The following is a 140397-nucleotide window of genomic DNA, read 5'->3' as shown; positions in this document are numbered from 1 at the left end:
AATGTTGTGTGTGCGCGTTCACTAGCAACCCCTGGTGGTACCGCGTAGTAGCGCACATAATTTAGTCATTTGCGTGTCAGTTTAATATTGGTAAGCTTATGACGGAGGTTTTTAAAAAAAACCACTACGGTGATGGGGGGCAAATGCCTCCCCTTGCCCCCTCCCTTGGCTACGCCTCTGGTTCAGCTACAAACAAATTACCCTGCAGAGAGATCAGTTACACACAAATCAACTTGTATAGAGATCAGCTACAAACAAATCACCCTGTAGAGAGATCAGCTAGAAACTAGACACAAAGTAAGGAGTTCAGCTACAAGCAAATTACCCTGTAGAGAGTTCATCTACAAACAAATCAACCTGTAGAGCTATCAGCTAGAAACAAATCACCCTGAAGAGAGGTCAGCTACAAAAATTCACCCTGTAGAGAGATCAGCTAGAAACAAATCACCCTAAAGAGAGGTCAGCAACAAAAAAATCACCCTGTAGAGAGATCAGCTACAAACAAATTACCCTGTAGAGAGATCGGCTACAAACAAATCAACCTGCAGAGAGATCAGCTACACACAAATCAACTTGTAGAGAGTTCAGCTACAAACAAATTACCCTGTAGAGAGATCGGCTACAAACAAATCAGCCTGTAGAGAGTTCAGCTAAAACAAATTAACCTGCAGAGAGATCAGCTACAAACAAATTACCCTGTAGAGAGATCGGCTACAAACAAATCAACCTGCAGAGAGATCAGCTACACACAAATCAACTTGTAGAGAGTTCAGCTACAAACAAATTACCCTGTAGAGAGATCGGCTACAAACAAATCAGCCTGTAGAGAGTTCAGCTAAAACAAATTAACCTGTAGAGAGATCAGCTACAAACAAATTACCCTGTAGAGAGATCGGCTACAAACAAATCAACCTGCAGAGAGATCAGCTACACACAAATCTACTTGTAGAGAGATCAGCTACAAACAAATCACCTTTTAGACAGTTCAGCTACAAACAAATTACCTTGTAGAGAGATCGGCTACAAACAAATCAACCTGCAGAGAGATCAGCTACACACAATTCAACTTGTAGAGAGATCAGCTACAAACAAATCACCCTGTAGAGAGATCAGCTAGAAACTAGACATAATGTAAGGAGTTCAGCTACAAGCAAATCACCCTGTAGAGAGTTCAGCTACAAACAAACCAACCTGTAGAGCGATCAGCTAGAAACAAATCACCCTGAAGAGAGGTTAGCTACAAAAAATCATCCTGTAGAGATATCAGCTAGAAACAAATCACCCTGAAGAGAGGTCAGCTACAAAAAATCACCTTGTAGAGAGATCAACTACAAACAAAACACTTTGCAGAGAGTTCAGCTACAAACAAATCAACCTTTAGAGTGATCAGCAACAAACAAATCAACCTGTAGAGAGATCATCTAGAAACAAATCAACCTGCAGAGAGATAAGCTACAAACAAATCAACCTGTAGAGAGATCATCTAGAAACAAATCAACCTTTAGAGCGATCAGCAACAAACAAATCAACCTGCAGAGAGATCAGCTGCAAACAAATCAGCTTGTAGAGAGATCAGTTACACACAAATCAACCTGCAGAGAGATCAGCTACAAACAAATCAGCTTGTAGAAAGATCAGTTACACACAAATCAACCTGTAGAGAGATAAGTTAGAAACAAATCACCCTGAAGAGAGTTCAACTAAAACAAATCAATCTGCAGAGAGATCAGCTACAAACAAATCAGCTTGTAGAGAGATCAGTTACACACAAATCAACCTGCAGAGAGATCAGCTACAAACAAATCAGCTTGTAGAGAGATCAGTTACACACAAATCAACCTGTAGAGAGATAAGTTAGAAACAAATCACCCTGTAGAGAGTTCAGCTACAAGCAAAACACCCTGTAGAGAGTTAAGCAACAAAGAAACCACCATGTAGAGAGTTCAGCTGCAAACAAATCACCTTATAGAGAGTTCAGCTACAAACAAACTACCCTGTAGAGAGATCAGCTAGAAACTAGACACAATGTAAGGAGTTCAGCTACAAGTAAATCAGCCTGTAGAGAGTTCAGCTAAAACAAATTAACCTGCAGAGAGATCAGCTACAAACAAATCACCTTATAGACAGTTCAGCTACAAACAAATTACCTTGTAGAGAGATTGGCTACAAATTAATCAACCTGCAGAGAGATCAGCTATACTCATATCACTTGTAGAGAGATTAGCTACAAACAAATCGCCCTGTAGAGAGATCAGCTAGAAACTAGACACAATGTAAGGAGTTCAGCTACAAGCAAATCACCCTTTAGTGAGTTCAGCTACAAACAAATCAACCTGCAGTGAGATCACCTACAAAAAAGCACCTTGTACAGAGTTCTGCTACAAACAAATTACCCTGTAGAGAGATCGGCTACAAGCAAATCAACTGTAGAAAGATCAGTTACACACAAATAAATTGTAAAGAGATCAGCTACAAACAAATCACCCTGTAGAGAGATCAGCTAGAAACTAGACACAATGTAAGGAGTTCAGCTACAAACAAATTACCCTGTAGAGAGTTCAGCTAAAACAAATCAACCTGCAGAGAGATCAGCTACAAATAAATCACCTTATAGACAGTTCAGCTACAAACAAATTACCTTGTAGAGAGATCGGCTACAAAATAATCAACCTGCAGAGAGATCAGCTACACACAAATCAATTTGTGGAGAGATCAGCTACAAACAAATCACCCTGTAGAGAGATCAGCTAGAAACTAGACACAATGCAAGGAGTTCAGCTACAAGCAAAATCACCCTTTAGTGAGTTCAGCTACAAACAAATCAACCTGCAGTGAGATCACCCACAAAAACACACTTGTACAGAGTTCAGTTACAAACAAATTACCCTGTAGAGAAATCAGGTAGAAGAATTCACCTTGTAGAGAGTTCAGCAACAAAGAAACCACCATGTAGAGAGTTCAGCTGCAAAGAAATCATCCAGTAGAAAGATCAGCTAGAAGAAGTTACCTTGTTGAGAGTTCAGTTACAAAGAAACCATCATATAGAGAGTTCAGCTACAAAGAAATTACCCCGTAGAGAGTTCAGCTAGAAGAAGTCACCTTATAAAGAGTTCAGCTACAAAGAAACCACCATGTAGAGTGTTTAGCTGCAAAAAATCACCTGTAGAGAGTTCAGTTAGAAACAAATCACCCTGTAGAGAGATCAGCTAGAAGAGGTCACCTTGTAGAGAGTTCAGCTACAAAGAAACCACCACATAAAGAGTTCAGCTACAAATAAATCACTTGTAGAGAGTTCAGCTACAAATAAATCCCCCTGTAGAGGGATCAGCTAGAAGAAGTCACCTTGTAGAGAGTTCAGCTACAAAGAAACCATCATGCAGAGAGTTCAGTTACAAACAAATCACCCTGTAGAGAGATCAGCTAGAAGAAGTTATCTTGTAGAGAGTTCAGCCACAAACAAACCACCCTGTAGAGAGATCAGCTAGAAGAAGTCACCTTGTAGAGAGTTCAGCTACAAAGAAACCATCATGCAGAGAGTTCAGTTACAAACAACAAATCACCCTGTAGAGAGATCAGCTAGAAGAAGTCACCTTGTAGAGAGTTCAGCCACAAACAAACCACCCTGTAGAGAGATCAGCTAGAAGAAGTCACCTTGTAGAGAGTTCAGCCACAAACAAACCACCCTGTAGAGAGATCAGCTAGAAGAAGTCACCTTGTAGAGAGTTCAGCAACAAAGAAACCATCATGCAGAGAGTTCAGTTACAAACAAATCACCCTGTAGAGAGATCAGCTAGAAGAAGTTATCGTGTAGAGAGTTCAGCCACAAACAAACCACCCTGTAGAGAAATCAGCTAGAAGAAGTTACCTTGTAGATAGTTCAGCTACAACAATTCACCCTGTAGAAAGATCAGCTAGAAGAAGTCACCTTGTAGAGTGTTCAGTTACAAAGAAACCATCATGTAGAGAGTTCAGCTGCAAACAAATCACTCTGTAGAGAGTTCAGCTACAAAGAAACCGCCATGTAGAGAGTTCAGCCTCAAACAAACCACCTTGTAGAGAATTCAACTACAACAAATCACCCTGTAGAGAAGAAGTTACCTTGTAGAGAGTTCAGCTACAAAGAAACCATCATGTAGGGAGTTCAGCTACAAAGAAACCACCATGTAGAGAGTTTAGCTGCAAACAAATCACCTGTAGAGAGTTCAGCTAGAACAAATCACCCCGTAGAGAGATCAGCTGGACGAAGTCACCTTGTAGAGAGTTCAGCTACAAAGAAACCATCATGTAGAGAGTTCAGCTGCAAACAAATCACCCTGTAGAGAGTTCAGCTACAAATAAATCCCCCTGTAGAGGGATCAGCTAGAAGAAGTCACCTTATAGAGAGTTCAGCTACAAAGAAACCATCATGTAGAGAGTTCAGCTACAAAGAAACCACCATGTAGAGAGTTTAGCTGCAAACAAATCACCTGTAGAGAGTTCAGCTAGAAACAAATCACCCTGTAGAGAGACCAGCTAGAAGAGGTCACCTTGTAGAGAGTTCAGCTACAAAGAAACCATTCTGTATATAGTTCAGCTACATTTCAAGTCACCCAGTAGAGAGATCAGCTGCAAAAAATATCCTGTGGGGAATAATGGGCATGTAATAAATAATATATGTATATAATTTGTCTAATTACTAATAAAATCAAAAATAATTGAAGTATTAAAAATCTTCTTTAAGTTCTTTACTTCTTCCTGTGGTAAAGAAAAAACACAGGGGTTAAAAAAGCCCCAAAGCCAGCCATAGGCTGGCTTTGCAGTATACAGGTACAAAAAGAAGTGATATCTAATCAAAAACAGCCAAGCTGTAAAAAAAGGTGCGGTCCCCAAAAAGGCCGTGGTGAAAAAAGATGTGAAATCCAAGGTGGCGGCCAAGAAATGGCTGTGATGGTAGGTTAATGGTTACATTTTAATAACGACAATTCAGGCGAATTTTGTGCCAAAGCTCACCTGAATTGTCGTTATTAAAATGTAACCATTAACCTACCATCACAACCATTTCTTGGCCGCCACCTTGGATTTCACATCTTTTTTCACCATGGCCTTTTTTGGGGGTCGCACCTTTTTTACAGCTTGGCTGTTTTTGATTAGATTTTTATAACTATTCAGCAACACTTCACTTATCACCTCCCACTACACCTTTAAAATGATTGAGATACTCTAATAGAGCAGTCACATAACTAATAAAGCAATCAATACTGCAGCTTAATCACAACTATATAGTTAGCTACAGTATTTACTACAGTTTAAAGCATTAAATTTATTGTGAGTGTTAACTAAAAGTAACCTAAAGCTCAATCTCAGAGCTTCTAAATTCTCAAAATGTTCAGGAGAAATGTCCTCAGATGCCTTATGTTTCAGCTATACCAACTTTCAGAACTCCCTTTTAATAATCCTATATCCACCACTGACTGGTACATTACACTGAGACATTGAGATGGTTAGAAAATTGAACAGACCACATGGAGTTAAGAGGTCTGGTATGGAGTTAAGATGTATGGTATGGAGTGAAGAGGTATGGTATGGAGTGAAGAGGTGTGGGATGGAGTTAAGAGGTCTGGTATGGAGTGAAGAGGTCTGGTATGAAGTTAAGAGGTCTGGTATAATAGTGGAATATACAAATATTGTGTCCTAAAAAGAAATCATCATATCCTTTGTGGTTTCAAGAAAATTCAAACAGAAGTTTCAGAAGTTGTAACACTATGTAACTGATTGAGGTAGTGATCATTTAGTGCTTCTTAACTACCATATTGTTGCAACTGTAGCTCGCCATAAATTGTGACCAAATTTTGGGAAATCAAACATGTGGGTGTATTTGACACTTAAAATATTTAATGATCAAATAACAAGCTTTATAGTGCAAATCTACTTGTTACTGATTGTAAGCCATTCTCAATACCTCAAATTATTGGAAAATTCTAGAAATTAAAAAAAAAATGCCTTGCTTATAGTAGCAGCCCACTAAATATGAAAATTCTAATTATTTCAAGCACCCCCATATGGGTGATTTCCAAAATTTGGTCACAATTGGTGGCTAATCAGTTTTACTGACTTTGCGGCTCTTACCATTGGCAACACACACAAGTCTCTAAAATATTTAATGCAGCTATGATTATATTTTGTCAGTATTTATAACAGAACAAGAGAAGTGGCCATTTGCCCTTTCACTTCATTTCCAGCTATGTTAAACCCGTTAGTAGCATTACAATTAATGAACAAAACGAGAATGGTCTCTACACTGAGCAACAAACAGATATGGAAATAACAGTAAGTACATGATGGATGCATGTACATAGTGTGGTAAGCTGCCAAAAAGCACATGTTGGGCCAAAGTGATGTATAACAGTGAAATTATCAACTTAGCCATTCCACCTGTCTGAAGGTATCAGGCAGGCAAGAAATTAGTATCATTATAATTATAGTCAGTAATAAAAAATGTTTAGTAAAGAAATGTCCATATCAACTTATTTGAAGTATTATGACAAACCTCTATAATGATCCCTAATGTACAGTATTACTGCACTGTGTGATGAAAATTCTTGTGGCTGTGATGATAAGTACCTGACAGATCACAGTGAGACTTTGAGATGGGTCAGGTGTCTGAGGTGTGGGCAATGAAGTAGCCTACACAAATATTCTAAAAGAAATTATCACATCCTTGTGAATTTCCATGAAAAGCAAAACAGGAGTTGTACTGTTGTAATAATGTTGTGAGCTAAAAAGGAATTGTTTATATTCTTTTCTGTATTCCATGAAAAGCTAAACAGAAGTTGCAAAAGTTGTGATGCTAACAGTATAATGTAACTGGTTGAGGGTAGTGATAATTTACAGTATTTCTTAACTAACATATTGAATACAATAAACTGTAGACCAACATGAATTATAGTGGTTAATTGGTTTCACTGACTTAGTGGCTCTTTTATACCAGTGGCAGCACACAAGTCTCTGAATGCAGTTTTAAAGATAAGCACATGATGCATTCATTTTACATACCAATATGGTAAGCTCTCAAATGGCCCCTGTTTAGCCATGATGATGTCTAACAGTGAAATTATCAACTTAGTTAGCGCACTTTGTCTGAAGGTATCAGGCAGGAAGGAAATTAGTTACAGTATATGGTTTTCATGAAGTAGGTTTTTTTACTGGAAAGACAACATAATACAGCTGGTTACATCCAGGAAGGGTAAACTCTCAGAAAGTAAAAGTTAAATCTAAGGTATGAATATTTTAAAGATTCTGCTTCAATAATAGAGTTCATTTACATTATCATATATTTGTAGTGTTTAGCAGTATAAGAGGCACACAAATCATTACTAGATCAGGTTTGTACCCAGGGCCATTAAGATGATAATGTTAGTACACCACAGTGACTGACCAGGACTGTTTGGTTGATATTGAAACTGTTAATTTTGACAGCTTGTTAGTGTTTTGTCTGGCACTAACTAGATACTAGTGATGTCATATTATCATTTACCATTGGTATCATTATATACCCACACTCACACACACACACACACACACATACACGCGCGTGCACAAGCACACACCCACACCAACACACACACACACACTTATAAACAAGAGTGTGTGATTGGCCAAGTGAAAACCCACCGTGTTCACACATTCCTTTATTGCTTTTCTGTTATTATAATCATATAGATCTTCCAAAGTTTCATTGAAAGACCTTGGAGTTCTACTACTAAACAATATTATAGAAACATTATGATAGTTGATTTACAATTGTACAGCAACTATATAGCAAATAATTTACAGGCTCTTAAATTCCTATCATAATCTGTACTAGTCTTGTTAGATCAATAAACAGTTGTGGAATGGCACAATAAAATGAAAGCACTTTTCATCGGGTTTCAACAGAAACCCCCTTTTAAATTTTATTACCTCAATCTAACTAGCTTTATTATTGCTGAATTGACAATTTGTCATAGCAAACAACTATATCCACCTTATTCCAGTAGCATGCATGAAGTTACACTTAACTAACACCATTATTTTTATAGCTATTAAACCATCAGCAACACTTCACATATCACCTCCCACTACATCTGTTAAAAATGATTGAGATACTCTAATAGAGCAGTCACATAACTACTCTAATAAAGCAATCAATGCTGCAGCTTAATCACAACTATATAGTTAGCTATAGTATTTACTACAGTCTAAAGCATTAGATTTATTATGAGTGTTAACTAAAAGTAACCTAAAGCTCAATCTCAGAGCTTCTAAAATCTCAAAATGTTCAGGAGAAATGTCCTCAGATGCCTTATTTTTCAGCTATACCAACTTTCAGAAACTCCCTTTTAAAAATCCTATATCCACCACTGACTGGTACATCACACCGATACATTGAGATGGTTAGAAAATTGAACATACTACATGGAGTGAAGAGGTCTGGAATGGAGTTAAGAGGTCTGGTATGGAGTTAAGAGGTCTGGTATAAAAGTGGAGTGTATACAAGTATTGTGTCCTAAAAAGAAATTGTCATATCCTTTGAGGTTCCACGAAAATCCAAACAGAAGTTTCAGAAGTTGTGATACTATGTAACTGATTGAGCTAGCGATCATTTAGTGCTTCTTAACTACCATATTGTTGTAACTGTAGACCAACATATATTAAATTAGTGGTTAATTGGTTTCACTGACTTTGTGGCTCTTACCAGTGGCACAATTCTCTGAATGTAGTTATGACAGAAATCAACATTAATATATTTTATCAGCATTTATAGAACAAGAGAAGTGGCCATTTTCCCATTTCACTTCATTTTCAGCTATGTTAAACCTGTTACAGTAGCATTACAAATAATGAGAATGGTCTCTACACTGAGCAATAAACAGATATGGAAATAACGGTGTAAGTACATGATGGATGCATGTACATAGTGTGGTAAGCTGCCAAAAAGCACATGTTGGGCCAAAGTGATGTATAACAGTGAAATTATCAACTTAGCCATTCCACTTGTCTGAAAGTATCAGGAAGACAAGAAATTTGTATCATCATAATTATAGTCAGTAGAAAAGTTTAGTAAAGAAAGTTCCATAGCAACTTATTTGAAGTATTATTCCATCTTTAAGACAAACCTCTATATATATGATCCCTAATGTACAGTATTACTGCACTGTATGATGAAACTCTTGTGGCTGTGATGTTAAGTAACTGGTAGATCACAGTGAGACTTTGAGATGGGTTAGGTGTCTGAGGTGTGGGCAATGAAGTAGCCTACACAAATATTCTAAAAGAAATTATCACATCCTTGTGAATTTCCATGAAAAGCAAAACAGGAGTTGTACTGTTGTAATAATGTTGTGAGCTAAAAAGGAATTGTTTATATTCTTTTCTGTATTCCATGAAAAATCAAACAGAAGTTGCAAAAGTTGTGATGCTAACAGTATAATGTAACTGGTTGAGGGTAGTGATAATTTACAGTGTTTCTTAACTAACATATGGAATATAATTGTATAAACTGTAGACCAATATGAATTATAGTGGTTAATTGGTTTCAACAGAAACCCACTTTTAATTTTATTAGCTCAATCTAACTAGCTTCACTATTGCTGTATTGACAATTTGTCATAGCAAACAACTATATTCACTATATTCCAGTAGGATGTATGATATTGCACTTAACTAACACCATTATTTTTATAACTATTAAACCATCAGCAACACTTCACTTATCACCTCCCACTACACCTTTAAAAATGATTGAGATACTCTAATAGAGCAGTCACATAACTAATAAAGCAATCAATACTGCAGCTTAATCACAACTATATAGTTAGCTATAGTATTTACTACAGTTTAAAGCATTAAATTTATTGTGAGTGTTAACTAAAAGTAACCTAAAGCTCAATCTCAGAGCTTCTAAATTCTCAAAATGTTCAGGAGAAATGTCCTAAGATGCCTTATGTTTCAGCTATACCAACTTTCAGAACTCCCTTTTAAAAATCCTATATCCACCACTGACTGATACATTACACTGAGACATTGAGATGGTTAGAAAATTGAACAGACCACATGGAGTTAAGAGGTCTGGTATGGAGTTAAGATGTATGGTATGGAGTGAAGAGGTATGGTATGGAGTGAAGAGGTGTGGGATGGAGTTAAGAGGTCTGGTATGGAGTGAAGAGGTCTGGTATGAAGTTAAGAGGTCTGGTATAAAAGTGGAATATACAAATATTGTGTCCTAAAAAGAAATCGTCATATCCTTTGAGGTTCCAAGAAAATTCAAACAGAAGTTTCAGAAGTTGTGATACTATGTAACTGATTGAGGTAGTGATCATTTAGTGCTTCTTAACTACCATATTGTTGCAACTGTAGATCGCCATAAAATGTGACCAAATTTGGAAAATCAAACATGTGGGTGTATTTGACACTTAAAATATTTAATGATCAAATAACAAGCTTTATAGTGCAAATCTACTTGTTACTGATTGTAAGCCATTCTCAATACCTCAAATTATTGGAAAATTCTAGAAATTAAAAAAATAAAATGCCTTGCTTATAGTAGCAGCCCACTAAATATGAAAATTCTAATTATTTCAAGCACCCCCATATGGGTGATTTCCAAAGTTTGGTCACAATTGGTGGTTAATTAGTTTTACTGACTTTGCGGCTCTTACCATTGGCAACACATACAAATCTCTAGAATATTTAATGCAGCTATGATTATATTTTGTCAGTATTTATAACAGAACAAGAGAAGTGGCCATTTGCCCTTTCACTTCATTTTCAGCTATGTTAAACCCGTTAGTAGCATTACAATTAATGAACCAAACGAGAATGGTCTCTACACTCAGCAATAAACAGATATGGAAATAATGGTAAGTACATGATGGATGCATGTACATAGTGAGGTAAGCTGCCAAAAGGTACATGTTGGGCCAAAGTGATGTATAATAGTGAAATTATCAACTTAGCCATTCCACTTGTCTGAAGGTATCAGGCAGGCAATAAATTAGTATCATTATAATTATAGTCAGTAATAAACAATGTTTAGTAAAGAAAGTTCCATATCAACTTATTTGAAGTATTATGCCATCTTGAAGACAAACCTCTATAATGATCCCTAATGTACACTACTACTACTGCACTGTATGATGAAAATTCTTGTGGCTGTGATGTTAAGTAAGTAACTGGTAGATCACAGTGAAACATTGAGATGTGTCAGGTGTCTGAGGTGTGGGCAATGAAGTAGCCTACACAAATATTCTAAAAGAAATTATCGCATCCTTGTGAATTTCCATGAAAAGCAAAACAGGAGTTGTACTGTTGTAATAATGTTGTGAGCTAAAAAGGAATTGTTTATATACTTTTCTGTATTCCATGAAAAGCTAAACAGAAGTTGCAAAAGTTGTGATGCTAACAGTATAATGTAACTGGTTGAGGGTAGTGATAATTTACAGTGTTTCTTAACTAACATATTGAATACAATTGTATAAACTGTAGACCAACATGAATTATAGTGGTTAATTGGTTTCACTGACTTAGTGGCTCTTTTATACCAGTCGCAGCACACAAGTCTCTGAATGCAGTTTTAACGATAAGCACATGATGCATTCATTTTACATACCAATATGGTAAGCTCTCAAATGGCACCTGTTTAGCCATGATGATGTCTAACAGTGAAATTATCAACTTAGTTAGTGCACTTTGTCTGAAGGTATCAGACAGGCAGGAAATTAGTTACAGTATATAGTTTTCATGAAGTAGGTTTTTTTTACTGGAAAGACAGCATAATACAGCTGGTTACATCCAGGAAGGGTAAACTCTCAGAAAGTAAAAGTTAAATCTAAGGTAAGAAAATTCTAAAGATTCTGCTTCAATAATAGAGTTCATTTACATTATCATATATTTGTAGTGTTTAGCAGTATAAAAGGCACACAAATCATTACTAGATCAGGTTTGTACCCAGGGCCATTAAAGATGATAATGTTAGTACACCACAGTGACTGACCAGGACTGTTTGGTTGATATTGAAACTGTTAATTTTGACAGCTGGTTAGTGTTTTGTCTGGCACTAACTAGATACTAGTGATGTCATATTATCATTTACCATTGGTATCATTGTATACCCACACTCACACACACACACATACGCGCGCGTGCGCACGCACACACCCACACACACACACACACACACTTATAAACAAGAGTGTGTGATTGGCCAAGTTAAAACCTACCGTGTTCACACATTCCTTTATTGCTTTTCTGTTATTATAATCATATAGATCTTCCAAAGTTTCATTGAAAGACCTTGGAGTTCTACCACTAAACAATATTATAGAAACATTATGATAGTTGATTTACAATTGTACAGCAACTATATAGCAAATAATTTACAGGCTCTTAAATTCCTATCATAATCTGTACTAGTCTTGTTAGACCAGCAAACAGTTGTGGAATGGCACAATAAAATGAAAGCACTTTTCATCATATGTGTAAAAATAAATGTTTGATTTTATAGTGTCAGATCTAGATGGGTTTTAACAGAAACCCCCTTTTAAATTTTATTAGCTCTAACTAGCTTCATTATTGCTGTATTGACAACTTGTCATTGTAAACAACTATATCCACTATATTCCAGTAGCATGCATGAAATTAAACTTAACTAACACCATTATTTTTATAGCTATTAAGCCACCAGCAACACTTCACTTATCACCTCCCACTACATCAGTTAAAAATGATTGAGATACTCTAATAGAGCAGTCACATAACTACTCTAATAAAACAATCAATGCTGCAGCTTATTTACAATTATATAGTTAGCTATAATATTTACTACAGTCTAAAGCATTAGATTTATGGTGAGTGTTAACTAAAAGTAATCTAAAGTTCAATCTCATAGCTTCTAAAATCTCAAAATGTTCAGGAGAAATGTCCTGAAGATGCATTATTTTTCAGCTATACTAACTTTCAGAACTCCCTTTTAAAAATTCTATATTAACCACTAACTGATACATCACACTGAAACATTAAGATAGTTTGAAAATTGAACAGACTACATGAAGTGAAGAGGTCTGGTATGGAGTTAAGAGGTCTGGTATAATAGTGGTGTATACAAGTATTGTGTCCTAAAAAGAAATTGTCATATCCTTTGAGGTACCACGAAAATCCAAACAGAAGTTTCACAAGTTGTGATACTATGTAACTGATTGAGGTAGTGATCATTTAGTGCTTCTTAACTACCATATTGGCTGTAACTGTAGACCACCATAAAATTAGTGGTTATTTAGTTTTACTGACTATGTGGCTCTTACCAGTGGCAACACACACAAGTCTCTAAATGCAGTTATGAACATTAATATATTTTATCAGCATTTATAACAGATTCTGAACAAGAGAAGTGGCCATTTTCCCTTTCACTTCATTTTCAGCTATGTTAAACCCGTTAGTAGCATTACAATCATTGAACAAAACAAGAAGGGTTTCTACACTCAACAACAAACAGATATGGAAATAACGGTAATTACATGATGGATGCATGTACATAGTGTGGTAAGCTGCCAAAAAGCACATGTTGGGCCAAAGTGATTTATAACAGTGAAACTATCAACTTAGCCATTCCACTTGTCTGAAGGTATCAGGCAGGCAAGAAATTAGTATCATTATAATTATAGTCAGTAGAAATGCTTAGTAAAGAAAGTTTCATAGCAACTTATTTGAAGTATTATGCCATCTTGAAGACAAACCTCTGTATGATCTCTAATGTACACTATTACTGTACTGTATAATGAAAATTCTTGTGGCTGTGATGATATGTAACTGGTAGATCACAGTGAGACTTTGAGATGGGTCAGGTGTCTGAGGTGTGGGCAATGATGTAGTCAACACAAATATTGTAAAGAAATGGTCACATCCTTGTGAATTTCCATGAAAAGCAAAACAGGAGTTGTACTATTGTAATAATGTTGTGAGCTAAAAAGGAATTGTTTATATTCTTTTCTGAATTCCATGAAAAGCCAAACAGAAGTTGCAAAAGTTGTGATGCTAACAGTATCATGTAACTGGTTGAGAGTAGTGATAATTTACATTGTTTCTTAACTAATTAACACATTGAATATACTGTAATTGTATAAACTGTAGACCAACATGAATTATAGTGGTTAATTGGTTTGGCAGCACACACGTCTCTGAATGCAGTTTAAAAAATGATAAGCACATGATATGATGCATTCATTTTACATATATACCAATATGGTGAGCTGTCAAATGGCACCTGTTTAGCTGTGATGATGTCTAACAGTGAAATTATCAACTTAGTTAGTACACTTGTCTGAAGCTATCAGGCAGGCAGGAAATTAATTAGTTAAAATATGTGGCTGGATTTGACAAAACCAGGCTTCCTCATACACCCAATTCTTCGACTTTAACCACTTGTAATTTGACAAGTCAGTACACTATTGACCTAAACATTCATTGCTTTATGCAATAATAAGTCAAAATGTGAAAGTGATAGCTTACTCTTACACTGAATTATGATCCTTTAAAATCATAATTTTGGATGTGTGTGGAAGCCTGGTTTCATGTGTATAAAAAATTATAGCAGACGTGTATATAAAAGTTTAAGTTACAGTCCACAGCTATAAACACATCACACCTTTTGAGTATTATATGTTTTAGTGATAAATTGCTTCCCTTCTAGCTATAATATTGGATATAAAATTACTGTATGTTTACAACATGTTCACTATAATACACACTTCACTATTCTATCATATGTATGTTACCCTTATGTAACTCTATAGTACAAAATTGGTGTAGTTGAGAGCAAATAACTGTAATAAAACTGGTCTTCAATTCATCCATTTGCAACTCCTATTATCCTATTACTCCTTTGTTAATAGTAGCCACTGTTGATATCACCTTGATAAGTTTATATGTCTTGTGTGTATGTGTGTGTGTGTGTGTGTGTGTGTGTGTGTGTGTGTGTGTGTGTGTGTGTGTGTGTGTGTGTGTGTGTGTGTGTGTGTGTGTGTGTGTGTTAACCTTTATGTACGAGTGTAGTACTTCATTACTCTTCAGTAAAGATTTGTCATAGACAGTAGAAGACCACAAGTATTAGCACTTACAACCATACATTACATGGCTATGCTGCTTTCATATTTACAGTCTAGGGTTATTAGGGGGGGAAATTTTCCCCACTAAAATCTCAGATGCACCCCTTAAAATTGCGAGTGACCACTACACTATACTCAGGTTAAGCTTGTTTTTAAAATGACAAACTAAAAACTTATCAAAAATGCTCTCAGATTTAATCTTAGTCGTTTATATGTAAAATTTTCCCTACTTAAAAATTGCAATTACAACATTAAAATACTCTCAGATTCAGTATCAGATTAATTTTAAAAATCTCCTAGGGGTAGTCTGTATACAACTAGCAAAAATTCATGCATATAGTGATGGCTATTAAATATCTGAGAGTCCAAGTTTACCCAGTTTAGAAAAAAATAGCATGCTTAACTCTCAAAATTGTTCCTTAGCTTTCATCTCAGAAAGCATTATTTTGTAAATTCTACCTTCAATTGGCATGCACAGCTAACACAAATGCCCCCCAGATTTAAAATCAGAAAGCCAGATTTGAAAAAAACTTCCTGTTTTGCTATAACCATGAAAATGCCCTAATATTTAGTTTTAAACACCCTAAGTTTTAAATTATTTCTAGGAAGACATCCATCTATGCAATCTTTAATTTGCTAGTGTTTTGTGCTATCATATGTACAGTGCAGATGATGGCTCATTACTATACATTCATGTCTCTGCCAACTATGAAACATATGATCTGGCTTCACCCAACCACAAAAATCAGCACTCATGACGCAGCCTTATATGACTAACCCACAAATGTTTGGGAACTATTCCAACTGCTTTACATTGGACAACTATATAACAGCTAGACTTTCACCTGATCATCCCCCCCCCCCCCCCCCCCCCCACACACACACATACATAAATTCTTGATCCCCCCCAAAAGGAGAAATACTAGAATAAACACTGTGACTACAGTACTACCCCACTGTAAATGAAAGCGTCAATAAGGAACAGATTATTATGATAAATAGACTAAGGGACCCGCCGATTATGTTTATTATTTTACCTATTATGATGCTGCACTGCTCAAAAATTTACTTAATATGCTTAAATTAATACTCAATATTTACCTATTATGCTCAATATTTATACCCCAGTTCCCAATTTTTTCTAAAAATTTTGCACTTTATAAGGAAACAGTAAGTGGTTGAAGCACACACTGTGAAAAACGAGGGATATAAGATGGTATTCTAGTGGCTTATTGAATACAAAAAAGCTTGGTATAACCTGTAGTATACTAACAATCTCACGTAAGGCTTTAGTTAATGTGTTAAACATACTGAAACCATACATGCAATAGTATAGTATGTATTATACTAAAGTATAAGATGGGTATAATACGGGATTTATATTAAGGCTTATTTGTATTTAATAAGCCACTGGAAATAACCATATTATATTCCACCTTTTTCACAGTGACAGACTGTAAATCCTTGCTTGTCAAAATGCATGTCACAGAAAAGATCAATGTACTGTAATAGAAAGTCAGCTACCTGATAATTTTATTACAATTACTGACTGTTCTATTATAGTATATCGATCTTTTGTGTGATATGTATTTTGATAGGCAAGAATTTATGGTACTACACAAGTTTTCTGCCTATTATGTTAGTATTATATTTAATACTTTCAGGTCAACGTTGAAACCGGGTCACTACTGCTGACCCGGATGACCTACTGATCCTGACGAATTAAAGCCGAGGCGTGCGATAAGAGCTATGTTTCGGCTAGCCTCGAGCGAGCAAGACTACCTTTTTGAGTGTTCGATTCGTGTTGAGTAAACAGGGGTGGATCCAGCCGCAACTTCAGCCTAGCTGTAGGTTGAAAACCAAAAAAAAAAAAAAAAAAAAAAAGGTCATCACCTACTAACAATAGATACCCTCAGTTTCGTGCTACATACTGCACTTACTAATAAATGGGCGTGGCATCGCGTATGTTTGTAACGCGATAAGTGGGCGTGGCTCACGAAAGAGCTACGCGATAGCGTTTATATGTTTCCACGTCGTCAAACGAACAATTTCGTTTCTCACGTGATCCAATCCGGGTCAGACCCCGATAATTTGTAAACCGGGTCAGACCCGGATGACCCGGAGAAAATGTGACTCGGTTGACCCGACCCGGTTTCAACGCTGTTTCAGGTATCTATTATGCTCATTATCAGGGCCGCCCACAGGGGGGGGGGGGGGGGGGGGGCTGGGGCATCTTGCCCCGGACCCCAGCCTGAAAGGGGCCCCAGGAGGCCCCACGAAGGGCCCCTTGAATACCTGTAAGAAGATCGATATACGCTAATAGAGCAGTCAGATCTAAATACTCTAATAGAGCAGTCACAGTATTCTTCAGAGGAGCAGTGTAGCAAGCTTATAGATAAGGAAATATGGTTGGTGATGGATAGTTATTGTCATTGCCAGCAGGTTGTGACCTTTTTTTTTTTTTTTTTTTGGTCTTCACCTTACAACTAGGGTGAAGGGCCCCACTTTAACTCTTTTCCCTGGGCCCCTTAATTTCTCTGGGCGGCCCTGCTCATTATTGTGGCATTATAATCAGTGGATCCCTATTAACATGGTTGTTTAAAAATTCACTGCTTAGTAAAATCAAATTGGTGTATAGGTTTAATTAGCTATCAGGTCTAGAATCTGAAGTAGTAATGTATACAGTTCATGTTTTCCACAAACATGTTTATAACTATCATTGACTGAATGTGTACATTTATCATGACATCATCAGTGTGACATCATATCCTCTTTGAAGCTATAAATATCAGTAACTGAAATGGAAAGTTAGAATTTTCGTTACCTGTCAATACAAGCATGGAACTCTTAAAAATTTCCATAGCTGCTGTTTTGCTAGTGTGTTTGTTCAGCCAAATTGAAGGAGACAGTACAGTGATGAACAGTGATGATGAAGACTTTGCTGGTGGTGGAAACGAGAGAGGTCAGGATAAACTTCCCTGTTGTGTATCTGGAAACTTTACCTTTCATTCAATTGCTGACATTCTAAATAACATCTCCAGTAATGACACCATTGTTAACATTACAAATGATGTTGAGTTGTCTTCTATTGTGACATTAGAAGGTCTTGAAAATATCATGATAATAGGACACAGAAATCCTGTTGTAAAGTGTAATGATGTTGGTGCAGTAAAGTTCATCTCCTGCAAGAATATAACCATTGAAGGTATCCAGTGGGAGGGATGTGGCTCTAAAGATTATCCAGGAATTGAATTCTACAACTCATCCAATGTTTATTTTGAAAGATGCTCATTCCATAACTCCAAAGGAAGAAGTGTTTTACTTTCACAAGTGTCTGGAAATGTGTGCATTAACAATTGCAATTTCACACACAGAAGTAAATATATATATAATGGACATGGAGCAGCTATACATTATTTATCAAATACTAATAGCCAATTTCAACACAAGTTGGAGGTCCAAAATAGCCAATTCATTTCCAATAGAGCCACACAAAGTGTAATTTACATTGATGGTTCAGGTAGCAGAAGTCCTGGTCATGTTTACATACAAGACAATGTGTTTGTCAACAACACAGGAGTACCAATTTACATTGCAAATACTAATCTTCATATTAGAGGTAGTGTGTTGTTCAAGGATAATACAGCAGCGTCTGGTGGAGGAATTTATAGCAGGAACTCCACTGTCATATTTTGTGATACGTCTGATGTAAAATTTATTAATATCTCTGCTACAAATAATGGTGGAGCTATTTATCAAATTCTTTCCAGTATGATCTTTTGGGCAAACTCAATAGTGACATTTAAGTACAACCATGCGAGGTATGGTGGTACCATATACAGTGATAATTCCAATATCACATTTGATGGTAACTCAAGTGTAACATTCAATAATAATGAAGCGAGTAGGGATGGAGGAGCTGTATATTGTGAGTATTCATCTCATATCACATTTGATGGTAACTCAAGTGTAACATTTAATAATAATACAGCCAAATATGGAGGAGCTTTACATTGTAGGCATTTATCTCATATCACATTTGATGGTAACTCAAGTGTAACATTTAATAATAATACAGCCAAATATGGAGGAGCTTTACATTGTAGGCATTCATCTCATATCACATTTGATGATAACTCAAGTGTAACATTTAATAATAATGAAGCCAGTGTGGATGGAGGAGCTCTACATTGTTATTTATCTCATATCACATTTGATGATAACTCAAGTGTAACATTTAATAATAATGAAGCCAGTGCGGATGGAGGAGCTGTGTATTGTTATTATTTATCTCCTATCACATTTGGTGGTAACTCAAGTGTAACATTTAATAATAATGAAGCGAGTAGGGATGGAGGAGCTATAAGTAGTAAGAATTCATCTCATATTACATTTGATGGTAACTCAAGTGTAACATTTAATAATAATACAGCCACATATGGAGGAGCTTTACATTGTAGGCATTCATCTCATATCACATTTGATGATAACTCAAGTGTAACATTTAATAATAATACAGCCACATATGGAGGAGCTTTACATTGTAGGCATTCATCTCATATCACATTTGATGATAACTCAAGTGTAACATTTAATAATAATGAAGCCAGTGTACATGGAGGAGCTGTGTATTGTTATTATTCATCTCATATCACATTTGATGGTAACTCAAGTGTAAGATTTAATAATAATGAAGCCGGTTATGATGGAGGAGCTATAAGTAATAGATATTCATCTCACATCACATTTGATGGTAACTCAAGTGTAACATTTAATAACAATGAAGCCAGTGCGGATGGAGGAGCTGTGTATTGTTATTATTCATCTCATATCACATTTGGTGGTAACTCAAGTGTAACATTTAATAATAATGAAGCCAGTGTTGATGGAGGAGCTATAAGTAGTAAGTATTCATCTCGTATTACATTTGATAGTAACTCAAGGGTAACATTTAATAATAATACAGCCACATATGGAGGAGCTTTACATTGTAGGCATTCATCTCATATCACATTTGATGATAACTCAAGTGTAACATTTAATAATAATACAGCCACATATGGAGGAGCTTTACATTGTAGGCATTCATCTCATATCACATTTGATGATAACTCAAGTGTAACATTTAATAATAATGAAGCCAGTGTACATGGAGGAGCTGTGTATTGTTATTATTCATCTCATATCACATTTGATGGTAACTCAAGTGTAAGATTTAATAATAATGAAGCCGGTTATGATGGAGGAGCTATAAGTAATAGATATTCATCTCACATCACATTTGATGGTAACTCAAGTGTAACATTTAATAACAATGAAGCCAGTGCGGATGGAGGAGCTGTGTATTGTTATTATTCATCTCATATCACATTTGGTGGTAACTCAAGTGTAACATTTAATAATAATGAAGCCAGTGTTGATGGAGGAGCTATAAGTAGTAAGTATTCATCTCGTATTACATTTGATAGTAACTCAAGGGTAACATTTAATAATAATGAAGCCAGTGATGATGGAGGAGCTGTATATTGTGAGTCTTCATCTCATATCACGTTTGATGGTAACTCAAGTGTAACATTTAATAATAATGAAGCCAGTGGTGATGGAGGAGCTATATTTTGTGATGATTCATCTAATATCACATTTGATGGTAACTCAAGTGTAACATTTAATAATAATAAAGCCAGTGGTAATGGAGGAGCTATATTTTGTGATGATTCATCTAATATCACATTTGATGGTAACTCAAGTGTAACATTTAATAATAATAAAGTCAGTGGACATGGAGAGCTGTCTGTTGTTTGGATTCATCTCATATCACATTTGATGGTAACTCAAGTGTAACATTTAAAGCCAGTGTTGGAGGAGCTGTATATTGTTATAATTCATCTAATATCACATTTGATGGTAACTCAAGTGTAACATTTAATAATAATGAAGCCAGTGGTGATGGAGGAGCTGTATATTGTTATGATTCATCTAATATCACATTTGATGGTAACTCAAGTGTAACATTTAATAATAATGAAGCCAGTGGTGGTGGAGGAGCTATATATTGTTATTATTCATCTAATATCACATTTGATGGTAACTCAAGTGTAACATTTAATAATAATGAAGCCAGTGATACTGGAGGAGCTGTATATTGTTATGATTCATCTAATATCAGATTTGATGGTAACTCAGGTGTAACATTTAATAACAATGAAGCCAGTGATAATGGAGGAGCTGTATATTGTGAGTCTTCATCTCATATCAGATTTGTTGGTAACTCAAGTGTAACATTTAATAATAATAAAGTCAATGGACATGGAGGAGCTGTCTATTGTTTGGATTCATCTCATATCACATTTGATGATAACTCAAATATAACAATTATTAATAATAAAGCCAGTGAAGGAGGAGCTGTATTTTGCAATAAAAAATGTGGTGTCTTATTTTATAAACATACATCAGTGATATTTGTCAATAACATTGCAAAAACTGGTGGAGCTTTAGTCAGTGAAGAAAATTCTTATGCATTGTTTAAAGAAGACTCTGTTATTCAATTCCTGGAAAACAGAGCCATACAGGGTGGAGCTATATATTCAAAGAAACAAGTTGCTTTCATATTGGAAGGAAGCTGCACAATTATCTTTAATGATAATAAAGCAAGTGAAAGCGGAGGAGCACTGTACATTACCGACAATTCCACTGTGACTGTTACAGAACACTCAAAAGTTACTTATTCTAATAATGAAGGTACTCAGTATGGTGGAGCAATCTATTGTAGTGATAACTCCAACATTACACTAGAAGGAAAACTTACAGTGAAGTTTATGAACAATACATCTCAATATGGTGGAGCCTTATCAATTCTACAATCAACATTGACATTTGTGGAAAATGCTTCAGTAAATTTCACCAGGAATAAGGCAGAGAATGGGGGAGCCATCTCTGCTGTGAAATCTTCTGTAACATTTATGGATAATTCCCGTACAGAGTTTTTCAGTAATTCAGCTGCAGGAAGTGGTGGGGCCATGCATCTAACCGATCATTTCACTGTAAGTATATCCCATAATTCTCATAACACATTTTTCCACAACACTGCTAATCGCCTTGGTGGGTCCATATATTGTGACCTGACAAAAAGTACTGAGAATAAAATTACATTCAACACTACAGATATTACATTTCATCACAACACTGACCTAACAGGTTCTGATGTTTATGTTGACATGCCAACATCATGTGATGAGATGTGTTTCAGCAACAGCATCATTAACAAAGGATATAATCATTTTGACGGGGTCATTAAAACTTCTCCTAGAAAACTAGAATTTAATGACTCAGCAGTTACATGTATCCATAATGGCAATGATACAAATTGTCAGACTTATCTAACAAGAAATATAATGCTAGGTCAGGAAATTATAATGAGTGCTTGTGTAAGGGATTATTACAATCAACCTGCTCAATCAACACAATTTGAACTGAGCAGTGAAGATCAAGATCATCCCATTATTGGATCAGACAATGTGCTAATATCATGTACAGTATTTGAAGGAGTGAGTATAAAGGGGATGAGAGTTGTGGATGCAACTAATTATACAATGACCATCACTTCATATGATAGCGGTATTTCTAACTTAAAGGAGTTTTCCACTAAGCTAATAATTGAACTATCACCATGTCACCCTGGTTTCCACTATGATAATAATAATACACAAACATGTGTATGCTACAATGATAGTGATGTTGTGTCTTGTTCTGGTAGTACATCATCTATCAAAAGAGGTTACTGGTTTGGTGAAGTTGATGATAAAGCTACAGTGACGATTTGTCCTAATAATTATTGTAAGTTTGCTTGTTGTGAAATGGGTAATGGATTTTATGAACTTTCACCAGTCAGAGCAAATCAGTGCATTTCACAGCGATCTGGTACAGCTTGTGGTGCTTGTAAGGAAGGCTATACTCTTTCATTTGATTCTATAGAATGTGTAAGTGTTGATAAATGTACAGCTGAACAAACAGTACTTGTGGTAACATTATCAATCCTTTACTGGGTGGTGATAGTTATATTAGTGTTCATTGTGACATACTATCACATTGGGATTGGTTATTTGTATGCTATTACATACTATTACAGTATGGTGGATATTTTGCTGAGTGAACACTTGTACTCATCACAAGGATTATTTACGTTTGTTAGCATTATGTCCAGTATTGCAAAAGTCACACCACAATTTTTAGGACAGCTTTGTTTAGTAACTAATATGAGTGGAATTGACCAACAGTTCATTCATTATGTCCATCCAATAGCTGTTGCCATTATCATAGTAGTAATCTGCCTATCAGCAAGAATATCATACAAGTTTTCATCATTTGTTAGTAGAGGAATTATCCATGTTATCTGTTTTCTTCTATTGTTATCGTACACTTCTGTGGCAACAACTTCATTACTGATATTGAGATCACTGACATTTCATAATGTGGATAAGGTTTACACTTACCTGTCACCTGACATAGAATATTTACATGGCCGTCATCTACCATATTTTATTTTAGCAATAATATGCACTCTAATTATTGTAATTGGTCTGCCATTTCTACTTTTATTGGAGCCATTTCTTAACAAGAAAATTAACTTTACCCGAATAAAACCATTACTGGATCAGTTTCAAGGATGTTACAAAGACAAGTATCGTTCATTTGCAGCTTATTACATGACGTGTCGACTGGTTGTTATTTTGATAATTATTGCCAATACATCAAATAATAACACTACCCAGTATTCATTGATCATTGCTAACTCCACACTAGCCTTTATACATATGACAATAAGGCCATATGGATCTAACATTCTTAATGTGTTTGATGGCTTTGTGTTGCATTTGATGATTGTGGTTTCAATGGTACCACTTATTGACAGTTATGATCCTGATTTATTGCTATCATTTATATTTGTAGTAGTTATACTACCCTTAATACCATTTCTGATAATAGAAATTTACCTTTACAAAAGGACAATTAAGAAAATCACTAAATATTGTGTGCCACCTAAACCTGACACTACCAATGACAACAATGAGATACCAATGAGAGAAGAGTTCGTTGATAGTGTTATTGATGATAGCAGAAGGGTGAATGCTACTATATGTGAAATGTAAGTATATTATTATTATCATTATGTGGTATGGCAATGCATATCACGCTTCCATGTACATTGCCAAAAATTACCTACAAAACCAAATTCGGTTGTGTCAAAGGCAATAGAGATAATTGTTGAGCAATATATCAAGCATTTGAGGAAAATATGCTGGATGGAAGACCATGAAAAATAAATAAAGCAACATAATACTATTCATCAAGTTACCTAATGCAATACTCCACTGCTGCAGTTTTAATAGTGTACTGCACTGTGAATTTTTCTGTAGCTACTTTCAAATGTGCTACTAAAGTTTTGATAATAATTTTGATGGTTATGCTGCAAGCCTGTGTAAGTACAAATATCAAAAGATCTTTCTGGATCTTCAGGAGACCCCATCAATATTGTACTTTATTGTGTTACTGTTTCTAAATATTCTGCACATCATACATTACAGTTTCATTGTTGTCATGGCACATAATAATTATGCTCTCTCTACTCTTACATATAGCAGAGAATCAGAGATCAATGATGCCACTCACTATCGTGAATCCTTCATGGAAGTGATGGACGACATTGAAGACTGACTATATGCTATGAGACGTGAACAATGCATTACAAGTGTAGATTGTATGTATGCATATAGTGTGTCACACATACATGTATCCCCCTAATGTGTATCGTATATAGAACTTTCACCTTTTAAATGTAATAGCTGTATTGTCAGATCTTTTCCTTAATGCTATCACTACATAAAAATTATGCATGTCACAATTATAAGTGATGCTTTGGCTTAGAAACAATTGAGATGAAGACTACGTTCTATTTGATATGACAGGCATTTTGTTGTACAACAAGACTACATTGTAGTTACTAGCTGAGGTAATTCATTCCTAACATGGTAGGTTAAGTGAAAAACTGCTCATGATATTCATTGCTAGTACTGTTCTTGTATGTAGCTACATATTCCTGCTTAACAATACAAGGTTGAATTCTAACATTTTCATGATATTTGTATCTAATCCAAAACAGCCAAGCTGTAAAAAAAGTGTGCGGCCCTCAAAAAGGCTATGGTGAAAAAAGATGTGAAATCCAAGGTGGCGGCCAAGAAATGGCTGTGATGGTAGGTTAATGGTAAAAATTTTAATAACGACAATTCAGGTGAATTTTGTGCCAATTGACCAAGTGGCACCAAATTCACCTGAATTGTTGTTATTAAAATTTTTACCATTAACCTACCATCACAGCCATTTCTTGGCCACTACCTTGGATTTCACATCTTTTTTCACCATAGCCTTTTTGAGGACCGCACACTTTTTTTACAGCTTGGCTGTTTTGGATTAGATTTCACTTCTTTTTGTATTTGTATACCCCAAAGCCGGTCTATGGCCTGCTTTGGGACTTTTAAAACCTATCTTTTTTCTTTACCACAGGAAGAAGAAAAGATGAAGTAGATGTACCTTAAATATTTCTGATTTTATCAGTAAATGTACAAATTATATATATAATACATATATTTATTACAGAACTGTCCATGGTGGTTTCTTTGTAACTGAACACTCTTCAAGATAACTTCTTCTAGCTGTTCTCTCTACAGGGTGATTTATTTGTAGCTGGATTCTGTACAGGTGATTTTTTTGCTGCTGAGCTCTTTACAGAATAGTTTCTTTGTAGCTGAACTCTCTACAAGGTAACTTCTTCTAACTGATCTCTCTACAGTGAGATTTGTTTGTAGCTGAACTCTCTACAGGTGATTTGATTGCAGCTGAACTATCTAGATGATGGTTTCTTTGTAGCTGAACTCTCTACAAGGTAATTTCTTCTAGCTGAACTAAGATGAGTAAAAAATTGGAAATTTTAAAATAGGAATAGGGATCACTGGAGTGGTAATGTAAACCAAATCCCTATTTTGACTTGTTTCAAAATGACAGAGTACATAACTAAAGATTGATGACAGAGAGTCAAAATAGGGATTTGTGGTTTACATTACCACCCCAGCAATCCCTTCTTGTTTCGTGGCTTTTTTCAGTGATTCCTATTTCTTATTCTAAAAATTCTAATTTTTTATTCATATAGTTATGTACTTTTTAATAATCCACTAATGGATTATGGATTTCTTTTATTGATAATGAAGACTGTTGTGAATAGTGTAATTTTGCAATCAACACCGTCAACATTTCAGTACACACATGAAACTGATCAAATTGCAATCTGCATACAGAATGAAAGTCTCCTAGAATTCACATTACTGGTGCCTTTAATAGATGACAAATTCAGTGCAAGGATTGTTGTTATACACTTGATTGCATTATTAGAGTATGTACATGAATGCTCTATTAGACTATTTAATCTGGATAACCCACCCATGTACAACAATCACGGAGCGAAAAAACCACCTTGCAACAAATTCTTCAGCACAGATTAAGCTTCTTGGCCTATACTGATAATATTAAAGACAAAATCTATTAACGACAAGTAGTGCACACCAAAAAACCTAACTATGAGCGTGAACTTGTATGGCTTCTCATGGGTAATGGTGTTTTGGCAAGAAGACACGGCCCAGTTTGGGCTGTTTCCATCCGAAAACTCAATCAAAAATAGGTCATGGACACGTGGAAGGACTCAGTAAGCATGGCTATTTCTATATAGTTTTTAGCACGAAAAAATGGATAACTTTTGCTGTACATGAGTGAAACAAAATATATATGAAGAATATGAACACAATGGCAAATTTCAGTTTGTCCTAAATGTTTCCTTTTCACTTGATACTTAATAGTGGACCAATACTCATTGCAAATAACCATCAGAAGGAGTTGGAGGATGCTTTCTTACATGTAGGTGGCTTTTAGACATGCATTCTATTACAGTTTTTCCAAATAAAATGCAATCCCTATTATGAAACTACTATCGTGGTTCATGATATCGACAAGTACAAAAAAAAGGAATTTTCATCTAGAGTAGGGACCATAACACATCGATAAAAAGTACTGAAACAAGCTGGAGTAGCACGCGATATTAAATCACAGTAAAACAATAAGAAGTGTTATATACCTATTGTGCATTTCCATTATGATATCTTGAGCACAGTAGGGATATAACACTACTTATTGTATTACTGTGATTTAATATCGTGCAATAGTCCAGCTGGTTTCAGTACTTTTTATCGATGTGCTATGGTCCCTACTCTAGTTGAAAATTCCAATTTCTTTTGCATACTTATTTGTTAACTTTTTTTGCAAATAATTATTATGACTCAATGACCCCACGTATACCACATCTGAAATCGTGCTGCGCGACCTATGCAGCTATATCAATTATTGTATGAAAAGTGAAGTATCCATAATGCTTCATTGTCAGCTATGTTCAACCTGTTACACAGCATTTCGAATTAAGAACTGTTCGAAAAGCACCTCAGCAATCCACGGATACTGAAAAAAAGAAATGGTGTTGCGCCCCCAGTTAGCTATATCAATTATCATTTGAAAAGTGAAGTAGCCATTACGTTTTGCTGTTGGCTATGTTCAACTCTTTACACAGTAGTACGAATCAAGAACTGTTCAAAAAGCATCTTTGCAATCAAACCAGCCACTATGAAAACTACGGACGATTTCCAGAAGCCATCACATGTTACCGTCAAATCAACACTTTTTGCTGCCAGCAAAGATGAATGGCACACAAAGGAGGACACTGGTAAGTCCATGAAGAATATGTTGTACCAACTATGGTATGTTATGTCAAAAGGCACCTGGTGGGCTGAGGCAACGTCGAACAGTGAAAAAATCAAGCCTGTAGCCTTAGCTTTTATCGATTTGCACTTACCTGAAGGCATCAGTCAGTCAGTAGAAAAATCCATTAAATATATACATATATATATAGTATTTTCAAATTCTGTAGAAACTTTTTGAAAGCGTTTCAGGTCGATCTGAAAGCTTGTTTGGGCTTGATTTTACCTAACCAATAATGCCTCATCGTTGTCTGGGTAAATTGAGGCTGGTTTTTGTGTGATGTTATTTCATGGGCCATGCCTACTACTTTGTGATCCCTACTATACACTACTATTGTACTGTATGATATGGTATTCTTTTGTGATACATTGAATAATGAATTGTCTTGGATTAAACAAATTGTTTGCAGTAAATCATATTCCTCAATTTAGTAAATTGTATTGCACAATTTAAATTTACATTCTTAAATTTAATAAAACGTACACTTCAATTTATTTAAACCATTGTACAGATTTCGATTTCGTATAAATCGTAGAATTTTAGAGCAAAAAATTGTGATACAAATGGTACCCCATACTCTACAGGATGACTTGTAACATAGCTGAACAGAGTGACTTGTTGCCTACTTGATTAGTCACTATTCTGTACATGGTGACTTTTAACATGTTTGACCTCCGTAGTAGATTGATTAGCTGTAAGTGACTGCTCTAATAGGGTGACTGTATCTCAATCACACAGTTAATACAGATAGTTGACTTTCACATAACTCAGTGGTTCTAAATTTGATTTTTCTAAACCGTGAAGGGATCTTTCTGTAATGATTGATCCATTAACAGCCACTGCAGCCATATGGCATGGCATCATAACTTACTCATAGAATAAACTTCAGCCTTGCCTATAACTTATAAAATGAGCAAGTTGTTCTAGTACTGAAGCTGACATGCCCATAGAGTAGAGCTGTACCGATAATCGGGTCAGCCAAAATATCGGCCGCCGATATGGAATTTTTTATTAATATTGGCATCGGTACAGAACAGTAGGAGGACCGATATTGCTACTGATATTTATATAGCAATAGTTTGTACATAAGCAGATTATAATATTGGTTTTCTATGTTATCCATGTGGCTGTTCAGTGGCAGTAGCTTATTGTTCACTGCACAGCAAGCACTACGCTACAAGAAGCCATACAAATACATGCAATTCTAGTGTTTGTTGCTTCAGTCTTAAATGAAGCTGTGGTATATATAGTACCTTTGTAATATAAAAGAATAGTCACAGGATAACTAAGGAAACCAACTGTACCAGCCTTCACACAAGCCAATAAAATGCGGAGGAATGCAGAAATATCCGTTTAAGGCTTCATGGGAGTATGCATAAAAAATTTTTGTGGGTGCCTAATTGTCTGGATTGCACAATAGAAATGCAAGCCACTATCACCACATGAATTGAATTAGCAATGATATATATCCACATGTTGTTGTAGAGAGGTAAATGAACACTTTTGCATAGATTATCTATGACTTTTGTTTGTAATTCAAATATCGGATCAACTATCGGTTATCGGCTTCTTTTGGTGGTATCCATATCGGATATCGGTACATGCCAAAAATCCATATCGGTACAGCTCTACCATAGAGGTCCTGCTTCTGAGATAACTGCATCCTTCCCAGACTAAACTAACCAGATCCTTCCCGTTTGTTAGGTAATAGTGTAAAGTATAACATTACATAATAGGCAAGTTAAATTTGAAAACTATCATTTGATAACAAAGAAAGGGTAATACGAGACAGGTAAAGTCGATAGTTGGGTGTGTCTATAAAATGAATCCAGTGGTTGAACTATTAATGGCTGGGGTGATTGATTATCCAGCATGGCAAAACCTATAAGCCCAAACCTGCTTGCAAATGTATCATGGTGGACATGAGTGTAAATACGCATGCGCAATAACATAAATGGGACAAATCATGAAGAAACCGGCTGTCGAATGGATCGCACTGTAAGTTAACTGTATAGAATAGTTCTTTGGAGTGTAATGCACTTTTACAAATACTTAGTTGGGATCCTTTGTTTGTTCAAGTAGGTCTTTAGACCTATTTGGTTGATAATTTTGTTGTGGTTACGGTTATGTAAACAAAAACAACATAGTTGACCTGCTTAAGCGAGTATTTAGATATATGGTTACTAAGTAATTCTGTGTATAGGATGGTTAGTATGATACGATTTGGCAATTCGGTCAGTAATGCCTGAGAATTTGGCCATCAATGAATTATTAATTAATCTACCTACATTTATAAAAGATTTGGTTTAATACTTTAAGCGGCTTGCCTGGTAGTTGTGGCAAGTAATTGTTTGCTTCTTTTGATAACAAAACTCAATCATGTGATTGTTACACATCATTTGCTTTCTTGCTGTATCTTTATGGTGTTATGTAGACTACTGAAGGTGGAAGGTATTTTCACAGCCAAAATCATCTTGTTTTGTATAGCCATCACAGAGCTACACATGTATCTGTTAAAACGGCATTTGTTTTCACTAACAAAAGACACTAGTGTAACTGTAAAAAGTTGGCTTCCTTGGACAAACAACACACCAGTACTAATGAGTCTCCTGATATTACTAGTTTACTGGGACTACTATACGTAGCCACAATTGACTACTCAATTAAAGCCAAGGTAGTACTAAAGCACAGACCAGCATGTAGACATTATTTTCCTTTAGTTTAGCTCACTCTGTAATTTCATCATATCTACTACCTTGGCATCTATAACATAATTATTATATCACTACACATTATCACATGACTACAGTTACCATGGTTTGTGGTGAATAAACGTGAGAGTATGAAAACAGTAACTATGGCAACTAGACAGTATTACTGTGCTTTATAAACATGATAATTAACTTGGTCATGAAGGGAATTATCAAGCTATATATAGTAACTATAATCTCCTTACAAGTCAATAAAACAAGAAATTTACATTACATCAACAGTATTACATCATAGTACAAGGAAGACAATACTATAAAATCAAATGTATTACATATAGTGTTTATTTCATTGAACAAATTAGTATAGACTGCTTGTCCAGTGATCAATTCTAAATCATTCTAAATCATTCAAGCAGTTATTGTCAATTGATAACTTGTTCTGTTAATATGGAAGTAAATTTTGGCTGTAGTAGGAGCGACAAACAATCAACCACCAGTTGTCAATTCCTGTGCTGTACAGGATAGTCATGCTATTGAGAACTGCTGTAACCTGGGATACCGGTATTCAAAGTTCGGCTTTGTCTTTTACAAACATAATGTTTATACTATTAAGAACGTTTGTGGAAATTGTCTAGCAGTTCAAAAAGGTTATTGTGACACTATTACTGCTGGAGGAGGATGGCTGGTCATCCAGAGAAGACAAGATGGAAGTGTTGACTTTAACAGAGACTGGGTAGATTATGAAGATGGATTTGGTAGCCTGACTGGAGAATTTTGGTATGGTCTACGTGCTGTTGATTGTCTTGCCAATTAAGAACAGTGGGAGCTACGTGTTGACTATACATTTACTAATGGAACAAAAGGTTATCTATCATACGGTAACTTTAGAGTAGGACCAGCCACTGAACAGTATCCATTAACTATATCAGGATTTGATGGAATTACTACTGATCCATTTTACGCTATTCAAAAAAGATCTGGCTGGTCATTGAATGGCTGGAAATTTACAATGATGGATAGGGATAATGATAGATGGGATAGAAATTGTGCAGCAAATAATAATGGTCTCAATGGTGGTGGATGGTGGTACAATCAATGCTCTGCTCTATATCTCAACCATCAGTACAACTACAGTCATACAGTATACCTCAATGGCAAGTAACATCCTCTACCATTTACAGAAATCAAAATCAGACCAAAGGATTGCATCATTTAACTTCATAATGATGATGTATGCAGAGACAAATATAATGTTCAGCAGTAGACCCACCACAATGTCCTATCATGCGCAGGCTTGATTGGTCACTGTAGGACAAGGTTGGACATTCCAATCAATTAAAGTCCAATGTAGTAGTTAAATGAAGGCCTTTTCACACTACGCTCGAATTTGCATCAATCCGGATCCAACTATTTCACACCTGATCCGGATCAGATCCAATCCACTTCTAAATCCAGCTTAAGGCCAATCCACTTTGCAAGGTGAATTGGTCGACCGATGCGCATTCACTTTCTGATTAACTGCACTCCATATCATGTGATCTTGAATTATTGATTCGTGCAACACGTGTGTTATGGCGCCAAGTTGGAGTGTGGAAGCTACACAAGCCCTGATTGCTATATGGGGAGAACAAAACATACAAGAAAACCTTGATGGGGTTAGCAGGAACAAAACAATCTTCAAGAAAATAGTGGTCGCTACACCCTTGTATGAAAGAGAATACACCCTTGTATGAAAGAGAAAAGATACGACTTTGATTACAAGCAGTGCTACACGAAGGTGAAGAACCTAAAGGCTAAGTACAACAAGGTAAAAGATTCAGAGCTAACTTAGTCTCGCGGCGCCCGACCCTAAAAAGAGGGTCTGGTGAAACTGTGTACAAAAAGTTTGGCGCTGCCGGAATGTTGGAAGCTCCAATCAGATCGCTCCATTTCAAATTGATTATGTAATGTGTACATTTCAAAAGATTCGCGGCTTACGGTTAATTACATCCGGTGACTCTGCTGCTTAAACTCATTGAGAAAACAGCCATACAATTCTGTTGGGTTCGTTTTAATGTTGAATAAATAAAGTAGCACTATTGGTTTGGTGATGCTGTAAGCGGATCTGGTTGAATGGATGTTGTGACGTAAACAGTGCACTTACGTAACACGTAAAACGTCATCCAATAAACATTCCAGAGCTCAAACTTTTTGTACACAGTTTCACCAGACCCTCTTTTTAGGGTCGGGCGCCGCGAGACTAGAGCTAACTCAGCATAGTGAAGCGTATTTCTCCTAGGTTGAGGATAATAATTGTGGGATGGAAAACAATAGGAAAACATGCCAACCTTTGAGGAGCTAGATGCTATACTAGCTGTACGGGCAACATTTAACCCCACTGTAATAATAGAAAACACCTCAGGAAGCAGTGTTAGAGATCAAGGCATCCCCTGTATTAAAACCACACCCAAGCATATCGTATCTTCCATGTGTACAGAACTCGATGACTGCAATCCACTAGAGACTAGCTGTTTTTCAACATCGGCAGTGGTTGAGCCAGCAAAAGGATCAACTACTACAGTTGATCATATTGCAGAAGCAACTGAAGAGACACCACCATCACTAAAAAGCAAGGAGAAAGTCCAGAGTGCACAATCTGTAGATGATCAAGGCATGTATTAAAATGCAATGAATAGCTATGGCATAATTATATGTATGTGTGTGTGTAATAGATAAATGGTTAAGTTTGAAAAGACAAGAGGTTGGTTGTCACTTGTTTTCGCTATTAAGTATCTTTATATTTGGCAAGAAGCGAAAGAGAGATTCAGAAGACTTGATCTCAAAGATAGCTAAAATTGACGAGGAAGCAGAGAAAAAAGCTGAGGGACGAGAGAAGAGGTGGCTAGAGTCTGAAGACAGAAGAGAGGAGGGAATATAAAGACCGTCATGCTCAGATGATGATTTCAATGTTTACTGGTTTTATGACTCAGATGAGTAGCATGATGTCTCAACCCCCAGGTCCCATGTCATCTTTCCCACATGTTTATCCACACTACAATCATGCTACAGGGAATCCTATATTTCCTGGCCAGGATTTTATGCCTAACTACAGTAGTGTACCATTTACCAACCGAAGTAGTGTGGATAATGATCCTGAACTAGACCCAATGTACAATCTGATTAATAGTACACTATACAACTGTATAAATAGTTTGTCAAAACAACAAGTGTTCATGTTATCAATATAATTTTATGTCATGTGATCTACTGGTGTGCTATACATATTGGCTCAATGCACTGCGTATGTTGCTAGCATTTCCGTCAGCCACTGTTGCAACAGGTGGAAGAACTGGTGTACTGCTGTTGAATGTATTGGTTCTATGGATACAGTCAGGTCGGCATACATCTCCTAATTGCTCACAAATATTGTGCAACACAACACAGGAGGCCACTGCATTTGTGGTATGCAGAGTATAATAGTCCATACTCTTCAACAAGCAATGTCATCTTTCCTTCAAACGTCCAAAAGCATTCTCCACTACCATCCTGACAATAGTTGAAGTGCCGTTCAGCTGCTGTTAAATGACCGGTATCAGGATAAGGCTTCATCATCCAAGGCTTTAAAGGATAGGCAGAATAAGTAGTGGTACATTCACACCATTAATGGTTCTTGTCCAGTTGGGGAGAAGGGTACCAGAGGATGCTTTGTTATAAAATGTTGAATTTGCAAGCACCCTTGCATCATGTACTTTTCCTGGCCAACCAATATTTACATCTATGAATTGACCTTGTGAATCTACAACTGCTTGCATCAGAATAGAATAGAAAGCCTTGTGGTTGTAACAATCAGATGGGCAATCAGTTGGCTTTAAAATGGGAACATGAGTCCCGTCAATTGCTCCAGTTACCTGGGGAAATGCCAACAGAGCTTCAAAGTCTTGTATTATTTTCCTGAACCTTGATTCTGATGGCATCTGCACATTCAGTGGTAGCAGATAATATGTGATAGCACTAGTGGTTCTACAAATGATAGTACACACTGTTAAAATACCTAGTCCAAAATGTTCAGCAATTATTGTTCTGTACTCGATATTTGTTGCAAGACGCCAGATGGTGACAGCTACATGCATATCAACAGCAACAGCAACAGGTAAACGATCCTTTGTCACTGCCTTGCTTATGTGTAGCCTTAGCTTGTCACACAGCACACCAAACATAGCTTTACTCATCCGTATGTTTTCATGCCACTAGTCATCTCCAAATGCACCAGCTTTAGCTGCCTTCCAGTACACATGTGAACGTGGCTTAGACCACACACTACGATCCAGAGGACTTTCACTCCAGGCAGCTACAAAATACATACTAATGTGTGTTGCATCTGAGGTAAATATAATTCATATTTAATGCATAGCAATATGTACACATATAATTTATCCACACAAAAACAGCCAAGCTATGAAAAAATGGTGCAGTCTTAAAAAGGCTGGGTGAAAAAGTTGTAAAATCAAAGGTGGCAGCCAAGAAATGGCTGCAATGATGTTAATGCTAATAAATTTTAACAATACACACAGCCATTATTAATTTTTTTTAGCATTAACATCATTGCGGCCATTTCTAGGCCCCCACCTTTGATTTCACAACTTTTTTCACCCAGGATTTTTAAGGCCACACCATTTTTCACAGCTTGGCTGTTTTGTGTGAATTTCACTTCATTTTGTACTTTATAAGGACCCATAACCAGCCTATGGCTGACTTTGAGGTTGTTTTTACTCACATTTCTTTTCTATGCAGATACAATGATAATTATTGAAGACAGACTTATAAATGTATTTCATTGCATGATTTAATTCAATATTTGATAATATTATTGTAATACTCTAATAGAGTGCACTTTTTTTGAGGACTTCTAATAGAACATACATAGAATGTTCTAGAACAATCTAGTACTTCTATTGGTAGATCTATGAAATTACAAACATTTGATTATAAGCAGATTTCAACTAAAAATTTCATTTATAAAGCGGAAATTAAGTGAGGTGATCAGCAAAGGTAGCAGTGGTTCAGTGGTCAAGGATGCAGGTCTGGTTCGAACTATGGTAAGCTTTTTATTTGACATTTTTGCACATCTTTTTTACCCTGCGGTGACTGCTCTATTAGAGTATCGCGATCACACGATTTTACACTTGCTTGGTTTTTGCTTTATAACTTTGTCACTGTAACTCTATCATACACTACAATATCGTAGTGTATAGTAGGGACCACAAAGGAGTGGGCGTGGCCCACAAAATAATATCACCCAAAATACAACCTCAATTTCCCCTAACGATGATCAGGCAGCATTGGTTAGGTGAAACTAAGCCCAAACAAGCTTTCAGATCTACCCGAAATGCTTTCAACAAGTTGCTACGGATTTTAAAAATAATTTATTTAACAGAATTTTCTACTGACTGAGTAAGTAACTGACTGACTGATGCCTTCAAACAAGCATAACTCGATAACGGCTAAGGCTACGGGATTGATTTTTTCGCTGTTCAACGTCACTTTGTCCCGACAGGTGCCTTTTGGCATACTGCAGTATGTACAATGCATTCTTCATGGACTTACCAGTGTCCTCCTTTGTATCCCATTCATCTTTGCTGACAGCGAAAAGTGTCAATTTCACGACAGCACGTGATGCTTCCCTTCACGTAAAGGAAATCGTCCGTATTTTTCATAGTGGCTATTTTGATAGCAGAGGTGCTTGTCAAACAGTTCTTGATTCGTACTGTTATGTAATGGGTTGAACACAGCCAACAACGAAGCATAATGGATACTTCACTTTTCATACGATAATTGGTATAACTGGAGCACGCGGCATCATTTCTTTTGCAATGCGTCTCGGTGTGCAGAGTTGCTTTTCGAACAGTTCTTGATTCAAAAATGCTGCTTAACGGGTTGAATATAGCTGACAACGAAGTGTAATGGATACTTCACTTTTCAGACGATAATTGGGGTGAATGGCGCCATTTCAGATGCAGTATGTGTGGGTTCACCAGTCATAATAATTATTTACAAAACAAAGTTAACAAACAAGTACAAAGAAAAATTTGGAATTTTCAACTAGAGTAGAGACCATGGCACATCGATAAAAAGTACTGAAACAAGCTGGAGTAGTGCACGATATTAAATCACAGTAAAACAATAAGAAGTGTTATATCCCTACTGTGCTCAAGATACCATATATAATGGAAATGCACAGTAGGGATATAACACTTCTTATTGTTTTACTGTGATTTAATATCGTGCACTACTCCACCTTGTTTCAGTACTTTTTATCGATGTGCTATGGTCCCTACTCTAGTTGAAAATTCCAAATTTTTCTGTGTAATTGTTGCTATTCAAACTATCAAAAGGCACTGCTACAATGATCAGCCTATCTACACACCAATTTTCAAGTTATTTCTTTCTCAGTTTATCCTGTAGCCATGACAGAAGTTTGATTTTTTACGTGAATAAACACTCATAACTCCTTGAATATTCCTCAGATTCCAAACAAACTTGGTATGTGAATCCACCGTTACATGCTCTTAATTTGTGTTAAAGATCGAGGCAATTGAGTTACGTGTTTGCATTTTATAGCAATTGTTGCAAAGTGTGCGAAAAGAAATCGAAACCCCCGTATGGCATAAGAAAAAAACAAAGAAATTAAAATGAAACTTTGAACACCCATATCTCGCAAATGGCTGCTGCGAATTTAATCAAATTTGCTGTGTGGCGTACCCTACCTAGGGAACAGCCGTAATGCAAAAATAATGTGTTTTGGAGAAGGGGCCATGGAGCTATGCATGCATGAAAAGGCTGTTTTCTTTCTTCCTGTTAATATACTCATGGTGTGGTTGCTGGCTTTCTTGGCCACATGACAAACTAACGCATGTCTTGATTTTACAATAATATTAGGTTATGATACCAGTTATAAGTGTACAACATACAGTCTGTGAAGACTGAGCATACCTATCTAAACAACGTTTCACTTGCCTTCAAAGCATTCTTCTTCTTCGTTGATGACACTTTCGCTGAGCACACAATCTTTGTTCCGCAGTTCTCAATTGTCATTGGTGATTAAGGTTACGGAATAGTTTTAAATGCGTGGGCGGAACAAATTACAAAACTTGCTTTAAACTAAGCAGGGATAAATAATTTCAACAACTGTGTTGTGTTAGCAATACAACTAATTGTGCTTGTTTGTTTTTACTACAGAACAACGACTGTTCTTGGGTGTGTGGTCTACAATAGAGCGATGTTTTATAAAAACGCGCCGTCAAAAACCAGACTAACAGATTACTGAATCCTTATAATTTCAACACAAGTGACTAAACAACTAAAATATCTAGGTCCTGTGGAAGCGATTTTTTAAGTTTCTGGTTGTATAGACGTTTTATTGAACTTTTAGTAGCTTTTCGAGTGAAACAAGCTCTTTGAAGGCTTGTATCTGAGTAACTGGGAAGAAACACGCCAAAAACGCTTCCACAGGACCTAATAAATTTAATATACAGTATCACTATGCCCCAGAAAAGCCAATAGAGCTTACAGCTTTTGCTGTATTTGGCGGCGGAAAAACATGGTAGTGACAGCTGGAGCTGAGCGATGTATGGGCTGGCTTACCCGTGTTGCTACAACAAATTGTAGTGTTCCACCTGCCTCAAACTACACTGTAGCTACATAAAAACATTAAATATGAAGGGCTTCACCTTCATTTAAAACTTTTCACGCTGCTAGACTGATTTTATGGGCTTCTCAAAAAGTATCGATAGGCATTCAAAATTTTGAATGATTGCCCGTGACTATACCGTAACCTTAAGGAATTAGTGTTTTCTCAGTTGAATCAGTGTCCAGACGAAGAGAGAGCAGCAGTAACAGTTAGAAAACAAACAGGAGCCATTATTAACACTATTGCATAAGAAAACATGATCAAACATGGTGCAACACTTTTAGTGCAAACAGGCACAATTCATTTAAGGAATGGTGTAATGTGAAAAGGAATTTAATCCACTTAAGTTGAAGCCATAATCAGATGCAGTTATGAATTCAATGCACATTAGCTGTGAAAAGGCCATTAACACTTGTATCAATTGCACAAAGCATTGGTGGTTGTTGTGAGTTAACAACTGTTGCTAATTGAATGGGAGTAGGCCTAGTACATTCATGGCCACCCCCCTTGGGTTGTGAGAATGTAGTGTCTCCTAGCAACTAAGTGGTAGTTATGATTAGCAGTAGAAGCCATAAACCAAACAGATAAACTGTATCCTAAGGCTCTATCCATTCTTTTGATAGCTAGGACATTATGTCTGAGCAAACTGAGTTATTGTCAGACACAGAGGCTATTTGGACAGCAAATGTCCAGTGACTGACTGTTATATATGTCTCTGGATGTATGTTATTTGACAGGTTATCATGTGGCTATTAGTATTGTAATCACAACATGTACATTATAACCTGGTAGTGTATTTCAGTATAACTTAGTTCAATGTAGTGGGTGGGGTCTGCAACTATGCATACAAGACTATTACCATGTTTGGAAGTTTAGATTCGTAGACATCAATTGATCAGTTGATCATTTAGTTACTATAATTATATGGTGATAAGTGGTAGCATTTACGTAATACCAAATTGTCTTTGATTTAACAAATCGTATGCAGTAAATTATACTACAAGCAGAAGGAAAAATCAAAAATATTAAATTGGATTAGGGACCAAAGAATAAAAAAGTAGTGAAACAAGAGAGGTTGCCTACTGTATATACCTGCAGATATACTAACGGACATTTAATCCCTAATTCAGTCATAGGTAGTAGACTGAAGTATGTATAGGAATTATATGTTCATTAGTAGGTAGAGGCAATCTCTCTTGTTTTGTTACTTTTTCGCTATTTCCTTGTTGTACTACTTGTTATTCCTTGACCACTAATACTAATTTCTCCTTCTGCTCGTTGCTTTATAACTTCTATTTCTGTGACTCTCAGTAAACCCACCTACTGTAGTACACTTTTAAGATTTAAAATTTCGTTTACATGTTACAATTAAAATACACAAGCCATTGCTCAGGGAAGCAAGTCTCAAACCCTTACATATATTGAGTATTAGTTACGAAGTGGATATTTAGCCGGTCACCAGTCACGATACAAATATTTATTTAACAGATATTTGTTACTACAAATATTAGGAATCTGTCCCTATAGTTAAGAGACACGGTTGAAGGATTAAGAACAGCACTGCTAGGATTAGAAACAGTGTTCTTAAGATTAACAATAATGTACGAAAAGTATTGCACAAAAAGAGTGGGTGAAAGCGAAATATAGTACAAGGCGAAGCTGAGTGCTATAATTCGTCTCGAGACCACTCTTTGAGTGTTATATATTTCGTATAGCACGAGCAAGGCAATGCTTTACTGATACAAAGTTTCGAACTGGAACTCAAGTAAAACATGTGCGAAATTATTGGACACTCACCAAGCAAGCCTTCAGCGAAACAATCGACTTTGCTCTGGATACGGATGTACCTTGAAGACTGGCCCTCTGGAGTGCCTTTTCCTCGGTACTTTCTTCTCAAGTTCATCGTCCCAGGACTGTTAAGTTGAACAATCCAGAATGAGTGAGATTCTTCCAAGCTATGACCATGATGGAGACACATCATGCAATCAACTATCAAATTTATAACTAGCAGGCTACAGTGGCGGATCTAGATGGGTTTCTGGGGTTTCGACAGAAACCCCTTTTTAAATTTAACTCAGTGGTAGTCTAAATACATAAACATTGTTGTACTGACAATTTGTTATATCAAACAACTATAAACCACTGTATTCCAGTGTAGCTGCACTTAACTGACACTATTTATAGCTATTAAACCCTCAGCAACACTTCACTTTTCATCTCCCACTGTATTAAAAACAATCGAGATACTCTAATAGAGCAGTCAAGTAACTACTCTAATAGAGCAATCAGAGCTACAACTTATAGTCACCATCTTTGCCCTATACTAGTAGCTATATATAGTATTTACAGTTTAAAGCGTTGGATTTATTGTAATTGCTAACTAAAAGTAGCCTAAAATCCAATTTCAGAGCTTCTAAAATCTCAAACTTTTCTAGAGAAATGTCATCAGATGCCTTATTCAGCTATGCCAATTTTCAGAAACCCCCTTTTAAAAATCCTAGATCCGCCACTGGGCTAGGATTCCATGTCATTATATCAGCATGGTTTCCCTGTGCTAGTTATAGCAAAATTGTTAACCAATACATTAACACTGTACTGTGGCTAGCTATTCTATAACTAGCTACATCTACGTGTGGTTATATTACAGAATAATATATTCTGGGTGTGGTATCTGAACTAGTGAACTAGCAAAGGCCACTCCAAATAAATTCTTTGTTTCCTGTCCTGGATTCAGGCATATTTGCATGCAAGCGGGCGGTCCATTTCCATTATTTCATTGTCAGATTGGCAGCCATTCAAGCCATTATTTGTCTGGCACAGCAATAAAAACTGCATACAAGCATGCTTAATACATGTACCTTCATTTTCAGTCGAAAAATAACAAAAATCGTGAATTTTGCTGACTTGATAGCATTGCTGATACGTGAGCTGACAGTGTTACAAGATGGCTTTTATTGAGCCTTTACAGAATGCAAGAATAACGGAAAATAATGGAAGAATACGGAATAATGGAATATTTAGAGCTGATAGTAACCAGATGCGTGCGGTGGACGGAAACAGAAAATTTATTTGGAGTGGCCTAATCCTACCTAGATAAACTGTACTTTCTGGCTGGTCCCTTGTGCACTAGCATAATCCCATTCACTGAGAACTGCATACAATCCTTGTACAATTATATATCCATACACATCCCTGAACTTTTCAATGCAGATTCATTTCTGCCAACAATCGTTTCACCATCCCATGCCTCCATCACGTGCAACTAATCTCGACTTCAGAAAACTGCTGGTATAAAATAATGACATTTTGAGGTCACCCAAAACTATGAAGTCTCCTGTCTGATAATTTCTGGTTAAGTCCCAATACTTCGTGCTACGTGGTGGCAACATCCACATTTGAATCTACGGATCACGACAACAGTCATATTACTCTAAATAATGCACACCTCTAAGGTATCGTTGCTAGCACCAAGGAGCGCCTACTGCTGAGGAAACTTTCGAATTGCGTGAGATTATAACTGTGGGTGTGAGAAAAAGGGTTGAATGCGTGTGATTGCGCGTGTGACTTGACAGGCCTGACGTCATCCTAAGGACAGGCCTGACGTCACCCTAAGGACAGGACGTTGGCATTCCGTAAATTGTAATCTAATCAAAAACAGCCAAGCTGTAAATAAAGGTGCGGCACCCAAAAAGGCCATGGTGAAAAAAGATGTGAAATCTTGGCACAAAATTCACCTGAATTGTCGTTATTAAAATGTAACCATTAACCTACCATCACAGCCATTTCTTAGCCGCCACCTTGGATTTCACATCTTTTTTCACCATGGCCTTTTTGAGGGCCGCACATTTTTTTACAGCTTGGCTGTTTTTGATTAGATATCACTTCTTTTTGTATTTGTATACTGCAAAGCCGGCCTATGGCTGGCTTTGGGGCTTTTTTAACCCATGTGTTTTTTTCTTTACTACAGGAAGAAGAAAAGAACTTAAAGAAGAATTTTAGTACTTCCATTATTTTTGATTTTATTAGTAATTATACAAATTATATACATATATTTATTACATGCCCATTATTCCCCACAGGATATTTTTTTACAGCTGATCTCTCTACTGGGTGACTTGAAATGTAGCTGAACTATATACAGGATGATTTCTTTGTAGCTGAACTCTCTACAAGGTAACCTCTTCTAGCTGGTCTCTCTACAGGGTATTTTGTTTCTAGCTGAACTCTCTACAGGTGATTTGTTTGCAGCTAAACTCTCTACATGGTGGTGTCTTTGTAGCCGAACTCTCTACATGATGGTTTCTTTGTAGCTGAACTCTCTATAAGGTGACTTCGTCTAGCTGAACTCTCTACAGGGTGATTTTTTGTAGCTGAACTCTCTGTAGGGTGATTTGTTTGCAGCTGAACTCTCTACATGATGGTTTCTTTGTAGCTGAACTCTCTACAAGGTGACTTCGTCCAGGTGATCTCTCTATGGGGTTATTTGTTTCTAGCTGAACTCTCTACAGGTGATTTGTTTGCAGCTAAACTCTCTACTAGGTGGTTTCTTTGTAGCTGAACTCTCTACATGATGGTTTCTTTGTAGCTGAACTCTCTACAAGGTAACTTCTTCTCTACAGGGTGATTTGTTGTAGTTGAATTCTCTACAAGGTGGTTTGTATGAGGCTGAACTCTCTACATGGCGGTTTCTTTGTAGCTGAACTCTCTACAGAGTGATTTGTTTGCAGCTGAACTCTCTACATGATGGTTTCTTTGTAACTGAACACTCTACAAGGTGACTTCTTCTAGCTGATCTTTCTACAGGGTGAATTGTTGTAGCTGAACTATCTACAAGGTAACTTCTTCTAGCTGATCTCTATACAGGGTAATTTGTTTGTAGTTGAATTCTGTACAGGTGGTTTCTTTGTAGCTGAACTCTGTACATGATGGTTTCTTTGTAGCTGAACTCTTTACAAGGTGACTTCTTCTAGCTGAACTCTCTACGGGGTAATTTCTTTGTAGCTGAACTCTCTATATGATGATTTCTTTGTAACTGAACTCTCTACAAGGTAACTTCTTCTAGCTGATCTTTCTACTGGGTGATTTGTTTGCAGCTGAACTCTCTACATGGTGGTTTCTTTGTTGCTGAACTCTCTACAAGGTGAATTCTTCTACCTAATCTCTCTACAAGGTGATTTGTTTGTAACTGAACTCTGTACAAGTGCGTTTTTGTGGGTGATCTCACTGCAGGTTGATTTGTTTGTAGCTGAACTCATTAAAGGGTGATTTTGCTTGTAGCTGAACTCCTTGCATTGTATCTAGTTTCTAGCTGATCTCTCTACAGGGTGATTTGTTTGTAGCTGATCTCTCTACAAGTTGATTTGTGTGTAGCTGATCTCTCTGCAGGTTGATTATTTTGCAGCCGATCTCTCTACAAGGTAATTTGTTTGTAGCTGAACTGTCTGTAAAGTGATTTATTTGTAGCTTATCTCTCTGCAGGTTGATTTGTTTTAGCTGAACTCTCTACAGGGTGATTTACTTGTAGCTTAACTACTTACATTGTGTCTAGTTTCTAGCTGATCTTTCTACAAGGTGATTTGTTTGTAGCTGATCTCTCTACAAGTTGATTTGTGTGTAGCTGATCTTTCTACAGGTTGATTTGTTTGTAGCCGATCTCTCTACAGGGTAATTTGTTTGTAGCTGAACTCTGTACAAGGTGCTTTTTTGTAGGTGATCTCACTGCAGGTTGATTTGTTTGTAGCTGAACTCACTAAAGGGTGATTTGCTTGTAGCTGAACTCCTTACATTGTGTATAGTTTCTAGCTGATCTCTCTACAGGGTGAATTGTTTGTAGCTGAACTCTCTATAAGGTGATTTGTTTGCAGCTGAACTCTCTACATGGTGGTTTTTTTGTTGCTGGACTCTCTACAGGGTGTTTTGCTTGTAGCTACTCTCTACACGGTGATTTGTTTCTAGCTTATCTCTCTACAGGTTGATTTGTGTGTAACTGATCTCTCTACAAGCTGATTTGTTTGTAGCTGAATTCTCTGCAAAGTGTTTTGTTTGTAGCTGACCTCTCTTCAGGGTGATTTGTTTCTAGCTGATCTCTCTACAGGGTGATTTTTTTGTAGCTGACCTCTCTTCAGGGTGATTTGTTTCTAGCTGATATTTCTACAGGGTGATTTTTTGTAGCTGACCTCTCTTCAGGGTGATTTGTTTCTAGCTGACCGCTCTACAGGTTGGTTTGTTTGTAGCTGAACTCTCTACACGGTGATTTGCTTGTAGCTGAACTCCTTACATTGTGTCTAGTTTCTAGCTGATCTCTCTACAGGGTGATTTGTTTGTAGCTGATCTCTCTACAAGTTGAACTGTGTGTAGCTAATCTCTCTGCAGGTTGATTTGTTTGTAGCCGATCTCTCTACAAGGTAATTTATTTGTAGCTGAACTGTCTAAAAGGTGATTTGTTTGTAGCTGATCTCTCTGCAGGTTGATTTGTTTTAGCTGAACTCTCTACGGGGTGATTTATTTGTAGCTGAACTCCTTACATTGTGTGTAGTTTCTAGCTGATCTCTCTACAGGGTGATTTGTTTGTAGTTGATCTCTCTATAAGTTGATTTGTGTGTAGCTGATCTCTCTGCAGGTTGATTTGTTTGAAGCCGATCTCTCTATAGGGTAATTTGTTTCTAGCTGATCTCTCTACAGGGTGATTTTTTTGTAGCTGACCTCTCTTCAGGGTGATTTGTTTCTAGCTGATATCTCTACAGGGTGATTTTTGTAGCTGATCTCTCTACAGGGTGATTTTTTTGTAGTTGATCTCTCTGTAAGTTGATTTGTGTGTAGCTGATCTCTCTGCAGGTTGATTTGTTTGTAGCCGATCTCTCTATAGGGTAATTTGTTTGTAGCTGAACTCTCTATAAGGTGATTTGTTTGTAGTTGATCTCTCTGCAGGTTGATTTGTTTTAGCTGAACTCTCTACAGGCTGATTTGTTTGTAGCCGATCTCTCTACAGGGTAATTTGTTTGTAGCTGAACTCGCTCCATGGTAGTTTCTTTGTTGCTGAACTCTCTACAGGGTGTTTTGCTTGTAGCTGATCTCTCTACAGGGCAATTTGTTTGTAGCTGATCTCTCTACAGGGTGATTTTTTTGTAGCTGACCTCTCTTCAGGGTGATTTGTTTCTAGCTGATCTCTCTACAGGGAGATTTTTTGTAGCTGACCTCTCTTCAGGGTGATTTGTTTCTAGCTGATTGCTCTACAGGTTGATTTGTTTGTAGATGAACTCTCTACAGGGTAATTTACTTGTAGCTGAACTCCTTACTTTGTGTCTAGTTTGTAGCTGATCTCTCTACAGGGTGATTTGTTTGTAGCTGAACTCCTTACATTGTGTGTAGTTTCTAGCTGATCTCTCTACAGGGTGATTTGTGTGTAGCTGATCTCTCTGCAGGTTGATTTGTTTGTAGCCAATCTATCTACAGGTAATCTGTTTGTAGCTGAACTCTCTATAAGGTGATTTGTTTGTAGCTGATCTCTCTGCAGGTTGATTTGTTTTAGCTGAACTCTCTACAGGGTGATTGCTTGTAGCTGGACTCCTTACATTGTGTCTAGTTTCTAGCTGATGTCTCTACAGGGTGATTTTTTGTAGCTGAACTCTCTTCAGGGTGATTTGTTTCTAGCTGATCTCTCTACAGGGTGACTTGTTTCTAGCTGAACTCTCTAAAGGTGATTTGTTTGCAGCTGAACACCCTGCAAAGTGTTTTGTTTGTAGCTGATCACTCTAAAGGGTAATTTGTTTGTAGCTGAACTCTCTCCACAGTGACTTGTGTGTAGCTGAATTCTGTGTAACTGAATTCTCTAGAGAGTGACTTAATTGTAGCTGAATTCTCTACACAGTGCATGACTTGTTTATAGCTGAACTTTCTTCAGTGTGACTTGTAATGTTCTGAATCTCTATAGTGATATATTTGCTTAACTCTCTACATGGTGACTGTCTTCTTGCTGAACTGTCTATAAGATTAACTGTTTGCAGCTGAACTCCCTACAGAATAACTTGTGATGTAATAAAATTCTATAATGGAGTAAATAAATTAGCCGAATGTTCTATTATGGTGACTGTTCTATTAGAGTATCTCGATCTCGCATTTGCTACACGGAGTTGGCTTTCGAATCATAACTCAGTGGTTTGTAATCCGATTCTTCTGTACTACTGCAAGGACTTTCTATGAAGATTATTCCAGCTATACACCGATTTTCAGCTCATTGCTCTAAGCGGTTTGCCTAGTAGGCGTGAAAACTAATACTTTTTTATTCATAAAAATCGATCGCGTAATTGTGACAGAGGTTGGGTTTTGTGTCATATCTCCGTGGTATTTATCTCGATTCCTTTCAAACCACCAAAAGGCACTCCTACGATGGTTACTCCACCTACATAGCAATTTTCAACTCATTCCATGAAGCGGTTTACCCTGTAGGCGTGACAACAAATCGATCTTGTTTTACGCGAATAATCGGTCATCACTCCTGAACCATTCATCGGATTTGTACCAAATTTGATGCTAGGATTCGCCTTTGGACTCCCTTTCTGTGTGCCAAAGTTCAAGGCGATCGGAGTACGCGTTTGCTTGTTATAGCAATTTTTGCAAGTGTGCGAAAAGACGAAGAAGAAAAAAAAAAAAACGAAGAAAAAAAACGAAACTTTGGCAGCTCGTATCTCGGAAATGGCTGGAGCGATTTCCTTCAAATTTGGAATGTAGACTCCCTTGGCTGGCGGGCAACTGTGTAGCAAATTTGGTTCCAATCAGATAAGTGATCACCGAGATACAAAGGTGTGAAAATGACGTTTTCGTTCTTCCTGTCAATATACTCACGGGTGTGGCGCGCCGGCTTCTTGGGCCGCACGACACACTACCGTGTGTCTTGATGTACATAAATTTACGTTATTTATTTCTATATATGTGCATTTATCTCAGCAGTCACTGATTCAGTATTAAAATTGCGCGCCGCAGAATGGTGAACTCGATACTTGACAGAGATCTGACTGCGGAGTACCATGTGGCTACTACAGTGGACCCTCACTAGACTAACAACACAATTAGCTACCTCACTGGTGATATATGGATAACTTCTCGGTAACTAACTTATTTGTGTAGCTAGCTACTAGATAGTGTGTGCGTACTTTCCTGCCAACACAGTGAATGATCATTATTACCTCATTATTCTTTAGCTTAGAGCTTGTAGCTTATAGGTAGCTATCATTTTATTATTGAATATGTACTTATCATTGTTAAGCCCTTAATTACTCCCATTACAGTGTTGGAAGAGCAAAAGCCCCACTACTGGGGATAGAGGTTTGTCTACTCTGTGATTCCCCCACTAATCCCTGCCATAGTCGACAGATGTCATGTGTACAAATTTGTGCAGGTTGTAACCTACATGGCTAGTTTGTACTCATGAATATATACATGAGTTATTTAATCCCTGAGTCAAAAGCCTGAGCTTCGCTTTAAAATCCCCCCCATCCATACTTCCCCTATTTAGCCGGTAATGTGGTTTACATATGATAGATGCATTACAATTAGTCCAATGTGTTGTTATGCAATTATCAATGTATAAATGTGACCGGGCCTGCGATAATAGGGCATGTGGGCACATGATTTTTGCCTACCTTTTCACAATTTCATCACTCATAACTTTTTGTACCATTATGCTATGGCATTACAATTTTCCGCTCATAGTAAGCATTTCATTGGCATCATGATGCAAGTTACAGAATGGAAATATACTTTTCCAGTACTGAGATATGACCTGTAGAGTGATGGGGTGTAGTTTGTGCCCACATGCCCTGTTTTCGCAGGCCCGGTCACAAATAGCTACCCCTCTACTATAAGATCAATGGTAAACTTTCCCAAAGCAACATAGCCAAGTGGTGAGAGCACCGGTTACTTAGCGATGTCAGAACTGTGTAACTTTAAGATCACGGCCTCTATCTGCACATCTCCTGCAAGCTACTAGTTCTGTCACAGGCGCACAGACTCAAGTGCAGTGGTAAGTATCTCAGAGCTGGTTTACTTGACAGAAATAACTGTGTCCACATAGCTGCTGGAGGCTTGCTTTTCTTTATTTTCTCACAGTCAATAACCTAGTGGTCACCCTCTCACCTTAATAGTACATACTGCCATATGGTGGGCCTTACATCATCAATGCCACATCATTAGCCAAGTCTTCCACAAACAATTATTGCTGCTGTTATATATAGTAATGTTAACTATGTACGTATCATGACAAAACACTCATCCATTAATTTTCCAAGCCACAGACACAAACAGATTTTTGGATACCAAATATTAAAATGTTGAATTTTATGGTCAAATATTTAGTATGTCTCTGTTGTGGTGTTTCAATCTTATACAGATTCTTTTTTTTTTTTTTTTTTTTTTGCAGAGTAGGGAAAGATTCTACAGAATTGAGAATTCATTGAATTCTGATGTAAGTAATAATATTATGTGTATGAGTAAAACTACTATAGCTCATGTATGACATGTACAATGTAGGGCTGAGCGATAGTGAAATTTTCACTGTCCGAACGATGTCAAGCCACTGTTCACAATAGACGATAGTAAAACGATAGTGATAATTCACCTATTTCCTATTAGTTGCCTTCAAAGAGAGTTGTAAGGAGGGATGTACCCTTGCATGTATTTTGCATAAGATATTAAACAGCCTTTTAGACTGATTCTTGTTCCAAAAAGTTATTATTTTAAAGTATTTTGCAGATATTTCTCCGTATTTTACTTGTTAATTACTGTCCGATAGTAATTTTAAAGCGATATAGGCGATACCAATAGTGATACTATCCCGATATTCCGATATGCACATACTATCCCCCAGCCCTAGTACAATGGTCTTATAAAAAATTGAAACCATTGAATGTACTAGGTATATGATAAACCATTCTAAAGCTAAACATCTTTACAAGTGTATATGTTGCATAGTTTACATAAGAACTTGCTTTTATAATAGCCAAAACAATAGTTTTACCTCTCAAGCATTCCCTTCACATAAGCATTCAGCATAAAGTGCATGCCATATTGCCTCGTATAAAAGCTGAGTCTTTTATTTCCTTCCCAGCATTATTGAGCGATAAATAGGGCCTTTTTTGAGACCAGGCATTCATTTTGGATAGGTCTGAGTCATTCCTGGAATGTGATTAAATTCAAGTCATGGTAGAATGCCATTACTGTAATGATAAGCAGAGAGAACATTTATACAGTGTGTTGGCTACATAAAACAACTATAGTCAAGGCCTAAAAATGAGTTGCTATCTGCATTCACCCAGACTCTCGCAGACTACACATGTGATTACTTGTAGCCTCTCAGATGGTTTTACACGTAATGATAGTAGGTTTGAAGGAAATTAAAGCTACTACCAGTAGACTCTTTTGCTAGCATGGGCCTCAATTTGAGACCAGGTGTTTATTTTCCAAATATGCTGGATACCCCCAGCTTATAATCAGGACAGGAATTTGCAGCTTTTATACAACAAAATAAGGTATACATTTTTCTCTCTCCAAAAATAAGTATCTGTTGTGTATATGAATGAGAGTACCATACCCTAGATCGTACATAGTCTATAATAACAAATACCTTGGGACTCTAATTTATATGGAGACAAATTGAAGTGTCCTTAGTAGGGAGCTTATGATAGTTGATACATATAAAGTGTTGTTGCAGTCATTACCTGCATACATAGTGCAATGTATATAGTCTAAATTTTCAACTAGAGCAATCTAAGTGCTAGCATCTGTCTGTCCAATTTTGTAATTTATTTTGTGGTTCATAGCAGCTTTACATTATATTACTGTAGACAGAAATGGGTTGATACTTGATTATCTGTACACAAGCCAGCATTATAGTTGTGGTGTGTATTAGGTGGGTAAAATGAATGGTGCCAATTTGTTGTCACATTAAAGCCATCATAGTTTGGAGTTGGCCTGTATATAGACCCTGTGAAGTGGCCAATATACTCAAGACGACTAGCTGTTTTGCTACTTGATTTCGGTAGGTAATGCTGTATAATCAGTACTCAAATTTATTGTGATACAACCACGATGAGGAATCAAATCAAGTAAACAATGTGAGAGAAGTCTTTAGGACCACTCAGCAGATTGTGGTAGAGTTATTAGCTGGTACAGGAAATATTTCCCCTACATATTGTCCCTATATACTGTGTCACAGTCTGAGTGGATGAACTGATGTTGTGACAATTTTGTGATCACAGAGTGGTCAGGCATGTTTCAGCCACAAGGACGAGTCAGTACAAAAAATCTCAGTTCAGTAGTGTTGAGTTGAAGAATCTATGGTTGAAACATCCCTATGTGTGGGTTGTATGGCATGTGATACTGAAGTCCCACAATGTATCAGTAACAGGCATGGAGTAATTGTTGGCTAAAATGATAAGTTATTCTATATGCATACAGATAGAGTTAATAACTGTATCTACCCATGTCATGCACTTGAAAACAGCAATTTGATGAATGCTTGTATCAACCCCGCAGGTTGTTCACTGGGTACGGGTGGGCACATCTCTGTTTTTCAAAATTAAATCTTGTAATCTACACAGTTATTTTTAGAAATCAGACTTAATTAAACGCAAAGCGTTTATTCCATGCAAGAATTCGCTGCAAACGTTTTCACTAGTCAAGCTGTGGCACCGTAGTGGATAGAATCAGCAGTTGGAATCATTGACAAGTTAGAAAAGGAAGGATCAGTAGAAATATTTATGGGTGCCCAAGCACCCGTGCTTCCTTCCCCCTAGGTGGGTTGGTATAATCAGTTGATCCTTGGACCAGGGACATTACTTTTCTTGGATTTTGTATACCTCACAATGTTTATACATTCTATGATTGTACTAGTCTGCTAGATACCACTGAAAGTCATACTGTTTAGTTTCGCTTGTCATACCTCTTCTTCTTGTCATGGTGCCCCAGACCTAATGCTTCTGATTCTGACAGAGGATCTGCTAACTGTTTCCCATAGGCCACTCATGTTGCATCACTTGAATGATAAACATTATGTCACCTAACTGCAAGTTGAAGCGTCATAGAAGTGATTCAGAAGTGATCACTGCAGGCTACACAAGTAACTCAACAAGCAATGCTTTGTGGTGCATGAAAGCAGACTTGTTAGAATTAATCAATGTTGTGGTATGAAGAATGAGTGTCCCTCATATTAAATAATTCAAGGGTTCAGAATAGGCAGTAAATGCTAGGCAATGTATGAGGTGCTATGATGGATGGTCTGGCCTTGCAAGAGTAGATGGTATGACTTGCTGAAGTAGCTATCTAGTATACAAGTATAGACATTGTAAAATACATGGTCGGTGCTGTATTATGTACACCTGCATGCATTAAGTATCAAAATTGTTTTGTATTGCTAGCATTTATCTTCCAGGATGTGAGAAGTCTTTGTGACTGAGACAAGCTGGAGTCGGTGCTGTTTCTTGAGTATGGCTAATAGGTGGTGACTAGGGACCCGCCGATTATGCTGGCATAATTATGAGCATAATAGGTGTCTGAAAGCATTGAGCATAATGCTAGCATAATAGATAGAATATTTGTGTAATAGTATGAATTCTTGCTTATCAAAATAGCTATCACAAAAAGATCGATATACTCTAATAGAACAGTCAGTAACTCTAATAGAACAATCATATAGCTGACTGTTCTATTAGAGTATATCGATATTTTCTGTGATATACATTTTGACAAGTAAGTTTGTGCTTCAGCCACTTATTATTTATCCATAAATTGGAAATTATTGCTAGAGCATGGGAACTGAAGCATAAATAATTGGGCATAATTTGAGCATAATAGGTAAATTTTTGAGCAGTGCAGCATAGCATAATAGGTAAAATTATGAGCATAATCGGCGGGTCCCTAATGGTGACTTGGTGAACTGGCTGGTGACTTAGTCAATACTAACTACAGTGGAACCTCAGTTATCTGAACACCTTAGGACCAGGGATGGTCCATACGTATTTCTAAAACTATGTATAGATTAGAAATTTTTAGTATCATCAACTACCCTAATAGAAAGTCAGTACTCTAATAGTTATTTTTGTAGTTCGGTTAACCGAGAATCCAGATAAGTGGGGTCCGGATGACTGAGGTTTCACTGTAAAAAGTTAATTCTATTGTTATGTTTTTTCATCCATATTTATGCATAGCATACTGTATGATACAATGAATTATTCAAATATTCATGTTTTTACACACAAAATAAACATTTGCATGCCTTTCAGCATGCTATGCCACTAAGCCCCTAAGTCTTTACTTGTACAGCCATCTAACAATATAGAGGTGTTTGCACAGTAGTTTTTGGACTTGGGATTTCAGTTTTCAACATACACTGGAAGGTAGAACACCTCTTTAGCACAAACAGCACAGACGGCATAGAGTTGAACAGCTTGTTTCATCTCCAAGATGCCTATCAGATACATAGAGGATGGTAATAGCTATTATATAGTATGAAATGAACAGGTGTCATACAAAATCAATTGCATACAACTTTGCACTGTGTAAATATTTTAAAGCACAATTTTCACTGATGGAAGACTGTTGATTGACCTTTCCAGTGATCCATAAATTATGGGATATCTGCTTAATTATGGTTTTAAAGTACTTCATTGAAAACTTTAATCCTTTATATTTTGAAAAATGCTAATCTATTTAACTATCTATAATTATAGTATGTAAGTACATCACAAAAAGTTTATGATAACAGACTGACCTCAGCAGTATCTTCTGACATTATTGAGTTACATGACACCAAAATTTAGCATCACCTTGCTATAGTGCACCAAGGCATGAACTTCCAAAAATATTCAACTGCTCGCCCACTCATTTTTAGTTAGGTATGTTCTACCAGAGTTTTTATACTTTTATGTTACGTGTGTCATACTCATTAGTATACTATGTCATACTTATTAGCATACTCATTAGTATACTATGTCATACTCATTAGTATACTATGTCATACTCATTAGTATACTATGTCATACTCATTAGTATACTATGTCATACTCATTAGTATACTTTGTCATACTCATTAGTATACTATGTCATACTCATTAGTATACTATGTCATACTCATTAGTATACTATGTCATACTCATTAGTATACTATGTCATACTCATTAGTATACTATGTCATACTCATTAGTATACTATGTCATACTCATTAGTATACTATGTCATACTCATTAGTATACTATGTCATACTCATTAGTATACTATGTCATACTCATTAGTATACTATGTCATACTCATTAGTATACTATGTCATACTTATTAGTATACTATGTCATACTACTTTATATTGTTTATTCTTGTCTGAATTGCTGCAGCATGCATGTTTATTAACAGTGGTATTTGATAAATTTCATTGCCGAAGCCATAAATTGACTTTACACAGTTATAAAACAAAAACTAAATAGAAAATTTAGAATTTGTTCAACAGAAGTTTTAGTCTAGCCAATCTTCTTCAAGAAAACAATGAGTATTCATAAAAAATTATAAGCATGTGAAACAAGTTTCATTTTTTCAAAAACCTATGAAAATTGGAAAAATGGGTATAACTTCCTTGTAAAAGCAAATTTTCTAAATCTGTTCAACAAGAATTCTTTGGCTCAATGAGAGCTTTCATGAACTACAATTGTTTAGCAAAACTCAGAAGTATGGAGGACTAGTTTCAAAAAAGCTAAAAATCACTGATATGTAAATTGCGACATTTTTGTGGTTGTTACCATAACAACAGCTATACAAATAATTAGTAATATTTGAACATAATGATGTGCAAAAAAAAACAGAATTAAGATATCTGTTATTGATCTGAAATTATCATCAAAACAAAATTTTGGAACTACATGCCTTGGCGCATTATACTAGCACTTAACATGGAGAGGAACATTTGACATCAGTTGTTTGTCTACAAACATCACACAATCAGTGATTTTGGAACTGGAACCTTCAAATTCAAATAAGAGCCATCTCCTAATGATGGTACTACAAAGAAAAATTGTGTTAAAAAGTTTTTGTTTTGAGTAAATAAAAAATTGTGGGTACAGATTGTCCATAAAATTTTTACTCGAAAATAGTTTTAATAGTTTCTTCAACTGCAGCAACTTTCTCGAGCTTTATCATCAGAAGTTGATTTCCTTTCTTTTGTGTAGATACTACAATGGTGATGTAGTGATGTAGCACTATAGCGATGGCAATGTAGCATGTAGCAAAATAAAGAATCTGTATAAAATCAACGCACCACAAAAGAGAGGATGCAAACAAAATTAATACTAGACATTTGAACATGAAATTCAACTTGGTATCCAAAAATCTGTTTGTGTTTGTGGCTATGAAAATTAATAGATGAGTGCTTTGTTGTGTCCATCACTGGCCCAGTCACATGTAGCTAACCGACAGTAAATAATAGCATTATTAAAATGATCACAGAAAATATTAATTGGTTGATGATACTTGCAAATTCTACAATTAATTCATATTTAAAACACTGTGTGATCCATTTTACTTGTAATTTACTGCATAATCTGACATAATTCTAGATTTCAGACACAGAGGTGACTTGATAATCCAACAACCTCCTTAATCCAGCAAAATTTATGCCGGAGCATCAGATTAGAGAGGCATATCAAGACATTTTGGAAATTTGTTTACATTTGTTTACTACGCTAAAATAAACTACCATTAATCAGCAGGCATTCACAGCCATATACCATTTTGAAATGGTTCAGAGTTGGGATTTGGCTTAAAATGTTCACCATATATGAATTGAAAATCCACCAAGGTATAGTTTTTATCCCTGTAGTCACTAGTACATACACATACTGTAGCTATGAAGGAATATTAAATGAATAAAATTTTTAATAGCAATCTTGTTTATGTCTACATAAGCAAATTAACACACATTACATGTATGACTCTATGACCGTTTATTTTGTATTCAGTAAAATTTGTCACTTTGAAGCTCCTTAATATGTGCTATATTGCAAGGTAGTCGGATGTCATGATTTTACAAGTGGGTAGAAAGAAATGAGAAAGTAATAAGTCATTTTTTGAGAGCTCATGGCTACTTAATGTGTAGGGAATTCCCACAAAAAAATTGCCCTATTTGTAATAAAATAGTCTTGAGGTCAGTATGAAAGTGGTGTTATTGTCTCCACTGTTAACACCAAATATGTGGTGTACAAGCTTCTAGATCCATCGTCTTGTGGCCACCTGAGTTATAATCATAACTAGCATGCAATATTTCAGTTAATTTGATTGTTTTCATTCTCTCCACAATTAGTTGACAGTAGTAAAATGGAGAGCTCATTTCTTCAATAATAACACCAGTTAATGATGACATCACCACCTCATCATTACCATCTAACTACCAAGATAGTCATGGATCAAGTCTTGAATCATTTAGTCCTCTAGTCACTTCAGTAGCAGCTAACAGTCCTATAATACAACAAGTTGTTGGTTGTGATAAAGCTGACCCATTGAAGCATGCAATCTCTCAGAGAATCAAGTAGCTACTGTTGTAAGTTGCTATCAAGTTAATGACAGCGACGGCAATGACATTATAAATGTTCTTATTGGTGAACACACTTCACTCACCTGGCATGGTGCAGTATGATAATTATTGTGAAATGTCTGCTTGTGTGTATATGCTGTTATTCTGTGAGTTATGTATGTGCGTTAACTGTTTACCTTCAGTAAAACATAAGTTTATCATTGCTGTTCCTAAGTACGTAGCCTTCTTGCCTTAATAGCATTGGTGATATAGACCAAAAGTTGTACCTTGATGCATACCCCAGTTTATGAATGACACAAGTCCCAAATCCGTAGCCTGTTGCACTTGTAAAAAAAACACACCTAAGAGTTGCTTGTAATTATTTACTCTTTGTAGAGGCCAGCATGGTATAAATCAGTAGTTTTGCTCTTCTTGCTTTCTGTTGCCATAACTCCAAATGTACTCACCAGATAAGATTGAAACTTTAACAGCCCATTCCTCTAGACAATGAAGAAGTCAAGTTCAAGAAATTGCAGGTTTTCGCTCAGTGAGTCACAAATGCTTTAATACAACAGTCTAAAATATTGCTCTAATATAGTAGTCACTTAGTGATAGGATTTCCTATGGAAACTATCTTGGTCTTTATTGAATTAGTGGAGTATAGACATCAGTAAGATGTTATGGAATACTACCACACAGTGATACTTAGCAGTAGTGTGTACAATACACACATGACTTAGTATGAAAAATTTACATTTAAGTGGCAACACATACAAGTCTCTAAATGCAGTTATGATAGAAATCAACATTAATATATTTTATCAGCATTTATAACAGAACAAGAGAAGTGGCCATTTGCCCTTTCACTTCATTTTCAGCTATGTTAAACCCGTTAGTAGCATTACAATTAATGAACCAAACGAGAATGGTTTCTACACTCAGCAACAAACAGATATGGAAATAACGGTAAGTACATGATGGATGCATGTACATAGTGAGGTAAGCTGCCAAAAAGCACATTTTGGGCCAAAGTGATGTATAACAGTGAAATTATCAACTTAGCCATTCCACTTGTCTGAAGGTATCAGGCAGGCAAGAAATTAGTATCATTATCAGTAGAAATGTTTAGTAAAGAAAGTTCCATAGCAACTTATTTGAAGTATTATGCCATCTTGAAGACAAACCTCTATAATGATCCCTAATATACAGTATTACTGTACTGTATAATGAAAATTCTTGTGGCTGTGATGTTAAGTAACTGGTAGATCACAGTGAGACTTTGAGATGGGTCAGGTGTCTGAGGTGTGGGCAATGAAGTAGCCTACACAAATATTCTAAAAGAAATTGTCACATCCTTGTGAATTTCCATGAAAAGCAAAACAAGAGTTGTACTATTGTAATAATGTTGTGAGCTAAAAAGGAATTGTTTATATTCTTTTCTGTATTCCATGAAAAGCCAAACAGAAGTTGCAAAAGTTGTGATGCTAACAGCATCATGTAACTGGTTGAGGGTAGTGATAATTTACAGTGTTTCTTAACTAACACATTGAATATAATTGTATAAACTGTAGACCAACATGAATTATAGTGGTTAATTGATTTCACTGACTTAGTGGCTCTTTATACGTACCAGTGGCAGCGCATAAGTCTCTGAATGCAGTTTTAAAATGATAAGTACATGATGCATTCATTTTACATACCAATATGGTAAGCTGTCAAATGGCACCTGTTTAGCCATGATGATGTCTAACAGTGAAATTATCAACTTAGTTAGTACACTTGTCTGAAGGTATCAGGCAGGAAGGAAATTAGTTACAGTATATTATGGTTTTCATGAAGTAGGTTTTTTTTTTGTTTTTTTTGTTTTTTTTACTGGAAAGACAGCATAATACAGCTGGTTACATCCAGGATGGGTAAACCCTCAGTAAGTAAAAGTTAGTTACAACAGATCTAAGGTAAGAATATAATTATTAAATTGTTATAAAGATTCTGCTTCAATAATAGAGTTCATTTACATTATCATCATACAGTACGATAGTACTGTATAATAATAATAATACCTTGGGACTCTAATTTATAACATAAAGACAAATTGAAGTTCCCTTAGTAGAGAGCTTACGATAGTTGACACCATTATGTTGTTGCAGTCATTACCTACATACATATCTGCATGTAGTCAAAATTTTCAACTAGAGCAACCTCAGTGCTAGCACCTGTCTATCCATTTTCATAATTTATTTTGTGCTGCATAGTTGCTTTACATTATAATTATTACTGTAGACAGAAATGGGTTGATAATTGATTATCTGTACACAAGCCAGCATTATAGTTGTGATGTGTATTAGGTGGGTTGGTATAAGCAGTGGGTCCTTGGACCAGGGACCCTACTTTTCTTGGATTTTGTATATACCTCACAATGTTTATAATATATTCTATGTTTGCACTAGTCTACTAGTCACTCTGTTTACTTTCACATTGTCATGCCTCTTCTTCTTGTCGTGGTGCCCCAGACCTAATGCCTCTGATTCTGACAGAGGATCTGCTAACCGTTTTCCATAGGTCACTTATGTTGCATTGCTTGAATGATGAGCATTATGTCACCTAACTGCAAGTTGAAGCATCACAGCAGTGAAGCGATCACTGCAAGCTACACAAGTAACTCGACAAGCAGTGCTTTACATGGTGCACAAAGGCAGACTTGTTACAATTCATCGATATTGTGGTGTGAAGAATGAGTGGCCCTCATATTAAGCAATTCAAGGTTTCACAATAGGCAGTAAATGTAGGCAATGTATGAGGCACCATGATGGATGGTCTAGCCTTGCAAGAGTAGATGGTATGACTTGCTGAAGTAGCCTATATATCTAGAATACAAGTATAGACATTGTAAAGTACATGGTCGGTGCTGTATTATGTACACATGCATGCATTAAGTATCAAAATTATTTTGTATTACTATCATTTATCTTCCAGGATGTGAGAATTCTTTGTGACTGAGTTGGTGCTGTTGCTGGAGTATGGCTAATAAGTGGTGACTTGGTGAACTGGTGACTTGGTCAATGCTAACTACAGTGGAACCTCAGATATCTGAACACCTTGGGACCAGGGATGGTCCATAAGTATCTCTAAAACTGTGTATAGGTTAGAAATTTTTAGTATCATCAACTATCCTAATAGAAAGTCAGTACTCTAATAGTTATTCAGTTAACCGAGAATCCAGATAAGTGGGGTCCAGATGACTGAGGTTTCACTGTAGCAAGTTAATTCTATTGTTATGTTGTTTTTCATTCTATATTTATGCATAGCATACTGTACGATACAATGAATTATTCAAATGTTCATGTTTTAACACAAAACAAGCATTTGCATGCCTTTCAGCATGTTATGCCACTAAGTCCCTTAATCTTTACTTGTACAGCCATCTGACAATACAGAGGTGTTTGCACAGTAGTCTTTGGACTTGGGATTTCAGTTTTCAATGTACACTGGAAGGTAGAACACCTCTTTAGCACAAGCAGCACAGACGGCGTAGAGTTGAACAGCTTGTTTCATCTCCAAGATGCCTATCAGATACATAGAGGATGGTAATAGCTAATATATAGTATGAAATGAACAGGTGTCATACAAAATCAACAGCATGCAACTTTGCATTGTGTAAATATTTTAAAGCACAATTTTCACTAATGGAAGGCTGTTGATTGACCTTTCCAGTGATCCATAAATTATGGGATATCTACTTAATTATGGTTTAAAAGTACTTCATTGAAAACTTTAATCCTTTATATTTTGAAAAATGCTAACTATCTATAATTATAGCATGTACATACATCACAAAAAGTTTACGATAACAGACTGACTTCAGCAGTATCTTCTGACATGAGTTACATGACACCAAAATTTAGCATCATCTTGCTACTAGCACTAAATTTGGAGAGGAACATTTAACATCAGTTGTGTGTCTACAAAGATCACACAATAGGTGATTTTGGAACTGAAACCTCCAAATTCAAATAAGAGCCATCTCCTAATGATGGTACTACAAAGAAAAATTGTGTTAAAAAGTTTTTGTTTTGAGTAAATAAAAAATTGTGGGTACAGATTGTCCATAAAAGTTTTACTCAAAAATAGTTTTAATAGTTTCTTCAACTGCAGCAACTTTCTGAAGTTTTATCACCAGAAGTTAATTTCCTTTCTTTTTGTGCAGATACTACAATGGTGAAGTAGTGATGTAGTACTATAGCGATGGCAATGTAGCATGTAGCAAAATAAAGAATCTGTATAAAATCGACACATCACACCAGAGAGGATGCAAGCAAAATAATACTAGACATGAAATTCAACTTGGTATCCAAAAATCTGTTTGTGTTTGTGGCTATGAAAATTAATAGATCAGTGCTTTGTTGTATCCATCACTGGCCCAGTCTCATGTAGCTAACACAAAAATTAATTATAGTACGTTCGCGTTGAGCTGAACCCTCAAAAACGATTAATAACTTACGATTGCTACATCGCATGGGGCTCCTGTATAGCTCGATACGTAGCGCTTCTCGTTCCGCTAAAAATATATTAAAAGCGCTTCATTCGAATGTAAGACACTCCCGCTATGGCACTGTAAAGTTTCTCCATACATTTTCAATGGGGAAGCCTCTAAAGTACGGCCCTTTGATGGTCATGTTGACACATGTTTGTGGCGAAGCCAGACGTCACATACCCGCCCTCAACACGCATGATTTCACCATCACTTATGTAAGAGGCTGTAATACACTTTTACAAGAAAAATAAAACAGATTTTGTGTGTGTAAAACAGAGTTGCATAAGTAGAAGAGCTGGGGCCACTGTTGCACTGTATTTAGAAGATAAGTGGCCTGCTTATATTCAGGTAAAAACTTCTTCAGCCTCAAAAGAGAAAAAAACCAAATTATAACAGCTCAAAATCCGTTATGTAGCATTGGTGTTCCTGCAAGTGAGCCAAACAACATGTATTTTACTTCACATTCACCACAGCTGACTATCGTCTTCTGTTCCCATTTAGTCAATTTGTCATTTTAATACTTTTCTCATCACTTCGCCACACATGTACACAGTTTTTCCAGCCAGCATTTTGTTTTTTAAGTTACATTCCCAAAAAACTCTAAAAGTTTCAACAAATGAAATAATACTGTTTGTATGAATTTGGGCTGATAGTACCTGTAGTGACTTCCAAACACTCCTGCACTGATTAAATATATAAGGGATGGTATGTTCAACTTCGGATAGCACAATAAAGCAATGATATTATGTACTTCACAGAGTTTAATCCCAGCTACCTGATGACTCCTGGGGAACAAAATCAAGTTATAACACCAATGCTGCAAATATCAAACAATCTTACATCAGATGAAGTAAGCCCAGAAGAAGACTTGGACCCGCTGCTGCTAGTGGACAATTCATTAATACCACCATCACCATCTTCACTATCACTGCCGATTTGGATGAGGAATTGCTCTAGAAGTTCTTCATTACCCAAGTCTCATCCAAATACACAACTGGTCTTCCTTCAGTTCTGTTGCACCTCGTTCATCTTTAATATTTATGATACTGATGGACTGTGCAGGGCTGCTCATAGCATAACCTGCACATACGTGTAGTGAAATTAAAGCACAAACAGTTTCAATGCTAACCTCTTGTCATTAATCGTCTTGTACTTAAATCCCATATCACTCAACACTCTTTAAAGCAATGTTCTACCCCCAGAGAAAACACCATCATTCTTAAGTTTGGCCTAAGACGGAGTAAGTGACAAAGTTCCAGGTTTCAAAATTTAACTTACCAAAATCTTTGAGAGCGATAGATTTCCTCCCTTCCGTACAATGAATGGATCTTGTCTGATAGTATCTGGGTTAAAACTGTCTGTATCAACAAGGACTCATGAACATTTGTACCTGACGATTACAGAATTGAGCGGGCTTGTGCAAAGTGCATTTTGTACCTTTTTCTTGGCGTAAATAAATCGCCTTTCTTGCGGTGCTCCATTCTAATGGATGTCCTTGAAATCCCTGCGTGGCGTAATGTATGCCAAAACCCAGCAAAGAAGGCATGATACAATACCGGTGGCCTTCGAGATTCTCTCCGTGATGTTGATAGAAATTTTACATTTCTTCGCTTCTTGCTTAAAGTACTCCCATAGTTTCATAAGTAGATACTTCGTTTGGCTGTTTAACGTCTTCCCAAAAGGGTTTCGCTCCGCACTCGCTGACGGTACACTGGACGCCATATTCTCAACAATTAAGTGCGCGCCCGTAACATGGGCTTACGAATAAATGCGTCATAAACATTATGTTTAAAGCCTTTGATCTTGTATGGCTTCTTAATCAACAACTCAGGATTCAGCTCAACGCGAACGTACTGTAACAGCAGCAATAATTATCATTTATACATGTAGGAGACCTGGCTAATTTTGTGGTATTGATGATGCAAGACCCACCATATGGCGGTATGTATTATTAATGTGGGCGTGTAGAATATGTGGAGCAGTGGAGGGATTGACCACTAGCCTATTGACTGTGAGAAAATAAAGAATAGCAAGCCTCCAGCAGCCATGTGAGCATAGCTATTTCCGTTAAGTAAACCAGCTCTAAGATACTTACCACAGCACTTGAGTCTGTGCAGGAAAACATGCCTGTGACAGAACTAGTAGCTTACAGGAGATGTGCAGATAGAGGCCATGATTTTAAAGTTACACAATTCTGACATTGCTAAGTAATCTGTGCTCTCACCATGTGGCTATTTTGCATTGGAAAGTTTTACCAGTAAGCTTATGGTAGAGGGGTACGTATATAGTTATCTATACATTGATGAATGCATAACAACACATTGGATTGACTGTAATGCACCTATCATTTGTAAGCCCCATTACCGGCTAAATAGGAGAAGTATGGATGGGGGGAGGGGGATTATATAGGGAAGCCCCCAGTACTGGGGCTTTTGATTCAGGGATTTAAACTTAACTCATGTATTCATGAGTACAAACTAGCCACGTAGGCTACAACCCACACAAACTTGTACACATGACATAAATCATATGGCAGGGATTAGTGGGGGAATCACAGAGGATTAGACAAAGCCCTATCCCCAGTAGTGGGGCTTTTGCTTTTGCAGATTATCTAATCCCCACCTAAGCCCAATACTGGAAGGGGAGTAGGGACTTAACATTGATAGGTACATTATTATCATAATACACATGTACAGTTGAACCTCTCTAATACGACACCTGCGTAATCCAGGACCCTTTCTAATCCAACCAAAATGTCATTTACCAACACTTTTGGAAAACAACCTCTGTAATCTGACACCTTTGTACTTTGTAATCCAACACAAAATTTGATTACCTAGAATTGGAAATACATTGTTTCGACTGTAATCCGACAGTGAATACACCTGTAATAGTAGCAATAAAATGATCACTGAAAATATTAATTAGTTGACGATACTTGCAAATTATAAAAATAATTCATATTTAAAACATTGTGTGATCGATTTTACATTTAATTTACTACATAATCTGACATAACTCTAGATTTCAGATTACAGAGGTGACCTGATAATCCAACAACCTCCTTAATCCAGCAAAATTTATGCCAGCTCCCATTGAGCATCGGATTAGAGAAGATATTATGAATTTGTTTATGATAAAAATAACAGCTGTTACAGGCATGTCAAATACATTGGCATTGGAAAAACTATTAAAAATGAAATTAATTATTGTATACCGCTCACCTTGAGTCCGTTTAGTATATTTTTTATTGCACTAGCGAATATTAGCACTTCATAAAAAGCCCTTTGAGTGCACAACTTCCAAATTTCTTTTTATATCCTATCAACATTAATTTACAGTGTCTGAAGAATGAGTTTACCAAAATTCAGCCAAGAGAAGTTTTGGAATTACAGTAGGAACAGCAAAGAAATTAATTTGCACAGGTACTATGCTAAAATAAACTACCATTAATCAACTGGCATTCACAGCCATACCTCCTTTGGAAATAGTTCAGAGTTGGGATTTGGCTTAAAATGTTCACCATATATGAATTGAAAAAATCCACCAAGGTATAATTTTTATCCCTGTAGTCACTAGTACATGCACATAGAAGGAATTTTAAATAAATAAAATTATTAATGACAATCTTGTTTACGTCTAGATAAGCAAATTAACACACATGACATGCATGACTCTATGACGGTTTATTTTGTATTCAGTAAAATTTGTCAATTTTGAAGCTCCCTAATATGTGCTATATTACAAGGTAGTTGGATATCATGATTTTACATGGGCAAAAAGAAATAAGAAACTAATAAGTCATTTTATGAGAGCTCATGGCTACTTAATGTGTAGGGAATTCCCACAAAAAAATTGCCCTATTTGTAATAAAATAGTCTTGAGATCAGTATGAAAGTGGTGTTATTGTCTCCACTGTTATCACCAAATTTGTGGTGTGTACAAGCTTCTAGAGCTGCATTGTCTTGTGGCCACCTAAGTTATTATTATTTATTATTATTATTAGCACTTTACAGTGCCTTATAATCATAACTAGCCTGTAATATTTCAGTTAATTTGATTGTTTTCATTTTCTCCACAATTAGTTGCCAGTAGTAAAAAGTAGAGCTCATTTCTTCAATAATAACGTCAGTTAATGATGACATCACTATCTAACTACCAAGATAGTCATGGACCAAGTCTTGAATCATTTAGTCCTCTAGTCACTTCAGTAACAGCTAACAGTCCTATAATACAACAAGTTGTTGGTTGTGATAAAGCTGACCCATTGAAGCATGCAATCTCTCACGGAATCAAGTAGTTACTGTTGTAAGTTGCTATCAAGTTAATGGCAGCAACAGCAATGACATTGTAAATGTTCTTATTGGTGAACACACTTCACTCACCTGGCATAGTACATTATGATTATTGTTATTGTGAAATGTCTGCTTGTGTGTATATGCTGTTATTCTGTGAGTTATGTATGTGCGTTAACTGTTTACTTTCAGTAAAACGTAGGTTTATCATTGCTGTTCCTAAGTACGTAGCCTTCTTGCCTTAATAGCATTGGTGATATAGGCCAAAAGTTGTACTTTGATGCATACCCCAGTTTATGAATGACACAAGTCCCAAATCCGTAGCCTGTTGCACTTGTAAAAAAAAAAACACCTAAGAGTTGCTTGTAATTATTTACTCTTTGTAGAGGCCAGCATGGTACAAATCAGTAGTTTTGCTCTTCTTGCTTTGTGTTGCCATAACTCCAAATGTACTCACCAGATAAGACCGAAACTTTAACAGCTCATTCCTCTAGACCATGAAGAAGTCAAGGTCAAGAAATTGCAAACTAGTCAGGTTTTTGCTCAGTAAGTCACAAATGCGTTAATACAACAGTCTAAAATATTGCTCTAATATAGTAGTCACTTAGTGATAGGATTTCCTATGGAAACTATCTTGGTCTTTATTGAATTAGTGGAGTATAGACATCAGTAAGATGTTATGGAATATATACTACCACACAGTGATACTTAACAATAGTGTGTACAATACACACATGACTTGGTATGAAAAGGTTACATTTAAGTGGCAACACATACAAGTCTCTAAATGCAGTTATGATAGAAATCAACATTAATATATTTTATCAGCATTATAACAGAACAAGAGAAGTGGCCATTTGCCCTTTCACTTCATTTTCAACTACGTTAAAACTGTTAGTAGCATTACAATTAGTGAACAAAACGAGAAGGGTCTCTACACTCAGCAACAAACAGATATGGAAATAACGGTAAGTACATGATGGATGCATGTACATACAGTAGTGTGGTAAACTGCCAAAAAGCACATGTTGGGCCAAAGTGATGCATAACAGTGAAATCATCAACTTAGCCATTCCACTTGTCTGAAGGTATCAGGCAGGCAAGAAATTAGTATCATTATAATTATAGTCAGTAGAAATGTTTAGTAAAGAAAGTTCCATAGCAACTTATTTGAAGTATTATGCCATCTTGAAGACAAACCTCTATGTGATCCCTAATGTACAGTATTACTGCACTGTATGATGAAAACTTTTGTGGCTGTGATGTTAAGTAACTGGTAGATCACAGTGAGACTTTGAGATGGGTCAGGTGTCTGAGGTGTGGGCAATGAAGTAGCCTAAACAAATATTCTAAAAGAAATTGTCACATTCTTGTGAATTTCCATGAAAAGCAAAACAGGAGTTGTACTGTTGTAATAATGTTGTGGGCTAAAAAGGAATTGTTAATTATATACTTTTCTGTATTCCATGAAAGCCAAACAGAAGTTGCAAAAGTTGTGATGCTGACAGTATCATGTAACTGGTTGAGGGTAGTGATAATTTACAGTGTTTCTTAACTAACATATTGTCTATAATTGTATAAACTGTAGACCAACATGAATTATAGTGGTTAATTGGTTTCACTAACTTGGTGGCTCTTTTATACCAGTGGCAGCACACAAGTCTCTGAATGCAGTTTTAAAGATAATTACATGATCCATTCATTTTACATACCAATATGGTAAGCTGTCAAATGGCACCTGTTTAGCCATCATGATGTCTAACAGTGAAATTATCAACTTAGTTAGTACACTTGTCTGAAGGTATCAGGCAGGCAGGAAATTAGTCACAGTATATGGTTTTCATGAAATAGGTTGTTTTTTTTTACTGGAAAGACAGCTTAATACAGCTGGTTACATCCAGGAGGGGTAAACCCTCAGAAAGTAAAAGTTAGTTACAACAAATCTAAGGTAAGAATATAATTATTAAATTGTTCTAAAGATTCTGCTTCAATAATAGAGTTCATTTACATTATCATATATTTGTAGTGTTTAGCAGTATAAGAGGCACACAAATCATTACTAGATCAGGTTTGTACCCAGGGCCATTAAAGATGATAATGTTAGTACACCACAGTGACTGACCAGGACTGTTTGGTTGATATTGAAAATGTTAACTTTGACTGGTTAGTGTTTTGTCTGGCACTAACCAGATATTAGTGATGTCATATTATCATTTACCATTGATATCATTATACCCACATTCACACACACACACACGCACGCACGCAAAGCAAGCAAAGCAAAGCCTCCGGCAGCTATGCAAAGCATAGCTATTGCTGCCCAGTGAACCAGCGCTGGGATGCCTGTGCACCACTCAGGCACTTGAGCCTTGTGCAGGCAAATCCTCCTGGGGCAGGGCTAGTAACCCGCAGGAGGACTGTCCAGGTCTCTTGGAGAGAGGTCGCGGAACCTAAAGTTCCACAACGACCCCAACACCACTAAGCGAGACAAGGACAGTTGGGCATTTGCTTCCCCAGTTAATACCAGGTACCCATTGATGTTACAGCTGGATGGGCTGCTTCCCCAGTTGACACCAGGCCACCAGGTCCCCATTTAAACAGCTGGGTAGACTGGAGCAATGTGAATAAAGTTTCTTGCTCAAGGAAACAACAGCAACACCAAAGTGGCTCAACCGGGAATCGAACCTGGGACCTTTCGATTACCAGGCCGATGCCCTAACCACTTGGCTATGCTGCATGCACGCACGCACGCACACACACACACACACACACACACACACACACACACACACACACACACATATAAACAAGAGTATGTGATTGACCAAGTGAAAACCCACCGACCTCCGTGTTCACACATTCCTTTATTGCTTTTCTGTTATTATAATCATATAGATCTTCCAAAGTTTCATTGAAAGACCTTGGAGTTCTACCACTAAACAATATTATAGAAACATTATGATAGTTGATTTACAATTGTACAGCAACTATGTAGCAAATAATTTACAGGCTCTTTAATTCCTATCATAATCTGTACTAGTCTTGTTAGATCAATAAACAGTTGTGAAATGGCACAATAAAATGAAAGCATTTTTCATCATATGCGTAAAAATAAATGTTTGATTTTACAGTGTCATATCTAGATGGGTTTCAACAGAAACCCCCTTTTAAATTTTATTACCTCAGTCTAACTAGCTTCATTATTGCTACATTGACAATTTGTTATAGCAAACAACTATATCCACCATATTCATGAAATTGCACTTAACTAACACCATTATTTTTATAGCTATTAAGCCATCAGAAACACTTCACTTATCACCTCCCAGTTAAAAATGATTGAGATACTCTAATAGAACAGTCACGTAACTACTCTAATAAAGCAATCAATGCTGCAGCTTAATTACAACTATATAGTTAGCTATGGTATTCACTATAGTCTAAAGCATTAGATTTATTGTGAGTGTTAACTAAGAGTAACCTAAAGCTCAATCTCAGAGCTTCTAAAATCTCAAAATGTTAGGAGAAATATCCTCAGATGCCTTATTTTTCAGCTATACCAACTTTCAGAAACTTCCTTTTAAAAATCCTAGATCCACCACTGACTGATACATCACACTGATACATTGAGATGGTTAGAAAATTGAACAGACTACATGGATTGAAGAGGTCTGGTACGGATTGAAGAAGTCTCGTACGGAGTTAAGAGGTCTGGTATAAAAATGGGGTGTACAAGTATTGTGTCCTAAAAAGAAATTGTCATATCCTTTGAGGTTCTACAAAAATCCAAACAGAAGTTTCAGAAGTTGTGATACTATATAACTGATTGAGCTAGTGATCATTTAGTGCTTCTTAACTACCATATTGTTGTAACTGTAGACCAACATAAATTAGTGGTTAATTAGTTTCACTGACTTTGTGGCTCTTACCATTGGCAACACACACAATTCTCTGAATGCAGTTATGATAGAAATCAACATTAATATATTTTATCAGTATTTATAACAGAACAAGAGACGTGGCCATTTTCCCATTTCACTTCATTTTCAGCTATGTTAAACCCGTTATAGTAGCATTACAAATAATGAACAAAACGAGAAGGGTCTCTACACTCAACAACAAACAGATATGGAAATAACGGTAAGTACATGAAGGATGAATGTACATAGTGAGGTAAGCTGCCAAAAGGCACATGTTGGGCCAAAGTGATGTATAACAGTGAAATTATCAACTTAGCCATTCCACTTGTCTGAAGGTATCAGGCAGGCAAGAAATTAGTATCATTATAATTATAGTCAGTAATAAAAAATGTTTAGTAAAGAAAGTTCCATATCAACTTATTTGAAGTATTATGCCATCTTGAAGACAAACCTCTATAATGATCCCTAATGTACAGTATTACTGCACTGTGTGATGAAAATTCTTGTGGCTGTGATGTTAAGTACCTGGTAGATCACAGTGAGACTTTGAGATGGGTCAGGTGTCTGAGGTGTGGGAAATGAAGTAGCCTACACAAATATTCTAAAAGAAATTGTCACATCCTTGTGAATTTCCATGAAAAGCAAAACAGGAGTTGTACTATTGTAATAATGTTGTGAGCTAAAAAGGAATTGATTATACTTTTCTGTATTCCATGAAAAGCTAAACAGAAGTTGCAAAAGTTGTGATGCTAACAGTATCATGTAACTGGTTGAGGGTAGTGATAATTTACAGTGTTTCTTAACTAACATATTGAATACAATTGTATAAACTGTAGACCAACATGAATTATAGTGGTTAATTGGTTTCAACAGAGACCCACTTTTAAATTTTATTAGCTCAATCTAACTAGCTTCATTATTGCTGTATTGACAATTTGTCATAGCAAACAACTATATCCACTATATTCCAGTAGGATGTATGATATTGCACTTAACTAACACCATTATTTTATAACTAGTAAACCATCAGCAACACTTCACTTATCACCTCCCACTACACCTTTAAAAATGATTGAGATACTCTAATAGAGCAGTCGCATAACTAATAAAGCAATCAATACTGCAGCTTAATCACAACTATATAGTTAGCTATAGTATTTACTACAGTCTAAAGCATTAAATTTATTGTGAGTGTTAACTAAAAGTAACCTAAAGCTCAATCTCAGAGCTTCTAAATTCTCAAAATGTTCAGGAGAAATATCCTCAGATGCCTTATGTTTCAGTTATACCAACTTTCAGAACTCCCTTTTAAAAATCCTATATCCAGCACTGACTGGTACATTACACTGAGACATTGAGATGGTTAGAAAATTGAACAGACTACATGGAGTTAAGAGGTCTGGTATGGAGTTAAGATGTATGGTATGGAGTGAAGAGGTGTGGTATGAAGTTAAGAGGTCTGGTATAAAAGTGGAATATACAAATATTGTGTCCTAAAAAGAAATCGTCATATCCTTTGAGGTTCCAAGAAAATTCAAGCAGAAGTTTCAGAAGTTGTGATACTATGTAACTGATTGAGGTAGTGATCATTTAGTGCTTCGTAACTACCATATTGTTGCAACTGTAGATCGCCATAAATTGTGACCAAATTTTGGAAAATCAAACATGTGGGTGTATTTGACACTTAAAATATTTAATGATCAAATAACAAACTTTATAGTGTAAATCTACTTGTTACTGATTGTAAGCCATTCTCAATACCTAAAATTATTGGAAATTCTAGAAATTTAAAAAAATATGCCCTGCTTATAGTAGCAACCCACTAAATATGAAAATTCTAATTATTTCAAGCACCCCCCATATGGGTAATTTCCAAAATTTGGTCACAATTGGTGGTTAATCAGTTTTACTGACTTTGCGGCTCTTACCATTGGCAACACACACAAGTCTCTAAAATATTTAATGCAGCTATGATTATATTTTGTCAGTATTTATAACAGAACAAGAGAAGTGGCCATTTGCCCTTTCACTTCATTTTCAGCTATGTTAAACCCGTTAGTAGCATTACAATTAATGAACAAAACGAGAATGGTCTCTACACTCAGCAATAAACAGATATGGAAATAATGGTAAGTACATGATGGATGCATGTACATAGTGTGGTAAGCTGCCAAAAAGCACGTGTTAGGCCAAAGTGATTTATAACAGTGAAATTATCAACTTAGCCATTCCACTTGTCTGAAGGTATCAGGCAGGCAAGAAATTAGTATCATTATAATTATAGTCAGTAATAAAAAATGTTTAGTAAAGAAAGTTCCATATCAACTTATTTGAAGTATTATGCCATCTTGAAGACAAACCTCTATATGATCCCTAATGTACAGTATTACTGCACTGTATAATGAAAATTCTTGTGGCTGTGATGATATGTAACTGGTAGATCACAGTGAGACTTTGAGATGTGTCAGGTGTCTGAGGTGTGGGCAATGAAGTAGCCTACACAAATATTCTAAAAGAAATTATCACATCCTTGTGAATTTCCATGAAAAGCAAGACAAGAGTTGTACTGTTGTAATAATGTTGTGAGCTAAAAAGGAATTGTTTATATACTTTTCTGTATTCCATGAAAAGCTAAACAGAAGTTGCAAAAGTTGTGATGCTAATAGTATAACGTAACTGGTTGAGGGTAGTGATAATTTACAGTGTTTCTTAACTAACATATTGAATACAATTGTATAAACTGTAGACCAACATGAATTATAGTGGTTAATTGGTTTTACTGACTTAGTGGCTCTTTTATACCAGTGGCAGCACACAAGTCTCTGAATGCAGTTTTAAAGATAAGCACATGATGCATTCATTTTACATACCAATATGGTAAACTGTCAAATGGCACCTGTTTAGCCATGATGATGTCTAACAGTGAAATTATCAACTTAGTTAGTACACTTGTCTGAAGGTACATATATCAGGCAGGCAGGAAATTAGTTACAGTATATGGTTTTCATGAAGTAGGTTTTTTTTTACTGGAAAGACAGCATAATACAGCTGGTTACATCCAGGAAGGGTAAACTCTCAGAAAGTAAAAGTTAAATCTAAGGTATGAATATTCTAAAGATTCTGCTTCAATAATAGAGTTCATTTACATTATCATATATTTGTAGTGTTTAGCAGTATAAGAGGCACACAAATCATTACTAGATCAGGTTTGTACCCAGGGCCATTAAAGATGATAATGTTAGTATACCACAGTGACTGACCAGGACTGTTTGGTTGACATTGAAACTGTTAATTTTGACAGCTGGTTAGTGTTTTGTCTGGCACTAACTAGATACTAGTGATGTCATATTATCATTTACCATTGGTATCATTATATACCCACACACACACAGACACACACACACACACACACACACACAGACACACACACACACACACACACACACACACACACACAAACACATACACACACGCGTGTGCGCACGCACGCACACACCCACACCCACACACACACACACACACACACACACACACACACACACACACTTATAAACAAGAGTATGTGATTGGCCAAGTGAAAACCCACCATGTTCACACATTCCTTTATTGCTTTTCTGTTATAATAATCAGATAGATCTTCCAAAGTTTCATTGAAAGACCTTGGAGTTCTACCACTAAACAATATTATAGAAACATTATGATAGTTGATTTACAATTGTACAGCAACTATATAGCAAATAATTTACAGGCTCTTAAATTCCTATCATAATCTGTACTAGTCTTGTTAGACCAGCAAACAGTTGTGGAATGGCACAATAAAATGAAAGCACTTTTCATCATATGTGTAAAAGTAAACATTTGATTTTATAGTGTCAGATCTAGATGGGTTTTAACAGAAACCCCCTTTTAAATTTTATTAGCTCTAACTAGCTTCATTATTGCTGAATTGACAACTTGTCATAGTAAACAACTATATCCACCGTATTCCAGTAGCATGCATGAAATTAAACTTAACTAACACCATTATTTTTATAGCTATTAAACCATCAGCAACACTTCACTTATCACCTCCCACTACATCAACTAAAAATGATTGAGATACTCTAATAGAGCAGTCACATAACTACTCTAATAAAGCAATCAATGCTGCAGCTTAATTACAATTATATAGTTAGCTATAGTAGTTACTACAGTCTAAAGCATTAGATTTATGGTGAGTGTTAACTAAAAGTAACCTAAAGTTCAATCTCATAGCTTCTAAAATCTCAAAATGTTCAGGAGAAATGCCGTGAAGATGCATTATTTTTCAGCTATACTAACTTTCAGAACTCCCTTTTAAAAATTCTATATTAACCACTAACTGATACATCACACTGAAACATTAAGATAGTTTGAAAATTGAACAGACTACATGAAGTGAAGAGGTCTGGTATAAAAGTGGTGTATACAAGTATTGTGTCCTAAAAAGAAATTGTCATATCCTTTGAGGTTCCACGAAAATTCCAAACAGAAGTTTCACAAGTTGTGATACTATGTAACTGATTGAGGTAGTGATCATTTAGTGCTTCCTAACTACCATATTGGCTGTAACTTTAGACCACCATAAAATTAGTGGTTATTTAGTTTTACTGACTATGTGGCTCTTACCAGTGGCAACACATACAAGTCTCTAAATGCAGTTATGATAGAAATCAACATTAATATATTTTATCAGCATTTATAACAGATTCTGAACAAGAGAAGTGGCCATTTTCCCTTTCACTTCATTTTCAGCTATGTTAAACCCGTTAGTAGCATTACAATCATTGAACATAACGAGAAGGGTCTCTACACTCAACAACAAACAGATATGGAAATAACGGTAAGTACATGATGGATGCATGTACATAGTGTGGTAAGCTGCCAAAAAGCACATGTTGGGCCAAAGTGATTTATAACAGTGAAACTATCAACTTAGCCATTCCACTTGTCTGAAGGTATCAGGCAGGCAAGAAATTAGTATCATTATAATTATAGTCAGTAAAAATGCTTAGTAAAGAAAGTTCCATAGCAACTTATTTGAAGTATTATGCCATCTTGAAGACAAACCTCTGTATGATCTCTAATGTACACTATTACTGTACTGTATAATGAACATTCTTGTGGCTGTGATGATATGTAACTGGTAGATCACAGTGAGACTTTGAGATGGGTCAGGTGTCTGAGGTGTGGGCAATGATGTAGTCAACACAAATATTCTAAAAGAAATGGTCACATCCTTGTGAATTTCCATGAAAAGCAAAACAGGAGTTGTACTATTGTAATAATGTTGTGAGCTAAAAAGGAATTGTTTATATTCTTTTCTGAATTCCATGAAAAGCCAAACAGAAGTTGCAAAAGTTGTGATGCTAACAGTATCATGTAACTGGTTGAGGGTAGTGATAATTTACAGTGTTTCTTAACTAATTAACACATTGAATATACTGTAATTGTATAAACTGTAGACCAACATGAATTATAGTGGTTAATTAGTTTGGCAGCACACAGGTCTCTGAATGTAGTTTAAAAAATGATAAGCACATGATATGATGCATTAATTCATTTTACATATATACCAATATGGTGAGCTGTCAAATGGCACCTGTTTAGCCATGATGATGTCTAACAGTGAAATTATCAACTTAGTTAGTACACTTGTCTGAAGCTATCAGGCAGGCAGGAAATTAATTAGTTAAAATATGTGGCTGGATTTGACAAAACCAGGCTTCCTCATACATCCAATTCTTCGACTTTGACCACTTGTAATTTGACAAGTCAGTACACTATTGACCTAAACATTCATTGCTTTATGCAATAATAAGTCAAAATGTGAAAGTGATAGCTTACTCTTACACTGAATTATGGTCCTTTAAAATCATAAATTTGGATGTGTGTGGAAGCCTGGTTTCATGTGTATAAAAAATTATAGCAGACGTGTATATAAAAGTTTAAGTTACAGTCCACAGCTATAAACACATCACACCTTTTGAGTATTATATGTTTTAGTGATAAATTGCTTCCCTTCTAGCTATATTGACTATAAAATTAGTGTATGTTTACAACATGTTCACTATAATACACACTTTAGTATTCTATCATTTGCATGTTACCCTTATGTAACTCTATAGTACAAAATTGGTGCAGTTGAGAGCAAATAACTAATATAACTGGTCTTCAATTCATCCATTTGCAACTCCTATTATCCTATTACTCCTTTGTTAATAGTAGCCACTGTTGATATCACTTTGATAAGTTTATTTGTTTTGTGTGTGTGTGTGTGTGTGTGTGTGTGTGTGTGTGTGTGTGTGTGTGTGTGTGTGTGTGTGTGTGTGTGTGTGTGTGTGTGTGTGTGTGTGTGTGTGTGTGTGTGTGTGTGTGTGTGTGTGTGTGTGTGTGTGTGTGTGTGTGTGTTAACCTTTATGTACGAGTGTAGTACTTCATTACTCTTCAGTAAAGATTTGTCATAGACAGTAGAAGACCACAAGTATTAGCACTTACAACCATACATTACATCTTTAATTTGCTAGTGTTTTGTGGTATCATATGTATAATGCATTTGATGGCTCATTACTATACACTCATGCATCAAGCTCTACCAACCCCATGAAACATAGGATCTGGCTTCACCCAATCACAAAAATCAGCACTCATGACACAGCCTTATATGACTAACCTGCAAGTGTTTGGGAACTATTTCAACTGCTTTACATTCGACAACTATATAACAGCTAGATTATCACCTGGTCACCCCCCCCCCCCACACACACACACACACACACGAATTCTTGATTCCCCCCCAAAGGAAAAATCCTAGAATAAACATTGTGACTACAGTTACCACCCCACTGTGAATGAAAGTGTCAATAAGGAACAGATTATTATGGTACATAGACTTAGGGACCTGCCAATTATGCTCATTATTTTACCTATTATGATATGCTGCACTGCTCAAAAATTTACTTAATATGCTTAAATTAATGCTCAATATTTACCTATTATGCTCAATATTTATACCCCAGTTCCCAATTTTTTCTAATAATTTTGCACTTTATAAAGTGGTTGGAGCACAGACTGTAAATCCTTGCTTGTCAAAATGCATGTCACAGAAAAGATCAATATACTGTAATAGAACAGTCAGCTATGTGATAATTTTATTACAATTACTGACTGTTCTATTATAGTATATTGATCTTTTGTGTGATACATATTTTGATAGGCAAGAATTTATAGTACTACACAAGTTTTCTGCCTATTATGTTAATATTATACTTAAAACTTTCAGGTACCTATTATGCTCATTATTATGCCAGTATAATCAGTGGGTCCCTATTAACATAGTTGTTTAATAGTTCACTGCTTAGTAAAATCAAATTGGTGTATAGGTCTAATTAGCTATCAGGTCTAGAATCTGAAGTAATAATGTACAGTCCATGTTTTCCACAAACATGTTTATAACTATCATTGACTGAATGTGTACATTTATCATGACATCATCAGTGTGACATCATATCCTCTTTGAAGCTATAAATATCAGTAACTGAAATGGAAAGTTAATATTTTTGTTACCTGTTGATACAAGCATGGAACTCTTAAAAATTTCCATAGCTGCTGTTCTGCTAGTGTGTTTGTTTAGCCAAATTGAAGGAGACAGTACAGTGATGAACAGTGATGATGAAGACTTTGCTGGTGGTGGAAACGAGAGAGGTCAGGATAAACTTCCCTGTTGCATATCTGGAAACTTTACCTTTCATTCAATTGCTGACATTCTAAATAACATCTCCAGTAATGACACCATTGTTAACATTACAAATGATGTTGAGTTGTCCTCTAATGTGACATTAGAAGGTCTTGAAAATATCATGATAATAGGACACAGAAATCCTGTTGTAAAGCGTAATGATGTTGGTGTAGTAAAGTTCATCTCCTGCAAGAATATAACCATTGAAGGTATCCAGTGGGAGGGATGTGGCTCTAAAGATTATCCAGGAATTGAATTCTACAACTCATCCAATGTTTATTTTGAAAGATGCTCATTCCATAACTCCAAAGGAAGAAGTGTTTTACTTTCACAAGTGTCTGGAAATGTGTGCATTAACAATTGCAATTTCACACACAGAAGTAAATATATATATAATGGACATGGAGCAGCTATACATTATTTATCAAATACTAATAGCCAATTTCAACACAAGTTGGAGGTCCAAAATAGCCAATTCATTTCCAATAGAGCCACACAAAGTGTAGTTTACATTGATGGTTCAGGTAGCAGGGGTCCTGGTCATGTTTACATACAAGACAATGTGTTTGTCAACAACACAGGAGTACCAATTTACATTGCAAATACTAATCTTCATATTAGAGGTAGTGTGTTGTTCAAGGATAATACAGCAACGTCTGGTGGAGGAATTTATAGCAGGAACTCCACTGTCATATTTTGTGATAAGTCTGATGTAAAATTTATTAATATCTCTGCTACAGATAATGGTGGAGCTATTTATCAAATTCTTTCCAGTATGATCTTTTGGGCAAACTCAATAGTGACATTTAAGTACAACCATGCGAGGTATGGTGGTGCCATATACAGTAATAATTCCAATATCACATTTGATGGTAACTCAAGTGTAACATTTAATAATAATGAAGCGAGTAGGGATGGAGGAGCTGTATATTGTGAGTATTCATCTCATATCACATTTGATGGTAACCCAAGTGTAACATTTAATAATAATACAGCCACATATGGAGGAGCTTTACATTGTAGGCATTCATCTCATATCACATTTGATGATAACTCAAGTGTAACATTTAATAATAATACAAGCACATATGGAGGAGCTTTACAGTGTAGGCATTCATCTCATATCACATTTGATGATAACTCAAGTGTAACATTTAATAATAATGAAGCCAGTGCGGATGGAGGAGCTGTATATTGTGAGTCTTCATCTCATATCACATTTGATGGTAACTCAAGTGTAACATTTAATAATAATGAAGCGAGTAGGGATGGAGGAGCTGTATATTGTGAGTATTCATCTCATATCACATTTGATGGTAACCCAAGTGTAACATTTAATAATAATACAGCCACATATGGAGGAGCTTTACATTGTAGGCATTCATCTCATATCACATTTGATGATAACTCAAGTGTAACATTTAATAATAATGAGCCAGTGTACATGGAGGAGCTGTGTATTGTTATTATTCATCTCATATCACATTTGATGGTAACTCAAGTGTAAGATTTAATAATAATGAAGCCAGTTATGATGGAGGAGCTATAAGTAATAGGTATTCATCTCACATCACATTTGATGGTAACTCAAGTGTAACATTTAATAATAATGAAGCCGGTGCGGATGGAGGAGCTGTGTATTGTTATTATTCATCTCATATCACATTTGGTGGTAACTCAAGTGTAACATTTAATAATAGTGAAGCCAGTTATGATGGAGGAGCTATAAGTAGTAAGTATTCATCTCGTATTACATTTGATAGTAACTCAAGGGTAACATTTAATAATAATGAAGCCAGTGATGATGGAGGAGCTGTATATTGTGAGTCTTCATCTCATATCACGTTTGATGGTAACTCAAGTGTAACATTTAATAATAATGAAGCCAGTGGTGATGGAGGAGCTGTATATAGTTATGATTTATCTAATATCACATTTGATGGTAACTCAAGTGTAACATTCAATAATAATAAAGCCAGTGGTAATGGAGGAGCTGTATATTGTTATGATTCATCTAATATCACATTTGATGGTAACTCAAGTGTAACATTTAATAATAATAAAGCCAGTGGACATGGAGGAGCTGTCTGTTGTTTGGATTCATCTCATATCACATTTGATGGTAACTCAAGTGTAACATTTAAAGCCAGTGTTGGAGGAGCTGTATATTGTTATAATTCATCTAATATCACATTTGATGGTAACTCAAGTGTAACATTTAATAATAATGAAGCCAGTGGTGATGGAGGAGCTGTATATTGTTATGATTCATCTAATATCACATTTGATGGTAACTCAAGTGTAACATTTAATAATAATGAAGCCAGTGGTGGTGGAGGAACTGTATATTGTTATTATTCATCTAATATCACATTTGATGGTAACTCAGGTGTAACATTTAATAACAATGAAGCCAGTGATAATGGAGGAGCTGTATATTGTGAGTCTTCATCTCATATCAGATTTGTTGGTAACTCAAGTGTAACATTTAATAATAATAATAAAGTCAATGGACATGGAGGAGCTGTCTATTGTTTGGATTCATCTCATATCACATTTGATGATAACTCAAATGTAACAATTATTAACAATAAAGCCAGTGAAGGAGGAGCTGTATTTTGCAATAAAAAATGTGGTGTCTTATTTTATAAACATACATCAGTGATATTTGTCAATAACATTGCAAAAACTGGTGGAGCTTTAGTCAGTGAAGAAAATTCTTATGCATTGTTTAAAGAAGACTCTGTTATTCAATTCCTGGAAAACAGAGCCATACAGGGTGGAGCTATATATTCAAAGAAACAAGTTGCTTTCATATTGGAAGGAAGCTGCACAATTATCTTCAATGATAATAAAGCAAGTGAAAGCGGAGGAGCACTCTACATTACCGACAATTCCACTGTGACTGTTACAGAACACTCAAAAGTTACTTATTCTAATAATGAAGGTACTCAGTATGGTGGAGCAATCTATTGTAGTGATAACTCCAGCATTACACTAGAAGGAAACCTTACAGTGAAGTTTATGAACAATACATCTCAATATGATGGAGCCTTATCAATTCTACAATCAACATTGACATTTGTGGAAAATGCTTCAGTAAATTTCACCAGGAATAAGGCAGAGAATGGGGGAGCCATCTCTGTTGTGAAGTCTTCTGTAACACTTATGGATAATTCCCGTACAGAGTTTTTCAGTAATTCAGCTGCAGGAAGTGGTGGGGCCATGCATCTAACCGATCATTTCACTGTACGCATATCCCATAATTCTCATAACACATTCTTCCACAACACTGCTAATCACCTTGGTGGGACCACATATTGTGACCTGACAAAAAGTACTGAGAATAAAATTACATTCAACACTACAGATATTACATTTCATCACAACAATGACCTAACAGGTTCTGATGTTTATGTTGACATGCCAACATCATGTGATGAGATGTGTTTCAGCAACAGCATCATTAACAAAGGATATAATCATTTTGACGGAGTCATTAAAACTTCTCCTAGAAAACTAGAATTTAACGACTCAGCAGTTACATGTATTGACAATGACAATGATACAAATTGTCAGACTTATTTAACAAGAAATATAATGCTAGGTCAGGAAATTATAATGAGTGCTTGTGTAAGGGATTATTACAATCAACCTGCTCAATCAACACAATTTGAACTGAGCAGTGAAGATCAAGATCATCCCATTATTGGATCAGACAATGTGCTAATATCATGTACAGTATTTGAAGGAGTGAGTATAAAGGGGATGAGAGTTGTGGATGCAACTAATTATACAATGACCATCACTTCATATGATAGTAGTATTTCTGACTTAAAGGAGTTTTCCACTAAGCTAATAATTGAACTATCACCATGTCACCCTGGTTTCCACTATGATAATAATAATAATACACAAACATGTGTATGCTACAATGATAGTGATGTTGTGTCTTGTTCTGGTAGTACATCATCTATCAAAAGAGGTTACTGGTTTGGTGAAGTTGATGATAAAGCTACAGTGACGATTTGTCCTAATAATTATTGTAATTTTGCTTGTTGTGAAACGGGTAATGGATTTTATGAACTTTCACCAGTCAGAGCAAATCAGTGCATTTCACAGTGAACTGGTACAGCTTGTGGCAGTTGTAAGGAAGGCTATACCCTTTCATTTGATTCTATAGAATGTGTAAGTGTTGACAAGTGTACAGCTGGACAAACAGTACTTGTGGTAACGTTATCAATCCTATACTGGGTGGTGATAATTATATTAGTGTTCATTGTGACATACTATCACATTGGGATTGGTTATTTGTATGCTATTACATACTATTACAGTGTGGTGGATATTTTACTGAGTGAACACTTGCACTCATCACAAGGATTATTTACGGTTGTTAGCATTATGTCAAGTATTGCAAACGTTACACCACAGTTTTTAGGACAGCTCTGTTTAGTAACTAATTTGAGTGGAATTGACCAACAGTTCATTCATTATGTCCATCCACTAGCTGTTGCTATTATTATTGTAGTAATCTGCCTATTAGCAAGGATATCATACAAGTTTTCATCATTCGTTAGTAGAGGAATTATCCATGTTATCTGTTTTCTTCTATTGTTATCGTACACTTCTGTGGCAACAACTTTATTACTGATATTGAGATCACTGACATTTCATAATGTGGATAAGGTTTACACTTACCTGTCACCTGACATAGAGTATTTACATGGCCGTCATCTACCATATTTTATTCTAGCATAAATATGCACTCTAATTATTGTAATTGGTCTGCCATTTCTACTTTTGTTGGAGCCATTTCTTAACAACAAAATCAACTTCACCTGAATAAAACCATTGCTGGATCAGTTTCAAGGATGTTACAAAGACAAGTATCGTTCATTTGCAGCTTATTACATGATATGTCGACTGGCTATTATTCTGATAATCATTGCCAATACATCAAATAATGACACTTCCCAGTATTTATTGATCTTTTTCAATTCCTTGTTAGCCTTTATACATATGACAATAAGGCCATATGGATCTTACATTCTTAATGTGTTTGATGGCTTTGTGTTACAGCTGATGATTGTGGTTTCAATGGTACCACTTATTGACAGCTATGATCCTGATTTATTGCTATCATTTATGTTTGTATTAGTTATACTACCCCTAATACCATTTCTGATAATGGAAATTTACCTTTACAAAAGGTCAATAAAGAAAATCACTAAATATTGTGTACCACCTAAACCTGACACTACCAATGACAACAATGAGATACCAATGAGAGAAGAGTTTGTTGATAGTGTTATTGATGATAGCAGGAGGGTGAATGCTACTATATGTGAAATGTAAGTATATTATTATTATCATTATGTGGTATGGCAATGCAATATCATGTTTCCATGTACATTGCCAAAAATTACCTGCAAAACCAAATTCAGTTATGTCAAAGGCAAAAGAGATAATTGTTGAGCAAAATATCAAGCATTTGAGGAAAATATGCTGGATGGAAACTATAAAAAATAAATAAAGCAACATAATATTATTATTCATTAAGTTAGCTAATGCAATACTCCACTGCTGCAGTTTTAACAGTGACTTCACAGTAGATTTTTCTGTAGCTACTTTCACATGTGTTACTAAAGTTTTGATAATAATTTTGATGGTTATGCTACATGCCTGTGTAAGTACAAATATTAGAAGATGTTTCTGGATGTCCAGGAGACCCCATCAATATTGTACTTTATTGTGTTACTGTTTATAAATAATTATTCTACACATCATACATTACAGTTTGATTGTTGTCATGGCACAAATTATACTATCTCTACTCTTACATATAGCAGAGAATCAGAGATCAATGATGTCACTCACTATCGTGAATCCTTCATGGAAGTGATGGATGAGATTGAAGACTGACTGTATACTATGAGATGTGAACAATAACAAGTGTAGATTGTATGCATATATAGTGTGTCGCACATGCATGTATCCCCCTAATGTGTATCATAGAACTTTCAGCTTTTAAATGTAATAGCTGTAGTGTACAGATCTTTTCCCTAATGCTATCATAACATAAAAAGTTACATATGTCACACTTATAAGTGATGTTTTGGCTCAGAAACAGGAGGGCTGAATACTAAGTTCTATTTGATATGACAGGAATTTTGTTGCACAACAAAACTACATTGTAGTTACTAGCTGGAGTAATTCATTCCTATCATGGTAGGTTTGGTGAAATACTGCTCATGATATTCGAATTCATTGCTAGTACTGTTCTTGTATGTAGCTACATATTCCTGCTTAACAATACAAGGTTGAATTCTAACATTTTCATGATATTTGTATATGTCACCTGATTTTGGAAAACTGGTACATTATAGCTACTATTTAGTAGATAAATGGTGTTTTATACTGTAATTTAACTCACCAAACTTGGTAGCTATGTGGGTGAAATTTTCACTGAAGAAGGAAACATTTATGGTCTTTCAGACCATCTCAAAAGAATCAGTCACACCATTTTAAATATGGTTTGTCTTCAGTGTTGCTATGTGACTAGTCCTCACAAAGGGTGCATGTGTGGCACAGGAAATGCTACAGAGAAACACAGTGGAAGCTACAGTAATATAGTACAATAGGACATTTAAACAGCACTGAGAAATAATTTTTGTATAAAGAATATTGTAAGTAATTTTGTAATGTAATCTCACTTTACAAACATATAAATATTATATGTTAGAATTTTTGTTTGCTGTAAAGTACTGTATAACTTGTATATATGCATATGTTCAGTTGTAGCTTTGTATATTTTAATGACTGAGAAAGACATCACAGTTATTTAATTGTGACACCAGAGATGAGCTGAGATAGAAAACTAAGTGAGTTGTAATTGTGACATGTGTAAAGTGCAAATAGTTGAGGTGAATGAAGAAAGCCAATAACTTTGGCCAATGGTTTTTGCATGACTTGTTGTACTATTGTGTTATAAAAATTCTTGGTCAGTACTCCTACTATAGTTAAAGAATTGACAGTTGGTCATCTGTGCTGATAGAGACCCATAATCATAATATAATGGAGCTTGATGATATAGATGAGGTTAGAGATTATCAATCTGCCATTGAATGAAGCATTGGAAACAAATGACAGTTGTAACACAACAGGTGAGGTATTAATACCTGAGTTGTGGTTATTTTACAATTTCAGGCTGTAATGCTAGCCCAGTTAAGAATTCACTTCCTCTGGTATGCACGTAATTATGTTTAGTTCACATGTGGTGTATACACAGTGTGTCATTGTTCGATGTTATGTGCATTCCTGGGCTCAAGAGATGAATGCTTCAGTCTGCAAAATAAAGATTGTTTGAAGCTATTAGACTGTGCAGATGTCCATCAAATTAAAGATTTAAACAACAGCCTCCATCAATAAATTTATACCCAAATGAGGACTAATACCACTCTGAATAAAGAATCTAGAATGACAAAAAAGTTTTTTTAGCAAAAATCAACTGTCTATACTTTGTGAGTTAATATTTAATAATGTACACACAGCTGATATATTGTATATAATTTCCAGGAAAAACAGAGAACCTGCATGTTATAAACCAAAAAAATATCAGTTTCTTTGGATGATCCAGATAACAGTTGATGATTGACTAAATAGACAGAACATTAATTTTGTTAATGATATACATAAATATGTCCAAAACATCACATGTTCCACTGAATATAGTAACAAAATATTGTCATCCTCCTCCACCATAGACTATCTAATGGGTAGCCACATTTGTGGCAAGGCAGGATTCCTGAAAAGGAATCTGTTACAATGCAAATCGACAATTATAAAAACTATTACTGCTACTTTCCATTGAACACTACTCGGTCATCTGGACACAACAATCAAGCCACATCAAGCTGCCAGATTCATTCTAAATAAGCCCATGACATAGGTCTAGTCAGTAGCACAACAATATTTCGGACATGTTAAACTATATATGGCCTATATGGTATCCAAAACAGAAGTCAATTGCTAGACTGAAAATTTTTGTCAAGCATTTACTAGTCATACGTGATAGCTGCTTACCATTGGCAACTCTGGTGCCCAAGACTCATCCTCAACATCCTTTTACAAAGCTTTTACAAAGCTCAGTAAATTACAATCAAAAGTTTATGTGCATAAGTATTCCTTCTTACTCTAAACAATCGAAACTCCCTACTAGTTTCAGATATTGACACAATTGAACATGAAACGTTTAAAAAACATTATAATTATGTGATTGTAATGCACATCAGCATGTCACCCTGGTTAGCTTTGCTAATATTAATAATAATAGTAAACCTGGTGCTTGCCTACAGCCTGGCAGCCTTCAGCCAGCTGTGGGTATGTGTCTGGTTTAATAATAGCTATAGTGGGGGATAAGAAAAGTACTAAAATTAATATAACTAGTACAGTATGTGAAGCACAATCAGCATTCAGAATATTCTAAATGCTTTAGGTGTATTACAAGCCTAAATGGTAAGATTTAATTGCTGGAGAGTGATAATTTAATATGAAATATTTCTGCTAGGTAGTTGGACTGAAACCACAATTGTCATTCTCCAGAGTGAATTTCCCCTCCTCCCTCCTTGATCTGCATCTGCAATAAACTGTGAGATTAATATCCTAGTGTGCTTTCCATGTTGTCCTAAAATGTTAGAGGAGTGGAAAGAGAGAGGAATGTGTACCAATCAAGACTGCAATTTTTATTGACCAGGATAGACAACACAATATTAATACATCACACACAAACTAGACAACGCAATATTAATACACCACACACAAACTAGACAACGCAATATTAATACACCACACACAAACTAGACAACGCAATATTAATACACCACACACAAACTAGACAACACAATATTAATACATCACACACAAACTAGACAACGCAATATTAATACATCACACACAAACTAGACAACACAATACTAATACACCACACACAAACTAGACAACGCAATATTAATACACCACACACAAACTAGACAACGCAATATTAATACATCACACACAAACTAGACAACACAATATTAATACACCACACACAAACTAGACAACGCAATATTAATACACCACACACAAACTAGACAACGCAATATTAATACACCACACACAAACTAGACAACGCAATATTAATACACCACACACAAACTAGACAACGCAATATTAATACACCACACACAAACTAGACAACCCAATATTAATACACCACACACAAACTAGACAACGCAATATTAATACATCACACACAAACTAGACAACACAATACTAATACACCACACACAAACTAGACAACACAATATTAATACATCACACACAAACTAGACAACACAATATTAATACATCACACACAAACTAGACAACACAATATTAATACATCACACACAAACTAGACAACACAATACTAATACACCACACACAAACTAGACAACACAATATTAATACATCACACACAAACTAGACAACACAATACATCGTACTCAGTTAAGACTATCATTTTGGTTAATAGGAAATTAGTCAATCAAATTATGTGAACTGTAATACAAATTGCTATTGTGAAGTTTAACATATATACAGCCTGGCTTTACTGGCTGCATTTAACATAAGATATGTGGATACAGTAAGATAAACATACACATACAATTTGGAAAAGAATTTCACAATGTACAGTATCATTATGCCTGATTACAGTTGAATTTTATATTTAGATTAGTAGACCAAAATACTCTTCCTATGCTAGCACTATAGCTAGAATTACAATTATCTTTGCCTACAATATTCCTGATATTCCCGATATTCAATATTCCCGATGACCATAGATTTGGTAGCTACAAACTGTTTGTAGGTCTGGTGGAATTATATATCAAATTCAAAGAAAATACAAGTTTGTGTTAAACTACTCAACGTTCTGCAGTTAGTGTTATATCATCCACACTGTATTTGATATTATAATGATTTTGTTATGTTGCAAACACTGACGAAAATCAAGAAGTTTAGCACATATAACAAACAATTCTTGGGTCCGAATTCTGAAAACCTATACAAACATTTCAAGGCATCAGCCTATTATGCTGGAATAATTATTGAGCATGATAGAAGCATCAAGCGTACTGATAGCATATAATACATAGAATAATTATGTCATATTGTGGCCACTAAAAATGCTTGTTAAAGGAAAAAAAGTCGAACATTCTCTTATACATGTACAGCAGACAGGAGATTCAGGACATAATACAATTATATGCATCTTTACAGCTTATACATGGATAACAATAATGTTTGCTTTTAGTCACAAATTGAAAGTTATCATTTTCTTATCAGAAAGTGTGTGCAAAATTAAACTTGTCTAGCACAATATGGGCAATCGCCACTTAGGCTTATATAATATTGGACATAGACCAACAAACATAGTTGTAATTCTGGACACAATGGATTGAATATTTGAGCACAATAGCTGAATGTAAGGTCACATAAACTTAATTATTAGTTTCTCATCCCCACCCGCATGACCATTTTTCTGACCTCATCAAGGATTTTTTACACCACCGGTGGCTGAGTGTAGCTATCCAGCACCTTCTAAAGTTGGTACCTTGTTAGAGCAGTCTAAGAAAATTGCATTCTGAGTCATTTTAACTAGCTAATTCAGCTACCTAGTCAGTAAATAATAAAATAAAAATCCGCCCTCCCGCACTGCTATTTTGAGTACAGGAAGATGAGAAACTATTAATAAGTTTATGTGGCCTAATAGGTAAATTTAAAGCATAACAATACGCTGGTGCAGAAAAGTATATGTACAGCTACTGGTAGGCTTCCTATATAGATGAATACAATCACCTCTATTATCCAGCGATGTTTTCTTCACACTCTAGTGATAATTTCCGGTGGCTGTTGTGACTGGAATCCAGCTAAACACGTGATACATGTGACAAAAAATTTGAGGTCTACCTTATATAAATAAATTAAGGCCACCGATCATGACCCAATTAAGTGGGTAGTTTCAATGCAGCACTTTGCATCCAGCCAACAAAAGATGACATGTAAAAATGTGTGGCTGGGAAAGATTAAGGGTTAACAGCTGTAACTAGGGCACATGCAGGAATAATGGCCAGTCTGAAATATGAAATTAAATCTTGTGAAAATGTATTATATCACTAGTAATTATGCCGGAATAATTTTCAGCATAATGCTAAAAATCATTATTCTAGCATTATGCCAGCATTTTGAAAGAATTATTGAAGACTTCATGACAATACGCTACGATCAATATACTCTAATAGAACAGTCACCGGATCGAGATACTCTAATAGAACGTTCACCTACATACTCTAATAAAGCAGTCAACCCTATTTTTGCACACTTTTCCATTAAAACAATCCTGTATCTAGTTTCTTGCAAGAATAACTTATAAATTTTTGAATAAACTGTCAATTTTACATTTCTATTTTGATTTATTGGGAATAATTTTGAGAATAATACATGAGTTTAGGAGCATAATGCAAACTTTTGCTAGGAAATTCTGAAGAATAATACAAAGAATCATGAGCATAATTACCTCAGTCCTATATATCACACTATTTGTTGTTTCAACACTAATTTGATCAGAAAGCCGCCATTATTGGCAATGACCAGAGTTGTATGAGCCATAGTCTAAATTGGTTATCGCCGAAATCCTTTGAGAAATGAGGCATAATGCTTGAGCATAATAGTAGGTAAAATTTTTGAGCACTGCAGCATATATAGCATAATAGGTAAAACTTTGAGCATAATACCCCTGCAGGTGGGTCCCTAAAAATCTGTTGTGGTGTACAGTAAAAGTCATTTTAATTTATAATTTATAAGTAGATTACTGTAATATTATTTGCTTTGCTTTGGTGAAAAATATCATATTTCATATGATTTACTTGTATGGCTGCTCTATTAAAGTAGTTTGATTTAAGTTAAAAAATCATGTAAGAGATTTTCATATGAATTTTGCATATGAAAAATTCGAGAAAAATTATTAATTTTTACAATGAACAAAGCAAATGAACAAAGCAAATCAGTGAAATTGCATATATTTGATCACACCCATGTTCTCAATTGTACAATGTAGAGAATTAGCATAGGTAATCACACACATTTGAGTGCAATATATTGTTAGAGAATAGTTGCACTAAAAAATTGCATGAGGCAAAGCTGAGTGTAATTTTGGCTGTTACAATTATTCCATAATTATACAAAAATATCACACAGTGACCAACACAAAATGACATTTACCTTGACAAAAGTTACCTACCACTGTGTTGTAATGCTATGGGCAGCTATCACTATGGCAACACATTGTGATTCTGTCAGATTAACAGCGCAATTTTTAGAAACTATCAGTGTAATTTGGGATTAATTGCACTCCTACTATATTGGGACTAAATTTATAGCAAAGCAAAGTTCTGAAGCTTTAATGAGGATACGTTTAATTCAGGAATTTCCAGGAAATGTAAGTCATTGCACTGAGATAGTGTAAAATAATTGCACTGAGATAGTGTAAAATAATTGCACAGTATAAATACATTTAGGGTTATTTTGTCTTACTCTGAAACTGCTATAATAAACTGGCACTGTGAAAAAAGCTCAGAATAATAAGGTCTATAACAGTCTTATTATGTTAGTATCATGATTGGAATGAAATAGTACAGCATATATTAATAGCTTATTGAATACATTTAAGACAGTCATATATTAGAGATTAAATCACTAGTATAGTGTGGTGTATTATCAGACTAAGCCTATTTCAACCATATATTGGCTACTATACTACTGTACTTTTTTACTTTCCATAACCTTAATTAAATAACTTCGATAATTATATTTGTAATGAATTTAATTCTGTAAATAGGTTAAAACCACAATATGCACAGCTAGTAAATCAATGTCTCCTTGGCCATGACAGTATCAAATCAATTTCGTCATTTATCAGTCTTTATCCAACTGCAGCAGGTAAGACAGTAAATACAATTCACAAGTTCCATTATAAATTACCTGTATTATCATCACTATGTAGAACTCTGTGACCATCTGTTAGTCGTCTGGTAGAACTGTCCCACAGCTCTAATACAAAGATGGTAAATATAATGTGTATTCTGGACAATCGTTGGACTTACAGTTTGTAACAATAAGAATCTCATAAAACCGAGACCTTGTCTGGAAACCTAGTATTACCATGTAGAACGGCGGCTAGGTCCCACAAATCTATTAAAGATGGTAAATATAAAGCGAATACTGAACAATCATTGTACTTACAGTTTGTAACAATCTTTTAAAACTGAGACCGAGTCTGAGACCGACAATCCATGTACAACTAAGACAAGTCTGATAAGACCAGGTCTCACGACCCTAAATGGAGGCAAACGTAAATCATATTCTGGATTATTTGGTGTACTTACAGGTGTTATCAGTGAGTCTAACCAGACATAAAACAGCCACTTCGTATGTGACTTTGTTGGGCTAACGTGTTACATAAGCTCACAAGAAGCATCTGATACACTGATAACCAAGTCCAAGAATCTTGTAATCACTAAGTACAACCAAAACAAGACTAAATATAGTATAATGTGCATACTCTCAGTGAACTTACTTTTGTTAGCAATACGAGCATGGTCAGTGAAGTAAGGACAAACAAGACAGAACAGGTGCTTGAAAACACTCAACTTATTTACAGTGCCAGACGAGGTAGCAGCCGTCAGCTGTTGATAAAAAGTAGTGAAAAACATGAAGAAATGAGACCGGTTCCCAGACGAAATGAGACCAGTTTCCACAAACCTAAATGAAGGTAAATATAAATTGTATACTGGACACTCTCAGTGTACTTACTTACAGATGTTAGCAATAAGAAGAATCTCCTAGAACTGAGACCAAGTCTGTAATTCCTACCCTATTGAAAAGAAAATGAATAAAAACGCAATCAGGCTTAATGCACTTACAGCTGTAAGTAATTAGAAGATGACGTTGAATAACTCTGTGAAAAAAGAACAAAACTGTCCACATATGGTCGCTACCAGATTCTTTAAAGGAAGCAGCTGCCATTGAAGGAAACTAACACTGCAGATGTTGTACACTGACAGCCTGTAGAACTAAGAGGTTCGACAAGAAACTGTATCTCTGAAGAGATAATATACAAAATCATAAGAGCAGACCATGCATACTCTTACCGTTGATGGCTGATGAACTGTGTCCACTCGTCATCCGCCATAAGCTGAGATAACAGTATATAAAACATGTAATACGTACACAGCAACACCAAAGTTGGATCATTTTCTTTATTATTAATTACTAGGCAGGCAGCACAGCTGGTTTGCCTAGGATGTAAATCACAGAACACGTTACAATCAATAAGTTAAAGTATGTATGCTACAATGTGTATGTTACAGTTACTAATAATAAACAGTGCATGCATTTGCAGGCCATTGTCATACAATACACAATAAACAACTTAATACGGCTAAACCTATCGTACAAGCTATCATTTTAGTCTAATACAGAGCTGTTTTTGATTGCTTCCATCGAAGGAATTGTCCACTTAGCCGCGCCACTTCACCACTACAGCCAGCAGGGATGTACAGTTGTGGTCCATAACTATCATCGTGGCTCATTGGACGATGGCGCCGATCGCGCACACTCTCTCCGCGAGATACACCGTCCGAGCGACACCACCATATCAATCACATTTACAACCTACGATACAACAATAACGACAAAGATGGCGACTTAATTGCATCTAATACGCATGCGCACACCATTGACCCTTTTAATTTTAAACAAGCATTACTACGAACTTTTGCAGATGTGCTAACTGTGCAAGAAAATCTGGATTTGTATGACTCTTAGATTGAATAATAAAAAAAATAATTTTTCTGGTATTATATGCTTTGCCATATGAAAATGTGTGCGTATGATATTATCACAACAAACTGAAGCTAGTTAGCTAGCTATAGTGATTAACAGAAGTGTAGCTACTTATTGTAAAATCATCATGACTTTGTTTGGTATAGTAAAAAAAAATCTTAGGTCACATGAGATGGTGAAGCTAAAAATGAGACAATAATGAGATGGTGAAGCTAAAAAGTTATCACATTTAGTTAAGTAAACAAAGCCATACAAAGAATGTGTATTAAACTAAAGTATAATCTGTTTCCCATAATATAAGATGGGGTTTATACTAAAGTATAAGATAGTTAGTATAATGCTGAGATTATTTGTATAGTTTAAGCCATTAGATATACCATCTTATATTCCTCTTTTTTTACAGTGTGGGCCTGCAAAAACAGGGCGTGTGGGCACAAACTACACTTCATAATGTAACAGGTCATATCTCCACATTGGAGTAAACTATTATTTGCATTCTGTAACTTGTGGTTCAATTTAATTTTCTAAAAAAAATTAATTATGGAGTTATCAGTGGTGAAAGTTTGGAAAAGTAGGCTATTTTTTTGTGCCCACATGCTTTCGCAGACCCAGTCACATATCATACCAAACAAAATGAAATTGCTGATGTCTCAAAATTACCTATATACCAACATGGTTACGTAATTATCAAGAAACAATATAATATTTTTTGGAGAACTGTTCACAGCAAGTGGTAGTAGAGGGTCAAGCAAGGTCTTCTACATCAGGTGTTCCCTAAGAAACCGTCCTTTCCATATAATTATTTCTGTGCTATACATACATAAATGACCACCCAGACAAAGTATTTAAAATCAAAAGTGAGACTGTATGCAGATGATGTTGTATTGTACACTACAGTCAATTCTTACACTGACTGTTCAGCCTTACTGTACCATGTAATTTAGACTTGCTTCAAAGATGGGCTGAAGATTGGCAGCTGCAATTTATTAACAATGCTATTTCTAAGAATATTGAAAGAGACACACTATGGTCCCTATCCTGGCTACCTATACTATCGGTTAAATGCTTCATACAAGAAGTACCCTATAAGTATCTAGGTGTTACCATCACTTCTCTGCTGACTTGGAGTGACCATACTAACTATACAAACAATTAGGCACCAGCCTATTATGCTTTTAATTTTGCCTATTATTCTATGCTGCAGTGCTAACTTTATTTGCCTATTATGCTCAACATTTTTTGCCACAGTTCCCATGTTTTGTTACTTTCTAATGGATAATGATAAACTTTGGCTTATGAACAACTGGCTAAATGTAAAAAGTACTCATTGTGCATTAAGAATTTGGCTGCATTGTAAACTATAATAACAGTCATGTTAAATAACTACTTAATGGCATTGACTGCTCTGTTATTGTAAGTCAACCTTTTTCTGTGGCATGCATTTTTGCATACAGTATGACAATTATTCTGCCTATTGTGCTAGCATTATGCTAGATGTTTTTGGGCACCTATTATGTTCAAAATTATGCCAGCATAATAGGCTGGTGCCTACAAGCAATTACAAAGAAGGTAACACTAGTTGGGATTTTACTGATAGAGCCACACATGCCAGTCATCCTGACTTAATCCTAGCCTGGTGTTTAAGAAGATAGACATGCTTTTTTGAGACTTTTCCTGCCCTTTCATCTATAATATTGTTCATAAAAATTGAAAAGGTTGACAAGTACCAAGACTTGCTCATTGAGATTCAGAGACTCTGGCATGTTAAAGTAGAAATTATCCCAATTGTTATCAGTGCCCTTGGTACTTTGAGCCCAAATTTTGATGACTGGCTGACAAGATTGTGCATTAATCTGAAACACTTCGTGTTTTGCAGAAATCGGTTTTGTTGCAAACTGTTGGACTGTTGTGTCAAACATTGAATATTTGTCTATGAACCTTTGTTAGGTGCTGATAACTGCTGTAGTTAGCTTTGTTCCAGAATTTTCTTTATAATTGTGTTTACTGTGAATATCAATAAATAATAATAAACATTGATGCAGTTTAGTATAACAAGCATTTGCATATGTACAATAAAACACTTTTGTATATTATTGCATAGTGGGGTAAACACTAAACAATCCAAGTGTTAGTACCAATGTCACACTGATCATCATCATCATCGTCACTATAAATTGTTTTACAAGTATCCTCATTGAAAGCATCTGATCTTGTTTTAAACCATCTATGGTTTTGTTGAGTTGTTTGTCCTGTTGATGATGCAGTGGCTGGTGATGTGGTTATTTTGTCTTGATCTTCAGTAGTACTAGTAAACTGGCTTGGTGGCGGTAATACTATGCTGGGTTCTCTTGGTTTCATCTCTGATAGTAAATCATCTGTTAACTGTTGATCAGCTAGTCTGCCTCCTAACTCAGAAATCTGATCCTCTCCTAAATTATTAGTGTGTTCTTTACTAGAAGAATTGTTAGTGTTTTGTGGGAGTGTTTGTGATGGATCATTAGTAGAAGTGAAAGGATTACCGATCATCAGTGGAGCTGATACTTTTCTTTTCTTGACTAACTTCTTGCGTTGTAAAGCACTACCCTGCAACAGTAAAATACAATGTGCAATTGTCACCAACCATGTATGAGAAGCAATCACTACAAAGTTATAACAAGCTGATTTGTACTGCTTTTAAAAAACCAGTAGCCCATGATGCAGTTCTAGCTAAGTAGGCAATTAATCAGCCATCTACAAAAAAGTTCCCATTTTGCAAACATTTAGTTCCTGGGAATTGGCATTGAAACAGCAGTGACAGAACGACGTGGAATGCCATCTAAGCTGCAGTGATACACTGTGACTGTTACAAATACACTGTACACGTGAGTATTGGTTTTCACTTCATTATATTTGTTACTGTGCAAAAATGTATCGTAGCTATTATCTATTATCAATTAAATTTAAATTTAATTTCTGTTCTTTCCACTTTAAAGGTCTCTTCAATAAAGATGTCTTCATAAGTAAGTCTAAGGAGGTAGTCAGTGATTGGTTTATCAAGTCAGAAGAGCAGCAGGGATCACTACCTTGGCTAGTCTATTGCGCAGACCACTTTATTTTCTTTTGTGTGAGGGTGGAGAAAAAGGGTCTAGTGGATCTCTAAAAGACTTTTTGAGCAGCCGGATCTACAACTTTGAGGATCGTTGATTAGTGAATAGCAAAGCAGTCTTAATGAAGCAAGAATGGAAAATACGGTGCATGCACTCTTGGATGCAGACTCATTGCAGAGTTTAAATTAAAGGTTTGTCAAGTAAATGTGAGCTATTTTCCCATTCTCATATCTTTAATGCTCCATTACCACTAATCAATGATCCCCAAAAGATGTAAATCCGGCTGCACAAAAATGCTATTGGAGATTCACCGGTCTCTTTTCCCCCACGCAAAAGTTAAAAAAAAAAACAGTCTGGCATGAGGCTATACTACACAAGTTGTAACGGCGCATCAAGGTTTAGCAACTTGTGCAATTAGATACTTGATCGCACAAGAAGCAGCTGTGACCACTGTAAGTATTCGGTCTTTCTCCTTATACCATTTTAGCTCGGATTTCGAATATTGGATAGGTTAAACTGATACCCACCATGAGTAAACATTAAGTAGTGCTTTTTTACAATAAAAGGGATGGTCAGGTCTAATAATTGGAATCATACTTATAAATTTCTCCTTACATGCTTCTGCTGTTCCTTCAAACTATTCAAAATCCAACTGAGAGATGGAGGCACCACACGTGTAGTCAGCGAGATGGTCAGTACGCGTACAGTGTCAGCGATTGGTTGGCCCACGTTTTATCTATTGTCCTGGACACTTCTCTGGCTAGACTAGCATTCATTTGAATGTGGCTTTCATACAGCGTATGAGGCTGTACAGTGTAATGAATTTCATAATTTTCTTTATTTCAGTGCTTCATAGTTTAAGGTACGTACGTAGTTCTACAAGACTGTAACTATTTTATTATTATCAAATAAAACAAAAACATGCAAACTCAATAGCAAAATATACACTATGCAGTATGTTTACAAACCTGTGCTTTTCTTGAATACTCTTCATTCACAGCTTTATCTGATATCTTCTCTTCAGTTACTCCACCAAGTCCTCTATCTATTGATTCAAGTACACTCTGACTTCTTCCAGTGGCTGCAACTACAATAAAAATACTATATTACTGCATTTGTATATTCAATAGCAGCAGTACACTGACACCTCTCATCTGTTTAATAAGACCACCTCATTATAGTAATCATGTCAAGTAGGTCCTAAACATACACAGCTAAGGTGTACTTCATGATCTCATTATAAGACCACCTCATTACAGTGATCATGTCATATTGACAAGTAGTAATGAATATTGTATGCATCAATTCCCCTAGTCTGGATCTGAATTGTTTGAATCCCTCCTTTTGCAAGCTCTTGTATCCACTCCTGTGACAGAATTGCCAACAGTGTTTCACAATGAAAATGGAAGCAAAAAATATGTACACTAAGCCAACTTATTGGCCAACAATGGCCAGGGCTTTTGACAATTAGTACAGCAAACTACATGCACTGGAGGTAGCATCTTGTAATACCAGACAACTCTGACCACAAAATCAAGTATGCATAAACTGAATTGTTATAACTACAAACGTACAGTAAACCATATCAAGATTCACTTACATCTTTTCTTTTTCAATTCCTTTTGAGAGACTGGAGGTTCTTTGTCTTCTATAGACAATATATACACAACAATGAACAATTTCTTGTTGTTTTTTTTATGTCACTGAAAACTGAACAGGGTATGAACAGACAAGTATATACCCAGAGAACTTAAGGAGCTTTGAGAATTAGATTGTAACAATGATTGTAATGCTTCAGCCTCAAGGATTGTAAAGAATAAGGATCCCTGAGGATTGTAAGATTTCCTGGAGCTTTGAAATTTACAACACTGTACATACAATTCACACGTACGTATTACTAAGAATGAGCACACCCTAAAATAAGTTACAATTCTTTAAATTTGAATAGTGTAAAGAGGTAAAAATGTTAGTTTCAGCACTCTGTCTAAGTGGCGGGAGAGTTGGAGTTGTTTACATCATCAGGTGTACAAGTAATTTATGGAAGTTCTTATTATCTATATAAACAAGTACACAAAAAAATTTGGAATTTTCAACTAGAGTAAAAAGTACTGGAGTAGTGCACGACAGCGTTGAAACTGGTTCACTACTGCTGACCCGGATGAGCAATCCGGGTCAGACCAGGATTTGACCCGGATTAATTAAAGCCGAGGCGTACGATAAGGGCTATGTTTCGGCTAGTCTCAAGCGAGCAAGACTACGTTTTGAGCATTCGATTTGTGTTGAGTAAATCCAGACATTGGAATTGCAACTTCAGCCTAGCTGTAGGTTGAAGACCAAAAAAAAAAAAAAGAAAAAAAAAAAAAAAAAAAAAAAAAAAAGGTCATCACCTACTGACAATAGCTACCCCTCACCATAGATACCCTCAGTTTCATGCTACATACTGCATTTACTAATAAATGGGCGTGGCTGAGCATATGTTTGTAATGTGATAAGTGGGTGTGGCTCACGAAAGAGCTACGCGATAGCGTTTATAAGTTTCCACGTCGTCAAATGAATAATTTTGTTTCTCAAGTGATCCAATCCGGATCAGACCCGGATAATTTGTAAACCGGGTCGGACCCGGATGACCTGGTTGACCCGACCCGGTTTCAACGCTGGTGCACGATATTAAATCACAGTAAAACAATAAGACGTGTTATATCCCTGGGTGCTGTACGTCCCAGTTATATTGTATCAATTATCATCTGAAAAGTGAAGCATCCATTACACTTTGTTTTCGGCTATGCTCAACCCCCAACACACAGCAGTATGAATCAATAACTGTTCAATAGGCAACCCTACAATCAAAATAGCCACTATGAAAAATACGGATGATTTCTGTTACAAAGGGAAGCCATGACATGCTACCACCAAATTGACACTTTTCACTGTCAACAAAGATGAATGGGACACAAAGGAGGACACTGGTAAGTCCATGAAGAATGTATTGTATGTACTGTGATATGCCAAAAGGTACCTCTCAGGCTGAAACAATGCCAAACAGTGAAAAAATCAAGCCCGTAGCCTTAGCTGTTATCGAGTTACGCTTGTCTGAAGGTATCAGGCAGTCAGTCAGTAGAAAATTTTGCTTAAAATATATATTTTTAAAATCCCGTAGCAACTTGCTGAAAGCATTTCAGGTCAATCTAAAAGCTTGTTTGAGCTTAGTTTTACCTAACCAATGCTGCCTCAATGTCATCAGGGTAAATTAAGGCTGGTTTTTGGGTCATGTTATTTCGTGGGACACGCCTACTCCTTTCTGGTCCCTACTATACACTATGATAAACCTATCATCCTTATGTTTATCTTGATAATCTGATATAACTAGATAATCGCACAGCTCTATTAGGGTTAGACTACTCTGATAAAACATTCAGTCCTTATTATAGTTCCATGACTAGGAGTATTACCATTTACTGGACTGGAAAACTACACTGAACTACTGGACTGACATATTTTTGGTTTTTACATGTTACATGGTCTGATTTGTTACGTCTTGTTAGCTAAAGGCCTTTATGTAACCTTTATCACATTACTAATGTTGAATATAAGCAGTGGAATAAGCAAAATCTCCTCTACGGCTCTACAATACATATATACCCCTTATCCCGTGTATAGTCATTTTGCAGGGCTGTGATAGCAATGATGATAGGGAGTGGCAATTCTAAAATGTTCTAACAAATAGCACATGCAAGTACGCAGCTACGGTAGGCAGAAAGAACTTTATTGTTGCGTGACAATTTTGTATATTAAAGAAATTTAATGAAGATGCGTAGATTGATCAGCTTTATCTCAGATTGTACTGTATCCCAACGGTTGTTGTTATGTTGTTCAAGTATATCATTAGCAATTTGCTAACTATCACATAGGGTTGAGCAATATAACGACATATCATTGCTGAGACAATAACTGTATCAAGGGTACTTTTACACATCGTGATATATCAAGTTTATGATATACTGAGAAATTGGTTACAAAATAAAATGGCAATAATGATACTGTCTTATAAATGCAGCAAATCACATTTAGCATGAAGCTATTATGCAGTGTTTATTGCTTAGGGGTTGTTTATGGGATGGGTATAACAATAGCTACAACACATATCAAAACTTGTACATATGAAATGAACATAACATGATTTTTCTAATGAGCATGCAATATCATGATAATATCAATTATCGCAATAAATGCTTTCATGATATATCGTGGTGTACTTTTAATAGTTATACCATGGCCACAAGGGATTTGCCTGATATATATGCCCAAGCTTGAGGACATATATATCAGGTAAATCCCGAGTGGCCATGGTAAAAGTAATATATACCACTCTGGTATGCTCACCTAATAGGTGAAGGAAGACAAACCTGCATTCACTACATTACTTTTATACAGAGGTTTGCAAAAATCGATTGTGGGTTTAAATTGTGGGCACAAAAAAGAAATGATTGTGGGTTTCATTGGTTGTAGTCATACCATTTTAAACCAAATAACCACTTTGTGGATGAATAAAGTGCTAAAATAAACACTTGGACAAATGTTTGAGGCATCTTTTCATGCAGTTGAAATGTACTCTGTAGAAAAACAATCCCCACATTGCAAAAAATGATTATTTAGTGATGCTTAGTAACTGAACTATGCAATGCTGACTCACTCAATTCTTTTTACTTCACAACAATGCCCCTAACTAAATCAACATGTTTAACTCAAACCCACAATGCAAAACTTCAAGCATCTCTATAAATAATCAAAGATAACTGATGCTTTGTAGCTGCCTCAGCATCAAAGGCAGTTGTGGTCAGGGCTATGTCATGATATTGCCCTAACTGCAGGGCGATATCTAGATATCACCCTGTGGTCAGGACAATATGTGATATATAACCCTGTGGTTTCCTTTGATCTGAGGTGTCAAAGTGGTATATTTTTCATTATCGCCCAACCCTACTATCACAGCCCTTCAGTATTACTACACACAAGGATAAGGAATATATACATACGTAAGTACTATAGAGCAGTAGTGAAATCACTAGAAGGCAGTTTTTTCCTTATTCCAATGCTCACATTCAGCATTTAGTAATGGCTAAAGGTTCCACGAAAGCATTTAGCTAGCAAGGCTTAACAAATCCAACCATAAAATGTAAAAATATGTCAGTCCAGCAATCCAGTCCAGTGAATAGTAATACCCAATGACTAGCAAGTGTAATCTTAGTTTCAAGTAAGCCCACAGTTGGCTATGTCCATATGGCAAAAAAACAAACAAAAAAAAAACAACAAAAACAGAATAATACATATCAATTATTTGGTACTTAGTTCTGTCAGTTATGTAAATGGATTACAGACTAGACACTCTATTGTATACACTACACAAGTATATGTACTAGTATCATCCATATTGTATTGATACATACACACTCATGCACACCACTCCACGCCACGCATGCACACACACTACACTACACACACACACACACACACACACACACACACACACAAACTACACACACTACAAACACACATACACACAGAACACAGGCACACACGCATGCGTACCTGCTGGTAATTGACGTGGTTCAAAGTTAATAGGCGCATGTGAATACGTTTTAGATGTCCGCCTTGGTGGAGCTTTCTTTTGTTTCTTCTAAGGAGAGAAACACACATTGTAACAGTTGATAATACCACTTAGACTAAGTCTACTGTAATGCATTAATCAGAGTAGAAGCCCAGAAATGTTGTACGTACTTATTCACATAAACCACTAGAAGAAATACTAGACCTCCTTGCAACAATTGCTATTGACATTAATAGACTATATAATAAAAGTACAGGAATTTTAAGTTCAATATTAGGGATCTAAGAAATAAAAAGTAGTGAAACAAGGAAGATCACATACACCTGAAGATATACCACTGGGAATTTATTTTATTTCATACTTCAATCTGTATGTGTTGCTAAGCAAATAAACATAACCTGAACAAACCACAAATTATGTACAGAAGTATCTTCTTATTGGTTCTATAGCCTATCGTGCTTTCTTACAAAAATTCTCTTTTGAAAGCCTTTATTCTGCTCTTCATTTTCTTCATGAGGGACTTGCCCTTTTCGACTTGAAGAGATACGCAGAACTTTTCTGGTATCCTACAAGACTGGTGCTGTCATTTTGTTGGTTGCTACAACACTAGTACAGCCCACTGGGAAGGCTATTCACACCATAATATTATTCAGAAACGAGATTCACCTTATGTATCTCGAAGCATTGAAGTATACCTCATAACAAAGATTATCCGCCTGAGAGTTTAGTACACAGTGTGGAGAGCGTTTACACTACCATAATTCGCTTTATTTTCATCCAAAAAAATTGTGATAAAAATTGTCGTGTAAAAATATTTTTGTATGATTTATGTAAATGACTGCTCTATTAGGGAAATTCGATCTGGAGAAACTTTCGTACAAATTTTGCATATGAAAATTATTTTACAACGAAAAACAAGCAAATTACAGTATGTAAGTTTATACAGCACAAGTGTGGATGTGAAGAAATGCTTTTAGGAAAAATAGTATCTCAGAAAACCAGGCATGCCCATAGCTGCCCAAAGGGTAAACAAAATCTCTAGTGATAAACAAAATCTCTAGTTCACAAAGCATTCTAGGTGACAACTAAACTTTTTGAGGGTGTATGTCAGTTAATTAGTTTTTTAGCCAGACTGATGCAATGGACCTTATCCACATTGAAGTCACCACATAAAAATGGCAGTGATAGTGTTCGGACTTTGTATAGGGTTGTATTGGGAGAGTTAGTGTTTTGTTATGATAACATTTACATACTGCAGCAAGGGACAAGGTGAGGCATACATACTTACGTACTTACAAGACAAATGTGTGTGGTTTTATACCTATATCAAAACTTAGGTCTACAGTAGCTTTGTCTGGTGGGATTATTTTGTATTGCCACATCACACTGACTAGCTATTACCTTTATAATGGTTGCATGTCCTGAAAGCCACAAACAAAGTTCAATTTGGTTACTACGAATGAAAACGTGATAAAGTCCCCACACTAACATGTCAATTAATTATGACGTCAATATGGATAAGGTCCATTATTAACTGACTAACACTTACATATGGGTATCTTGTTTTAATGCCTCTAAGACAAACGCCTGATTGGAAATGAATGTGAAACACTCTGTCCATGCTTGAATTTAATACAAACAGTAAAGGGCAAGTAGGCATTAATTGAAAATTATGTTGATAACCAACACTAGCACAATTTGTGTTGTGCCAAAGTTGATGCCCATGTGAAATTGGAAGAAGTAGATCCCTTATCACTGTGAATTAGTAACAATGAATATACACAATAAATTAATAATTTGTAGCTGATTGCTCGAGCTCCTTGAGCTCGCTCACTCAAGTTGCTGGGATACTTGTAGCATTTTTCTTATTGGAATTTGAGGGTGGTATGAGCAGTGTCTTTCACCCTCATGCAGGTGCAGCATTGCATTAAAGAATTTTAAGTTTGATTAAGGGAAACACCCTCGTACAGGCTCTGCCTTTTGGTGTCACCCTGTCTTTTTGACAAATCAGATAAATAATAATAATAATAAAAGGGTGCTCGCGGATATTTGAAGCCATACAATGCGTGATTTTGTACTGCCTCTTATAACCAGACAACGTGTAAAATGAATCCATATGGTACTTATATTGGTAGTGGTTCCCCTTCTCTTCAACACAAACCAAACAGAATTTCACTAGCCTTTACCGTTCTATAGCTACGTGAAATTCTTTCCAGAGCGCTTAAATCGAAACTAGTCCTTCATCTTTACCACTAGAGCGCTGGAAATTGTGCTAAATATACTAAAGGTTACAACTCACATATCTATGAAAAGTATTAATCCATAGCTTACATTGATAATAAGTAAGCCCTGAAAGTGTGTTTCACTAACCAAACCCTCGTGTTTCCATCGCCATTACTCGCGAAGCCATAGTGCTACGGACAAAATCTTTTCATAGTCCTGTAGAGAATTTATCTGCCTATCTCCGTGCAGAATTTGAAGCTTTTACAGCTATCACTCAAAAACTAATTTTATTTTTAGTAAACATGTGCAAAGATTGCGTGCGCCCAACATTATTAATATATAACCACACAAATTCCTATTAACCGCAATCACCAACTTTTCAAAATAACATGTCATAAATGCTGTTCAAAACACAAAGAAGCTCTGTTTTCTCTTCTTCACACACGGGAACAGCTTCTTGCTACGCCTGGAGTCTCCAGCAAGCTGCTCTTCATTAGGTTACGCTAGGCACGCCATCATCAGCAGCTTGTAACGCCTTGTGATTCCAGCTGGTAACATAGTTCCCTACATAAGCAGCTTACAATTACAATACAAACTACCCTTCATTAGGTTACGCTAGGCACGCCATCATCAGCAGCTTGTAACGCCTTGTGATTCCAGCTGGTAACATAGTCCCCTACATAAGCAGCTTACAATTACAATACAAACTACCAGCATACCCTATCACTCGAGAAAACAAGGCACGAACGCATGTTAGCTACAAGCAAAACATACGTTCACACTTGTCGCCTTATAATAACACTTACTTTTAGACTAATTCACGAGTGTAACTATTGATCCATCAGACAATCATTTGCTAACACTTCAGCGACGATTTTAAAGTAAAAAACATGCTGCTCTTCCTCGTGTTCTCTCGTACGTGTTCTCTGGCGCAAAACACAGGCGCTTAACACCGATACTACAAGTATGCATAGTAATGCCAATTATGATGCAACAGCCGCATGTGGTTTCTGGGCTGGCACTTAAACGGCTTCAAATATCAGCGAGCACTCTTAAGATCAAAGAAATTTAAAAAAATTGAAACAAAGGGAGGTTGCCATTTATACTATGGACATTAATTAAATCCCTAATTCAGTCATGGGTAGTGCATAATTTAAACTTTACAAAATAATTATGTTAAATTACAACATTTACAAAACATATAGTCTAACTAGATAAGTAATGGCATGGTTAATTATGTGATTGCCTAGAACAAACTGCATGAATGCCTGGTTTTTAGAAGTAGCACAACATCAACTTGTTTTCCTTGTATACGTTATTACGACTGGTGAAACCTGTCATACCACATTAATGCTGTCAGTAGCAAAGTGGCCATATGTTTAGCCCATTACACACCATCACAAACAAAGAACACTATGAAAATGACCTCTGCAATTACATAATCCAGTCAGAACAGAAAACTCGGACAATACTTGTTACAAACTTAGGGGAGCCATCATGCTCTATTGTAAATTGACATGTTGCACTGTCAACAAAGATATGTAAATGGGAGGACCCAGGTAAGTCCATGAAACATGCATCGTACATACTGCAATATGCCAAAAGGCACCTGTTAGGCTAAAGTGAATAAAATAAAGTCTGTAGCCCTAATAGTTATTGAGTCTGAAGACATCAGTCAGTCAGGCAGTCAGTCAGTCAGTAGAATTTCATTAAATACATACGTGTACAGAAAATAGTAAATTTTGCAGCAACCTATTGGACGCATTTCTGGTTGTACTGAAGACACTGGCTTGAGGCAAGGTGTTATGAGGCTGATATCTGGTCAATATATATTTTTTTGTGAGAAGTTAAAACCTCCATGATCCTTTATACAATGATAAGTACTGTAAACTTTGTCCTCCTCCAATCAATTATACTTTAAATTTTACTAATTATCTAGGCTTTTGTAATTACTAACATTATAATTGTTATCATTTTTTACTTCCAAATATACCACATAAAATGCAATAAATGTACCAAAATAATGACAAAATGCACGACAACAGTAGAATTCAAACTGAACTTTGATTGGCTGAAAATGTAGTGTCTATCCCATTGAGCCACATGTATGCTCCATATAGACGATGTTCTGAGGTAATACAAAACCAGCAGTCATGCACCTATAACACTTGCAATACATATGTATTTATGTAACTAGATAGTAACAGGTAGTTTAATGGGCTTGTTTATATACCAGTACCTCCTTTCTATGATGTAAATAGCGGTTTAGGAATTGTAGTATAGACTTCAAAAAAAAAAGGTTTGACGTATGTAACTTAATAATGAAGGAAGGGCTTAAACATTTACAGATTTTTTTATTATTATTTAATGTTTTTTTTTCTTTTTGCAATTTCGTAAATACTCCAACCATTGCGTATAAAGCATTCTACTGTAAACTTAGGCTTGCACAAACATATGGGATTCTTGGAGATCCGGTCACATTTGTTCAAATAAAAACAACACCCGTATAGAGCTACTCTAATAGAGTACACATGTACTCTCACAGAACAACAGTTGACCAAAATAAAAGTCCTTTCTTACAAAAGGTGGTATGAACACATGACTACTCAAGATGTGCATGGATCCATATCATACTAAAGCACAGCTGCTATCCAAATAAATACACTAACTAGCACAACTACACTACCAGTTGCTCCATGTAATGTAATCCCATTCCTGCTTGTTCTGACAAAAATTGCTTGGCATCAGTTGTAGTGTTACTAGTTTGTTGACTGACATCATCAGGACCTCGACCTGCTGCTGTACAATAAAATATAAAGAACAATTATGTTAGCATGTAGTTTTGATGAATGAATTACTGAACAGACATACAGTACACATACACAGAAATACTTTACCCATAGTAGCTACATCATAATGTACATATAGTGGGATCCCACAATTAGGACACTTTTAAACACAGACACGTGATAAATCAGGACACATGTCCATGGTCTCAATCGCATTAGTGTGTACAGACTGCACATATTTAGAATACTTCTCTAACGAGGGTACTTTAGCATGGCCCCAAAAGCATCTAAAACACAAAGGGGTTCATTATGTACATACACACACACATACGTACGTCTGTACAGTGCACGTAGCAAACATACATACCATGGATTCCAGCAAACAATAGTAGTTTAGTCTGTAAATACCAAATAAGCAATCATTTACAAACATACGAATGCTGTAAATGTTACCTCCACTCATTATTCAGTCATATAATTATGCACATATGTATGAGCTCAGTGATTGTACTATATCATACAGTGTAGAAATATCAAACAGTATGGTAGTACTATGGGATATCCCCAAATGACATGTGCCACCAAAATGCCACCTTTAAAAAATCATCTTAGAAACATCTTACGCTACTAAAATCACCTTTACAGAATAGTATTCGTCCATCTAACATCAAATACAGCATTAAAACTGAGAGAACACTTACAGGTGGCTCAGAGCCCAATATAACTGATAGTGTTTGATATGTAATTTTGCTAGACCAAGACAAAAGTGATAGGTCATTAATTATTAGTTGGTTAGTCATGCTGCATGGTGGATCTACACTGGTGTACGTAAGTGACTGCTCACTGTGTGAAGCACACTCTGTGAAATGTAAAGTATGAAATATTTTGCTGAAATCTGTAAATGTTCATTAAAAATTTCAACACTGCAAGCGTCAATATAAAGGCTGTAATTATAGTTCATAGCTCTTCAAACGAAATTTATTTCCTGAGATTGAATTTGGTGGCAATTTTGAAGAATGGACTTGTAGACAAACACAGTAAGTTGTGTAGCTTATGCAGTTCTAAATATTTTAAGGAGGGGACCCCTCCTAATCTGGACCTGCCAAAGTATTCCTTAGCACATAAACTGACCATGACAACTTGCGGTGCCAAAGTATCCTTAAATATACATATTTCACTGTACAAGTACATGTTAAGACCAAACTTTCTTATGTAATTTCATAAATGTCTCACTGGATAAATTTACAGTTGGCATTTCTATACAGGTGGCCACTGAGATAGTTTCAACTGTATCTTACCCGATCTGTTAATCCCATGTGTATTTTCCTCTCTATGATTTTATCAACTTGTTTCACCCAGTTCAACTTTTCATCCAGCGTATTTGCCTACAGAAAATATGTTACCATACTACTACATCTTGTATGTATACTAGACTGGGAAAAGACAGTGTGATACTAGCAAAGCTGTTTAACGTTGATGATGTCACTGGATAATGCAAGTCACAAGAGTAATGGAAAAGCGCACAATGCAGAATACAACTGTACTTCATGAAAACTACTGGACGGCGAGTACAGTAGTTAATGGATGCTAAAGGTGGAGTGTACATCTACAAAATTTAAATCACCCATTTAGTGATCACAAATAATTGACGATAATTGGTACATTTAAATCCACTCTTTAAGCACAGTTGTAAAATAGTGATTATTCCTTCACACAGCACACATGTTTATGTAATTGACATTATATTAGTATTAAGCTACATAAGTGAGTTACTATTGATACACAACAAAATGCGTTACACCAAGACACCAGTCACTGAATTACAGTGATTCCCTCTAATAGCGCTTAAACATTAGTGTGTATTTGAGTGAAATATATGGGAGCCAATTATCAGGTATTTAATTTTATAGTGTTTCTCTAATCAATTGATTGGTTATTCAGTGCAAGTAAACAGTACTAGGTAAAGGGTGTTAATGGACTACGTTACTGAAACTTACTGTAGCCACAGCAACAGAACAGGCAATAATGGTACACATCAAGATGCCACATAAATGCTAACATGTTCTTCAACTCTCACCTTGTGACCTTCTCTTAAACAGTGAATTCAATAAGTGGATTTGTTAATGATATGTCCTCATTCCATTACATTTATGCCAGCCATGATTCACTGCTACAGTTATTCCACCAAATATGCTTACTAGCTCACAACCACAAGTTCCACACACTTCTGTTTAGCAAATTAACATATCAAACATTCATTATTTTACCCTTGGTGAAATCACTCAAGTTAAATGGCTCCACACTGCTCGTTTAATTTTTTTTTTACAAAAACATGTTGGGCATTACAGCATTATCACCTTTGCTTTATTTCATTCCTTCCAATAGGCAAACAAAAAGGTACATACATTGTTCATACATATGTATAAACACACAGAGTTGCATATGTGTGACCCACTGGGCAAAAATCGGTTGTTTTCGCACATTCCTTGACTTCCGTTTTATTGCTTCTCTCTTTTCTATAGTAACATAGGAGTGGACAACCAGAGTTTATGATTGGAGTTATAGCACTAGACATTTTGAACAGTAATAAGTTTGGTTTGTACAGCAACAACTTGGAAAATAAATTACAGATGTTTAAAGTTAATAATAAATCATAACTCATGACTAAAACCGGCTATGAAGATGGGACTTAGATCAATCTGCTCACCACGAACTGACAAATTCATCAAGGTATAGTGCTTTCCTGTATTCCTCCATGTGGACAAAGAACACGGTTGTTTCAACTTCGAAATTATAACAATAAACTGCATTGTAAATAAGCACCGATAACTCACAAGCCATTTGCTGTATAAACATTGAACAAAGATTTTCTTACCCTCCGTGAACAGGTGAGTCCATTGGTATATAGATTTTAGCTTTGTTTCAGTGCACAGTAAAACAATTAAAACATGTGTAAAAAAATTTATGCAGCATGTGTATCTTTGTATATTTAAATACATTTTTATGGAAAAATAGACTTTAATGAAAACGAATGGGTCACATATTACAAAACAGTTTATATATGCATTATCCCAAATATTTCAGTTTCCTCTAAAAAGGAAAGGAAATTTCAAAAAATTATCAAAATAAAATGAATATGATCACCAATGAACAAAAGCACAAATTTATTGCCCTAGGTAGGGACCAACCTATCATGCTAATAATGAGCACAATAAGTGCTGAAAGCATTGAGTATAATCCTAACATGATAAGCAAACACTTGTGCAATATTATACATTCTGGCTTATCAAAATACATATCACAGAAAAAGATCAATATAGTGTAATAGAACAGGTCACTTTTATATAACTACCTGAAATATTCAGTTGTGGGATTTAGTCTAAGCATGTTATCAACACCATTTAAACATTAATAAAAACGTATGCTTTGCCTAGCAGTAAAACAGTCTATATTAAACAAAATGGACCATACGTAGGTGGGATATTCAACAGTAAGACTATTTAGCGGTTTCTTTTGTTACTAAAAATTACATGAAAATATTACACTTTGGAATATTTTCTACTACCAACAGGTTTATTACTTCTGAAAGCTACTACTGTACATAGTTGTAGTGGAATAAGCACTGCTTAGAGTGAAACAAATTAGTCCTACACTATACATATACGGCCCTCTCTATGCCATGGCATGATTGTGTAAAGATTGATACAGAATGTCTTTGTTATTACGAAGCTTTCGCACTTGCGTGCGCACACATACACACACACAAACTACCACTAGAGTTAAGATGCTCTTACAGACATGTACATAACTGCCCAGTTTCCACAGTATTACCACAGGGAGCTTGTAAAAAAGTGTAACATGCAGGTCTTTTTTGCAAAACAAATTTATAGTTGTGGACAAAAAGTTCCCATTCTGTTGAACGGCATTTACACACTGTTCCGTTTGCGTTCATGTTCCATTTTAAATAATCACAGCAACCCCATCACCTGTGTGGCCAGGGTATTGTACAGTTTCACACAAGGCTTCACGACTCGCCAAAGCTAAAAGCTGTTCCAGTCAACAGGTTAACAGTGATATTATCTACAAGTATAATTTGTGTGCTCCTATTGTAACAGTGCTGTATGTTCCTATTGTAACAGTGCTGTATGTTCCTATTGTAACAGTGCTGTATGTTCCTATTGTAACAGTGCTGTATGTTCCTATTGTAACAGTGCTGTATGTTCCTATTGTAACAGTGCTGTATGTTCCTATTGTAACAGTGCTGTATGTTCCTATTGTAACAGTGCTGTATGTTCCTATTGTAACAGTGCTGTATGTTCCTATTGTAACAGTGCTGTATGTTCCTATTGTAACAGTGCTGTATGTTCCTATTGTAACAGTGCTGTATGTTCCTATTGTAACAGTGCTGTATGTTCCTATTGTAACAGTGCTGTATGTTCCTATTGTAACAGTGCTGTGTGTTCCTATTGTAACAGTGCTGTGTGTTCCTATTGTAACAGTGCTGTGTGTTCCTATTGTAACAGTGCTGTGTGTTCCTATTGTAACAGTGCTGTGTGTTCCTATTGTAACAGTGCTGTGTGTTCCTATTGTAACAGTGCTGTGTGTTCCTATTGTAACAGTGCTGTGTGTTCCTATTGTAACAGTGCTGTATGTTCCTATTGTAACAGTGCTGTATGTTCCTATTGTAACAGTGCTGTATGTACATGTATGATTATTAGCTAGCTATGTCCGAGAACGCTTTCATGATTCACTAGCTTAGGAATCCAACAGAAGCTACAACTGCTGTTGAAGACGTGATGAGAATTGCTAACAGCTGTAGCTGGAGCAAGCTGGAGACAAAGCCAACAGTATGCATACAGATATTACATTTTTTTTTAAATTGTTTGTGTGTTAATTAAAATACACAGCATAATAATAGTGTTCCAATACTACCTATACTAATCCTGTCTTTAGTCAGTATTGAAACAACTATTTCAAAAGATCTAATATTGACTCCAATGTTATTCACTATTCAGGCCTGTAATCTGTTTTTGTTTGAGCTTGCATAAAATTTTTGGATTATTAGTTTCCAACACCAAAACATAGACGGAATAAATATGTACAGTTAGTATTTGTATATAAATTATGCTGTAAAATAGTCCATCAACTGGAACGGATTTACAACACCACAAGGTTATCAACACTAATGGTTTAATAGTAAACTATTGAATGACTTATACAATCTACTGTATTTTTCTAAGATCTTGTGGTATACGAAGCGCCATGCGCTAACACTGCGCGCGCATCTGGCAAAGTGAGTCATTGCTGATTCAGTTTCACACATCGTTGTAATACTCTTTAGTATGATTAAAGAACAGTAGAAGACTACCACAAGCAGGTCTTACATTAACGTGTGGTCAATGGACAAAATCCGCATAAATAGCACAATGTCTGCACATAATTAGTTTTGGGCGGACACACATGTCCTTGCAAAACCAATAGTGGTACCATAAAAGCTGATGTGTACATGTTTGTTTGTAGTGCTAACAATAACTGTCACTTGGTTCCTAGGAGATACTACATTTTCCCAATCCAAGGATTTACCAATGCCACCTCCCCTTTGTGTGCTGCTATCACCAGCAGCTGTTATGACCACAGCCTGGTGATATATTGCAGCTATATGGTTGTGTTTAACCTCAAAACTTTCAATGGAAACTCCCTATTCCAATTCCAGCAGTGTACATAAAGTGCTCCTCTAGCTCATGTCTGTATAATTTGACTCTATGTTTGTACATTTCTGAATATGTAAGGTTTTTTGTCCTTGCCACCTTAAAAATTAAATTAAGGCCTGACAAGTTATTGACGGTACAGTATTTGCACCTGTACTGTAAGACCACGTGGCTTAACTCCAAATTTTGTAACTTGCATGTGTACGCATTAGCACATGGCACTTTGTACACAGCAAGATCTTGGAAAAATACAGTACGAGAAGCCGGCTTAAGTTTCGTCACCAGGAGTCGCCATTGTTGACAGACCATCCTGCGACATGCATAACATTGATGCAGAACAATGAATTACTTGGTGCGTGAATTACTTAGATATATATTGTAAGAATTCTAGCTTGTTAAAGTATTACAGTTAGCAATTATTGCTTTAGCTATAGTTAGAATATAAAGCTTTATTGCCTTCATGGCCTCCATCTCGGATGTCAGTCCTCCGCTTCCACTTTGTTGCTGCTGTTGCTAAAATAAGCAGTCTTTGCTAGCACTATTCTTAATTCTTTTGTAGTTTAGCTACCGTGCAACTGTAATAAGAATAATAACAATAATCATCATAATACTCGATTACCACGCAGCTTCTCTAAGTATCCTGTAGTAGCCTCTGCATTAGTTTAATAGTTTAAATAGGTACGTACTTCAAAGTGACCGCTCACTGGTGCAAAGAATGCTGCCGGCTACAAGTGTAGGCTAACTAGCAAGACTGTTGCATCCAAGTAGTTTTTAATAGCTACTGGCAATAACTTTAAAACAACGAAACACTTTTGAAAAGGAACAACAGTGCTTGCATTTTCCACTTGCTACACAAACACTTTGTTTCCGTGTAAACGAAACAAAACAGAACAGAAATGATGGGGAACTTTTTTGTCTGCTACTGTATGCACAAAATAAAACCATTCGACACTTGCTCTCATGAGGTCATGTTTTACCATAGTAATTTTAAGGCATATATAACCATGAGATCAAGAAAACTCCATGTGATAAATTATGCCACGAATTGTATTATTATAAAGAATCCTAAACACAAGATCAAATAAAAATCTGCTATATACCTCACAAGACTGTAAGCACATATATACATGAGCTACAATACACATGTAGAAGAGTACTCAGAACAGCATCAAGGTGTTAATTTATCCATTACACAAGTAGTAATTTGTTTGTTTACTGAAATGAAGAGTCAGTTATAACAACTTATATGGGTAGTATGTATACAATCACTGGATGGACCTGGACTATGGGACTCAGGTATTTTCCCTTCTCTACCAAATAACAGCTAGACAGTTGACTTTCACCACTGAATTTTAGTTGACCCCATGACCATATCATTAATCTTTGCATTTAGATTGCAGGGGAAGATCCAGGGTTTGGAAAGGAGGGGGGAGGGGTGTGCATCAGGTTAGTAAGCTTCTTGGGGGCTGCAGAAACTTAAGCTATTTTGTATGTCTCCAGACTGAAAATTTTGATGCAGGGTGGTTTTATGCAAATCATATCGCTATCTAAGTGAACTACATTGATCAAGAGCTGTATAGGGATAAGTAACAATCGTGTGTTGTTCAGCTAAGAATTGCAAACACACCACGTGCATTTCATTTGCAAAATATTCTTAGCAGGTTAAGTGTGCCCATACATGGGATAATGCTGCAGATGCTAGTTATTGTATTCAGTAACTACGGAAGATTCTCAATAGTCTTTAGTGTTATATGTAGTGACTGTTCTATTAGAGTATTTGACTGACTGAGTATCTTAATTGTATGTTTCCTTTTTTTAGGGGGGGGGGGGGGGGGGGGGGGTCTTGAATCCGCCACTGGGATACATGGTTACTACAACACTAAATACACATGTACTGTACGGTTTGTACTTCATGGTAAAGATGAATCATACCGTAATTCGCTTTTTGTGCAAAAATTTTCGTCATTAAATTATTCATGTAAAAATATGTTCGTATGATTTACGTAAATGACTGCTCTATTAAAGTAGTTCAATCTTACAGTAACAAAAAACGTAGCTACCACATATGTGCCGCCTAGCCATAATCAAATCTTTCAAGCATGCATATAGGTAAAAGAATCCAGCGGTTGCACTCATGGACAATCACTCACCAGTACAGGCTATTAGCCTGAAACAAGTGTTACATACGTATTAGTTGTAACATGTAGAGGTGTACCGATATAAGAAAACTAAACCGATCTGATACCGATACGATGAGGATTAATCATTTTCAAACCGATACGATACCGATACGATATACTGATATAACTAAGTGTAGCTATTTATGTTTGAAGAACTACATATAGCTACTGAAGAAACTACTGAAGACAGCCTTAAGATTATTGGCTATGCTTGGTTACCTATGGTGGTGTGGCCTCTATTGATAACTCAGACTATAAGGCACCCACAAATACTTTAATACATGCCCCTGCCAAGATTAGTCCGGATTACTTCATATTTTAATGGCTTGTAGAGATGGCTGGTTGTTTTATGCTGTGCTCTTGGTTCATGTTTCCCCAGGCCCACCACTATGAGTGTTTGTTGTATGATTGGTAAGCTTTGACAACAAAACAGTACTTATCCATGCACTTAGATGGCTTCGTGTAGCATACTGCTTTTAAACAAAGAAGATAACTACTGTTTCCGCCCTTATTAGCTAAATAATAGGGTTTATAATATGGCTTGATCATTGGACAGTATCCTCAAGATAGTTCAGTTGTATATCGGTGTATCGTATCGGTTTTAGCAGCAATATCGGCTCCCACCGAAATAGTAGAAATGTCTATATCGGCCACCGATTTGATATGTATCAGTATATTGGTACACCTCTAGTAACATGGGCACTTGGGATTTGCCTGATATGTATGTAAGCCGGCAACCTTCGGGCTTTGGGCATATGTACAGTACATATCAGGCAAATCCCTCGTGCCCATGTTACAGCTATTACAAACACTGCAATAAATAGAACTTTTGTGTAATTACTCTAATAGAGTTTACACAGTTGACAAAACACTTCAACAGAACGGTCAATTTAGTGTTAGATAATCGACTCTCATTCTCTCAAACAGTATTAAACATAAAAAACTTACTATCACTTATCTTGATGGTTTATTTAACCACTAGTAATATGTAAATTTTATGGGTCACTTACAATGAATACAAAGGCTTTATCTCTGGACACATCATACAGCTCAAAACAGAGCAAAAATCTTGGAATTCTTCCATCTGTTTTAAGATCGTCCATCTATAAGAAATTTAAATAAACAATTCGGTGTAAGTTAATCGTTTTGTTTTGGTGCTACGTACAGTATTATATTTTATTTTAATTTCATAATTACATAAATTACCAGTTGCTAAGGAAATGTACCTTCAACCACAAATGCCCAGAGGCCTTCTCAGGTCAAATTATTGTGCATGTATTATGGACGTTACAAGCAACCTACAGTCAGAATATTCTGAACATGTTATTGGTATTAACAAGAGTATATAATGGGGAGGGAGAGTGTCAAACTGTGTTATACGCTGCGAAAAATGAGCCCGTAAAGTTGTTCAAACGACTCTGTGATTTGTGTTGATTTGTGAGTAACTACATGTGTAAGCATGGTGGGCATGCAGACAAGTTACATGCATGTATTGTTACTATGGTTATCTAATGGTTACCACCCTGCTATGTATTACTATGTACTTGGGAACACCTACAGCATGTAGAACAGTCACACAACAGCTTTGACTTATCAAACTACTTTTCACTGTTTTATTTTGTATTTTTAATCTAACAACCAAACTTTGGTTTTCATTGTGGGATTCTACATGCAACACGCATGTATACTATAATGTACACATACGTACGTACTATGCATGGCACATGCAACATGTACGATGGTCATTGCATACGTGGTAAATGTGCATCCCCCTCACTGTAACATGCATGTTGCATGATAAGCACATGCACTTCACATACACATAGCACTCATGTTACAGTAAACATGCATGGAAGTCACATGGTACATGCATGTAACATGCACAATATTTCAAGCTGGGTTAGAACTACTTCTTTAACTATTTTACATGTGTGGTTTGTCTATTTTATTTCTTTACAAAAATTCTCCTGACAAAAAGCCTTGTGTGCCCTTAATTTCTATACACATAAGAGACAGATACGCTTCATTTTGATTCAAAGGTTAATGCAATTCTCATGCCCTAAATTGCACCAATCATCTAAATTAAATTCTAAAAATACTGTGTCAGCACCCAAATACTAAAAATTCGCAAATCACCTTAACCCAACTTGTAACCCGATACATACACACAATATTACGTACAGTCAACACAACATTATATACCCACTCACAATAATGTGGTCCTGAGCCTATTATGCTTTTGAAATTGCCTATTATGCTTTTGAGCCTTGCTCCAAAATTTCTCCTATTATGCTCCATTTATGCCCAGTTGTGTCCCATTATGCTCCAAATATGCTCATATAAAATTGTGTCATGACTGCTCTATTAGAGTACCTAATGCATTGTGAGCGTTCTATTAGGATATTTCATTATGCGGTGACTGTTCTATTAGAGTATATCGATCTTTAACTAATCTTTTTTCACAACGTAGCTGTAAATCAGATCTTTACTATGTTTGCATACTATCCCATTCTGCATCATGCAAAGTAGGCAAAGTTTCAGCTTCTCTGATAACCAATGCACAAAAAATTTGCCTATTATGCTGGCATTATGCTGATGCTTTTGGCTACCTATTATGCCCCAAATTATGCTGGCATAATCGGCGCAGGCCTAGTTCTGGTACACATATTGATATTCTTTCTTCTTTGTGATCATCAATATTCCTTCAAACAACAACAAGCGTCCCTCTGTGGCCAAGTGGATTGCAACAGTTGACGTCTTGCTACCAAGAAACTTGAATGTCCCCTAACACAAACAACACAAACCTCTGTACACTGGGGACCTGTAAGAAAGCTAAAATGCTGGGATAGCAGTGAGTAAGAATCTTAATCGACAACAATACTTTGTTAAAAATCTCAGTTGAAAGGCCATCTTTCTGTAAAGGCCAACTTTACATACTCTTTAAGTGAAGAATTTATACAGTAATGCATTGGTTTAAAGAAGCCATCCGGCTAGAATCTCACCCCAAAACAGGTGACCAGTTAGCCAGGTTTAACTGTATGACACAGTACAAGCAGCCAACATTTTTTGATAGTACTCACTGGAAGTGTCTTCTGGTATAATAAGGCAGTCTTGGCATATTGTCTATCAAATCTACCTGGTATGTACACTGCCTGCATGATTGTTTGAGATTTTTATGTAAGAGTTTACCTGGTGATGCTTTTCAAACTTGTACATGTGCGCACACACATACACTGTGGAATGCGTACTTTCTGCTGGAATTTTTACCAAAAAGACAACCTCCCCAACAAGGAGAAAGATAACCACCAATACAGTATATGTGACTGTCTCAGCAAAAACCTGACTTGTATGCACAAGCATGCATATTGAGAAAAATGAAATTTAAAAAATAATTTGCAAAATTATGCATGCTATAAAGAAAAATATGCAAGTTTTTATTGGGCCAGTATTTGAAGAAGGAAGACTCAAATCGATTAAAACTATATACCATCTTATTTGCCTGCTTATGGAGAGTTCAAAAATCTTTGCTTCGTTTCTGTAGCTTTAACAGTATGCGTGTCACGTACATTTGTTTATGATATGGTAAATGTAAACAAGATCGTCATCGTTTCTTCTATCAAACCGCCTTCATATCCATATGCGCAAGTGTCTACAGGGCTAACACTATACCTTGGCTGTTGCGCTGATCCATGGTGAACATTTTAAACCAAATTGCAATTTGTAGACTAATCCAAACGGAAGTTATGACTGTGAATATAAGCGCCTGTAGTTTATTTTCAGTACAGTCACTGTACAAATTGATTATCTTACTCTTCCTACTGGCTAGTGCTATAATTTCAAAACTACACACCACAGAAGGTTGAAACTTTGGTGATCCATTCCTTGGACACTGCTAATAATGCTGAGTGAATAAAAAATTTTTTTTAATTGTGCAAACAAGTCAAGTTTTTGCTGAGACGGTCACATATACAGGGTATAGGTATATGCTACACATTTACTAACAAGCCGTACCTGTTCCACAAGATCTCCTAAGTCAGTAGATCATTACCCTGTAATAAGTGGATACATACTTATAATACGATGAACAAGAAAAAGTGCAAAAAATTATTAAAGTAAAAGTCCACTTGTAATGTATGTACACAACTAAAGAAATAATCAGGCTACACCAAAATGAATTACATACCTCCCATCCTATTAATTGTGATTGTATTTCCTGTGAAGTAAACAACAAACAGCTAAACACCAACAATAATGTACATAATGTGAAAGGCACTTTACTCACACATTTTACATGCCAGCAACTACAATGTTATAACAGTTGAGGTTTCTCTTTGTATCAAAATGTAGTCAAAGACTGTGGCTTCACTTTCATCTAAAGAACATCTACAGTAGGTCTCACAAAATTGATATCTATTTCACCCCTAGTAACTTATAAGTTGTATGTATTTGGCACCTATGTCTGACACAGTCAATATTATTTCAAGTCCACAGTATTTGTACTAGTGTATTACAGTCAGTGGTAACTGCTACTAAACAAACTGTATAAATATGTGTATGTGTTGTGTACTTTTTTACCTGTACTAGTAGACTGGTCTCATAACTTTTCTTCACTTCATTGATGTGCTCAGCTACTTGTGTCATAGTACTAGAAGCTGTCTGTAGTGAAGTAGTAAAAGTTATGTAAGTACTAGACTACAATACTAGACTACAATACTAGACTACAATACTAGACTACAATACTAGACTACAATACTAGACTACAATACTAGCTAGACTACAGTACTAGACTACAATACTGCTGTAGTGAATATAGTGGAACAGGTTTTCTATAATGGACAATTTATGACGGAGAACTTTTGACTTAGTTTACAGTATTGTACATTTTATACCTCTACAATTAATCCCAACTGGTCTTTGAATGGCTGGAAATTCACAACGAGGGATAGGGATAATGATAGGTGGGGTAGTAATTGTGCAGTACATAATTCACATGGCAATGGTGGTGGATGGTGGTACAATCACTGCTCTGCTCTGCTCTATATCTCAATGTTCAGTACAGCCATAGTCAAACAATACACCTCAATGGCAAGTGGCATCCTCTACCATTTATAGAAATCAAAATCAGACCAAAGAATTGCATCATTTAACTTCATCAGTGATGATGTGTGTTATTTTGACTGATTATCATGTAGCTATTAGTATTGTAATCACATCATGTACATTATAACCTTGTAGTGTATTTCAGTACAACTTAGTCCAATGTAGTGGATGGTGTCTGGGAATGTAACTATGCATACAAGACTATAACCATGTTTGGAAGTTTAGATTCGTAGACATCAATTGATTATTTAGTACTGTAACGATAATTATGGTGATAAGTGGTAGCATTTAATACTGAATTGCCTTTGATTTAACAAATTGTATGTAGTATGTTATACAAGTAGAAGGAAAAATTTAAAATTATAAGTTGGATTAGTGATCAAAGAATAAAACAAGAAGAGAGGTTGCCTATTGTATATACCTGCAGATATACTAATGGACATTTAATCCCTAATTCAGTCATAGGTAGTAGACTGAAGTATGTATAGGAATTACATGTCCATTAGTATACCTGCAGGTATAGCCAATCTCTCGTTTTGTTGCTTGTTTGCTATTTCCTTGTTTCACTACTTGTTGTTTCTTGATCCCTAATAATAGTTTTTCCTTATGCTCGTTACTTTATAACTTCTATTTATGTGACTGTCTCAGTAAACCCACCTACTGTAACATACTTTTGAGATTTAAAATTTCGTTTGCATGTTACAATTAAAATATACAAGCCATTACTCAGGCAAGCAAGTCTCAAACCCACACATATATTGAGTATTAGTTACGAAGTGGATATTCAGCCGGTCACCAGTCACAGTGCAATATTTATTTAGCCGGTTATTTGTTGTACAAACATTAGAAATCTGTCTATAGTTAAGAGACACAGTTGTAGGATTAAGAACAGTACCGCTAGGATTAGGAACAGTGTTCTTAAGATTAACAATAATATACGAAAACTACAGCACAAAAAGAGTGGGTAAAAGTCAAATATAGTACAAGGTGAAGCTGAGTGCTATATTTCATCTCAAGATCACTCTTTGAGCGTTATATATTTCGTATAGCAATATCAAGGTAATGAATGCTTCACTGATTCAAAGTTTCGAACTGGAGCTCAAGTAAAACATGTCTGAAACTATTGGAGACTCACCAAGCAAGCCTTTAGCGAAACAATCGACTTTGCTCTGGATACGGATGTACCTTGAAGACCGGCTCTCTGGAGTGCCTTTCCCTCCACCACTGGGGTACTTTCTTCTCAAGTTCATCGTCCCAGGGCTGTCAAGTTGAACAATCCAGAATGAGTGAGATTCTTCCAAACTATGACTATGAATCTATGATGGAGACACATCATGCAATCACCTATCAAATTTATAACTAGTGGGCTAGGATTCGGGCGTCTGTATTTAGCGGATCACGGATCAACGGATCACGGATCGGCGGATCACGTGATATGCATGCTCAACTCGATTTTGAGCACTGGGAAATATTTATACCCTATACTATATAACTATAATAATTAGAGCGCGCGCGTATTAAAAATTTAACACACGTACAGAGTAAGATTATTTTAATTCACCTTAAAACTGAATCACTGATGTATTCTTTACACCAACACAATATTCAATAGACTAGTTCTGTATTGCAAAAACAAACGACAAAGGATACGCTAGCGCACTCACGTGTGAATAGGCTTCTAATATGTTGGCGTGTATCCTTTGTCGTTTGTTTTTGCAATACAGAGCTAGTCTATTGAGTATTGTGTTGGTGTAAAGAATACATCAGTGATTCAGTTTTAAGGTGAATTAAAATAATCTTACTCTGTAAGTGTGTTAAATTTTTAATACGCGCGCGCTCTAATTATTATAGTTATATAGTATCGATTGAAATCTCTTCAGGCTTCCTACCTGTGGATAAAATATAAATTCTACAGTATGCTGTATGTTACACTAGGGTATAAATATTTCCCAGTGCTCAAAATCGAGTTGAGCATGCATATCACGTGATCCGTGATCCGCTAAATACAGACGCCCCTAGGATTCCATGTCATTATATCAGTATGGTTTCCCTGTGCTAGTTATAGCAAAATTGTTAACCAATACATTAACACTGTACTATGGCTAGCTATTCTGTAACTAGCTACATCTACATGTGGTTATATTGCAAAATAATATATTCTGGGTGTGGTATCTGAACTAGCAAAGGCCACTCCAAATAAATTCTCTGTTTCCCATCCTGGACTCAGGCACATTTGCATGCAAGCGGGCAGTCCATTTCCATTATAAGATTGGCAGCCATTCAAGCCATTATTTTTCTGGCACAGCCATAAAAACTACATAAAACCATGCTTAATGCATGTTCAATTGAAAAAAATAACAAAATCGTGAATTTTGCTGACTTGATAACATTGCTGATACGTGAGCTGACACTGTTACAAGATGGCTTTCATTGAGCCTTTACAGAATGCAAGAACATCCAGAAAATAATGGAAGAATACGGAATAATGGAATATTTAGAGCTGACAGAACTGCCAGATGCGGGTGGTGGATGGGAAACAGAAAATTTATTTCGAGTGGCCTAATCCTACCTAGATAAACTGTACTTTCTGGCTGGTCTCTTGTGCACTTGTATAATCCCATTCACTGAGAACAATTCTTGTACAATTATATATTCATACACATCTCTGAACTTTTCAATGCAGATTCATTTCTGTCAACAATCGTTTCTCCATCCCATGCCGCCATCACGTGCAACTAATCTCGACTTCAGACAACTATCAGAAAACTGCTGGTATAATAATGACATTTTGAGGTCACCCAAAACTATGAAGTCTCCTGTCCGATAATTTCTGGTTATGTCCCATTACTTCGTGCTACGTGGTGGTAACATCCACATTTGAATCTACGGATCACATGACACCAGTACCTATTACTCTAAATAATGCACATCTCGAAGGTTTCGTTGCTAGCACCAAGGAGCGCCTACTGCTGAGGAAACTTTCGAACTGCAAGAGATTATGACTGTGGGTGTGAGGAAAAGGTTGGATGCGTGTGATTGTGCGTGTGACTTGACAGGTCTGACGTCGTCCGTAAATCAAGACACACGATAGTGTGTCGTGCGGCCCAAGAAGCCGGCGCGCCACACCGTGAGTATATTAACAGGAAGAAAGGAAACGCAATTTTAACCCCTATGTAGCTCTGTGATTCCTTATCCGATTGGAACCAAATTTGCTAGAGACGTGCCGCCCAGGTAGGGGAGTCTACATGCCAATTTTGAAGAAAATCGCTCCAGCCATTTCCGAGATACGAGCGAAGAAAATTTCGTTTTAATTTCTTCGTTTTTTTCTTCTTCATCTTCATTTCGCACACTTCGCAAAATTCGCCATAAAACACGAATGCGTGCTCGGATTGGGCTGAAATTTGGCACACTTAATGGGCTCATTAAGTCGGATCTCCGTACCAACTTTGGTAGGAATCCAATGAACATTCACGGAGTTATGACCGATTATTTGCGTAAAATAAGGTCGAAGGTCTGTCACGCCTACAGGGTAAACCCCTTGGAGGAATCAGTTGAAAATTGATATGTGACCCGGTCTGCGAAAAGGGCTCTTATAGCCTTTCCAATTGCATATATATGGTAACCCATAACTTGACTGGTGAATATGGTACAAGCCTACAATTTGGTCACTCAACAACCCTAACCTGGCAGTAGCTGTGGGTGCAATTACATGGTGATAGCTTTAGTAGATTAGGAGTTATGATTAGCCAAACATGGATAATTGGAAAGGCTATAAGAGCCCTTTTCGCAGACCGGGTCACATATGTAGATGGAGCAACCATCGTAGGAGTGCCTTTTTGTGGTTTGAAAGGAATCGGGATAAAGACCATGGAGATATGACACAAAACCCAACCTGTGTCAAAATTACGCGATCGATTTTTATGAACAAAAAAACTATTAGAGCAACGAGCTGAAAATCAGTATGTAGCTGGAATAATCATCATAGAAAGTTATTGCAGTAGTACAGAAGAATCGCATTACAAATCACTGAGTTATGATTCGAAAGGCAACTACGTGCAGCAAATGCGAGATCGAGATACTCTAATAGAACAGTCACCCTAATAAAGCATTCAGCTGCATGTATAATTTACTTAGTTATATTACATTGCAAGTTATTCTGTAGGGAATTCAGCTACAAACAAGTCACCCTGTAGTCAGATCAACTAGAAGAAGGTACCTAATAGAGAGTTCAGCTACAAAGAAGCCATCATGTAGAGAGTTCAGCTGAAATAAATTACCCTGTAGAGAATTCAGCTACAAACAAATTGCCCTGTAGAGAGATCAGCTAGAAGAAGTTACCTTGTAGAGAGTTCAATTACAAAGAAACAATCATGCAAAGAGTTTAGCTGCAAACAAATCACCCAGTAGAAAGTTCCGCTATGAACAGATCACACTGTAGAGAGTTCAGTTAGAAACAAGTCATCCTGTAGATAGATCAGCTAGAAGAAGTCACTTTGTAGAGAGTTCAGCTACAAAGAAACCACCATGTAAGAGAGTTCAGCTGCAAACAAATCACCTGTAGAGAGTTCAGCTAGGAACAAGTCACCCTGTACAGAGATCAGCTATAAACAAGTCATCCTGTAGAGAGTTCAGCTAGAAGAAGTTACATTGTAGAGAGTTCAGCTGAAAACAAATCGCCCTGTAGAGAATTCAGCTACAAACAAATCACCCTGTAGAAAGATCAGCTAGAAACAAGTCACCCTGTAGAGAGATCAGCTAGAAACAAGTCACCCTGTAGAGAGTTCAGCTAGAATAAGTTACCTTGTAGAGAGTTGAGCTACAAACAAATCACCCTGTAGAGAGTTCAGCTGGAAGAAGTTACATTGTAGAGAGTTCAGTTACAAAGAAACTACCATGTAGAGAGTTCAGCTGCAAACAAATCGCCCTATAGAGAATTCAGCTACAAACAAATCACCCTGTAGAGAGTTCAGCTAGAAACAAGTTACACTGTAGAGAGATCAGCTAGAAACAAGTCACCCTGTAGAGAGTTCAGCTAGAAGAAGTTACATTGTAGAGAGTTCAGCTACAAAGAAACTACCACGTAGAGAGTTCAGCAGCAAACAAATTGCCTTGTAGAGAATTCAGCTACTGACAAATCACCTTGTAGAAAGATCAGCTAGAAGAAGTTACCTTGTAGAGAGTTCAGCTACAAACAAATCACCCTGTAGAGGGTTCAGCTACAAACAAGTCACCCTGTAGAGAGTTCAGCTAGAAGAAGTTACATTGTAGAGAGATCTGCTACAAACAAGTCACCCTGTACAGAGTTCAGCTAGAAGAAGTTACATTGTAGAAAGTTCAGCTACAAAGAAATTACCATGTACAGAGTTCAACTGCAAACAAATTGCCCTGTAGAGAATTCAGCTACAAACAAATCACCCTGTAGAAAGATCAGATAGAAGAAGTTACCTTGTAGAGAGTTCAGCTACAAACAAATCACCCTGTAGAGAGTTCAGCTACAAACAAGTCACCCTGTAGAGAGATCAGCTAGAAACAAGTCACCCATAGAGAGTTCAGTTAGAAGAAGTTACATTGTAGAGAGTTCAGCTACTAAGAAACTACCATGTAGAGAATTCAGCTGCAAACAAATTGCCCTGTAGAGAATTCAGCTACAGACAAATCACCTTATAGAAAGATCAGCTAGAAGAAGTTACCTTGTAGAGAGTTCAGCTGCAAACAAATTGCCCTGTAGAGAAATCAGCTACAGACAAATCACCTTGTAGAAAGATCAGCTAGAAGAAGTTACCTTGTAGAGAGTTCAGCTACAAACAAATCACCCTGTAGAGAGTTCAGCTAGAAGAAGTTACATTGTAGAGAGTTCAGTTACAAAGAAACTACCATGTAGAGAGTTCAGCTGCAAACAAATCGCCCTATAGAGAATTCAGCTACAAACAAATCACCCTGTAGAAAGATAAGCTAGAAGAAGTTACCTTGTAATGAGTTCAGCTACAAACAAATCACCCTGTAGAGAGTTCAGCTAGAAACAAGTCACCCTGTAGAGAGATCAGCTAGAAACAAGTCACCCGTAGTGAATTCAGCTAGAAGAAGTTACATTGTAGAGAGTTCAGCTACAAAGATACTACCATGTAGAGAGTTCAGCAGCAAACAAATTGCTCTGTAGAGAATTCAGCTACAAACAAAACACCCTGTAGAAAGATCAGCTAGAAACAAGTCACCCTGTAGAGAGATCAGCTAGAAACAAGTCACCCGTTAGAGAGTTCAGCTACAAACAAGTCACCCTGTAGAGAGTTCAGCTAGAAGAAGTTACATTGTAGAGAGGTAAGCTAGAAACAAGTCACCCTGTAGAGAGTTCAGCTAAAAGAAGTTACATTGTAGAGAGTTCAGCTACAAAGAAACTACCACGTAGAGAGTTCAGCAGCTAACAAATTGCCCTGTAGAGAATTCAGCTACAGACAAATCACCTTGTAGAAAGATCAGCTAGAAGAAGTTACCTTGTAGAGAGTTCAGCTACAAACAAATCACACTGTAGAGGGTTCAGCTACAAACAAGTCACCCTGTAGAGAGTTCAACTAGAAGAAGTTACATTGTAGAGAGATCAGCTACAAACAAGTCACCCTGTAGAGAGTTCAGCTAGAAGAAGTTACATTGTAGAGAGTTCAGCTACAAAGAAATTACCATGTACAGAGTTCAACTGCAAACAAATTTCCCTGTAGAGAATTCAGCTACAAACAAATCACCCTGTAGAAAGATCAGATAGAAGAAGTTACCTTGTAGAGAGTTCAGCTACAAACAAATCACCCTGTAGAGAGTTCAGCTAGAAACAAGTCACCCTGTAGAGAGTTCAGCTATATAGACAAAGTTACATTGTAGAGAGTTCAGCTACAAAGAAATTACCATGTACAGAGTGCAACTGCAAACAAATTCTCCTATAGAGAATTCAGCTACAAACAAATCACCCTGTAGAAAGATCAGATAGAAGAAGTTACCTTGTAGAGAGTTCAGCTACAAACAAATCACCCTGTAGAGAGTTCAGCTAGAAACAAGTCACCCTGTAGAGAGTTCAGCTAGAAGAAGTTACATTGTAGAGAGTTCAGCTACAAAGAAATTACCATGTACAGAGTTCAACTGCAAACAAATTGCCTTGTAGAGAATTCAGCTACAAACAAATCACCCTGTAGAAAGATCAGATAGAAGAAGTTACCTTGTAGAGAGTTCAGCTACAAACAAATCACCCTGTAGAGAGTTCAGCTAGAAACAAGTCACCCTGTAGAGAGTTCAGCTAGAAGAAGTTACATTGTAGAGAGTTCAGCTACAATAAAACTACCATGTAGAGAGTTCAGCTGCAAACAAACAAATTGCCCTGTAGAGACAAACAAATCACCCTGTAGAAAGATCAGCTAGAAGAAGTTACCTTGTAGAGAGTTCAGCTACAAACAAATCACCCTGTAGAGAGTTCAACTACAAACAAGTCACCCTGTAGAGAGTTCAGCTAGAAGAAGTTACATTGTAGAGAGTTCAGCTACAAACAAATCACCCTGTAGAGAGTTCAGCTAGAAACAAGATACAATGTAGAGAGATCAGCTAGAAACAAGTCACCCTGTAGAGAGTTCAGCTAGAAGAAGTCACATTGTAGAGAGTTCAGCTACAAAGAAACTACCATGTAGAGAGTTCAGCTGCAAACAAATTGCCCTGTAGAGAATTCAGCTACAAACAAATCACCCTGTAGAAAGATCAGCTAGAAGAAGTCACCTTGTAGAGAGTTCAGCTACAAACAAATCACCCTGTAGAGAGTTCAGCTACAAACAAGTCATCCGGTAGAGAGATCAGCTAGAAGGACCATTTTGCAGAGAGGTTAGCTACAAAGAAATCACCCTGCTTCATCTTTTCTTCTTCCTGTAGTAAAGAAAAAATGACAGGTTAAAAAGCCCTAAAGCTGGCCATAGGCCAGCTTTGGGGTATACAAATACAAAAAGAAGTGAAATCTAATCCAAAACAGCCAAGCTGTAAAAAAAGAGTGCGGCCCTCAGAAAGGCTATGGTGAAAAAAGATGTGAAATCCAAGGTGGCGGCCAAGAAATGGCTGTGATGGTAGATTAATGGTAAAATTTTTAATAACAACAATTCAGGTGAATTTGGTGCCGCTTGGTCTTGGCACAAAATTCGCCTGACTTGTCGTTTTTAAAATTTTTACCATTAACCTACCATCACAGCCATTTCTTGACCGCCACCTTGGATTTCACATCTTTTTTCACCATAGCCTTTCTCAGGGCCGCACTCTTTTTTTACAGCTTGGCAGTTTTGGATTAGATTGTAATGTACATAAATTTACGTTGTTTATTTGTATGTGCATTTATCTCAGCATTCACTGATTCAGTATTAAAATTACGCGCCGCAGAATGGTGAACTCGATACTTGACAGAGACCTGACCACGGAGTACCATGTGGCTACTACAGTGGACCCTCACTAGACTAATAACACGATTAGCTACCTCACAGCTGGTGATCTATGGATAACTTCTCAGTAATGCACCTATCAATGTTAAGCCCCACCCCCCAGTACGGGGAGGGTAGGGATATAGTGGGGATTTGATCAAGTGGAAAGTCAAATTCCCCTACCTGGGGGTGAATTATCAGGTCAAATCCCCACATAGTCCCACCCTATGAGGTGGGGATAGGAAGGGGATTTTGAGGTGGGGATAGGAAGGGGATTTGACAACCAACGTGTTGTAAAAACAGAAGCCACAGTGACAAAGTAAACGAAGTGCAGCAGTTTTATCACGTGTTCTCTCGCACTTCACTTATAAAACTACTGTAAAGGATCTATGCTACTATAGAGTGCTTGTTCAAATTCCCCACCCCTGGGGGAAAAATTTAAGTTCAAACCCCCTCCTAACACCCCACATAGCCCATACTGGGTGGGGTGGGGCTTGACATTGATAGGTGCATAACTAACTTATTTGTGTAGCTAGCTACTAGGTAGTGTGTGCGTACTTTCCTACCAACACAGTGAATGATCACAGGGGCGGATCTAGAGTTTGAAAGCGGGGGGGGGGGGGGTACACTTTGCTGAAAAGTTGAAGGCAAAAAAAAGGTCACAGCAATAATGGCTGCCCTTTACCAAATGTATTTCTATAAAGTATATAAAGATTCTTATTCAGATCCTTATTCATAGCTTCATGGTTAAGCTTAGTCTCGCGTGGCCAGACCGCTTTTTTTCCGTATATTGGGTGGGGAAAAAAGGGTCTGGTGCAACTCCAATAGCAGTTTACTTCTGAGCCATCCCCAGGCGCTGGGGACGCTAATTGGATAACTTTGGCCGCAAAAGAGGCCGGTGCGAATGACGTATAGCATTGCCAATGGTGACGTTGCGACATTCTAGCCGGCTTGTTTGTTTGTCTTCGACAGAGCTAGTTGGCTTCTCCAAACTGGAAGTGATGAACTTTAACGACGCTTTAAAACAGACATCGGACCAAATTAAGATACATTTAAAAGAGAAACAAATCGAAGCCATCTCAAGTTTTTGTTCCGGTCACGATGTATTCGTTTCACTGCCAACTGGATACGGCAAATCCCTTATATACGCCATGCTGCCTTCAATGTTTGATAAGATGAGAGGTACAGTGGTTACTATCGAATTTCGTCTATATCCCTGATCATAGGAAAAACTGGCAGCATAAGGCCAATGAAACTTGATTGCCAGTTTCTCGCTCAGATTTTTGAAAATTTGATTCGGGCGGGCGGTTATTATTCATTATTCATTATTTTTCCAAAAGCACAACACACATGCAAACATGAAGATTTCTGCCAAAAAACAGTGAGATCTACACTGACTATACTCTTGCATTAAATAGCTAAAGTACGTTACTAATCTATAACAAGTGATTTTTCCATTAGAGTATAGCTGATTGCTCTATTAGAGTAAAAGTGACTGTTCTATTAGAGTATTTCGATCTGGACTACCAATAATGAAATTCCATGCGGGTGTATCAAAAGCATGCGGGCGATGACGCGAAACTGCTAATCAAGTTTCATTGGCCTAATTGTATGCATAAGCCCATTGAATGCTATCATGATAGAGCAGCAGGCCAAGTTTACGGCAGCTGGTATACGAGCTGAGTATGTTGGTGAGAGTCAGAAGGATACAACAGCATGGAGAAGGGTGGTTAATGGAGAAATGCAACTACCGTACATAAGCCCAGAAAACATTATTTGTAATCCGCACTATCGACATATACTGAGAACAACAGTACAAAGATAATTTGGTAGGAATAGTTGTCGATGAGGCACATTGCATTAAAACATGGTATGCATGGTCATAATTGTCAAATCGTTTCATATTTACTCTACTTTATTCAGGGAAGATGACTTCAGAACAGCATATGCTTCTCTTGGTGAACTTTGCAGTATTGTACCTGGCAATGTGAATATAATGGCACTCACAGCCACTGCCACACTTAGTACCTTTGAAATTGTTAAAGAGAGATTGTCCCTGCAGGAACCAATTGTCATTGGAGTGTCTCCAAACAGGCCTAACATAAATCTTTCAGTGTTACCAACCAAGACACTTGATTCTGTAGTCGACATCATTTGTGAAGGATTAGAAAAGGACAGGCTTTCTTATCCTAAAACTGTGGTGTTTTGTCGGAGTTGTCAAGACTGTCCTAAGCTGTATGATGCTATCATTAAAAAGCTGGGAAGGGCTAAGTCTGAACCACCAGGGTATCCCAATCTCTTAGAGTATCGATTGGTTACTATGTATACTAGAGCATCTAAGTCATCAATGAAAGAATTGGTCATGCAGATATTCAGAAGTGATAAATCAATTCTTCGTGTGCTGATTGCTACAACAGCATTCAGCATGGGAATAGATATTCCTGATATACATCAAATATACCATTGGGGAGTTCCAAGTGATGATGTGGAACAAAATCTTCAAGAGATTGGAAGAGCTGGCAGGGATGGGAAGAGTTCTTATGCAGTTTTAATTACAAGCAAAGGTTATAATGTTCAACAGAAGATGAAATCTTACTGTGAGAACAAAGATAGTTGTAGACGAAAAAAAACTATTTGAATCTTTTATTACGTATGAACATAAAGAGGCTAAAAAATGTGCATGCTGTGACATGCGTACTTTGTCTTGTGACTGTGAAAAATGTTCTGGATTGATGTAACAATAGTTCATATTTTCTGTGTGCATATTTAATTGTTTACATTTGGTATGTTTTAATCCTGTCTTGTATCCATATCTTCAACTGATTTGAAGGACATTGCTGTAAAATTGCATTGAAATTTGGGAATGACCGATGTTTGCGTTTGGCTTTAACATCGAAAACTTCCATTTCTATTAATACCTCTTCCACGATCTCAACATCTTTCACGAAGTTAGGTGGGTTGTGCTTATCGGCCTCTCCTAGCTTCAATGTCATTTTGCTCCTCAAAGTTATCACAGATATAATGTAGCACACCAATTGACTGAGCTGCACGACTGATAGCATTACTTGGATATAGGGAGTTGCCCAGTTTGGTGATTGCATTGGAATGTAAACCACGGATGAGTCCCTTTAGCCGCTTATTCAAATGTTCTAAATGTATATCACAAGATATATTAGTACCACTTCTACCTTTAGTGTTTATAAATCTACTCCACTTAAGCTGTGCTGCTTTGCATTCAGATAGAAGGCAGTGATATTGTGATAACATTGTTATTGCTTCTTTGCAATAATTCCGGTGGCCTTTGACTCGAAATATGACTAACAAAAACTTCCAGTAGTCAATCACACGGTCACCATCACCTTCACTGACTGCATCATTAAATGCATGCCAGAACAGCAGAAGTGTGATCAGTTGGGTAGCATATAGGTGTATCTTGTCATCCCTGGGAATTTTTTTTGATGGGTCATAGAAAGTGTAATTTTCTAATATGGCTTTAGCCAAATCCATCACATCATCATACTTCTGTTTAGCCAATATCATTTTTGCAGCAGAAGTAACATGAGCATGTAGTATAATGGTCAGGAAGTCCTCGCACCCTTTCATATTGGCTTCAGGGTCAAGCGATGCTCCACAATTTAACAATACCTTCAACTGGGCTAAAATTCCCTTTTCAGCTGATGAAATTTTCTTGTAGAAGTGCTTCCAAATGGCCTATGAAAACCAAGGTACAAATGTAATACAGTGCATGATAATCAGAGACAATTATAATTTTTTTCAAATCCCAGAGAAAATGTCAGGCAACCTAAAGCATTACCTGACATTGATATGCTACTGTTTACACAATTCGTCATAATAGGGAAATCTTTACAATACATTGACAGAATAGAGTGACAATAATAATACAATCATTGTTGTCAAATTGTGTTTGCTATTATTGACAATACTTCACTATAAAAACTCTACAACTTTCTTCTATTTTGATCTGACATTTTGTCAGGCAGGTTCCATTATGGTCGGCCATACATGATATTTGCCTAATAAATGGCCTATGTCAGGCAGTAAAAATTGACTCTGATGATAATTGAATTAATACACAAAACATCATTACCTTAAGAAGGCATTGTTTTGCATGCCAATCTTCACACACTGGCAAAAGGCCCTCTAAACGATCTGTCCTTGAGCATATATCGGAATGATGATCTGATCGTATGGCTACATTTCCTCTGGCTCGTGCTACTGTTAGCTGATCACCCCCAAACAATATCTGATGGAACATTTCCTCAATAGCATGGCCATCCTCAAACATATCGTACCACTGTTTCACATCTCTAGCTGGAACATAATCATGCAGTTTTCCCATGATGTCACACATTTCATCAAGCTTATTCTCATTCCGTTGCAGTACTCCAAGGGGCACCTATTACGGAAATAAAAATCTGTACTAGCTACAAAATTGCATACCACTTCTGACTCTTGAGACATTTCCCTTGAGTATTTGCTGTGTATGTGCCATTCCAGATCTTTAGCTTGACTTGAGTAAATCTTGAAATGTTTGACTAAGATTCTACATACAGGGGATGTATAAATATTAAGTTTTCTATCCATTGGAGCTTGTCTAAGCAGCCAACAGTATAGAAAGGCCACCTCTCTACCAATTTGAATTTATAATGTAGTGAGAACTGTATTTACTTGGTTAAACACCGCAGCATTTATTACCTTAGTTCCAAAAATTGATGCAGTGAGTATTAAATTTTGAATTTGACCACTGTTTGATGCTAAAAAAAGTATGTTACTTTCAAAATCAATCTGTGCACTACTCAAGTGCAGCTACAGTACTATTAAAGGTGCTGTGTTTAACCAAGCAAATACGGTAATCGATCTGCCTAAGGCAACCATTTACTTATTATGGAATAAAATTAGCTCTAGTGACTAGTTTCCTTGTGTTCACGTAACCTACCTTGACAAAAGCACGATGACTTCTTTATTCAATTGATTTACATCAGCTTTATTGATCAACAGTTTGGATACATCAACAGTAGCAGGAGTAGGTTTAAAGTCTGATAATGATGACAGATATACACGATCCTTTACCGCATAGAAATGAAACGTATGCATGGAAATGATCTTCTTATCATGGCGATGGAAAGATCTACGGAAATTCTTAAAAATATTATCTCCAACTAGTTTAAAACCACACCAATTAGTGGTTTCTGATGAAGATGTGGGCTGAGCAAATTCAGGTTGAGCATCAACCATGGAAGATTGAATGGCTTGTGTTACAGGAACATCAGAAGTAGATAAGTTGCTAGTTGACATTTGTAGGACTGTAGAGGATAACTCTTGTATTGTAGTGGACAACTCACTCATAGTTGGCAATTCATTAGCACTTGGTTCAAAAGGGGCATTAGCAGAAATGTTAACTAGTGTGTCAGATAATTCCTTGATTGTAGCAGAGAGTTCTTCCACAGTAGGTAGTTGAGACGGATCAGTATGTACAGTGTCAGATACCATGATATCATTTTGCTCATCCGAACTCTCTTCTTCATTAAAACTTTCTTCATTCTGTCTTCATCAAACAATAGACTAATTTGACTTGTACTTGGTGTGGATATACCAGTAGAGTACTGAATGGACTAAAAGATGGTGAATCAGTACTGTCACTTTTTGAAGAATAACCAACTAAATGATTATACTGATTCGGATCCTACATGAGATAATATTTACAGTACTACAAATTTGATAGGTATTTGTGTTATACAGACTTGTGATTCTTCTATCTGTATACAATCTATTAAATACAACTTTGGTAGACTATCAAAATCCTTCACAAGCCTATCAATCATATAAAGAGTACCTCTGTGTGACTGACACAGCATCAAAGGATGTAAGCAGTTATATATCTATAACAAGAGGGCAGGAATTGAAGTGTATGATACTGTAACAATATTATTAAAATACACCAAGTTTTTAATTTTCACCGCTTCAGCCAGTTTTCATTATTATTCACTACAGAGAAACCAGGGTGGTGTCTATTCACTAGACTGACTGAATTTTACTTTTTCTAAGACTAATTTAGCATGTAAAATGTGTAGGAGTTTCTTTAATCAAGCATTTTCAAATTCCATTAAAATATATATAGCTAATAGTGATTAGGACTGAACCCACGAAAACTGGGCATGTGAACACAAACTATACATAACAGGTTATACTTTATTACTTGAATACATTATCTGCATTATGTAACTTGCATTAAAATTCCATTTAGGTAGCCATTTAATAAGAACGGAAACCTGTATGATCATAACATAAGTTATGAATCATGTAGGTTTGTAAAGTAGGCAAAGTTGAGTGCCCACATGCATGCCCTGTTTTCACAGCCCCAATCACATATTATGGATTTCCATGACTATACAATAGTCACCATATAGAAATTAAGTTGTACAAGTTTAACGAAGTTTAACTTGGGTATTTGTAGCTATAGGGTGATGGTTGTTCACTAGTTGCTAGGGGTACAAATATGCATGCTATGCATTAGACCCATGGGAAGGTGTCAACAAACAACAAATAATGCAATAACTGAGTAGGGCATAGAACCAGTTAGGCAGGTCTGCACAATAGTGAAAGCAGCTTAGTTGTGTTTACCCACCCAATCCAACCTCCACTAGCATAGTGCTGTAGTAGGAGAAAGTAAGTTAAGAGATTCAGTTTATGGTATGTAGGTTAGTAAAACCCTGATCTCTACTTTGAGAATAACTCATACAAGCTTGAAGTCACATGGTCCTATGGATTACCAAAGGTCTATTGTTAACATTCCACAGTCTACTTTCCCACTTCCAGTACATACTCCACAGAATTAAAAACTCTTGTCAAAATTAATGCTGAAAATAGGGACATTGGAAACAGTGGAAATTGAAAACTGAAACTGAAACTGAAACTGAAAAACTGAAACGGAAAAACTGAAACGGAAAAACTGAAACTGAAAAACTAAAATTGGTCAAAACTTCATATTAATAGGTACCTCTTAACAAAGACCACCTCTATAATAAGACCACCTCTATAATAAGACCGCCTCTAAAATAAGACCACCTCATTATAGTAGTTACGTCAAGTAGGTCCAAAAATATAGCTAAGGTGTACTCATAATGTAATAAAGTATCAATCAATCAGACAGTACTTAAAACTGAGTTGAAATGACAGCTGCAGGGTTGTACAAAAGGATATACTATCTTATCATGCCAAGACCTAAAGTCCATGGTCATGTCACAAATGAAAATGGAGCAATTGCATGCATAATTGAATTTGATAATGGATTTCTCATGAATATTATTGTGCATGATTTAGGAGTTGCATAGTTACAAAATCAACATTAATGATTCTTGACTTTGTGTCTTAATAATTGTTAGGCACACGTAATAAGCATCCTCGAAGACTTAAAAACCTGAGGTGATATCAGTAATTACCAAGGCGCAGGTAAATATTGACAGGTTTTTAAATCCTCTGAAAATAGCATACATGATTCTGAAACTAACAAAAATTTAAAGCATGCATGTGTTGTATATTACCTGCTTGTGTACTCCATTTGCATAGAACAAAGAAGACATAACCTTTTGCAGTAACCCCATTCTTTGATGCCTCTTTTTCAAGAGCATGGAAATAATGGTACAGACTAGATGCTGGTTGTTCCCTGGAGTGATGGAAGTTATAAGTGATACCAATGTTGGTAAATGTTGCTGCATCTCATCCCACATTTTACTCCATGAAAATGTTTTGATAGCTTCAGGAGTACCTCTTAGAATTGATTCGTGCTGGTCAGAGCATATACTATTGAATTGACTTTTTATGATACAACTCAATGACTTTATGATTTTTCCACTATGTAACTTCACAATTGTTTTGCTAAAAGTAGTGTAATTCCTCCAAGTAATACGTTTCACTGCAGTAGTTCTGTTAGGAGTCAAATTATAACGTTTGTCTCCAATGATTACCTATAAAACATATGAACATACTTACCCCCTATACTAGCATAACAAATGTGTGCCTCACAAGCATATTAAATACATGTATATACTTGCATTGAAAATCAGTTGATTAAAGCACTTAGCTATACTGTGGTGTGCTAAGAAATGCACGTACCAAATAGTAAACTCAGTTCATGTGATTCTATATTATTTTAAGTATGTCTAGTCTGACACTGATTAGTCAATAAAATGCATCAAGCAACCAGAAACTATACCATTGTAAGATACATTTATTACATACCGAAACGGCTGATGGTGAATGAAGTACTCTTTTTGGTTGAGGTTTACGTCTTTTAGCCAGCTGAGGAGTGTGTGGCTCTGATGGCTGTGGACGTTTATGAGAGATGTTGTCATTAGTAAATCTTTGTAAGTATCTCGACACTATCTGTTTAAAATGCATGACTTCTTTATCAGCCTGAACTAGTTTATTCAATGTCTGTATGCCGGCACTCATAACAAAGAATTGAATCATCATTAAACTCATTGAAACTCTGAATGTCACGGTTGCAGAATTGTAGAAGGCATTCCTGGAGCTTCTTTACTAGCTCATTTTCACAAGACCCCAGTCGTTTATGATGATTCTTCCCTTTGCACGTAGCTAGGTCACAGCAACAAAGACAACAGTGTCTTCCAGACGACGATGACGGGCCCTGGAAAACAATGAAATGAAATAAATACACATTTTACTTGTATCCGAACCTCTAGCGAACTCATCCTCCCGTATCCTCTGCGCAACCATAGCGTTAAGCCAACTCGCGTTCAGCAAAACAAGCTGCTGGAGAGAAACTAGGCGCGCGCAAATAGCTATTGCAACGTCACCATAGGCAATAGGCTACACATCATTCGCACCTCCTTTACGGCCAAAGTTATCCAATTAGCGTCCCCAGCGCCTGGGGACGGCTCAGAAGTAAACTGCTATTGGAGTTGCACCAGACCCTTTTTTCCCCACCCAATATACGGAAAAAAGCGGTCTGGCCACGCGAGACTAGGTTAAGCTACACTACCCCACTGACTGCTTTTTTAGAGTGACTGTTCTATTAGAGTATCTTGATCTTGTATGAATTTTTTTTCTGAAAGAGATGAAGGAGGAGGGGGGGAGCACGCCCCCCCTGAATCCGCCACTGGATCATTATTACCTCATTACCTGCACAAATTTGTACACATGATATCTGTCGACTATGACAGGGATTAGTGGGGGAATCACAGGGGATTAGACAAACCCCTATCCCCAGTAGTGGGGGCTTTTACTCTTCCAACACTGGAATGGGATGGGAGTAAGGGCTTAACAGTGATAGGTGCATAACCATCATAATAAAATGATAGCTACAAGCTCAAAGCCGAAGACTTGTAACCTAGATGGCCAGTTTGTACTCATGAATATACACATGAGTTATTTAATCCCTGAATCAAAAGCCTGAGCTTCGCTCTAAAATACCCCCTCCCACCCCCACCCATACTTCCCCTATTTAGCCAGAAATGGAGTTTACAAATGATAGATCCATTACAATCAGCCCAATGTGTTGTTATGCACCTATCAATGTATAAATAGCTACCCCTCTACTATAAGATTACTGGTAAACTTTCCCAAAGCAACATAGCCAAGTGGTAAGAGCACTGGGTACTTAGCGATGTCAGAATCGTGTAACTTTAAGATCACGGCCTTTATCTGCACATCTCCTGCAAGCTACTAGTTCTGTCATAGGCTTGTTTTCCTACACAGACTCAAGTGCAGTGGTAAGTATCTTAGAGCTGGTTTACTTGACAGAAATAGCTGTGTTCACATGGCTGTTGGAGACTTGCTTTTCTTTATTTTCTCACAGTCAATAAGCTAGTGATCACCCGGCCACCTTAATAGTACATACTGCCACATGGTGGGTCTTACATCATCAATGCCACATCATTATCCAAGTCTCCCACAAACAATTATTACTGCTGTTATATATAGTAATGTTAACTATGTATATGTCATGACAAAACACCCATCCATTAATTTTCCAATCCACGTACACAAATAGATTTTTGGATACCAAATATTAAAATGTTGAATTTCATATTTCATGTTCAAATGTTTAGTATGTCTCTGTTGTGGTGTTTTAATCTTATACAGATTCTTTTTTTTTTTTTTTTTTTTTGCAGAGTAGAGAAAGATTCTACAGAATTGAGAATTCATTGAATTCTGATGTAAGTAATAATATTCTGTACATGTATAAATACTAGTGAAACAACTATAGCTCGTATAATGACATGTACAATGGTCTTATAAAAAATTGAAACCACTGAATATTCTAGGTATATGATAAACCATTCTAAAGGCAAAATATCTTTACAAGTATATATGTGACCGGATTTGCGAAAAGGTACCTTTTTCACACACAAAATTTGACCCATATTTTGAACTTTAAAGCTTCATAACTTTTTAATCATGACATATAATTGCTTGAAAGTTTCAATGAATGTAGCTACAGTATCTAGCTACATTTTGATGCTTAGAGCAAGTTAAACAGTATAAGGAGTCAAGTGTTACATCATTTTGTTTGCTGGTATGTCAAATGTGTGGAAAAGGTACCTTTTCGCAAATCCGGTCACATATATGTTGTGTACTTTACATAAGAACTTGCTTTTATAATAGCCAAAACAATAGTCTTACAGTACCTCTCAGGCATTCCCTTCACATGAGCATTCAGCATAAAGTGCATACCATATTGCCTTGTATAAAAGCTCAGTCTTTTATTTCCTTCCCAGACCAATAAATAGGGCCTTTTTTGAGACAGGGCATTCATTTTGGATAGATCTGAGTCATTCCTGGAATTTAATTAAATTCTAGTCATGGTAGAATGCCATTACTGTAATGATAAGCAGAGAGAACATTTATACAGTGTGTTGGCTACATAAAAAACTATAGTCAAGGCCTAAAAATGAGTTGTTATCTGCATTCACCCAGACTCGCGCAGACTACACATGTGATTACTTGTAGCCTCTCAGATGGCTTTAAACTTAAGGCCCCTATTTGGTGATTATTAGTTTCTCATCCAGCCTTTCTAATTATTATGATGCGGGCGGGAGGGTATTACCATTATACCATTATTTTATAATATTAACACACTGATGTACAGACCTTGTCCAAATTGTCTTTCTTTCTTATTACAAACATTTCCTTCACAAGCTGATTCTACTTTTCGTGATCGCCAACTGTTTTTCGACAGTAAACTGAAAGCCTGCTTTGATGAAGTCGATAGAACACGATTGCAACTGGCACTGCAGCAATTTGCTAAGGAAACAATAGTTCTCCTGGCGATATATAGCACATTGTAGCGTTCATCAACAAAAAATTGGAACAGTTTGGTATCACGTGTTCTTCTGAGCATGCACAGAGTAAAATAATGGCTTACCATGCGGTAGCTTAAGAAGGATGCGGACGGTGGATGAGAAACTAATAATCACCAAATAGGGGCCTAATGATAGTAGGTTTGAAGGAAAAGGGAAGGAATTAAAGCTACTACCAGTAGACTCTTTTGCTAGCATGGGCCTCAATTAGAGACCAGATGTTTATTTTCCAAATATGCTGGATACCCCCAGCTTACAGGAATTTGCAGCTTTTATACAACAAAATAAGGTATACATTTTTAAACCAGGCGTGCACCCACAGCCGACCGAAGGCTGGCTGTGGGCGCGCCTGGTTTACTGAAATTGTTTTTGTAAAAGTGTGTGTGTGTGTACCTATCTATCTACCTATCTATGTTTGTCCGTACGCACCCACGTGAGCAAAATCGTTTAATAATGGTAAAAGCAGCTTTTACGTAAGAAGTAAAAGTGAAATGAAGTCTGTATTAAACTTCTGCACAGGTGAACTTTGCTCTGAGGTGGTTTCTTTTCGGCTGATTGAAATATGGGTGTGGTGACTTTCCTTAGACTACCTTCCCCTTGAGGTTTTCAGGCATTTAGCAACTGAAAAACAATGGTGCAGGCCTCATACACTACCAGGAATAGCCTATCACTTCGAGTTGAAAGGGGGCCTATCCCTTACATACGCAAACGAAAATGAAGAGCAGCTTTGAGGCTTTGTATAGAGAATTTGTGTGAAAAAAACACGTTAGTCACACTATAAAACAGTTTAGAAGATAGTTCTGTGCATAATATGTTGGTAAAAGCGGTTTGTTTACCAAACGCTTCCTTAGCAGTGCATAGCAATGTAATTGAACGAATTACGAATATTTCATGAATTACGAAATACGAGAATTAGCTAATAATATTATTGCTCAACCCAAAACTACCCTATTGTAAAGTAGTAATACATAGTTGGTTAATTCATAGTAGTATATACTATCTATAGTTAATTCCAGACGAGTTAGCTAGCTAGCTGCATGGCACCTGGTTTTTAGAAGTAGCACAACATCAACTTGTTCTCTCTAAAAATAAGCATCTGTTGTGTATATGAATGAGAGTACCATGCCCTAGATCGTGCATAGTCTATAACAACAAATACCTTGGGACTCTAATTTATAGGGAGACAAATTGAAGTGTCCTTAGTAGGGAGCTTATGATAGTTGATACATATAATATGTTGTTGCAGTCATTACCTGCATACACAGCACCATGTAGTTAAATTTTTTCAACTAGAGCAACCTCAGTGCTAGCATCTGTCTGTCCAATTTTGTAATTTTTATTTTGTGATGCGTAGCAGCTTTTCCTTATATTACTGTAGACAGAAATGGGTTGATACTTGATTATCTGTACACAAGCCAGCATTATAGTTGTGGTGTGTATTAGGTGGGTTCAGGGGCATAGGAAGATATTTAATTGATGGGTACCCAGTCAACAGACTGTGGGGGTTGATACATGCATTCATCAAATTGCTGTTTTCAAGTACATGGCATGGGTAGATACAGTTATTAACTCTATCTGTATGCATATGGAATAGCTTATCATTTTACCCAACAATTGCTCCATGCCTGTTACACTTTAGCTACGATACATTGTGGGACTTCAGCATCATGTGCCATACAACCCACACATAGGGATGCTTCAACCATAGATTCTTCAACTCAACGCCACTGAACTGAGATTTCTTGTACTGACTCGTACTTGTGCTGAAATATGCCTGACCGCTCTGTGATCACAAAATCGTCACGACACTAATTCATCCACTCAGACTGTGACACAGTATATAGGGGCAATATGTAGGGGAAATATTTCCTGTACCAGCCACTAACTCTACCACAATCTGCTGAGTGGTCCTAAAGACTTCTCTCACATTGTTTACTTGATTTTATTCCTCATCGTGGTTATATCACAATAAATTTGAGTACTGATTATACAGCATTACCTACCGAAATCAAGTAGCCAAACAGCTAGTCATCTTGAGTATTGGCCACTTCACAGGGTCTATATACAGGCCAACTCCAAACTATGATCGCTTTGATGTGGCAACAAATTGGCACCATTTGTTTTGGGAGGGCACATTTCCATTTTTCAAATTTAAATCTTGTAATCTACAGAGTTATTTTTAGAAATCAGACTTAATTAAATGCATAGCGCTTATTCCATGCAAGAATTTGCTGCAAGCATTTTTGCTAGTCAAGCTGTGGCACCGTAGTGGATAGAATCAGCAGTTGGAATCATTGACAAGTTAGAAAAGGAAGGATCAGTAGAAATATTTATGGGTGCCCAAGCACCTGTGCTTCCTTCCCCCTGGGTGGGTTGGTATAATCAGTGGATCCTTGGACCAGGGACATTACTTTTCTTGGATTTTGTATACCTCACAATGTTTATACATTCTATGATTGTACTAGTCTACTAGATACCACAGAAAGTCACACTGTTTAGTTTTGCTTGTCATACCTCTTCTTCTTGTCAGGTGCCCCAGACCTAATGCTCCTGATTCTGACAGAAGATCTGCTAACTGTTTGCCATAGGCCACTCATGTTGCATCACTTGAATGATGAACATTA

At 36.4% G+C, this 140397-nt stretch overlaps 6 protein-coding genes and 3 long non-coding RNA genes across 15 annotated transcripts; 4 read left to right on the top strand and 5 right to left on the bottom strand.

The window, feature by feature from the left end:
• The first annotated feature begins 10046 nt into the window (after positions 1 to 10046).
• LOC136247724 (probable outer membrane protein pmp20) lies at positions 10047 to 22664 on the top strand. The gene is made up of 7 exons (XM_066039551.1): positions 10047 to 10189; positions 18008 to 18321; positions 18637 to 19698; positions 19813 to 20232; positions 20347 to 20905; positions 20953 to 22540; positions 22650 to 22664. The coding sequence occupies exons 1-7, from the start codon at positions 10047 to 10049 to the stop codon at positions 22662 to 22664; spliced, it is 4101 nt and encodes a 1366-aa protein (XP_065895623.1).
• LOC136242725 (uncharacterized) lies at positions 22610 to 24980 on the top strand. 2 transcript variants are annotated; one of them, XM_066034189.1, is made up of 2 exons: positions 22610 to 24258; positions 24755 to 24980. In XM_066034189.1, exons 1-2 carry the CDS (start codon positions 22676 to 22678, stop codon positions 24825 to 24827), a joined length of 1656 nt encoding a protein of 551 aa, XP_065890261.1. In that variant the 5' UTR covers positions 22610 to 22675; the 3' UTR covers positions 24828 to 24980. The 2 variants fall into 2 exon arrangements, with proteins under 2 accessions (XP_065890261.1, XP_065890254.1); XM_066034182.1 differs by having other exon boundaries at positions 24752 to 24980.
• Positions 24981 to 34275: 9295 nt separating this feature from the next.
• LOC136247723 (uncharacterized) lies at positions 34276 to 34884 on the bottom strand. The gene has a single exon (XM_066039550.1). The coding sequence runs from the start codon at positions 34882 to 34884 to the stop codon at positions 34276 to 34278; it is 609 nt and encodes a 202-aa protein (XP_065895622.1).
• Positions 34885 to 59432: 24548 nt separating this feature from the next.
• Positions 59433 to 62242, bottom strand: LOC136246494 (uncharacterized). 2 transcript variants are annotated; one of them, XR_010696490.1, is made up of 7 exons: positions 61853 to 62242; positions 61694 to 61805; positions 61545 to 61645; positions 61256 to 61495; positions 61072 to 61200; positions 60383 to 61015; positions 59433 to 59447 (listed from the first exon to the last, which is right to left on the bottom strand). It is a non-coding gene; the product is annotated as an uncharacterized lncRNA (long non-coding RNA). The 2 variants fall into 2 exon arrangements; XR_010696491.1 differs by having other exon boundaries at positions 61694 to 61773.
• A 2311-nt stretch (positions 62243 to 64553) lies between these two features.
• LOC136247722 (probable outer membrane protein pmp6) lies at positions 64554 to 79909 on the top strand. Its single transcript, XM_066039549.1, has 5 exons — positions 64554 to 64711; positions 76282 to 76595; positions 76911 to 77558; positions 77822 to 79789; positions 79842 to 79909. The coding sequence occupies exons 1-5, from the start codon at positions 64554 to 64556 to the stop codon at positions 79907 to 79909; spliced, it is 3156 nt and encodes a 1051-aa protein (XP_065895621.1).
• Positions 79910 to 89272: 9363 nt separating this feature from the next.
• Positions 89273 to 91178, bottom strand: LOC136242713 (uncharacterized). Of its 3 annotated transcripts, none has more exons than XR_010694622.1 (9): positions 90618 to 91178; positions 90390 to 90567; positions 90280 to 90340; positions 90044 to 90228; positions 89853 to 89983; positions 89710 to 89802; positions 89571 to 89658; positions 89449 to 89517; positions 89273 to 89397 (listed from the first exon to the last, which is right to left on the bottom strand). It is a non-coding gene; the product is annotated as an uncharacterized lncRNA (long non-coding RNA). The 3 variants fall into 3 exon arrangements; XR_010694621.1 differs by having other exon boundaries at positions 90284 to 90340; XR_010694623.1 differs by having other exon boundaries at positions 90044 to 90152; positions 90284 to 90340.
• Positions 91179 to 93287: 2109 nt separating this feature from the next.
• Positions 93288 to 117558, bottom strand: LOC136246496 (uncharacterized). Of its 2 annotated transcripts, none has more exons than XM_066037979.1 (11): positions 117478 to 117558; positions 117086 to 117115; positions 116914 to 116951; positions 113913 to 114005; positions 106313 to 106399; positions 105382 to 105412; positions 104912 to 105024; positions 99984 to 100071; positions 95998 to 96045; positions 95366 to 95484; positions 93288 to 93894 (listed from the first exon to the last, which is right to left on the bottom strand). In XM_066037979.1, the coding sequence occupies exons 4-11, from the start codon at positions 114003 to 114005 to the stop codon at positions 93424 to 93426; spliced, it is 1050 nt and encodes a 349-aa protein (XP_065894051.1). In that variant the 5' UTR covers positions 116914 to 116951; positions 117086 to 117115; positions 117478 to 117558; the 3' UTR covers positions 93288 to 93423. The 2 variants fall into 2 exon arrangements, with proteins under 2 accessions (XP_065894051.1, XP_065894052.1); XM_066037980.1 differs by having other exon boundaries at positions 104912 to 105021.
• Positions 102602 to 103393, bottom strand: LOC136246497 (uncharacterized). 2 transcript variants are annotated; one of them, XR_010696492.1, is made up of 2 exons: positions 103032 to 103393; positions 102602 to 102982 (listed from the first exon to the last, which is right to left on the bottom strand). It is a non-coding gene; the product is annotated as an uncharacterized lncRNA (long non-coding RNA). The 2 variants fall into 2 exon arrangements; XR_010696493.1 differs by having other exon boundaries at positions 102602 to 102901.
• Positions 117559 to 120932: 3374 nt separating the features above from the next.
• On the top strand, positions 120933 to 129069 carry LOC136246383 (probable ATP-dependent DNA helicase RecS). The gene is made up of 2 exons (XM_066037774.1): positions 120933 to 121023; positions 128355 to 129069. The coding sequence occupies exons 1-2, from the start codon at positions 121001 to 121003 to the stop codon at positions 129067 to 129069; spliced, it is 738 nt and encodes a 245-aa protein (XP_065893846.1). The 5' UTR covers positions 120933 to 121000.
• Positions 129070 to 140397: the final 11328 nt, after the last annotated feature.

The sequence above is a fragment of the Dysidea avara genome, chromosome 2 (genome assembly GCF_963678975.1).
Source record: "Dysidea avara chromosome 2, odDysAvar1.4, whole genome shotgun sequence".
Lineage (NCBI taxonomy): Eukaryota > Metazoa > Porifera > Demospongiae > Dictyoceratida > Dysideidae > Dysidea > Dysidea avara.
The sequence above is the reverse complement of the archived record's forward strand: the minus strand, read 5'-3'. Positions and strand labels throughout refer to the sequence as shown.

What these genes read in the sequence shown, in the direction of transcription:
- LOC136247722 (XM_066039549.1), top strand. Translation starts at nt 64,554, where the DNA reads ATGACATCACTATCTAACTACCAAGATAGTCATGGACCAAGTCTTGAA. An exon ending in CAAGAATATAACCATTGAAG is followed by an intron (nt 76,596 to 76,910) that starts GTATCCAGTGGG and finishes TTGATGGTTCAG; the next exon opens with GTAGCAGGGGTCCTGGTCAT. An exon ending in TCACAACAATGACCTAACAG is followed by an intron (nt 79,790 to 79,841) that starts GTTCTGATGTTT and finishes GATGTGTTTCAG; the next exon opens with CAACAGCATCATTAACAAAG.
- LOC136247723 (XM_066039550.1), bottom strand. Translation starts at nt 34,884, where the DNA reads ATGAGTAAAGCTATGTTTGGTGTGCTGTGTGACAAGCTAAGGCTACAC.
- LOC136246496 (XM_066037979.1), bottom strand. Translation starts at nt 114,005, where the DNA reads ATGGACGATCTTAAAACAGATGGAAGAATTCCAAGATTTTTGCTCTGT. An exon ending in TACATTACATGGAGCAACTG is followed by an intron (nt 100,072 to 104,911) that starts GTAGTGTAGTTG and finishes TTCTCTCCTTAG; the next exon opens with AAGAAACAAAAGAAAGCTCC. An exon ending in AGTATTCAAGAAAAGCACAG is followed by an intron (nt 93,895 to 95,365) that starts GTTTGTAAACAT and finishes TTACTGTTGCAG; the next exon opens with GGTAGTGCTTTACAACGCAA.
- LOC136242725 (XM_066034182.1), top strand. Translation starts at nt 22,676, where the DNA reads ATGAGAGTTGTGGATGCAACTAATTATACAATGACCATCACTTCATAT. An exon ending in AATGCTACTATATGTGAAAT is followed by an intron (nt 24,259 to 24,751) that starts GTAAGTATATTA and finishes TCTTACATATAG; the next exon opens with CAGAGAATCAGAGATCAATG.
- LOC136247724 (XM_066039551.1), top strand. Translation starts at nt 10,047, where the DNA reads ATGGTTAGAAAATTGAACAGACCACATGGAGTTAAGAGGTCTGGTATG. An exon ending in GTATGGAGTGAAGAGGTCTG is followed by an intron (nt 10,190 to 18,007) that starts GTATGAAGTTAA and finishes GTGTTTGTTCAG; the next exon opens with CCAAATTGAAGGAGACAGTA. An exon ending in CAAGAATATAACCATTGAAG is followed by an intron (nt 18,322 to 18,636) that starts GTATCCAGTGGG and finishes TTGATGGTTCAG; the next exon opens with GTAGCAGAAGTCCTGGTCAT.
- LOC136246383 (XM_066037774.1), top strand. Translation starts at nt 121,001, where the DNA reads ATGACTGTGGGTGTGAGGAAAAG. An exon ending in ACTGTGGGTGTGAGGAAAAG is followed by an intron (nt 121,024 to 128,354) that starts GTTGGATGCGTG and finishes TACTTTATTCAG; the next exon opens with GGAAGATGACTTCAGAACAG.